The 144,179-nt window shown below is 41.4% G+C and overlaps 1 protein-coding gene and 1 non-coding gene across 10 annotated transcripts; one reads left to right on the forward strand and one right to left on the reverse strand.

Annotated features, from left to right (window-relative positions):
• Positions 1-745: 745 nt before the first annotated feature.
• MAP10 (microtubule associated protein 10) lies at positions 746-105,117 on the reverse strand. Of its 9 annotated transcripts, XR_008621733.2 has the most exons (8): positions 99,815-105,117; positions 92,064-92,287; positions 91,546-91,742; positions 50,755-50,921; positions 13,454-13,639; positions 9,128-9,481; positions 4,987-5,249; positions 746-2,087 (listed from the first exon to the last, which is right to left on the reverse strand). XR_008621733.2 is itself a non-coding variant. In XM_055101844.2 (2 exons), the coding sequence occupies exons 1-2, from the start codon at positions 102,788-102,790 to the stop codon at positions 96,443-96,445; spliced, it is 2,982 nt and encodes a 993-aa protein (XP_054957819.2). In that variant the 5' UTR covers positions 102,791-105,117; the 3' UTR covers positions 95,404-96,442. The 9 variants fall into 9 exon arrangements, 2 of the variants coding, with proteins under 2 accessions (XP_054957819.2, XP_003824529.3); XR_008621747.2 differs by lacking the exons at positions 746-2,087; positions 4,987-5,249; positions 9,128-9,481 and adding an exon at positions 11,478-11,861 and having other exon boundaries at positions 92,058-92,287; XR_008621730.2 differs by lacking the exons at positions 746-2,087; positions 4,987-5,249; positions 9,128-9,481 and adding an exon at positions 11,656-11,861 and having other exon boundaries at positions 92,064-92,290.
• Positions 77,052-77,222, forward strand: LOC112438719 (U1 spliceosomal RNA). Its single transcript, XR_003027095.1, has one exon. It is a non-coding gene; the product is annotated as a U1 spliceosomal RNA (small nuclear RNA).
• Positions 105,118-144,179: the final 39,062 nt, after the last annotated feature.

Raw genomic sequence — 144,179 nt, forward strand, 5'->3', positions numbered from 1 at the left:
AAAAAGATATCACTTTGGAGACTCCAGGGATTTTAGGATTCATATGCCAGGAAGTGGGCCAAAGACCAAATATACACTTCACAATGGCAGAGACCAAAAGAGCAGGTGTCCTAGAGGCCCAGAGAAGAAAGTCTTTTGAGGAGGCAGCAGTCATCAAGACTGGGACACTGACCCCTGGACTTAGCAATGCACAGATCCGGATAATTGGACAAGAGTACACTGAGAAGACCGGGAAGAATGAAGGCCTAGTCAGGGCAGGTTTATGGAACGATGGGAGGAGATGCAGTGGAACGGGCAGCTGTCAGTCATAACTACCACTTCGGAAATGTAGCTGAGGGAAGCAAAGAAAAGACACAGCAGTGGGAAGAGGTGGCGGGATCTGGAGGGTTTTGCCGTTATCGTTGTACTGTCATTATAGCTGTTAGGAAGAGAGCTCTTGCTGCCCATTTATTCTCTAGGGAGGGAGAAGCCAATGACAGGAAAGATTGAAGGATGTTGTCTTGGAAACTGAGAGGCAGGCGAAGTGGGGGATTTCATAGTGGGATTTGCAGGACTTCTTCTGATGCTTCTTTTTTTCTCAGGGAAATACAGAATAAGGACAAGAGCTGAGAGTGAGGAAGAGAAGGGTCTCTCTGTGTGTCCCATGAGGCCTACGCTACCTGCCAGCCCTGGGAAGCCTAACATTGCCACGGCCCCTCCTCCTTCAGGACTGTTTCTTTGCTTCTCCCTTTACTGAAAATCAAGTCTTTATGGGTTGAGTCTTTACCACTTGGTAATTTCCAGAAAGTTCCCTTCTTGCTAATGCCCTTTGCAAATTGCTGCTGTCTACTTTATGAATTAACAGGATTTATGCTTGATGTGGCAGATTTCTTTCTTTCTTTCTGTGCTATCTTTCTTTCTGTGCTGTCTTTCTTTCTGTGCTGTCAAGGCCTGTCTTTAGAGGAAGACTTCATTCAACTTAATAACCCAAGTCAGCAAGTTTTCACGGAGTGCCATGGGCCCCACACTTCTAGCCCAGAGTCTCAGCTAACAGCAGGTGCCCCCACCCAGCACCATCACGTTTTTTATGCAGCACAGGTAAATGCCCCCAGGAGCAGCAACTCTCACTGACACTCTCTCCTGCACTTTACCACTCAACCAGCGCATGCCCAGGTCACCTGGGTGTCAGGAACAGTCAAAGTAGCCCCCCATTGTGCTTGGAGGGCCATTGCCTTTGACACAAAAAAAAAAAAGGAGGAAAAGAAACATAAAGCTGGATGACTGCTCCCCATTTTGCTCCTGGTTGGTTATATTGCAGGGTAGAAGGCTTCACTTTATATTTTAAAGAAAAATAAAACTTTAACTGCTTCCTATATTAAAACCTCTATGACAAATTTAGTCAGAGACTTAAAAAGCACCATTTAAAAAAATAGACTATAGGGATGTGATCCATGTCGGAACCTACTTACCACTGCTGGCTACCATCCAGAAAACATGAAACAGTGTCCAAATTACATTTTTAGAAAAGGCTATCCTTGATAATATATAATATATCCTTTTATTCATTATTGAGACCCAAAGTTTAAGGCATTTGAGAATGTTTCTTTTAAGTAACAGAGCAAGGGGGATGGAGAGAAAGAAAGAGAGAGGAGAAAATGTAAGTTAATCTGTTTGATTGGGGCAAAAGCTTTTTAGAAGCTCTGCAAAGAAAAAATACGAAGATAATAAAATAGCTGTTGGAAAAGAAATTCATTTTGATTGATTATAAATTACTTAATTTGCTAATAAAATAGCTACACTGTAGCTGCCATTATGATTGCTACTATTAAAAGGAAATACTTAACTTGTAGGCACTATTATTACCAGTTAAAGGTTTTTGCTTTTTTTTTAAAGTCAAATAACAAAAGCATGGAAGGAACAAATTAAAGTACCAGAAAAAGGAAAATCCAATTTGTAACTAAATTTTCCACAGGATGATTCTTTTCCCACCCCCTTACTTCTTCTTCTTCTTCTTCTTCTTTTTTTTTTTTTTTTTTTTTTTGTATGTTTCTTCCACCCAGGTTTGTTCCAAATTAAATTCTGGTTTTTATCCATTTAAATGCAGATTCCTGAAAAGCAAATAATATGACATTAACAAAGAAGAAGAAACCCTGGCCCCGAAATTACCTAGTGAAATTGTCTTTGCTCAGGTGTGCGGGGTATTGGAGGTGTAATAACACTGAATAGAACAACTCCATCATACCTCTCCACGGCTGCTTTAGTGAGAATTGGTTGGATGTTAACTTGGGACTTTACCACGGCAAAGCAAAACCCTGTCAACAAGCACAGGCAGCGTGCAGTTCCCTCACACACACCTTGTGCCATTCAGCACTGGGTTTTCATTGCCTCTGCAAGAATCTGCCATGCCTGGGGTAGATGTTGGGTGGAGACGTGGAGGTGATTGACAAGTCCCTAATTCCCAGAATTTCACAGTGAAGAAGGGAAGATCGATGTGTGTGCGAATGACCATAAATAGCGATAAAAATTTTAAGGGAAATGAGAGTGCAATGAGGGAGAGAGAGATTGTGATGGGCCCCACCGGTGGAGGAGGCACAATTTGAAAAGAGCTTTGAGATGTTACAGGGTCTTTGACAAGCACAGGTGCTCAAGATGGAAATGTAGCCCTTCTGTGATAACTACATTTTCTAACCCTGAGCAGGTGTATATGTGGGGGAAGGGTGCCTAAGGATCTGTCAACTGAAAAATGGTGATGTTCATAAATCAGGCAATTTATTTCTCATAAAGGGCTGCAGCCTGCAGGGTGGCCACCCTGACAGGCTGGGAAGCAGAGCCTCCAGCCAGGCCAGCGCGGGCCAGCCTGACACTGTGAGGAAGGGACAAAGGGAACAGAAATTTATGCTGAGTGGGATGCCCAAATATACGTATTTAATAAGCTCTAAGAAGAGTCATGAATATCTATGGGAGGAGAAACATGCACGTGAGCGTTTTGAGCTTCATGCCCCTTCATGGGTCCCAGATACAAAAAACAGCAGCATTAACATGACCTGAGGGAGGAGTGGGCCCTCTGATGTCAAAAAGTGAAGCAGAGAGCACAAAAACATGTACTGTGGTGCATTCTTTGTAGACTAGCCAGAACCATTCCCTGGCCAGTGGTCTCTTACCAGTCAAAAAAGGACAGGTAGCATCTGGCAGTTTGTCAATATCAGTGGTGGAGTCTTTGGAAAAGACTTGTTTCTGTCAAGCCCTTGGAGAAGAAAGCCTAATTGTGGTTAGTAAGGGAGCAGGTAAAACAAGTGTCTGAGCCTCCATCCACCATGGCAGAGAACTCAGTTTTCAAGGTTACTCTGGGGTTCTCTTGGCTAGGAGATAGTCCATTTGGTCATTTGAGGGGCTTCAAATTTTATTTTTAGTTCATGGATTACTTGATTTAGTAGCCCAATTATATCAAAATTATATCCCTGTCTCCTCTCTGCGGCCCTTGATCCAGTAGCTATATGGCTGCAGCTATTCCAGACATCATATCTAGACCCAACAGCTGATGAAAAAGAGCTACGGTCTCCTCTGGAAGTGCTTTCTTAGGAGACAGAAAACCCTGGAGATCTTTATCTCATTTCTTATTGTTGAGGCTGGAGTCACATGTCCCCTCCTGAATCAACCCTGGCAACAGGAAATGACATCATTGTCCTCAAACCCAACTGGCTCTTCTGTGGAGCTAGTGGTGGAATCTGCACCTCCTGAGGCAGGAGGCTGAGCAGGGAATGGATAGACACCTGAGCACAATTGAGGTTCTGACTGCAAGGAAGAAAGAGAAAATACGTGTTCTGTTTGCAACCAGTAGTATCTACTAATAGGCAAATTATGACCATTTGACTTGGAAATAGGAATATCCATTCTGTCATTGAGATCAGTGGTTCCCAAATTCAGCTTCCTCTGATTCAGTTCAAGACTCATAACAGAAGATGCTGACTCAGCAGGTCTGAGTGTAACTGAGCACAGGCTCGGCTGCTTGCTGCTTCCAAAGCCAATAACAAGGATGAAGTGCAGTGAAAGGAAAGTGACTTTAGTTCCAAAGCTAGCACTGGGAGTAGGGAAATGGCCAAGGCTCATGCTCTAAAGGAACCACTTCAAAAGTTTGGGCTGAGTACAGGGGTTTAAAAAGGGAACTTTGATATAGGAGGCATGCAGGAGTTGTGTGGGGGTATAGGGGATGTTTGTCTTGTTTCAATGCCTATCTTGAGTTATGGTCCACCTGGAGCATAGGCTGGTGCCATCTCAACAATGGACAGCCTTTAGAGTGTCCAATCTTCAAGTGGGGGAGAATTCCACAATGGGGCTTTTACACCTGATTTCTTTCAAATTTTCCCGTGGAATTTCTTAACAAGCATACAGTTGGATAAATGTGCATGGTATGAGTTTAACAAGCATACAGTTAGATAAATGTGCACGGGGTAAAAGAGTGTATGGTGGGAAAGGGAAGAGAGGGGAATTTCAAAGTAAATTTCAAGGCTATGTTTTAAAACTAAGGGAAGAAAAGGTTTCTGTAATTTGCTTCCAGGTTTCATCTTGAGACTAGGGAGAAAGGAGAAAAAGAATTAGAAGGAAGTTTAAGGATGTGTTTTGAAGCTAACCTTCTGGATTGCATGAGAAGGACTCAGAAGTCTGCTGCCTGGATCCATGCTCACTCATGGGCTTTGTATGCTAACAGAATGATGTGGTGGAATGACTCAGCTCTCCTCACTGCCACTACTAACTGCAATGTGAACTCACTCAGCACACAACATGCATGAGCTGGTCTGTGCAGATACTGCACAGGTGCTGGGGCTGAAGCAGAGGCACTAATGGGCCTGGGTTTCCAGGGAAACTTATGCCCAGTGAGAAGTCCTTAGCCTCAATAAAATGAGATTCTACTAGAAGAGATTTATCAGTCAAGAATGGGTTTGAAAGCAAATATCAAAAAGCCTGACACCAGTGCTTTGAATACAGAGGGATGGTCCTTATTTTACTTACCCCATAAATGTGGAAGGAGGACATGCAAAGCTGGTGCAGTTGGTCATAAGTGCCATCAAGCACCTGGGCACACTGACATCCAAGTGATCCCATGTAGCTGAGGAAGCATGGTCTCCCAGCAGGGCAGTGCCCAGAGAGACAGAGTACAGTCCTTACTTGCCACTGTCCCCAGGGCGGGGCAGTGGGATCCTTTCCGCAGTGGCTATGTCCAGGTCACACCCCACTTCTTATCAACGTCTAAAGGAGCTTGATACCTTGATATTCTACAAACAGCAAAATGGCCAGGAATGTAGGACATCTCACCATGGACTAAAATATATGTAGCTTACTCTAGTATAATATAATATGAATATCAGCATGCATATATATGTGTTTAGGACTATGTATAGTGAGTTCAGTCATTAATTTTATTATGGTTTTAGAGGTTTAAGTTACAGAAGCTCTCAAGCTATTAATTATATACCCCTACGTAGATGTCTGGGCACATACAATAAATCACAACATGATTTTAGAATAAGCCTACTTCCTTCTATAGTAGTAAGGAACAGATTCAATTGCAAGCACAGCAAAACTCCAAATAAAAATAACTTAAATTTAAGACAGAATTTTTTTCTCTCACTCACTTAAACCTGGAAATAGACAGTCCAGATCTGGTATGTTTCCTCTACTTCCTAAAATCCTCAGGGACCCAGACTTGTTCTATTTTGCCACTTTATCAGCTCTGGGCCTTGATCCCAAAGGTGCTGCATGGTCCAGTGTGGCTGCTCCAGCTCCAGTCATCGCATCACCAGCTCATTTCAGATAGCAAGAGCAAGGAAAGGAGAATAAGGTAATGCCCTTGTAAACCAAAAGTAACATTCTAAGCCCACCAACCAACTGATGGATCCCTCTCTCAGCTAAGGGCATTCCAAAGTAAACCTGAAAAGGTAGTTCAGGCCATGATGGGCAGTGGGAGTCAGGCATGCATCATTATACTCTCCTCCCTCTGGAATTCAGGCAGAACTGACCAGCATTATCATTAAAAGGTATCTTAAGACTGACAAAACAGACTCTTTGTGGCAATAAGATACCAAATTCCAACCTAACTCTAGCATAACATCATATAACACAGAACAGGCCCTGAAAGAAATCAAAGTATTTTACCCCAAAATATATTTCTTTGACATATTTTGCAATGGCCCTGCAAAGCTGTCTCTTGTGAAGAAAATGTACATTCTGTAGAGAATCTCCTTCCCTTTCCAGGTCTTTTCCCTGATCCAGGAGAGAATTAACCAAGAATCTGGCCCCTTTTAGATCTGATAAGAGCACTGAAGCCTGCTACCTGGAGGCTTCATCATAAGAACCTTGATCTCCACACCCTCTTATCTTAACCCAGACACTCCTTTCTATTGCTTCCAGATCTTTAGATAATAACTTAACTCTTCCAACCAATTGCGAATCAGAAAATCTTTAAATCTATCTATGACCAGGAAGTCTCCCCTGCCCCCCAACCCCCTTCCCATTTCGAGCCAATGTACATCTTATATGTACTGATTGATGTTTGCCTGTAACTTCGGTTCTCTTAAATGGTACAATCAAGCTGTAAACCAACCACCTTGGGTACATGTTCTCAGGACCTCCTGGGGCTGTGTCATGGGTCATGGTCCTCATATTTGGCTCAGAATAAATCTCTTCAAATATTTTACAGAGTTTGACTCTTTACACTGGTACCCCAGCATTTTAAGGACCCTTTCCAGAAGTTTCCCACTACTCTTGTTGCAGCCCATTGGCTGAAATCCAATCATATAACCACACTAAGCTGTATGGGACAGGAGAGAATTAACTCTGGGTGAAACTGCCATTGCAAAATTATATCTGAGAAGGTGAAAAAGAGATCTGACCTAACCAACTCCATCTTGCTTCTAACCTCCAAGCTGCCCTTATTCATTCCCGGGTGTAGACTCAACTAACTTTGGGAGGAATTTAGTTTATAGTTTATAGCGTAAAACAAAGAAGATAACAGCCCTTTCTCAAAACAAACTGCCTTCTTGGCTCGGGACTAAACTGCCTTTGTAGGACTAACAAATTAGCCAAAAGATTATGGTTTAGGACTCATGCAGCTGGAGGCTACAAGATTCTGACCCTTCTCAAATTGTTCCTGGGGATAACATCACTATTGTAAAGCCTCAGATCAGTGCTTGAGATACTTTGCAGATCCTGCACTTGGGGGATCAGCTGGCACCACCCAGGTCAATAAACGGGCTCATCTGATCTTGTGGGACCCTCCCAGGAACTGACTCAGTGTAAGACAGCTTCGACTACCTATGATTTCATCTCTGACCTGACCAGTCAGCAATCCTTACCCACTGGTTGCCCCCTACCCACCAAGTTATTCTTGAAACCGCCAATCCCCGAATGCTCAGGGAGACTGATATGAGTAATAATAAAACTCCCGTCTCCCATACAGCCAGCTCTGTGTGAATTACTCTGTCTCTATGCAATTCCTCTGTCTTGATAAATCGGCTATGTCCAGGCAGTGAGCAAAGTGAGCCCGTTGGGCGGTTACATGGGTAGCCATATAGGCCAGGCTAAAATAGACAAGGACAGCTAGCAGGCTCAGCTTTCCCTCCTTGCTAAGGAATCACTGAGACCTCAAGCAAGATGTGAGAAAGTCCAGTCCAGTCCTTTCAAGATCCTATTTCTCCTCCCAGGCCTGTGTCCCAGTGAATCTTCTCTGTGTTCTCTGGGACAAACCTGTCCGTGCAAGTAGGCACTGAAATGATATTTTCCTATATTTTCCAGAGAGAGGGGTGTGGGGGCTGTGGTATTTTTAAGTGACATGTTGTAGCCCCTACTTCACCATTAGAGGCATGCAGATTATAATGGATGGGCTGAGCTGGCTTGAAGGACCCTAGGAAGGGCAGACGCTGGTGACTTCTATTCCTAAATTAGCAGTGTAAAGTCAGTGCAATCCTGGCATTTAAGAGGATTTGCCTTTCTCGGTGCATCTCCCTAAAGTGAAAGCTGCAGGTGCTTATTACCAGGACTTGGCTTCCTGCTTTCGTTCTGTGCATTCTTTCTCTTTGCATAGTTTTAACAGTTGAGAAAGTGACATGGCCTGCTCTGGCATTTGACAGAAAGAGAGCAGATTCTAGGTCAGAGCACTTGAAAAGGGCTCTCCCACTTTGCTGAAGCCTTGGGCTGTGACACTTGGCTGGCCCATACAACGAAATATGCCTTAACATCCTGTGAGTTTGATCTTTAATTAGTACCTGTGCATTATGTATCAATTATATGACCTCCTCCTAGCCCTCCCTTAGCTTTCTAGAATTAGCAGGGCAGACCTGGAATTCCACAGGGAACTAAAAAGGACACTGTCGCAAATAAGGAAATAGATCAAATTTCTAAGTTTAGCAGCGACTTCGCCTTCACACAGAGATTCCCAGAACGCCAAGCCTCGGTGCCAGTTTCTGTGGCCCGTGTCCTCTCCTTTGAAGTTCATGTACTACGCATAGCAAGGCTGGCAGCTCACACTATTTGTAGATGGGTGATAGAAACATTACCTATCCCTGCTTCCTTCTTGCTTTCCAACCACGAAATGGGGTGGGCTAGACCTCAGGGAGGCAGCTCCAGGAACTTCACCCCTGGCTCAGTTTCCAGAAATAATTGTGGTGAGCACCCTAACCCCTCAGGGGCTGCATTCTAAATGGCTCCTAATATGCATGCCTGGGGCATAGATTCAGTCTCCTCCAGGCTGGAGGGGAGTGGAGAGTTCTGAATCCTAGTTCCTGTAAATTAATATTAAGTTCTGTAAGAAAACCCTTTTTCCTCTCTATAATTTTTACCGGGCAAAGAAAAAACACCCTAGTCATTCCATAAAGCCTAGATTTCCCCAAGAGATTTAAACTCTGTTTTGTTTGTTTTTTTTTCAGAGCACAGTTATTATGCTGCTGCATTTCTGTATAGAAATGCCTCACGGATCTATTTCTTGCATTTCCCAGGCTTATATGTTGATTCCCTGAAAACCATATCAAACAACTTTTACTTCAGCTCTTGCCACCAGAATTATTTCTTGGTATGTTAATCAGATTTTCTGAACCCTAAATCACGGCTCATTATCTAATGCATGTTCAGACAATAAATGACTTAAATTATGACTGACCTTGAAAATCTGGTACATTTAGTTGACAAGTCCCTAGGTCCAGCTAGCCAAGTCCGTGTTTTTGGGTCGTCTGCCCTGTGGCATGAATAATAGCAACATTTATGTGCTTTCTATGTTCCAGGTACTGGGCTAAATGCTTCAAAGACACTCCTCAAAAGGGCTTTGACAGAAATGTTGTTCCTGGCTTGGGAGATGCAGTGCAGAATGGCTTTTCACATGCCATGGCCCATTCCCTTGCCTTCCTCCACCATAATGGAGGAGCAAGGAGAGCAGCCTTCCCATCCTTCCTTGCAGCTGTGGATGACCATGTGACAGATTCTGACCAATGAGATACAAGCTGAAGTTTCTTCTCCTCTGGAGAAAATAACAAAGCCTTATTCAGAAGGATTGGTCTTGTCTGCCTTCTACCTGCCTGGAACTCAGACACAAAGCCCAGAGGAGCAGCATGAGGAAGAAAGTTCTTTAGAAAAGGAATTTAGAAAGAACCTGAGTCCTTGATCTCTCTCCTGAGCCATTCCACCAGCCCTGGACTTTAGACCCCCAGACACCTGGTTGTGTGAGATGAATATCATCCTTTTTAGTTAAGTTTGGTAGTTGAATGCTCTGTAACTTACAGCCATGTACTAGCAAATGCATAGCTCTTTGTCATGTAAGTGTCACAGGATCCTTCGGGCGTTACCTTTCCAACCAGATACCTCCGTGGCCTTTACCCAAGTTTTGCTAGGGCCCACTGGACTCATTCTGCCCACTTAGCCTGGCAGGCTGCACCCAGCTCATGCTACCAGCCCGGATCCCATGCCTGCCAAGGGTGAGCCAGGTGGTGTGGTGCTGCAAGGGGTGTGTGAGTAAATGATCACAGGGTCTGGCCACTGTGCACAGCCAGGCACGTTGGCTGCGGCAGGGAAGGCAGCTCCAGGTGCAGGTGCCTGACTCCCTGAGAGGCTGCAGCTGGACCAGGTGTACCACAAGCGGCTTCCACTGCAGGCACTGGGGAACAGAGTGGCACCCACAAGCTTGGAGATGCCAGGAACTGCAGAGCCCCAAAGAGGGTATTACAGCCCTGGCTCGGGGAGCTCCTAGGTCTGGGCTCCCCAAGGGGCTGCAGCTCTTCTCTCCTTCTCTCCCTTTTGCCCACAACGTGGCGAGCAGGGGGTGTGTTTCAGCCCTGTTATGTTGTTGTGTTACAGCTCTCTCAGTCCCACCATTCAGCAGGTCATAAGTTCTTGTCTGACATCCAAGAAGAATGAGGTGTGCAGAGAACTGTACTGTGAGCAAGGTGAAGAAGTGCTTTATTGAATGACAGTACAGCTCTCAGGTGACCCAAAGTGGGTAGCTCCTATCTGCAGGCAGGTTGTCCCGACATCTCCCTGAGTCTGACTGAGTCCAGCTGAGTCCAAGGATTTTTATGGGTTCAGAAGGGAGAAAGTGCATGCTGATTGGTCTGTGGGTGGCCCAGAAAAAGCACCAGAGGTTTTCATTCCCGACTGTGGACTCCACATGGAATTGGCAGCCTAGCCCCCAGGCTTCAGGCCCTCCCTGTTTGAAGGTGGGCTTCACCAGAGACCTGCCCTTTTCTGCCCAGAAACCTGTCTGCCTCCTGCCACCATCTACATGTCACCCATGGTGCCCTGGCTGTTCATGCTGAGGAGTGCCTGCAGGCCCACACAAAACCACCCTCAACACCCCCTCGGCCTCCCTCCTGTGCTCCTCAGTGCCCAAAGTCCAGAGGGGGCTGAGGCAGCCGGGAGCTGGTGTATCAGCACTACCTCAAGTGCACACACACCTGGTCAGTGGTGACAGCACCCAGGCTCGGCCACAACTTTGCTCCAAAATTGGAGTGGGCGCCGGGAACAAGGAGAGGCCAAGCAGCAGGAGCAGGCACTTCCAAGCCTGCGGGAGCAGGGGGACTTCCCGGGTGCCCCAGAGCACAGGGATGCCCAGGTCCACAGCTGCAGCTGGGAGGCTGCAGCTATGCCCAGGAGGGTGAGGCTCCCACCCCTTCAACTCAGAAGAGGGCATGGCTCCCACCTGTTGCTGGCTCTGTATGGCTCCATGGAGTGCGCAGCCCTAGCTGTGCCTCCCCCATTGCAACCAGCGTCTTCACAGCGGCCACCCCAGATGGGCCACCCCTGCCATCATAAGGAGTCTAGGGCAACACAGGTTATGTCAGATAGGTTATGTCACTTGTTCAGTGCCACTCAGCCTACCAGTGGTAATGCTGGTGTACGCTGAAGAAAATGACTTAGGTAAGTCTCAATCAGTTTAGAGGTTCATTTTGCCAAGGTTGGGAATGCGCCCAGGAAATGGAGACACAAGCCACACACAGTAGGACCTATGGCCTGCATTTTTTCCAAAGAGGAGTTTCAGGGCTTTAATATTTAAAGGGTAAAAAGTTGGCAGGAGAGGAAAGGAGGAAAGACAAGAGGGAGAGGATGGTCACATTCTTGTGAGATTTCGATTAGTGCTCACTGAATCTGCGTATTGCATGTGAAAAGGAGAGGGTAAATAGTCAATTATGCATTTGTCTTGTGCTCAGTAAATCTGTACTTTACATAGGATAAAGTCAACAGAGCAGAAGTAGAAGTTAAATATGAATTTGTCTTGGAGAGGGTGGTGTAGGAGATGACTTCCAGTCTCCTCTTGTCCCATGTCCATGCAGATAAGCTGTTAATTCACACTGTCAAGGTGAGGGAGGCCACCTGGAGAGACATGTGTCCTTTTATCTTGTAGCTGTCTATTTAGAAACAAAAGACAGATTTTTTGTGTGACTCAGCTTCCAAGCTTTCCTTTTCCCTTTGGTGTATTGAGTTTGGGGTCCCGGAATTTTATTTTCTTTTCACACTGACATCTGGGTGTGTCCAACTCCAGCATCTGCGCCTGAACAGCATGCTCTCTGCCTCCGTAAGAACTAGAAATCTGGAGTTATCAGGGGCGCAGAACACTTCTGCAGTCACTTCACCTATTCTCTCTCGGTTTCCCAAGTAGTCCTGTTAGTTCAACTTCCCGTAAAGAAATCTGGTCCAGAATCTCATCAGGGTTGGCTGGGCGTACCTCCCTGTCTGTGTGAGCCTGGAAAGGCACATGCCCCAGTCCCAGCTAGGCCTAGGTGGGGCAGCCTCCCTGGTGTCTTTACCAGCCCTGTGGCATACACTTGTATATGGCCTTTCATGTAAATGTCTCTTTTCTAAAGGAGAACCCAGTTTTAGGTTCCCTTAAAAGAATTCTTAGCATGTTTCTAAAAACCCTTCAGGAATCCAGAGGGCAGCTGAACCCTTACTGATGATCTTTCTATGCCCCTGGAGTGAGCTGGCATATCCAGACCCACAGGGCCTTGTCTTTCCGGGCCTCATTAGGTAACTGGGCTGAGAGGCCCAACCCTTGGGGCTTCCTAACCTGTGAAGCTGGTCACCCAGTATTTACAACAGGAGGGTGGTGAGGCACCAGTTCTCAGTAATACAGAGTCTTCACTATGTGGACTCTCTGGAGAATATTTCAAAGCGTAATAGTAAGAGGAAATGCTCTTCTCCAGAGAAATCGGCTAAATTTTATCTCATGAACACTGGGACTCATGAAATAGGTTATTGATGGGGTTCAGGACATGCTACCCCAGAATACGGCACCTTGGCATTTGAGGGAACAGCAGAAGCAGGAAAGTCCCTCTCACTGTCCCTCAACCCTTCTTCCCTGATGGATGTCATAAAACCCAGGAAAACCACTCTTCGACTTTCTCCTGCCCTTCTCCCCTGGAGCAGGTCAGAAAACCTTCATTTGAGAAGTGCCTTCCTTATACCCAGAGAAAAGGAACATCCTTATTTTTGAAGACACAGGGCTAGAGATGAGTTGGAACAAATAGGCCTTGCTAAGTTGTCCCTAGTTATCACCATTAGGTCATCTCCTTTGTCCAATTATACTTCTCCACAACTGTTCATTCTTTTTCAAAACTAAATATAAAAATAGACAAGTTCACCTGTTTCTTTGGATCTTCATTTCTGAAGGTTTCAATGTCATGAAAAACTTAAATACATTTGTATGCTTTTGTATTGTTAATCTGTCTTTTGTTATAGCCATGAACCTAACAATGGAAGAGGAAAAGAAATCTTTCTTCCCTGACATTATATATTCCTGATGTGACCTGCCTTAAAAAAACAAAACAAAACAAAACCCAGTACCCAATTAGTATTTCACTTTAACAATTCTTTCTGCCCTATTTTCCTTTTATTATAATTTATTTGTAAAATTCTGTTATACATATATTTTTGGAGGCCACCTGAAATCTCCTTTTCATGGGGAGGAGAATGGTATGTAAATAAATAAAAATTCACTCACCCAAGGACTTCACTGACTGCTCCTATCAGATGCTCCTTTTTCCATTGCCAACTTTCCTCAAACTTGGGATGGTCCCCTGGGACCACGCAAAATCTAATGGGTAGTGACAGCTTGTCCATCGCTCATACAGACTAAAAAAACCAACATCAGCTGAGAGTCCTCCTAGAAGAAGACATACGAGGCCTCCTGTCAAAAAGAAAGATGGACACAAGATTTCTCAAATGTAATTAACTGTTTTGACAGGCAATTATTTTCCTCGTTCAATCTAACTGAAACCTTCAGAGCCTGGCAGTCAGGGTTCCCAGGTCAGCATTTTTTCTTTTATCAGTGGGGTGCCTTTCTGACACCTGGTGACTCCAGCCACTGGGGTGAGGCGATTAGAATGGAGCTGGCAAGTTGTACCAGAAAGGATTGCTGCAGTCTGAACTCTGAAGAGGCCAGCAGCATCACCACCTTTGCCAGGTAGGCCTGCCATTGAAGTACATTTTCAGAATGTATGCTTGTGACCCTGAGATTTTAATAGTGGATCTATATGTTAAATGGGGAAAAATAAAGAATAGAGATCTTGATCCAGTTATCGTTATTGATTATTTCAAGAGTATCTCAACTTTCCGTTGATAATGGGAACCCAGTTCTTCCCACTATAATGATATTGCAGGCATTCTCTCTGCTTTTTTTCTTCCATGTGGTGGTTATTTAGGGACAAATGCTTTTAATCATATTTTAAGATGCAATTTGTATTTCAGATTGATAAAACTCACCTTCAAGATGAAATATTGCTGAGAAACACTCCTTTTTCTTGGGCCAAACTTATTTTTACTTTCAATACTATGGTGGGTTGTGCAAATGGTCATCAAGTCTTCTCCTCCCTGTTATCCACACCCTTGCACATAGCTTTGTAGCTCCTCCCATCCATAGGTGAAGTCTTCCTCCATCCCTATGTCTGGGTTGTCTGCGTGACCTTCTTTGGCCAATGGAACAGTAGAAAATGGGATGTAAGCCGAAACTGGGGAAGCACGTGTCCACTGGAACTTGTCCTATTGCTGTACTTGGAACCTTCCTGCACCACGTGAGTCAGCCCAAGCTAGCCTACTGGATGAAGGTTGTCATGAATGTAGTCCCTTCATTCCTGTTGCTGGCCTATGGCAGCCCATGTGCAGAAACACAGCCTACAAGCTGAATGGTAGCAGACCACAGACATGTAAAGTGAGCCCAGCCAAGGTCAGCGAACAACCAGCCAGCTGAGCCCAACCCAAATTGGTAATCCACATTATGAGCTAATAGATGGCTATTGTTTAAGCTACTAAGTTTTGGCATAGTTTATTACGTAGAAAAAATTAACTGATTAAGATATCCGGCCTCGTGCATGGAAAGGAAAATTCCGGCATGAATTTCTTAACCCCATGCTAAAGGATAGTCAGATAAGCCCTTGTCATTCAGGAGCTTATCTGATAGCACAGTGACTTAGAAGAGTTTTCATGTTGGCTTTCAGTTCTGAACAAGTGCATACGATCTTTTGGGCTGTGTTTACATTTTCTTTGGTGCAAAATTACATGTGACTGCAGTCTTCTTTAGCTCACATTAGTCCAAGAACTTATGGCAGAGACTGCTAATTTTCCTCCAGTATCCATTCTTCCCTTTGCAAAGACTGGAGCCAGACTGTCTGGTGATTCAAATCTCATTTCATTACTTATTACCTATGTAAACTTGGGCAAGTTATTCATGTCTCTGTGTCTGCCTTTCCTCATTTGTTAAATAGGAATAATAATGTATCTCCCTTGTAACATTGTTGTGATGATTAAAGGAGATAAAATAGAAAAAGCTAGCTATTTCACAGTAATTGATGTCTAAAAAATTCGATGATGTGAAATACAGGCCCATGTTTTTGCAAGGTTAATGAAATGACAGGGGTGAGCATGTGCAGAGAGCTGGCTGAGATTCCGAGTGACAGGGCTGTACGGTATAAATTCCTTCCTGTCCTGGCCACAATTTAGCATTATGTGATGCCATCTGATAGCTCTATATCTTACATTTTAATGGGGACATTTAGGGTCCTGTGGATGGCTACATTTTTCAGGGTAGTAGCAGCAATTTAGAATCTTCCACTTAATTGGTGACTGTGTCATCAGCCTGATCCAGAGATATTGAGCAGGGATTATTTTATTTATTTATTTATTTATTTATTTATTTATTTATTTGAGACAGAGTCTCACTCTGTCACCCAGACTGGAGTGCGATCTCAACTGACTGCAATCTCCACCTCCCGAGTACAAGCAATTCTCCTGTCTCAGCCTCCTGAGTAGCTGGAATTACAGGCACATGCCACAACCCCCGGCTAATTTTTTGTATTTTTAGTAGAGATGGGGTTTCTCCATGTTAGCCCGAATGGTCTCGATTTCCTGACCTCGTGACCCGCCTGCCTCAGCCTCCCAAAGTCCTGGGATTACAGGCATGAGCCACCGCACCCTGCCGAGCAGGGATAATTTTAAGAATGCCAGGATTTGACCTCTGATCCCTGACTTCCAGAAATGGGGCTACTATTTCCCTACTTAATCTATACCCCCTTCATGCCCTTACGAAAAAGGACAAATTCCTTTCTTCCCCCTTCACATATTCTAGTCCACGGTCTAATAGTGAACTACCTTCACCCATGCCGATGAGGGCTATCACCTTGAGAACTGGAAGACAAAGAAGATAAGAGGAGCTTGGGTCCCTGTGGAGCCTCGCAGAGCAAAGAGGAACTTTGCACCACCTATCAGTTTGGACTTTACATGAGAGAAGTAAATCTCTATCTTATTTAAGCCATTGTTATTTTCATCTTTGTCAGCCAAACCAATATCCTAACACAGTACTGCTCTTATAACTAATGTCAGTTTTTTGAGTAAGTAGGGAGGCTAGATGCACTAGCTTTCTATTGCTGCTGTAATAATTTACCATACCTTAGTGGCTTAAAACAACTCACATTTATTATCTTTCAACTCTTGAGGGCAGAGGTCCTAAAATCAAGGCATTGACAGAGCTATGGTTCTCCTGGGACTTTAGGGGAGGAATCTGTTCCCTTGCCTTTTCCAGCTTGCAGAGGCTGCTCACATTCCTTGGCTCATGGCCCCTTCTCCCATTGGTAAAGCCAGCAATGCCAGGTTGGGTACTCTCATCACATCACTCCAACCTTACTCCCATCATCACAGATCCCTCTGACCCTCCTCTTTTGCCTCCTTCTTCCATTTATATGAACTCTTGTGACTACATTGGGCCCACTCAGATAGTACAGAATAATCCCCCCATCTCAGGGTCATCAGATCCATAAGTTTAGCTACATCTGCAGCCTTCATTCTCCTTTGCCATATCACCTAACAGATTCACTGATTCCAGGATGGGACATCTTTGGGGACCAGTATACTGTCTATCACTCTGAACAAACCATGCCCTTGTTCTGAGAACCACTTCTTCCTCATGTGCACTGAAGCCTGGAATTTTAATGTTGGAGAGATATTCCTTTTTGTTAAAGTACTCTGAGGGAGATACGACTGAGCCTTCGAGACCCTTCAATTATTTAGCTCCTGTAATTCCGACTTTCATATTCTAAGGTAAATGAAAGAGAATTACAACCCGTACAAGTAAGTATAGATGAACTCGTATCTTCCTCCAAGATTCATAACCCTTCAGCCCCGGGACTTGTAGAGCTTATTTTTGTTTGTTGAGACTGTTGCAAGCTATTTACAAACTATGAGTCTTCAGCTCTCTTGAGCTAATATTAGGATTCAGGTCACATAACTGTCCACAGAAAGACACAAATTGAACCATGTTGCTTCTATTGAAATCCTAAGAATTCTAACTGCATTTTTTAAAAAAACTTTGTTTTACTATTTTTTTCTTAATTTCATGATAGGTATTAACTGCATCTTAAAACCTACAGTGTTTGCAAGTGAGACTGTTATTGTGAAAGAAGCATGCACTTTTGGGACTAATAGATCTAAGTTGAAATACCATCTCTATGATTCATTATTTGTGCAATCTTTTTCCAGTTATTTAAGCCTTCTCAACCTCAGTTTCTTCATCTGTAACATGTGTTTTTTACATACATTGTAGGGTGGTTCTGAGGACTATAGATAATATTTTAAAAACACTTCTAGTAGTTCATGTTTAGTAAGTAGTCGTGATTATTTATCCTCCAAGTATATATGTGCACTCAACAGAGTAGGACCATCTTCCAAGCTGGCCTCTGTGAGGAATACAAAAGGTACAGAAGACACCTGCCATGTGAGGCAGTTGGGGCATTGTGATAAGAATTATCAATTAAAGCAAAAAAAAAAAAAAAAAAAAAGGGGAGGCATATGATCTTGATCAGTTTTTTTTTTTTTTCTGGGCTTTAATGTCCTAATCTAAAAAATAACAACTAGATTAGATAAGCCACAATGTTTCCTCCAGCAACGACTTTCCGTTGTGCTAAGAAGCACCCTCACTGTTGGTACGTATGACTAACCCATGAAATAAATAGGAATTTAACCAACTGAAAATGCTAGCTATGTAGGAAACCTCAGAGGCACAAGCCAAGAATGAAAAGTTGATCCGTCTAGTGCTAACCTCATAGCTGGAGCTGAGGACCTTGCAAATGACTTAACTGTCATTCAACCGCATCACTTTTAGTGCCTCCTTTGGACTTGCACTGTATCCTGGGGCCAAAAGGCACTGTGAACTGGAACAAAATGGTAGGCAGCTGATTTAAGGAGAAATTGCACACAAAACACATAGGAGGCCGTCGCTTCAGCCACAAAAGTGCACCAAAGGGAAGCATTTAATACTGCCAACTGAGTGTGGAGCTAAATTATAGCCACTGGAATGCCATCGGTGCTGAGTTAGTCATCCAACATTAATGAAAATCTTCCATTTGTTCACAATATTTTCTGATATCTTTCGCTTTTTGTCCTTCTCTTTAGGAAATAATAGGACATTTTCAACTTGAGTGCTGTTGTATTTGACGTTTTCTTTTAATGTACAATTTTCTACCAGATCACAGCAAGAGTAAATTATATGTCAACCAATGATTTCATAACAAAGCTAATTTCCATTTGATGAAAGGAACAAAAGGTGGCAATGTAGTCAAGAACATCCTTTTATGCAAAGTGACGGGCTCAAGTACAAAGCTTAGGAGGATCAAGCCCAGAAACAGCTACAAGAAACAGGCTGTGAATTTGAGGCTGCCTATGGTGACAGCTCCCTGAGAGGATAAGGGCCAGGAAGAGGAACCTGGGGAGGCTGACTGACATTTCTTTGTGTAAGTACTAATGGGAAAGCCAGCAAACTCAAACTCCATGGAAAATAAGAGTCCATGCCTGATATACACAAATACAGAAGAGGTTGTTGTCATACATGTGGGATTTCAACAGTTTGAGAATGCAGAGCGCTTAGTTGATAGAGATGCACAATAAACGTTAGCTGGCAAATAGTCCCTGTTTATTGAGTCAACCCAGTTGTGTTTTCTCTCAGTGTCCCATTGGGAGGCCCTGGAATCAGAAATTACCTGCCCAGCTGGGCGTGGTGGCTCACGCCTGTAATCCCAGCACTTTGGGAGGCTGAGGCAGGCAGATCACTTGAGGTCAGGAGTTCAAGATCAGCCTGGCCAACATGGTGAAACCCCGTCTCTACTAAAAATACAAAAATTAGCTGGGCATGGCCGGGCGCGGTGGCTCATGCCTGCAATCCCAGCAATTTGGGAGGCTGAGGTGGGTGGATCATGAGGTCAGGAGATCGAGACCATCCTGGCTAACATGGTGAAACCCCATCTCTACTAAAAACACAAAAAATTAGCCGGCTGTGGTGGCAGGCGCCTGTAGTCCCAGGTACTCGGGAGGCTGAGGCAGGAGAATGGCATGAACCTGGGAGGCAGAGCTTGCAGTGAGCCGAGATTGCGCCACTGCACTCCAGCCTGGGCAACAGAGCGAGACTCTGTCTTAAAAAAAAAAAAAAGAAAAAAATTAGTTGGCCATGGTGGCGGGGGCCTGTAATCCCAGCTACTCAGGAGGCTGAGACACAACACAAGAATCGGTTGAACCAGGGGACAGAAGTTGCAGTGAGCCGAGATGGCACCACGCCACTCCAGCCTGGGCGACAGAGCAAGACTCTATCTCAAAAAAAAAAAAAAAAAAAAAAAAAAAAAAAAAAAAGAAGAAAAGAAAAAGAAAACAAGAAAGAAAGAAAAAAAGAAATTACCTGCCCAATATCTGGACAAAAATTTTGGAAAATAGGGAAACATCGCTTTTCAGACTTTTAGCTAAGATCAATTGGAAAATAGGGAAACAAAGCAGCTTTTATGATTTTCCTTCTACATTTCATTCTCTATCTCTTATGGCAGCCAAGGATGGAGAGTTGATTAGAAACTATTTCTGAAGGGAAGATTAGCCTAAGAATTAAGTATAGAAACAACCTATATTTTCTTGACTCTGGGCTTTTGCCTCTTCTATGACCCAAGTTATCCTTTTTCATTTTTACTGAAGTGTTTCCAAAAGGAGGTTTAGAAGCAGCTTAGCACATTTTAGAGTTTACATGGAAAATAATCACGTTTTCTTTTCGAGTTAGCAATGCCATTAGATTGTTGTAGGAGCAGAAAGCTTATAGCTTGCCCAAGGTTGTCATGAATCAACCAAATTGGCCTTTCGATTTCTAGCTTCTTCTTTCCCAGGTCCAACGGGGTACATTTTACAATGAAGTAATCATCTTTTTTGAGGCTATGTTTCTATTGAAACTTTAGATTATCTATGTGATTATAATTGTTCAAAAACTCTTAAAGAAAGATACACTTGGATAAGAGTGAAATCACATTTCGAAGATTTCCTTTGCAGAGTCAATCACCAATAAATGTTTATTCAATGAAATAAAATTAGAAAGGAGAGCAAGAGAAAGCAAAGAAAATAAGAAGGAAGGAAAAGGGAGGGAAGGATAAAGGGAGGGAGAAAGGAATAGAGGGAAGGAGGGAAGAACTAAGGAAACTGGGGAATTACCTCCCTAAATACAACCGTTTCTAATTACTGTTCAAAGTCATTTTAAGTAGATTTAGTACCAAAGCCTTGTTCACTCCTTACCTGCAGCTATCCAAAAAGAAAGCACTGATTTTCCCTGCATGCCTTCCTTATTCACCTCCTTTCTTATCCTGTGCTCTTGATTATTATGAGCTGGGGTAGGGGGAGGGGGCCATGCAAGTAGGGTTGCCAGATAAAATATAAGACACTGAGTTCAATTTGAACTTCTGATCAACAACAAATACTTTTTTTAAGCATAAGTTGACCCCAAATATTACATGGGGGCATATTTATACTAAAAAAGTATCTGCCAATTTTTTTTTTTTTTTTTTGAGACAGAGTCTTGTTATGTCGCCCAGGCTGGAGTGCAGTGGCACGATCTCGGCTCACTGAAACCTCCGCCTCCTGGGTTCAAATGATTCTCCTGCCTCAGCCTCCCGAGTAGCTGGGATGACAGGCACGTGCCACCATTCCCAGCTAATTTTTTGTATTCTTAGTAGAGACGGGGTTTCACCATGTTGGTCAGGCTGGTATTGAATTCCTAGCCTCAGGTAATCCACCCGCCTTGGCCTCCCAAAGTGCTGGGATTACAGGTGTGAGCCACTGTGCCCGGCCTCTGCCATTTATTGGAAATTCAAACTGAACTGGGCATCCTGTATTTGGATTTACTGTCTGGCAGCTCTGCTTTCAGTCTTTGCACTTCATGCGGCTGCAGTCAGGGTCACCCTTGAGATTCTCATCTGGAGCTTTTGGGCGGTCAGCGCCCAACCCTCAGACTCTGAAGGGGCTCCCCACATCCCTGAGGTTCTGCAACCCTGGCAAAGTTTCTTCCAATCTGGGGAAAGAATCTTTCCTTTCTACCACCCTGCTTTTCCTGCAGAATTTCCTGCCCTTTAAAATTAGCATTTGTATACGAGTTGCATCTCATTAAATTACATAATGATACACATAAATCATCATGGCTGGACTTATTTTTTAACGTCGTGCTTTTTGTTTCTCCCCCCCCCCAAAATCTGAATTGGAACACACAAATAAAGGTGTTTGGGCCTTTAAAGAAATATATAGTGTCTCCTTTCTGGTGTCTTTCCACTTGGAGGTGCCTAGCAGCTCTCTGCTCTACCCTGCAGCAGCCTCTGAGGATAGTTTCCACCCAGCCCAAAACACCTGTAGTTGCACAGCCTCAAAACGAGAGGAGAGAGTATCATACTCAGAGGCCCCCATGCTCTTAACTCCCGTGTGGAGGGCTGGACCAGAGCCTGCAAGACAACTAGGCTCATCACTTTGCTGTCTTAGAGGGAACGAATTATTGAGACATTTCATTGCTTTTTGCCAACTTAATGTCTACATAACCTACTCATTAAAAATAACAAGATTGAAACAGTCAATAATTTGGTAATATTTAGGAATCAAGAACTACACGCACATGCACACGCACACACCCACAGACATATATACATCTGTATGACTTGCTTCTGAGATGGTTCTTTCAACAGACAAAGAGATGATAAGAACTTGAGGAAGCCACACAGCACCCTGCAGAGGGACACTCGGGTGTGGACGATATCCACAAAGTTACAGTCACTGGCACGTAGGGAATTCTTGACAATAAAAATTAGAGATGATTAAATGAAATGGTTTAGTGATGACGTCTTTGCAAATGGTGATGCAGAAAAAGCAGATATCCTTGAGCTCTATCATAGCAAGTGCTGAGTCAGCCTGGAGAGAATCAGAAAAGTAGATGGAGCCCATCTGAGATGTCCCTGGAGCCAATCCCCCGAGTGAACTACTAACAAGAGAAGTGTTAGGAGGCAGAGAAGGAGGCTGTGCGGAAGAAAGAGCAGCACAACCTCCACAGTGCGGAGCCAGGCTAGACCACAGCGAGGGGAGTGGGGAGGGCATGGCTTCACTGCGCTTTGCCCCACCAGCCACACAGGATAGGTGGCCTTTGCTATAGTCACTAAACTTTGGCTGGTGCAAGACAAACCAAGGTGCTAGAGGGAAGAGAGTGACACCTGTAGAGTGATCCGAGGCTTGGGAGGCCAACCCACATCCACCTTTTGGATCTACTACTTCCTAGCACTTAATGAAATCTGCAGGGTAGTTGAAGGGAACTGGTGAAATAAAAGTGACAGACAACAAACAAATAAAACCTGTTGGCATCCATTCAGTCAGAGGATCCAGGTTTCCAAACTTAAGAATGATTTGGAGGAAAAAGAGCATCCAGAGAGAGAGAAGCTGGTAAGCAGAGCTCTGTGGTTTCAAGCTCTTTGTCCTCGGACAATGTTGCTTAACTTGCAAAGCCTCGGAATCCTCACTTGCCAACAAGCTGATGAGGCTGACAACCTGCTTATTGGGAAGATTGAGTGAGGTCATGAAAGTAAAGCCCTTAGCTTAGTGCCTGGCCTCTAGGAAACTCTGAGCAAAGGGGATTATGATTATGATTGTTACATAACCTAGCTGGGACAGGGCCCTTCATTTTGCATCTCCATGCAGGTAATTTAGTACTCTGTGGGAAACTATCAGGTAGAGCATTGTGCAAGTTACACATTGATTCATTGAGCTGAAAATGGGGCTGAAGTCCAGCCAACCCACCCCTCTCCCAGGGTTTGTCATCTTCCCAGAGGGGCATCATTTTCTCAGTTTGCACAATGGCATTACATGGGTTAGTGGAGGCCCTGGAATGAGGGCAGACTTGACCACTGCATAATGCTTTTTTGGGAGAGGAATATGTTTTTACCCCCAAGCCCAGCCAAGGTTCTCTAGAATAAAGATGACTATGAGTGCTTATCCTCTTCCTTGGTGCCTCTGGCTTTATCAGTCTCCCTGGCATGGCTGTGACCTCCTATTACACCCTCAGGATCACAAATACCCAGGTGACTACAATGGAGGTAATTCAAAGTGGTCAATCTCCAAGCAGAGGTTGTAACTTGGACAAATGTAGTTGTCCCCTTATGCCACATGACAGCAGGAACCCATAACAGACTGAGTTCAGAATGGAGGGCACTCCTTGAATCTGTCTCTCTTTCTTTTTTCCATGTTACATTCTTTTACTTTTCTTTTCTTTTTTAGAGACAGTCTCACTCTGTCACCCAGGCTGGAGTGCAATGGCACAATCAAGGCTCACTGCAGCCTTGAACTCCTGGGCTCAAGCGATCCTCCTGTATCAGCCTCCTGAGTAGCTTGGATTACAGCGCATCACCATGCCCGGCTAATTTTTTTAATTTTTAGTAGAGAGAGAGGTCTCGCTATGTTGCCCAGACTGGTCTCAAACTCCTGGTCTGAAGCAGTCCTCCCTAGCTTCCTAAAGCCCTAGGATTACAGGCATGAACCACCAAGCCCAGGCAACTACATCCTTTTTTCTACAGCCCTTTCTTTCAAGTCCCTGAGGCTAGTGGCTTCAGCCCTTCCCTCAGCAAATTCCACTCTTTCCTAAAAGTTGGGGGGGATTCTGAAGCTCATTCCAAAGCTCTGAGCCCCAGGCTTGATGCACATAATTCTCTCCCCTTTCAGGCACTCTGTACTAGGAGAGGGAGAGGGAGAGGAAGAAGGGCTCTAGTCTTAGGAGTTGGAGCAAAGGTACCAATTCTTTTCAAATCTGCCTCCTGACCAGCGAGTCTGGAGGCTGATTTTCTTACCAGTCTAAGAAGCCAGCACATGCCGCCAAGGCCTGCATTAATTCTCTCTGGGAGACAGCACAATCTAATTTCACAGTGGGGAAAGAATGCTTCTGTAATTCTTGTAGATGGGACCTTGCCCCTTGTGAAAAAAAGACCCCAGCATTATTGGGCTAAGAAGCACTTGACTCTTTCCCAGAACTGGCTTCCACTCCGAGAGAGTGCATTAGCTGAAATGACTTTCTATCTTTTTGCCATCCTGGCTGAGTGGCTCTGGGCTCATAAGAGATGATATGTTTTTAATTCCATAATATTCTTCCTAGTTGATGAGTTTTTAATTTTTTTCAATCTAGCTTACTCTACTGCTATGATTAACAACAGTCTGTTGCTAGCCTACAGTCTATATACTGAGATTGCCCAGAAAAAATTAAAATTCTTCTTTGCCCAACAGTATTATAGTGATCACCCCAGGTAAGGGGTCTTAGGTTCCATTTGTAAAATAGAGCAGAAAACTACCTCCTTTCCATCTTTCACGACATCAACCCATGAGGATGAGTAGATGGAGATTTAGGGAATCCTTAGAAGGCAATGGACATGTAAAGAATTATGGTGATTAAGCTAAAACAAGCATGAAGAACATGTACTCCACTCATGTGATGTTATTAATGACATAGCAGTAGAGCAGTGGCTGGGCCAATGTATGTGCTCACAGATGAATCAGGTCTGATTTTATAACGATTTTGCAGAGAGACCTGGAATGCAGTGTATGTTGGATGAGGAGAGGAAGCTTCCTCAGGGGTTAGAGGGTGTCATTGTGGTAGACTGCTACTTCAGGGATTCCAGTGAGCCCACATTCCAATAATCTTGCCTCTATAGAGCTTCCTCCCACCCAGACTGTCACTAGCTTTGGCCAATGGGTGTCAGGAAGCACATAACAAGCCAAGCCTTGAGTTCACCTATTCTGCTGTAAGGAAGCCTGGATCATCATGTGGAGAAGGCTGCGTGGAGAAACACCCAAGCCTTTGGCCATGGCCCCACCTCAGCTCCCAGATGGTGGCTGCTGGCTCATGCTGGGCTGGGGCCATGCGTCTCTGTCTCAGTACCCTAGTGGATATCACATGGGGCAGAACTGCCTGGTCAACTCGTACAGTCATGAGAAATGTAAGTGGTTGTTTTAGGGTGGGTTTTTTTTGTTTTTTTCTGAAGTTATCGATGACTGAAGCACTCTTCTAATTCAATTCAATTACTATTTCTTCAGTGTTTACTTTGTGCAAGGCATGACTCTAGGAACTGCATGCCAACTCCCAGCAGAGGTGCCAGGCAATGAAGAACAGACAAAAATAGGGAAAGATGGAGGGCTCAGATGGAGTGCTACCTAAGTCCCTGGCCCATCTAAAGGAGCAGATACAATGACCAGCCGAAGCCTCAAAGATAAAGATCTGCAGCTACAAATTGGCCATTTCTTGGGCATCAAACTAGAAGTAAAAGCAGTTTTAAAGTGGGAGCAAAGCCCAAGGCAGGGTGTTAACACCAGAATTTAAGGATAATTTTAAAGAAACTTGATGAGGCTGACAGGAGAGTCAGTCAAGATGCACACCCCTAGTGAGGCAATGGGAGCTCAGCATTGACCAGGACATCTGAGAAGCCTAAAGCTTCTTGGACTCAAGTTGTAGCTTCCTTTTGGCCATTGCTATGCTGGTGCAGCTGCACTGGGCAACGTTCCAGTTGCTAGTGGGTGTAGCTTAGGGAGAAGTAGAAAAGTGTGGAGTGACCCCTCAACATTGAGGGAACTCAAGGCAGAAAGATGCTGAATTGTCCATCTTTCAAAAGGGCATTAATTATACTGCTTAAGGATCTATAGGGAAACCCACTATATAAGAAGAGCTGGGTGTGGTTCCCATTCATTCATTTCAATCAATCAGCATGTATTATTGGAAGCCCACTATATGCCAGGTGTTTGTTCTAGGCTCCGGGCATACAGTGGCAAAAAGAAGATGCGTTCTCTTCTTCCCATAGACCTTACATTCTGTGGGAAAGGCGATAATAAACTTTCAATCAAGCATCTAATGTAATGTCAGATAGTGAATGTGCTTGTAGAGACAAATGAAGCAGCGTAAACAGGTAGACAGTAACAAGGAACTATTTGAGGTTTGACAGAAGACTTTTCCAAAGTGCTGAGATTTGAGCAGAGAGAGAGTTAGCCATACAAATATGAGGGGGTGAGGGGTAGGAAGGAAGAAACAGTAATGCAAAGGCCCTGAGGACAGCATGACTTTGTGTGTCCTTGAAGAATAGCAAAGAGGCCAGAGTGGATGGTGTGGAGTGGGCAAGAAGATGACATATAGGATCTGGGGTAGAAGAGACAACAAGCCCATGTAAGTCCTGGTAAGAATTTGGAGGGAAAAATCAGTGTATTGGAAGGCATTGCAGAATACCAAATAAAGGAGAGACATGCCTTATTCTATTTTTTAAAAGAAATGCTTTGGCTGCTGTCAGATATGAGACTATAATGGGGTGGGAGGAGGCAGAAATGAAAGCAGACAGATTGTCAGGTGGCTGTTTGACCTGTTTGATGGCTTGGACTAATAGGTGGTGGAAAGGGTGGTATATTTTAGATGGAGATGACAATACATGCTGATGGGTTGGATATCGGGGATAAAAGGTGGGCATGCAAGAAGAGAGGGGAATTAAGACCAATTGATCAAGATGCCAAGGGTTTAGGCCTGAGTGTCTGATGGTATCTTCCACTGGAGTGAAGATGGGCTGGGAAGAAAGAGATGGGGCATCATCAGTGTTTAACGGGTCAAGTTTGAGATGTCTACTCAACATCCAAGTGAAAGTTTGAATGAACGCTTAGATGTAAGATTCTGGAACTCTAGAAAGGTCTTTGCAAGAGAAATAACTTTGACATTCCTGAGTGAATAGATGGCATTTACAGCTATGATGAAGAAAGAGGATTTAGAGTATAGAAAGAAAAGAGAAACAGGCCTAAGACTGTGATATTCCCAGGTCAGGAAGATGAGAAGGAACCTGCAAAGGGTCTGAGAAGTAGCTACCAGTGAGGTGGGAGGAGAACCAAGATCAAGCAACCTCCCAGGAAGTTGAGAGAAGTGGGTGGTTGCTGTGTTCAACAGCACTGAGACGCAGAGAAGAACAGGATTGGGAAACGTGGAGGTCATTGGCAATCTTGATACCAGGGTTTCCTTGAAGTGATGGGTCTGGGAAGTCTGGCTGGAGTGGGTTCAGGGGAAAAGTGAACTTCTCCTCAAGGGCATTAACTATCAGAGAGAGCAGAGAAATGAACCAATAACTGGGGTACAAGGACATAATTTTACTTAACAGGGAAGATATTTCAGGAAATTTCTATAATAGGAATGATCTATCAGAAAAGAAGCAATGACCAAGAAACAGGAAGGGAAACTTATGGAACAAATGGAGGAGTTGTCTTTTCAGATAAAAGCATACACCATTCACTCAAGTAACTTAACCTCCTCATGCCTCAGTTTCCTTACCTGAGAAGTAGAAATGATCATTGTATCTATTACATAAGGTTGTGATGAGGATTAAGTGCATTAATGCATATAAAACACTTAGAACTGTATGTGGACTAGGAAACAATGAATAAATGTTAGCTCTTTTTCTTATTGTCATCCACTGTAACAATACAGTGAAAGGAAAACACGTATCCTATGGAACCACAGGATACATATGGATTTGGTGATGAGTGAATGAAGACATTTTCTCCTGTGAACTTCTACTTTCTTAAAGTGAGATCATCACGGAGAGGAGGGGTGACATGGCCAGGACAGTGTAGTAGGATCTCGAGGCATGATGAGGACCTCCTGGGGCTCTGTGTTCATAATGTTAAAGCAAGATCCATCAGCATGCCCTTGTGTTGTTTTGCAGCTACAGTCAGGGGCTCAGATGCAGGGGTTGGGGAAGTGGAGAGGCAGAATTAACTACATTTGGGGTTTTGACTAGTGAGTGTGACAGGGGAAGAGAAATTATAATAATGGGCCATGAAATCTAAACTAGATGGGAGGGAAGTGACGCTATTAGGAGAGATCTGGACAGACAGTGGTCTGAAGGACCAAAGGATCAGAGGTCCCAGCAAAGCAAAGAATTTTTGGAGTGAGAACCTAGGACAGGTGAGCCTAAAAGTGAGAGAGGCTCTGGTTAGAGAATGAAATGTTGGAAATCAAGGTTTTAGAGCTGATCTGGTCTGAATAATGACAAGACAGACTATGACCATGAGATGGGAGGCTGGGATGGGGCAGAATTAAGGAGGGGAAGGATCTGAGGGGCTCGGGGTTTGGGATGCTTGTCGATGTGAACGTTGATGTTGCCAAGAAGCAGACAGGAATTGAGGGAGAGCGAAGGCAGTGGGATAGGTATAAGATCATTAATGCATTAGGGTGCATGGCTGCAAGTTGAATGACTGAAAAAAGGAGGAGTAGTGGCAGACAGCATAATCAGATGGCATTTTCTTCAAGGATCTGGGCTGTTTCCTGTTTTGTTTTGTTTGCTTTTGTTTTCCAGTGGAGAGAAGAAATGGTCTGCAAGGAGCAATGAGGAACAAGAAGGCACTTGTGTCACTCCAGGTCCAAGTGCATGGAGTATGGGAGAAACAAAGCAAGCTACAGTTTAAGAGGGCTGAAGAGGAAGCAGAGTCCTCTGGGGGCGCTGTGTTTCAGTTGCAGCAAGAAACAGGAGAGAGATGGCGATGCAATATTGTTAACCATGGGCATCTATAGTTCACAATGTACTGAACACCAGAACTTATTCCTCTTATCTAACTATAACTTTGTACCCATTAACAAATCTCTCCCCATCCTTCCTTTTAATGTTCTCATCATAAGAAAATGATAAATGTTTAAGGTGATGAATATGCTGAATACTCTGATTTGATCATTACACAATTTATACATGTATGGAAAATGACACTATACCCCATAGTATAATTATTATATGCCAATTATAAACAAAATAAAGACTAAAAAAGGAGAAAGCAACGGGAGAGAGCTTTTATTGAAGCAGTTAAGAATATAGAGGATTTAAGCCAGGCGCAGTGGCTCACACTTGTAATCCCAGCACTTTGGGAGGCCAAGGCGGGCGGATCATGAGGTCAGGAGATCGAGACCATCCTGGCTAACACGGTGAAACCCCATCTCTACTAAAAATACAAAAAAAAAAAAAAAAGAAATTAGCCAGGTGTGGTGGCGGGTGCCTGTAGTCCCAGCTACTCAGGAGGCTGAGGCAGGAGAATGGCATGAACCTGGGAGGCGGAGCTTGCAGTGAGCCGAGATTTCACCACTGCACTCCAGCCTGGGCGACAGAGCGAGACTCCATCTCAAAAAAAAAAAAAAAAAAGAATATAGAAGATTTAAACTGATAACAAACCAACACTTTTATAGAGCTCAGCGCAGGGGTTTAGAGGATTGAAGAGAGCTGGGAACTTGGGTCAGATTAAGGGATGTGCAAAGAAGCCATATGGAGACAAAAGTCTAAGTGTTGTTGGAAGACCCTGGAGACTTGGACTTTGCATGGGAAATGAGGTTAACAGGGACACAGGACATTAGGAGAAAGGTGCAGCTGGTTTCTTAGGGAGGGAATGGGAAGGTCCTCTGGAGCCCGCCATTTGCCTTTTTAAAGCACCTAACAAGATACCCTGCAAATCTGCCCAAGCATCCTGGAGCTCAAGCATATAAGTATCAGCTGCAATTACCAGGTGACCAGGGGAAGAACCAAACAGAGCCAAAGACAATCACTAGAGACAAGAGAGTTGGAAGTGAAATGTGGGTCGGCAGAAGCTGAAATCAAATTATCACTCAGGTAGGTGGGTGCAACACCTTGCTACTGAATGTCCACTTAGTCCATTCATTTTGGGCCATCAGACCCTGGGCACAAAAGTACTGGCTGATGTCAGTTGGAAGTCCAGGAGACAGGAGAATTCTCTGATGAAAGAACTGTTAAACTGACTGTGGCTGAGGCCCCTCCTACTCATTCATTCATTCACAGTCATGGAAACAATGAGCCATCTTTGTTAAGGTATCCTTTGGAATTAAGTTTGCACAATGGTCTTGTAATGGGCAGAGCATTCATTAAAGTTTATGGCAATGACATCCCAGGATGTAACAGTGAGTTTTGTCTGAAGTAGAGTATAAAGGAAAGTTACTAGCAGAAACTAGGCATTAGGGCCAAACCCTTCTACATTCCCCCAGTCTTCAATTCCTGATCAGGCATAACACACATCCCTATTAAGGCTGGAGAGAGATTCTAATTGCCAGGATTCTGCATCAAAATGCCAGTTTGGAGACAAGCTGCCCCCAGATTGTGTAGAATTGACAAGCTGCAGCCTGCTTGCCATTTGGGAACCCAAGGTGCCGGATCCTTCCTGGAGCTCCCTGGACTCTGGGGACAAGGGAGGATGACTATTTCCAGGGGCTCCCACACGGCTGGTCAGGAAGGAATTCTAATGACTGACCAGGCTTGACTCTCAGGCTTTAGGACCCAGATGGAGCTGGACCTCCAGGTGAAAACATCATTTCAGGCCCTTGGTCCAGGCTGTGGTAGGTGGATGCTGCAGACGGAGCCCTTCTCAGATGAAGAAAACATGTTTATCCAGTAAAAAAAAGTAGGAAAGTTTAGGGTGTGTTTGGAAGAAAGGCAGGGAGTATAGTTATGTAGCCCACTAGGTCTATGAAGGAAGATATAAGTCTGGATTTGATTCCGACAGCTTGGACCTTGTGACATTTCTATTTGTAATTATTACACTCTCTGATTTTCTTCCTGGTGTGAGAGGAGTCCAGGTAGGCACTGGGAGGAAAAGTGTTACGTAGGTTCAGTTTCAGCTGTGAAGTGAATTTTCAGGTCCACTGAACAGATCTCACAACAGTGCTGTTTCTTTAGTAGTGCGGTGTGCTTGGAACTGACATAAATCACCCTTGGTGCCATGTTTACACCCATTCTGAACCAGGGCAGAGTGGGATCCCTCTTTTTATCCATGGTGAGGTCTGAATGGCAGTAGGTTCTTGGCTTTTTTTCAGAGCCAGGATGACATAGACTCAGGAACTATCATTAGATGGGGAGAGAAATGACAGAGAATGTAGAAATGTAAGGAAAGGCAAAAGGAGAAGAAGTAAGTGACTAAAGGTTTTCAAGCTATTTGTAGCAGCAGAATTCTTTTTCCCCAGTGAAATCTTAGGCAGAAGCTCTGTTAGTACATCTGCATTGCTATGAAGGAATATCTGAGGCTGGGTAATTTATAAAGAAAAGAGGTTTGTTTGGCTCACGGTTCAGCATGCCATAGAGGTAGCATGGCCAGCATCCACTTCCGGGGAGGGCTTCAGGCTGCTTCCACTCGTGGTGGAAAGCAAAGGGGAGGCACGTGCAGAGATCACATGATGAGAGAGAGAGGAAGTGAGAGAGAAGTAGGGGGGAAGGTGCCAGGCTCTTTTTAACAAGCAGCTCTCATAGGAACTAATAGAGCGAGAAATCACTCATGACCTTGGGGATAGCACCAAGTCATTCAGGAAGGATCTGCCCCTATGGACCAAAACATTTCCCACCAGGCCCCACCTCCAACATGGTGGATCGAATTTCAAGATACTTGGAGGAGACAAATATCCAAACTATATTAGGAACCCAGTACTGGGTGGATGAAGACAGTAGCTCTGCCCCCTCCCCCAGCCCAGTAAACCCCTACTGTCACTCAGGCAGCAGCCTCAGAGGGGTCTCAGTCCACCCATGGCATTGTCAACACCCCACTGATTTTCCTCTCAGTGACCAGAGGAAAACTTTTAGAATTTTAAGCTTTGAAATCCTATGATTTTTTCAGCCTTAAACCAAAAGGAAATTCTGACACATGCTATAACGTGGATGAACCTTGAGGACATTACGCAAAGTGAAATAAGCCAGTCATAAAAAGACAAATCCTGTATGATTCTGCTAATATGAGGTCTAGAGTAGTCAGGTTCATAGAGACAGAAAGTAGAATGGTGGCCTGTGGGAGGGGGAATGGGGAGTTGGTCTTAAATGGGTATGAGTTTCTGTTCGGGATGATGAATGAGTTCTGGAGATGGATGGTGCTGATGGTCGCAGCACAATGTGAATGAACTTAATGCCACTGAACTGTACACCAAAAAATAATTAATGTGGTAAATTCTGCGGCATGTATATTTTCCCATCGTAGAATAAGGCAAAATTCTACAGTTAAGAGCTGGTGAAAAACTCGCAGGAGAAACAGCCACAGTATCACTTGAGGTTTTCCTTCCAGTGACATTTTCAAAACTGAAACTGACGCCCCAGGCAATCATCTTTTTGCTGAAGATGCCCAGCCTCCTCTAAACCTTCCAGAATAGCCTGGTTGAAAACAAAAACAGAGAAAACTCTAAGTACCGTGTGTGATGAGACCCACGAACACCGCAGTTCATCCATTTGTTCTCTGTATCCTGCCCTTGTGGCTCCTCCCCCTGAACCAAGCCATACACAGACTCAACAAGTTGCCCATTTACTGATCCCTGGGATTAACCTCCATGTTTTCATCTTAACTTGGCTTCAAGACACTTTCAAAAAAGGTAGGAAGAAAGTGACTGAAGGGGGGAGTATATGAAAAATATATGCTTGAGTTCCCCAAAAAATACTACCTGAGGCCAGAGTTAACATGCAACTGTCGTACTAGGCATTCTCCTACCAGGATGCAGGAAAGAGCAAAGGGAAAGATGGGGAGCCCCTAGCAGGATGCACTACCAACCAACCTCTACTGACTACTCGGTCACACGAGGCCATCTTTTCAGAGGCTATAAGGCTAAATATGCCTCAGAGCAATGGGTCCAGAAGACAGAAAGGCGGGAAGAATTCATCCTTAGGCTGTTGTTTCCTGTTGGTCATAAATTGTTCTGCAGAGTGTCCCCCACACGTTAGGTTGAGCATGTGTGGTCACCTTGTGGGTCATGCAACAGCTCATGTCTCAGCATCAACTGGGAAGGAGACACAGGGCATAGGCTCCAGGCATGAGTGAGCCACGGTGGAGCTGTGCTGACTGGAGTTGGTCACAGCCTGTGCAGAGCTGGTCACCACATGGTGACTGGTTCAGAAAGAGGCCAAAGACACAATTCAGCAACGGAGTTACTTTTTCCCAGTGAAATCTTAGGCAGAAGCTGTCTTAGTACCTTTGCATGGCTATGAAGGAATGTCTGAAGCTGGGTAACTTATAAAGAAAAGAGGTTTGTTTGGCTCACGGTTCTGCAGGTAGAAGACACCAGAGGTGGGTGAAACCAAGGCATACGAAGTGACACGGGAAAGGTGTATGGTACACACTGGGGAAAATCGACTACAGAAGGAGCAAGTTCACACTCAAAGAAGTTCCAGGCCCCAAACCGCCACGAAGATCAGAGGAGGGAGAGGTCAATTAGGCCTGGATGATGATGAGGGAAGGTTTCCAGAAGAGGAAAGAGAAGGCATCCAGCCTGCATTGTGTGCCAGACTTATTACAGATGTCAAGGGATTTGAAGTAGGCCCCAAAGCATGAAGAGAATTTTGGCAGATTGTCCTCTTTATTAAAGCAAACGTGCATGTAATTTTGTTGTCAGTATTCGTTTGTTTTGTGAAAGGCTTTTTTCATAAAATATAAGCCACAATAAAACTCAGCTGAGCCCAGATCGACTTATCAGATATTCCAATGTAATGAAATCTGAATTACATATGAACATGGTGCTCGGTCATCAGGATGCAGGGGAGCCCAGGGGACCAGGAGGTTGATGGCGGTGACTGAGCCAGCTGGAGTTGGGCTAGGAAGGAATCACTAGGGAGGCGAATGCTGAGCTGTGTCCAAATAGGGAAGGATGAGGATTGGCAAGGGGAGGCTTGGGGAACAGCCATTTGACATGGAGAAAATGACCCTGAAAAGAGGTGATGCTACAAATCCTCTTCTGCCAAGGGTAACTAATCATTTTCTCTTTAAAATGACTCTTCAGGGAATCTTCAGGTAGAGTGATTGGTAAACTAGAAACCAGACGAATAACAATATTTCGGGCCAAGCAACTTTATTTTAGTGTTATGCTTGTCCTCTTTAGCACCCAACATGCCTGTCAATGGCTCCCAGCCCCTCTTTCTCCAGCTCAGGGAGACTCCAGGGAACTCATGAGCTAGAAGCAAACCAAATTGACTAACCATTTGAATTTCTCAAAGGAACTCCAAGCCTAAACCCAGGCCAGATCTGTTCCACAGAACACTAAGGGAATTAGGCACACCAGCATTATGTATGCACAGTCCTTAGTGACAAGTGAGACTCCAGGGTCCCAGGGAACCAGCCACGTCTAGGCCCAAGAGAGTGAGAGGAGTAACCACTGAGTTTCTCTCTGGACAAAGTTGTGAAGAAACCAGGGATCATTCTAGTGATCCCTTGACCACTTTGCTGAGCCTCCTCCTAGCCTGACCAACCACCCCTATAGAGCAGGGACTTTCCTGTATTTAGCACTGAAAGTTCTGCATTCCAGGAACCCCTCAGATCCAGGAAAACCGGGACAGTTGGCCACCCTACCTCCTCCTGAATTCCAGAAGCCCTTCTTCTGTGAGCTCAGAAACGTGCCCTCCCCAGGTGTCTCAGGGCCCCTGCCTGGCAGAACTTTTGCCCTGGACATTCTCACAATGCCCACCTCTATCAAAACACACCTGTCTTCTATGCTATTTAAAAAAGATGTCCCCAAATCCAGTAAAAATATGGTTCAAAACCCCTAATACCAACAAGGCTGGGGAAATCATAGTAATGTAAATGGGTAGAGTGGTCAAAGTTGTTTCATAAAAGCACCTTATGTTGTGTTCTTTCAACATTCTCTGTTTGCATTTTAAGCTTGTGTGACTGCTTGTCACTTCCTACAAGGTGATGTCTTCCTCATCTTCAGTGCAATAAACAGTGCATGTGCAGGGACAGAGAGCAGACGCGTGAGCTCCGTGTTGGGGAGATGGCAGAGAGGAGTGGGAACTACCCCAGCAGAGAATTCCATTCTGTGGAAAGGAGTTCCTGCAGCCCCAGCAGAGAATTCCATTCCGTGGAAAGGAGTTCCTGCAGCCCAGCACCTGCCATTGTTGCATGTAGGAGCATGCACCCAGGGTGACCACATTTGCTGATTCTTTGAGGTCAGCTGGAATTTGAAAATGTTATGTGAAATCTGCTTTAAGTGGTAATGCACAATTGAATATATATTTTTAAAAAAATATACAATGTGGCTCAACTCTGTGGGGGAAAACCAAAAAATGTCCATGGGTCACACTTAGGTCACAGGCTGCCCGTTTGTACCATGTGGATTAAACTCCACAGCAATTATTATAATTTTCCTCTCTCCCCAATCCCTAAATTGTGATACTGACATCTTGACATTTTAAGTCCTGTCTACGGACACCTGCTGGTTTTCAGAAAGGGTCCCCGTGGCAATCTTGAGGAGGCAAAGCTGCAGCCCTCACACTACCTTGGGCTCTCCCCACATTGCTGCTTCTGCCAGGCATGGTCCAGCTCATGCCTACATCCCTGGAGCAAGCCTCTTTCATCCCTCCATTCCTTCAATAGCTGTCAAAGGAACAAAAGAATGAGCAATGAGCTAACCACCTTGTCAGACTGGAGTTGCTGTCACTAACCATCCCATCTCCCCATCTCCTAACGATTCTCAAGAGCCATGCCATGGAGTGGGGCCCAGGCTACTTAAGATGAGACCCATCCTCCTCTTACTGAACAGGCGGCAGCATGCTTCTAGGATAATGGCCCAGAGAGCTGCCGCAACAGGCACGAGCAGAGACACTATTTGAGGATACAGCTATTAATGTAGGGTGGGGGAGGCAGTCTTATTTGCATATTTAAAAATTTTGGCTTAAGCTAGGAAAAGAGGAAGGGGGCAAAAAGAAAACTCTGCACTTAAATACAGTCAAAAGAATTCCTTGTTGAAATGATCTACAGTTAATGAAGAAGGTGCTATGTCCTCTAGCAAAAATAGTAGTAATAATAATAATAAAATCCCAGTTTGGGATTGCTCAGCTAATGGGCCAACGTGATAGGCTAAACACCTGCAGATGCTTTGTAAAAATAATAATTAAAAACTCATTTCAAAGATATTATCATAATAGAAAGGATTATCTTATTAGGCTGTGTTGACTGGGATCTGTGTTTTATTAGTGGGAGCCAGCAGTTACATCACGATATTTAATGAGTTAGATCTGAGAAGCAGGGATCCGCTCCCTGTGGTTGTTAATCCATTCCTACATATGCACATCACTTTTGTTCTTAAGAGACTAAAACCTTCTGCCAACATTATCTTACTGGTCTGGAAAAGATGACCCTGTTGTGTGGTCAGCTGTCATGGAAGACAGAGCCCTTCCTTTACGTATTTAGAGAGACAAAGCACAGAGACTCTCATTCCAGTGGCAAGCTCCAGCAGGCACAGAGAGCAGCCTGGGTATCTTCTTGGAGGTTCACAGTCCACTCAGTCCTGCAGGCTGCCATTCTAGGAGCAGTGGCCTGCTTATTCTCCAGAATAGACTGGGCAACTGCCCGTCATTTTGTCAGGCTTCCCCTTCAATTTAGGCTTCCTTTGTCAATCTCCATTGAACACATCAGCTTCTCTTCATAGAAGTTATTACACAAAATTTATTCCTGACAAACTTGATCCTCTCTTGGTATTTTTTAAATGCTATATAATTCTCTCACTTGCAAACAGCCTAATGTATCTGTCGTATCTATGACAGGTGATGGCCTGAGGGGATCAAATATTCCAAGATCTATTGAATTCAGTGAATGTTTCTGCATGAATAGTTTTGCATTTTATGCCACAATGACTGGAAAATTGAGCAACTGATAAATTGGACATCAGATGAATAACGATATATCGGGTCAAGCAACCCCAATTTTATGTTGGTATCTCTCACTAAAACCCAGTTTGAGAATGAACCAGGAAGGCCTTGGGCTCAATCTGGAATAGGTCTTGAAAATGAACCTGGTTTTATTTCTGGTCTAGTGTGCAGGGTGAAGTGTGCATGCGCATATACACCACACACACCCCCCAGACACGACACATATACACAAACAGCATACTCATACCATACAACACATATATCACATACAAACACAACACCCCCCCACACACACACGCACAAACAAAAACAATGCACACACACCACATGCATGGACTAAAACTACTGTCCGCAGAGAGGAACTGCTTGCTCTCTTTCCAGGAAATGAGAGGTGACAGCGTGCTGGCAGTCCTCAGAGCCCTCACTTGCTCTTGGCACCTCCTCTGCCTGGGCTCCCACTTTGGCAGCATTTGAGAGCCCTTCAGCCCCCCCCACTGCACTGTGGGAGCCCCTTTCTGGGCTGGCCAAGGCCGGAGCCCACTCCCTCAGCTTGCAGGGAGGTGTGGAGGGAGAGGCACGAGCGGGAACCGGGCTGCGTGCGGCGCTTGCGGGCCAGCTGGAGTTCCGGGTGGGCGTGGGCTTGGTGGGCCCCGCACTCGGAGCAGCCAGCCAGCCCTGCTGGCCCCAGGCAATGGGGAACTTAGCACCCGGGCCAGTAGCTGCGGAGGGTGTACTGGGTCCCCCAGCAGTGCCAGCCCACCGGCACTGTGCTCGATTTCTCGCTGGGCCTTAGCTGCCTTCCTGCGGGGCAGGGCTCGGGACCTGCAGCCCGCCATGCCTGAGCCTCCCACCCACTCCATGGGCTCCTGTGTGGCCCGAGCCTCCCCGACGAGCACCACCCCCTGCTCCACGGCACCCAGTCCCATCGACCACCCAAGGGCTGAGGAACGCGAGCGCACGGCACAGGACTGGCAGGCAGCTCCACCTGCAGCCCCGGTGCGGGATCCACTGGGTGAAGCCAGCTGGGCTCCTGACTCTGGTGAGGACATGGAGAGTCTTTATATCTAGCTCAGGGATTGTAAATACACCAATCAGCACCCTGTGTTTAGCTCAAGGTTTGTGAGTGCGCCAATCGACACTCTGTATCTAGCTGCTCTGGTGGGGCCTTGGAGAACCTGTGTGTTGAAACTCTGTATCTAACTAATCTGATGGGGACATGGAGAACCTTCCTTTCTAGCTCAGGGATTGTAAACGCACCAATCAGCACCCTGACAAAACAGGCCACTCGGCTCTACCAATTCGCAGGATGTGGGTGGGGCCAGATAAGAGAATAAAAGCAGGCTGCCCGAGCCAGCATTGGCAACCCGCTCGGGTCCTCTTCCACACTGTGGAAGCTTTGTTCTTTCTCTCTTTGCAATAACTCTTGCTACTGCTCACTCTTTGGGTCCACGCTGCTTTTATGAGCTGTAACACTTACCGCGAAGATCTACAGCTTCACTCCTGAGCCCAGTGAGACCACGAGCCCACTGGGAGGAACGAACAACTCCAGACACGCTGCCTTAAGAGCTGTAACACTCACCGCGAAGGTCTGCAGCTTCACTCCTGAGCCAGCGAGACCACGAACCCACCAGAAGGAAGAAACTCCGAACACATCTGAACATCAGAAGGGACAGACTCCAGACGCGCCACCTTAAGAGCTGTAACACTCACCGCGAGGGTCTGCGGCTTCATTCTTGAAGTCAGTGAGAGCAAGAACCCACCAATTCCGGACACAGAAAGACGTATGTCCTCTTTTAAGGCATTTCAATTGATTAAAATCCACCCAAGATAATCTCCCTAATTTAAAGTCAACTGATTAAGGGCTTTATTTATATCTGTGAAGTCTCTTCACAGAAGTGCCTAGGAGAAAGTGCGTGCATGCTACACAATGCCCGCGTCTTCCCTTCAACCCTTTATGAGAGAGTATCTGGTATAGCCCACCCCTCTCACATAGTGGGAAATTCTGGGGAATGTACCCTAGCCTAGCTGAATTGACAAACCACAAAGCCATCATAACAGCATAACACACACACACTCACACACACACCACAATGAAACAAGAAATAGCATAGGCAATGAGACAACCAAATAAATGGAGGCTAGAATAGATGAATATGTATGTGCACACATGTGCATTTGTGATCTAGTTTCCTCTGGCCCTTGATGGACCAGCGGTCCCCTCAGTCTGTGACTGAGATGAAGGACAGAAAGAAGTACTGCTGCTCTGGCCAGTCTCAAAAGACAAAAGATGCCCCCTGAATTCCAGCTTGACCATATGAGATCCTTGCTTCTAGGTAGCAGATGGTTGTCATTTTGTACAACAACAATCAATAAAATATATAGTCAACTATGTTGAAAATGTCCACAATGGTCCCACTGGGCATGGTCTGACCAACCAAGCATGAATTTTTCAAGAAAACTGAGTCTCTTTTTGGTTAGAGCATGTTCACTTCGGGCCAGGGGCAGTGGCTCATGCCTGTAATCCCAGCACTTTGGGAGGCCGAGGCGGGTGGATCACGAGGTCAGGAGTTCAAGACCAGCCTGGCCAAGATGGTGAAACCCCATCTCTACTAAAAATACCAAAATTAGCCAGGCGTGATTAATCCCAGCTACTCAGGAGGCTGAGACAGAGAATTGCTTGAACCCGGGAGGCGGAGATTGCAGTAAGCCGAGATTGCGCCACAGCGCTCCAGCCTGGGCAACAGAGAGAGACTCCGTCTCAGAAAAAAAAAAAAGAAAAAGCATGTTCACCTTGATTTTTCTGTCAGGCCAGGATTGGACTGTTTTTCTTCTGTTAATAGGACTCTGCTGTTGATACCAAGCGTTGTTGAAACTCAGCTCATGCTGAAACTCACATCTAAAGACCAACACTGGCTTTCAGGTATTTCGTAGTGCATGGCTCCTATTGTGTGATTGAACACCACTGCATTCTTTGAATGAGTAACTCTATCAGGTCATGGATCTCAAATAAAACAGCCAAAAAAGGTGGGGGGTAGAGGAAAGAAACCATGGCTTCTTGGGATAATTATTTCTTTGCATGCATTGAGTATTCTTAGTGAGAAAGTGTGGTGGTCATTACTGCTATGCCTACTCTCGAGTTTTTGAAGCTCACCCTAACCTAATTAAGTGTCTGCTTGCCCTTAGGCCCGGCATGTTCACCAGATGAGGCAACAGCTGCAACACTGCCAGAAACCACAGGAAGGGCGAAATATTTGCTGGTTGCTGCTATTTGAAGCCTTGCCAGAATCAACAATGATGGTCTTAGGCATTATCAGCTCATTTTAAAAATGTATCCTGAGAGATGCTGGTATGCTCCTCCTGAGAAGCACACATCAATTCTCATGGCCCCAAAGCAGTGGGATGGGCTTGTTAAAAAGTTCAAGTGGGAGAAGGTGTTGGAAACTGATCTATTCCAACTCAGTTAAACAGGGAAGTGTGGAGAGGTTGCATGTTTGGTCCTATTTGGGTAAAGTAGACAAAGCAATGCCCTCGGCCTTCAGTGTACACAGGTGATACCTGTAAGAATTCATTTAAATGCAGGTTTCTAGGGCACACCCAGAGATTTTGACTTAAGTTTTGGGGGACATAGGAACATACTTTTTTTTTTTTTGAGACGGGGTCTCACTCTGTTGCCAACATCTGCCTCCCGGGTTCAAGTGATTCTCCTGCCTCAGCCTCCCGAGTAGCTAGGACTACAGGCGTGCGCCAGCTAATTTTTGTATTTTTAGTACAGACGGGGTTTCTCCATGTTGTCCAGCATGGTCTCGATCTCTTGACCTCAGGATCCGCCTGCCTTGGCCTCCCAAAGTGCTGGGATTACAGGTGTGAGCCACTGCGCCCAGCCAGAATATACATTTTTATAAGTGTTTTACAATGTGATTCCAATGAAGGTGGTTTTAAGAGGCACTAGTGTAAAGAAGAGAGTTTAGAATCTTGAACAGAATCTCAAAAAGCTGTTTTAATTTTATATATAGTTTTAAAATTTAGCAAGAGGGGGCAGAACCCATTGAAGCAAGCTATAAAATCTCATTGAAAGGCACAAAACCAGAGCCAAAATGAACTGGGAAGTTTACCTTGTGCCCAATGGGAGAACTTACCATTGAAAAACAATCTCCCTTAATGAATTTGTATTTTGAAGGTAATCTCAATCAGAATGCCAATGCATTTGGTATTTTCTGGAACTAGTTTGGAGGGGTGGGGAACATACCTTACCAGATAAAACTATAATAACCCTAATCAAAATAGTAAGGGGTTGACAAAGAAATGGATGATTAGATCAATGAACTAGAACATAAAGACAAGAAAGAATACCAAGAATATATAATCAATGTGACATTATTTTCAGTGAGAAAAAAGATGTTTAATTGTTTATCTGTCAGGAATAAAATACAGTAGATTTCAATTTCACTCCATGTGCAAAAACAAACCTAAGATAAATGAAAGATCTAAATGCAGCAATTGACCAATGAAAGTATCAGAAAATGTAGGCAAATATTTGTATAACCCTGGGATGAGTAAAACATTCTTACACATGACAGGAAATTCAAGATTTATAAAGAAAATATAGGACATATATAACTATATGAATTTAAAATATTCTGTATAATGAAAGATATCATAGATAATGCCAGAAATCAAATAGTAGGAAAAATTATTGAACACACATATGGCAACCAAACAGTTAATATTCTTCATAGTCAAAGCCTTCTAAATATTGATGCAAAAAGGACAAATAATGCAATAAAAAATTGGCAAACTTTAAAAAACTACTAGGTAAAATTTAAAATTTATAATAATGTCTGTCACTGTTAAGGTTGTAGAAAAAATTAGTACCTGCTTACGTTGGTGAAGGAGGTACAAACTTTGGCTTTTTGGCAGTATTTGTGTATGTTATAGAAATAACAGTGCCAAAAGACAAAAGGAAAAGAGCTAGATGCTTATTGCAACTTTATATATTGAGTTTCAAGAAAGAAAGAGGGAATAGGGGGACAGGGAAGAAAGTGAGAACTACAAATAAAATCTTAAGCCGCTCAACCAACTGGACAGACCCTCTCTTGGCCAAGGGGACCCCAGAAAAATCTTAAAAGCATGATGGGGTGGGAGGTCAGGCAGGCCTCATTAAGCACCTTTCCTTTTGCAGTTTAGCCACAACTGCCCAGAATTAATGTTAACATAGAGATCACAGGACTGACAGAATGAACTCTCTGTGGCATACCTTCCTGTCTCACCTTTCCACCTTCACAGTGCTTGCTCATGGCCTCTACCGGAGGCTACACCTCCCAGCCTGTCAGGACCCTGCAGGCTCTAAGCCTTTATAAAAAATAAAGTCTCCTTTCTAAATGTATACATTGTGTGATTTTTCAGTTGACAGAAGGAATGAAAAAAGGAGGGAAGGTAAAGTGTACATACACACACACACAAGGAAAGAAAAAGAAACAACCGGAATATTCCTCAAGAAGAAAATGGTTAATTATGTTACATCCAAATAATGGCTGTTGTTCAGCTTCTGAAAATAGATCTGTATACATTAACCAAGAGGAAAATCCATGATATATGTTTAGTGAAAAAAGAACAGTTCCATATTGTGCATGTGGAATACGTTACACTTTGGGCAAAAGAGGCAGAAAAAGAGAGAGAGGGGGAGGGAGGGAAAGAGACAGGAACAGAGGGAGATTTATATACATACCATTGTGAAAGGATGAAATTGAAGGGAAACAGGTGAGATTAATAACCTTTTACTTGATTAACTTTAGATGATAGGCCCCATGTATTAAGATACTTTTGTCAAATTATAACATGGTTGAACAAGGCTGACCAGGATGGAGAGGGGCCTGGAAGCCATGGTGCCTTCTCCATAAGATGTGTGAGAATGGAGAGAGAGAATACAAGGAAAACACGTAATAAACACTCAATCTTATATAGGCTTCAAGTAACTACAAGTTTTGCCTGGAGAAGAGATGATAATTGGAGCTTCAAACATGAGAAGGGTCAGTATTAGAGTCTGTCCTCTGTCAATGTTGAGTGGCGGCTGCTGGAAAGTAGGTTGCAGGTGGAAAAAAGAGAGGATTCCCAAACCCATGGAGAGCTCCTACCACATGCCTCAGTCGCCCTAACAGTCTTCCTCCGGGCGTAGCCTGGGAGGTAGGACCAGCCTGTTTTTAGGGCTCCTTCCAAGTCAAGTGTCACATTCAAGGTACAAGTCAAAATTAGTTGGCCAATTGGAAAGTGGATCAAAGATTCCTCCCATACTTACTCATTCCAGTTGTAATCAAACAGGGTCAAGAAAGGAGGATTAGCAGGATTCATGAGTGATTTCATGGCAAGATTTTGTGACACTTCAAATGGCAATTTTTACTGATGGTGACCTAGTTAGCACATACTGTACTATGGTAGATGTCAAAACCTCAATCTTCCATGCACAGGTTTTATTATCAAAAGTCCAAAAGAATTTTGTTAATTGGGTGAGTCTGCAAGCAAAAGGCTCATGAAAGCGTAGCCTTAGATAGAGTCTGGGGGGTGTTTATCTCCCACGGTAGGAAAGCACTAGAGAAGCAGTGTGGTTACAGGTGGCTGACATGTGTCTGTGTCGCATGGATCTGCCTTATCTTCTCTAGAAGTTGGAAAACATAACACAATGAGGTAGAGTGGGAAGAGTGGCAATTTTTAGAATCAGTTCAAGTGCTGGCTCTGCAACAGGTTAGTGAGTCACAATGAGTGAGTTATCTACCTCTCCAAGCCTCAGTTTCCTTATCTGCAAAACAGAAGTGATGCCAGATTATAAAGAAAAAAGGATACAACAAACACATCCAATCCCCAGGCTGTAAATAGGCACTTACTAACATTAGTTTCTTCCTACTCTCTTTTTTGATAGCACGTTTCTGCCCACCACTATGTTCTCAGGAAATCAAAGTGGAAGATTGCAATTGCTCTGTCTGACCCCAATCTACTCTCTCCTGCGTGCTTGTTGTTGTCCTTGTGTGAGCCGGGCTTCTTCAGGGAAGCAGTGATGCGGCGCAAAAGGAACACATGCGTGCATTGCTGATGTACATTCTGTGGGAGAGACAGACGTGAGGCTATCTTTGGATTTCCATGGCTTTTATAATTGGGGTAGTCATACATCATTTACACTCACATAAAGATCCTGTTTTTAGTTTAGAAAGGGTTGTTTTAACATTTTTTTTCATCATTACACAAGTAAAGCATATTTTTGGTTGAAAAATTTAAAACTACCAAAAAGCCGATAGGAGGAAATGAAATCCATCTATAATTATACCACCTAGAGAGAACTGCTTTTAATGTTTAGGTAGGCATCATTTGAGATCTATATGTATAGATACAAATATAGATAGACACTTAAATAGGTATCTAGGTATATAAATAGGTATATAATAATACATTCAGTAGATCAAAATAGATAAATAGTATATTAAAGTATCTAATAGGTAATTTAAATAGATATAGATATATATATTAAATTTAAATATAATAATAAATATATTTTATTTAAGATATAAATAGGTATCTAATAGTTTTATTATACCTAACTAGGTATATAAAGATGTCTGCTGTAGAAATATACATGTACTATTTGAAATGCATGCTGATTTAAAATTACTGCAAAAAGAAAGTGCAGACAACTTTGCCTCTGGGAAAATGTAATCTTAATGATACATGCACCTATTCTCTCTCCATTCGGAAGTAGGATTCCAAGCAACAGTTTATGGTCTTCTTTTTTTTTTTTTTTTTTTTTTTGAGACAGAGTCTCAGCCTGTCGCCCAGGCTGGAGTACAATGGCGTGATCTCAGCTCACTACAATCTCTGCCTCCCGGGTTCAAACGATTCTAATGCCTCTGCTTCCCGAGTAGCAGGGATTATAGGCACTGGCCACCATGCCCAGCTAATTTGTGTATTTTTAGTAGAAATGGGGTTTCATCATGTTGGCCAGGCTGGTCTTGAACTCCTGACCTCGTGATCTGCCTGCCTTGGCCTCCCAAAGTGTTGGGATTACAGGCGCGAGCCACCGCGCCCGACACAGTTTATGGTCTTCTTATTGCAGGTCTGTAAGCAACAACTTCCTTCCTGGCTCTCTAGACTCTCTAGAAGAAAGAGCAAAATTTCAGCATTCCCTATGTGTGTTTGAGAGCATATGACAGCCCAAGAGGAGATGTGAAGAACACCATGGAGAGTGCCAGGGGCCCATCTGCCTCCAAGCATGTTGAGATGGTTGACAGCAAGGAATAAGCATTTACAAGATGGCTAGACAAATAAAATACCATGACAACATGGAGTGAGTCTGGATAGAGACACTGTCACTGATAAATAAAACCGCCTGGTTCATGGAGTCCCTCGGAGCCTAACCACAAAGATGGACCTTAGAGATCAGAATAATTAAGCGTTTGTTTTTTATGACTAATGATAAGACGGCATATGGGCATATATCCTGTGGGATGAATATTTTATATACTTAACCTTATTAAAACAGCTTGGGTGGGTAGATTTCTTCAGGCAGTTTTAAAGCATTATGCTATCTCCAGGAAAGCAAACGTCTTCTGGCTATTGTGTGAGCAGATGGGAAGTGCTGAGAAAATCTGGAGATCAGACTCTTTGGCTACCACAGCACCCTATTAAATTGGTTTATGCAATGATGGATACCCACAATAAACTAACAAGGTGGTTTCTGAAGTTGCCAGAATTTTCTCTTTTTTTGTATTTCAATTATAAAAACAGTAAAAATAATCTGTACATTTGTCTTTGGGTATATACTATAAAGGTGAGAGAAAAGATAAGGGAACTCAAAGACTTTCTTAATTCTAAGGCCACCTTTGCCCGGATTACAAGCATCCCTTTTACGGCCCTTTGCTACCTAGCCATTCTGCTAGCTTATACTCAAGGAGGTTGTGATATATCCAGCATCCAACTTCAGAATCCAGTCGATCATTTAATTCTTATTAATTATAAGAAGAACAGAACTATGCCATTCTGTACCTTCTTAAAGATAGAAACTACTTTAGAACAAAATGTATCCATGTTTAGTACTTAATTCAGGCAGATTTCTAATGTTTAACTATCTAACTGGAGGTCAAAGATATCAAAAGTTCCTAATAAGATCTAACATAATCAATACCATTCTATTCCATTACAAAGCCAAATTTGATGGAAGTCAAAGCCCTATTCAAGACATTTCACTGAGCATACAACTTCAAATCAGTTCATTGATTGTTCTACATTTAAATCAAGCCGTTAAATTAACTTGACTGATCCTTCCAAGTGATCGTTTATATTGAAATGAGCTGTTTGGGAGGGTGATGCAAACACAGCTTAAAAGCCTTCACAAATAGTAGAGTTGTGTTGCTGGTGGTGGAGTTTGTTGGTTGGTTTCGTTTTTTTTTGTCTTTGAGACAGGGTTTCACTCTGTCACCCAGGCTGAGTGCAGTGGCACAATCACAGCGCACTGCAGCCTCGAGCTTGACCAATCCTCCCACCTCAGCCTCCTGAGTAGCTGGGACTACAGGCATGCATCACTAAGCCTGGGTAATTTTTAATTTTTTTTTTTTTTTTTTTTGGAGACAGTCTTGCTCTGTTGCCCAGGCTGGAGTGCAGTGGCACGATCTCAGCTCACTGTGCAACCTCTGTCTCCTGGCTTAAAGCAATTCTCCTGCCTCAGCCTCCCGAGTAAGCTAGGACTACAGGCACACACCGCCACGCCTGGCTAAATTTTTGTATTTTAGTAGAGACGGGGTTTCAACGTGTTTCCCAGGCTAGTCTCGAACCCCTGAGCTCAGGCAATCCTCCCGCCTCGGCCTCCCAAAGTGCTAGGATTACAGGCATGAGCCACCACACCCAGAGTTTTCTTTTTTAGACATGGTCTCACTCTGGTTGCCCAGGCTGGAGTGCAATGGCACAATCTCGGCTCACTGTAGCCTCGACCGCCTGGGCTCAGGTGATTATCCCACCCCAACTCCTCGAGTAGCTGTGATTACAGGCGTACACTACCACACTTGGTTAATTTTTTGTATTTTTAGTAGAGTCGGGGTTTATCTATGTTGCCCAGGGCGGTCTCAAACTCCTGGACTCATGCAACCTGCCCACCTCAGCCTCCCAGAGTGCTGAAATTACTGGTGTGAGCCACTACGCGCGGCCTAGTAGTTTTTAGAGGCCCCAGGGTTGCTTCCTAAATGATTGTGACCTTACTACATTTTATATACAACTGAACAAAGCACGAACTCTCAGTTCTATGCCAGCTTCACAGAGCACCAAGAAGGAAACTGTTGCTTAAATATTTGCAAACAAAAGTTTAAAAGACCATACAGTGTTGTTAAAATCCAGTTTTCACTATTTCTGAGTTGAACCTCTGACACTTCTACAGGTATGGCCAATGAGAAGAACCTGCATTCAATGTAGAGAGAACAGGATTCTTGTGCTACTGGAAATCTTAAACAATTATAAATCAAACAGAGATTAGGCTTTTAGAATAACATTCTCACATAGAAAATTCCTTGATTGGCCATCTAGGTATATTCCCTGGCTTGTTTAAGCAAAATCAACCTTGCGCCATTCTGCACGACAACAGCTCTGCCCAGCAGTCACCAATCATCATTAGAACAAGGCTTAGGAGTCAGTGATTTCACACATTCTTCTGTTATCCTTGAGCATCCCTGGGCATTTTCAGTGGATAGCCATGAGAAACAAAAAATCAATTTGCCACTGTATAAACTGCCAAATAAGAATCATGACAGTTTACCCAGCCTGTTTGTGAAGATGCCCACAAACCCTATAGAGATTCTGCCAGCCAGTTTAGGCCGCAGGTCTCCATCCTGCCCTTGCGAATGTTCTCTGCCCCATGGCTGGAACCAGGTAATTCTCACTGCAGGCTCAGCAATGTGCTTTGTCCCTGGAATCGATTTTGGTCTGAGGCAGGAGGCATTAGGACAGTTCCAAAGGTGATATTCAAAGGATATGCACATATACACACACACATATATATACACACAGACACACTCATACATGCATGACACACCCATGCATACACATACGTTTGTTGTTGCTGTTGCTGCTACTTTGACCTGATGTGGTAACTCTGTTTCTCTAATCAAGCTTCCCTCCTGGGCATTACTTCTAGGTTCTGGTCTAGGATCCCAGCACACTGCTGATTCTGGGTTTCTACTTATATCATCTCTGTCCCCTTTCTGGGACAAGAGCCCTGCAGCCTATAGACAGATGTCTGCTACACTGACTATCATTCAAAAAGACTGTGTACTGCACACTCCAGAGCACCCTCCCTTTGTAAGAACTTCTTATTGGAAGACATTATTATGTCTTTCTGTCGCCATTTTGAACCCTTTGCTCGCACTGAGCATGGATGGCTGTATTGACTGGACACTGCTTTCCCATCATACCACCACTTCACAGCACTTTCAGCTGGTCCCTCTCATCTGGGTGCTCAGGTGGGTCCAATTCCAGGACTTGGCCATTTCCCACTTTCCAGAAATATTTTAGAAATTACTAAAAACTCACTGGGAGTAAGAGTTGCCAGGTTTAGTAATAAAAGCACAGGATGCCCAGTTAAATTTGAATTTAAGATAAACAATGAATAAGGTTTTAATATAAGTATATCCCATACAATTATAAAATGCTCTTCATTGTTTATGTGAAATACGAATTTACCCAGGTGTCCTGTGATTGACTTGGCAGCTCTATTTGAAATGCCATGTTGAGTTCACAGATGCCTTTTGAAGATTGCAGCCTCTGGGGTCTGTTTTCTTACTAAAAGCTTAACGCTTGGGGCCGTTCGCTCCACTACCTTGCTCACACCTCCTCCAGGAAGAACAGAGTTGGCTCTGCCCAGCAGCCACCTCTATGCTGTGGAGAAATCTTGCTCTTCAAAGCTTTTCTTGCTATTGGATATGTGGAGTTCTTTGAAGTGATAAGACTCAAGTTCTTTGTCTGGAGGAACCACTGTCCACTGTATTTCCAAGTTTCTTAAGGATTCCCTTGCTCAAGGAATTCTATCAGTATCCAGGGCCCTGTGCTGTCTTTCTGGGCTTCAGGGTGTTGGGAAAAGCAGTGCTTAGCTCTCTTTCTCACTTTGGACAGAATGTGAACATTCCTCAGTCACTCAGTCTGAAACCTCCCTTGCCCCTCTCTCTTGTGTTTAATCTTCTCTGCCCCCTTTTCCACAGACCTTATCTCTATTCAGTTCCAGTCAGTCCCACAGGCAATTGCATTTGTGGTTCTACTTCTCCCAAGTCTTTCTAATTCTCAGCTCTTTCTGAAATTGCAATTACCTGGGGAGGTTTGAGAAAATAGCCGTGCCTGGTCCATATCCCCAAAGATGCTATTTAATTGGTGTAGAGTAGCCGCAGGCATTGATAGCTGCAAAGGCCCACCAGGTGATTCTACTACCATTCAGTGGCGTCTGGCCCCTGCTTTAGGGCTTTCCTTCAGGACTGAGGACTCCCTGGTGCAGCTGCAGTCCAGGTGTGGGGGCAGCAGGCTGACTCGGTGCATTCAGGGGCCACATTCACCCCAGAACATCATTATCCTTCCCCAGTGCCATTGCAAGTCATTTCCTACAATACTGTCACATGTCCTCAAATCCTTCCCAATAGAACAAAAGCAGAAAATTATAAAATTACAGTCCTTTGGGATTTTTTTTCTGTAAATCTCATTGTAATTTGGGTACAATTGTTCGAATTTTTTGTATGAGCTAAACAATCCATATCTCCATCCCCAGTTTAAGACTGGGCTTGCATATTCAGTACAGAACATGAAATGAAATACATAATTGTATAGTAATGATTTTATTCTCAACTATATTCAATTACATGTTAAGATAAAATCTTCATAGCTCAATTCACTGTCCCCGATTGTACTTATCCTCTATTTTGCCCTCCTTCCCTCACTCTGATGCTCTTTATCTGCCATTTTCAAACATTTCCCTTCAAAATGGTTTGAAAGAAAGTTTCTGGAGTGATAACCTGCTCCTACCCCAACTGTTCTCTTGAGTCTATTTGCTAACTGTGATTTAAAATCATTCTCTTTCTCCCTATCTGCTGGGTTTTTTTTTTTTTTTTCAGTTAAAAAGGGTCCAGTCTTCTTCACTGTATGTATCACCACCCCTTCTGTCTCTGAGGCTGAAGGATTTCTAGGTAGTTAGCTTCTGTATAATATTGCTCTTCTTTACCAAATATTTGGTAGATAGTTGTGGAGGAAGGGAGGCAGGGAAGAAGAAAGGAAGGAAGGAAGGAAGAAAGGAAAGAAAGAAAGAGAAAAAGGAAGGAAGGGAGAGCAGGGAAGGGAGGGAGAAAGGAAGGGAGGGAGAAAGAAAGAAGAAAAGAAGGAAAGAAAGAAAAGCTCACTTAGCAAAACCTGAAAATAAGCAATATGCAGTAAAATAAAATTCAGTTTTTAATGATTTCCTACATTTCGATTGTCCTAGAATTTTAGCATTCTGCAGAAATGTATTTTCATTGAGATAAATAGAAATATCCATGTCACATAGTTGAAAGGTTAAAAACCTTCGTTCATCTCACTAGGGAAAGTAATGGGTCTTCAGATAAATTAGGCAAAGCTAAAATGCTTACACAGCTCACATAGTCTTTGCCATACAAGTGTGAATTCAAGCCAGAAATGGCTATCATACACCCTCATTTACAGGTCAATATATGGCACATGATAGATACTCAGTGTTTCTGAAGAAAAGAAGAACAACTAATTGTATCTTGCCATTGCTGTTTCTTCTAATTCACCTGCTTAATGCTCAAAAATATTCCTCCAAGGATTGTCACTTTCTTACCTCCGACATTTTAACTTCAATTCTTAGAGTGTTTCTTGGATTCTCCATGCGGTGTTTCTTCCTCTCTGATTTTTCTTTAGAGAATGCTTTCTGCACCGTTGCGTATAATCCTATTAACCAAGGATTTCTGCTCTTTTCCACCCAAGTGCAAGATATGATGTGTTTTCCTGAGAATTTAGAGTTAGAGAGGGGAAAAGTCATCCAGTTATTCTGCCCACTCCAACCCCTACGTCCCATCCCAAGATCTTGAAGCAAAGTTTATTTTATGCTAGCTCTGGTGAGCTAGCTGGCCCATGGTCTAACCTGTTGCTCTTATTTATTTATTTATTTATTTATTTATTTTGAGACAGAGTCTTGCTCCGTTGCCCAGGCTGGAGTGCAGTGGCACATGATCTTGGCTCACTGCAACCTCCGCCTCCTGGATTCAAGCGATTCTCCTGCCTCAGCCTCCCAAGTAGCTGGGATTATAGGCACATGCCACCATACCTGGCCAATTTTTGTATTTTTAGTAGAGATAGGGTTTCACCATATTGGCCAGGCTGCTCTTGAACTCCTGACCTCAAGTGATCCACCCACCTCGGCCTCCCAGAGTGCTAGGATTACAGGCGTGAGCCACTGCGCCTGGTCCTGTTGCTCTTAGTTAAAAAGGAACTGTTGTTTTTGACAGCTCCCTTAGGTTTGAACTTCCCTACACTGTTTCAAATAGTCGGTTCCTTTGGAACGCTCTGGAGCACTCTTCTTATTGACTGCCTCTCCTCCTAGCAAAATATCTGAGCCACTACTCTGTGCTGGCTGGGAGATAGCCTCTGGTCTTCTCAGCTTTCCTCTCCTGATGTTGAATCCCTGCTTTATGATCAAGTTGAGATGAGGAAAAAAGGACCCCAGTATTTTCAGCTTTCCCTGATTTGGGGAGAGCCTCCATTTCCTGAGGACTGGCTAGATAGAGGAAGGTAGACCCTGACCTCTCAGGGGAATGAGAATTTAGGCTTTCACCAGGAGTGTAGCCTCTTCAACTTGAGGTTGGAAGGAATGAGAAATGATGGCAGCCTGGCCCTTCCAGTGAGATATAGTGATGCCTGACTGGAGCTAAGAGTATAGGAGGCCCTGCCTTCTTGGTCCCTACCTGCCGGGAGTGCAGCTTCTGTCAAACCCACCAAGCTGACAGGAGGTAAAGGGAGAGGGAGGGAGCAGGTGGTTGTGGCTCAGATACCACAAACACACTGTTCTTCCTGAGTTTTAGTAGACTTTCTGGGATAATTATTTGTCATTTGCTGTTTATACCATTAGGAAAATTTTCAGAGATTTTACATAGTTGTTTGTTTTTTCTCATTTTCAATAGTTTTGCTTTTTTTCACTGGGGAGTGGGCCCAAGTTGCTTCTTACGCTGCCGTCTGGGAAGTATATCTTCCTGTTGAGACGTTTCCTAAGAAGCTTGATTAAGGGCTTATCCTGTATCTGTAAAGGTCACAGGTTTGGGAGTCTAATGCATCTGGGTTTGATTCCAAACTCTGCCACTGACTAGATGTGTGACTATGGGGAGTCACTTATACTCTGTAAGCCTTGGTTCATCATATATAAATGGTGCTAATACGAATAGTTATTTCAAAGAGATATCCAATAACAGAATCAAGTGCTTAATACAGTGCCTGGCACAGCCTGAGCTCCTAATACACATCAGCTGTTATTTGTTTAAATCTTACAGGAAATGAGGAGCCACTGAAGGAGTTTAAACCAGACTGTGTTATGAGGAGATCCACATTTTAGAATGATCCCTCTCCAGGGCAGGTCAAGTGATTAGGAAACTTGCAGTGGTGCAGAGGAAAAACAATGAAGCACCACAACGAAGCACAAAAGCTGGGGAGTGATGAGTGGAAACTGCAAAAGGAGCAGTGGGGAGGGAGTGTCGACGGGATTTGGTGCCCAGATAGATGCAGGGAGTGAGAGTGAGGAAAAGGAAGTGTGAGAGATCTGCCTTAGGTGTGGGTAAAGACTTCAGAATTCTCATGAATCAAATCTTCCTGCACTCTAGCCTTGGCCTTCCAGGCCCTCACCCCTGAAGAGTTGGAGCAAGCTTCAAACCCAGGTCCTCTATTTCCAGACTCTAGACCTTAGAGGTCTGGGGTGGTTTGCTTGTTTTTTGTTTTTTGTTTTGAGACAGAGTCTCGCTCTGTTGCCCAGGCTGGATGCGGTGGTACAATCACGGCTCACTGCAACGTCCACCTCCCGGGTTCAAACGATTCTCCTGCCTCAGCCTCCCGAGTAGCTGGGATTACAGGTATGTGCCACCATGCCTGGCTAATCATTCTATTTTTAGTAGAGATGGGTTTTACCATGTTGGCCAGGCTGGTCTCGAACTCCTGACCTTGTGATCTGCCTGCCTCGGCCTTCCAAAGTGCTGGGATTACAGGCATGAGCCACCGCACCCAGGTAGTTATTGTATTTTAATGCCTTGAAAGTAACTCAGCTTTTACCTTCCCATGAGACAGATTGAAATAAGAAAATAACAACAACATCAAATGTTGGTGAGGATGTGGATTAACTGGTGGGTATGTAAAATGGTACAATGACTCTGAACACAGAAAACTTCTTAGAAAATTAAATATGTACCTACCCTATAACCCAGAAATTCCACTCCTAGATATTTATTCAAGAAAAAGAAAATGTCCCAAAAATATTATCCAAGAATGTTCATTGCAGCTTTATTTATAATAGCTCCAAACTAGAAACAGTACAAGAGTTCATTGACTAAAAAACAGACAAGCTCTCTGTTGCTATATTTATATGACAGAATATACTCCTTATCAATAAAAACAAATTACTGAAACATGCCACATGCAACATGGATTAATCTCTAAGACATCATGCCAAGTGAAAGAAGCCTTACACAAAAGCATGCATACTGTTTGATTCCACTTACATGATATTCTACAATAGGCAAAATGAATCTGTGGTGATAAAAATCAGATCAGTGGTTTCCTGAGAGTCAGGAGCAGGGGAATTGACTGGGAAGAGGCACAAGAAGACTTTCTGGTGTCATGGAAATATTCTATATATTGAAAGGAGTGTGAATTACATGGGTATATAATTTGTCAAAAATGATTGAACCATAGACTTAAGATCTGCGTCTTTCACTGTTTGTAAATTATATCCTATAAGAAAATTCTTAAAAATTAAGCAAAATCTCATCTGCAATCTTGACACTTGCCTGCTATTCTGGTGTCACCCCAAGGCTAGCCTTGGCCTTAGTGCCAGGCACTCCATAGCATATTACTTTTTCTACCTTATCTCCAAAAAATGTGGATTTACATAGCCTTAATCCAAGTAAAAGCCAATACAAAGAAGAAAAAAATATTCACTCTCCACTAAAAGCTAGAAGAGCTAACATAACAGTAAAAGTCCACAGAAGAGCTCCCTTTCTAGGATATGGTATCCTTTCAGTAACCTTGAAATTTGGAAATATCAGGGCCCAGAGTGGAAGGGTCACCCAGCTGAAGATGCCTCTGGCAAATCCTGTCCTGTGCTGTATCCTGCCTACTAAATCACACAGATGTTACTCAGCATAAGTCCTGGAAGATTTTGAATAACTTTCCAAGGGTCCACAGCTGTGGATTATGCATTTTATGATCCATTAGAGCACTACTTAATTATGTGTTTTTCAGAAGTATAGTAAAGAGAAATGGCTTGAGATTCTTCTTATCTTGTTTTATGGAATGAGAATTAAGCTTCTTTCTGACAACACTCCATGTTGCTACTGGAGCAATTAGATTTTTGGGTATGATTTCTTTTTTTTCTTGACTACCCCAAGCAACAATAGATATTAATAACAGTGACAGCAGAAAATGAGGAACTTGCCCAATGAGTTATGAGACACATTTCACTGTTAAAAACTATAAGCTCATTTGTTCTCCCATTAATAATCCAGACCCTTGTCCTGAGACTTGCTGATACTATTAGACTTTCTCCCTCTCTGATGATTCAAACCCACATCTGAACCCGCTGTTGGATCATGACGTCAGTTCCTTGCAGTTGTGAATTGGTCTATGAGCCATGGATACATGGCTTCCAGTAAGTCAAAATTCTTTAGAGATGGTTGAGATCTGATTTTTGTTTCTCCTCTTTCAAGTCATTCTTTTATCTCATGCATGGTTTAATTTCAGTCTCTCCAGCTAAAGTGGTGAATCATACATTAACCAGATGACTGGACTGTGTCGCACGACCATTCCAATTTACCTTCCATATGGGCATCGCTTTAAAAACAACCACCATCCTTACAAGCAGTACTCATTTCCAAAAGCTGGTGAACAAGCACATTATTTACAAAGTATGTAATCAGGAAACTCGATCCAACTCATTAACTGTATGACATCCCACTCTTTATTTAGACAGTTTACTGGCTGTGGACTTTCATATGGGATCTGTCATTTACACTTCCTGATAATAAAATTTAATTGAAATTTCATTCCTGTACAACAAGATGCCAGTTTAACAGATGGTCTGTAATTGTTATGTCCACATATTTTATATTGGATGGTATCACACACAATTTCACACAACTGCTATTCATTTAAATGCTGAGTTCATTCAAGACATTTCTTTCATATTAAAAACCTTATTGTTTAATATTACTGTAAAATATATCATTAAAATTGATTAGTTAAAATTGAAAAAATGATTAAAACAGTCCTCCTGAAACTAAAAGAATAATTAATGATTATGATCTGAACTGCATTCCTGAAGAGAGTGAAAATATTTGTACAGAAACATCTAGATTTGTGTATATGAGGCAGAAATTGACATATAGGCATGGCAGAAGATAAGGAATGTGACATATTTTAAGAAATGATCTAACCAAACCTCAGCCTGTATCCTCATCTATAAAATAAGCACTTAGTTTCTGTTCTGACTGTAAATTTCGGTGCTTTTTTGATCATTCTAAAAATCTCATTTATGTTCTTCTTTAATCTCAATTTTGAATCCACTGACTTAGTGTTCAGTACTTTGTACTCAGAAAGCCAAGAGTTCTCACCCTTAAAATTGGGGTGGGAAGGGGTTTGCAGGAAAGAAATACATCAGAGGCACCGAATACATAGGGAAGAATTCCAAATCCTTTCATATAACCCAAGTGTCATTCCATCCCAAGTGTCACATTCAGTGCAACTTGAGTACTTACCATTAAGATAATTTTAATCGTTAATGTAATTTCTGAGAGCATTTTAAAGGAACTTAGCAGTATAGTTTGAAAGTACAGGAAATTCAGTCTAGTGTGAAAAGCTGACTTGCTTCTCCTTCATAATGGTGGTATCCTCAACCTCCCTTTTCCACCTCCTCCCTCAATAATTTCAGTTACCTACTGCTCACAATTTTTCTATCTTTCCCACTCAAAATCTGTTCTCAGAAAAGGTTTAAATAAGCTCATTCACTTCAATATAGAAATGACTTATAAGACTCAAAACAACAATTTCCCCAGGGGCATTTGCATTTTAGGCAGATCCCACAGCTTTCTGAAATGAAATAAGACTCTCCAATTACGCAGTGCCAAGCACTGATTGGGTAGAGAAGTCCTGGACTCTCTGAAACTGTACCGTCCCCTTGGTGACTTTCTTTACATATTCCTACATCTTACCCTGCACTCTATATTTAAGGAACAAACTATTTAAATAAGGAAACATGCCATCAGGCTTTTCTGTGAGGGGATGAAGAAGAAAATAAATGGAAAAGATGGGGGAAGTGAAGAGACCACAGAAGGTGTGGAAAATCCACACCAGAAGTCTTGGAGAAGTAAGATACCAAGTGATGAAGAAAAAGGAGAGGAATACAGGGAAATTAGTTGAAAATGGTTTCAACCCCCCATGAGCTTGCAGTATGCCAGAAGATATTCTAGTGATATTATTTCAGTATATATCTGTTTATCCAGAATGGCTGTGGATGAGGCACTCTGGTGATTCCATTCTCATTTTCTGCTTGGATTGGAGTTAGCATTTACTTTCTAAGAGGGAATGAAGCCATGCTTGTCTTAGTCACCATTATAACCCCAGCACTTAGCATAAGGCCTGGCATACAGTAGGTACTCAATAATTATCTGTTAAAGAAATGAGTGAATGATTTAGCTGCTGTCAAAAACTTGTACACAATAAAAGTATCTTGAAAGAAATAGTTTTCTTTCATTATTGTTCTTATATCTTTTGGGATGTTTTTCAGGCTTTCGAAGGGTTTCAATCCCACTACTAAAATGATTATTATTGTAAATGTACAGGCCAGAGATTTAGAAAATTGAACTAAATCAATATTATTCCAGGTATAGGCTGAGGCATTAACATTAAACTTCCAGACTACAGAGTCTATAAGACTTCTGCATATAATTGACAGTTGTCTGGTATTGCTATGTGAGAGAGATACCGAATTTAACCTCAGGCACATCCCACTCTTGGCCCTAGGGATCTTCACTTTTCCAGTTGATTTATAAAATGCAAGGCATGCAGTGGCATAGGGATACTATTCAAATATACACATGGGGATACTATTCAAATATACAGACAAACAAAGTGAGCAACTTTTTTTTTTGTACACTTGGCACATGCTGAACAGTACTAGGCTCTTATGGATAAATGGTGAGAAAGAAAAAGTCCCTGCTTTTAAGGGTCTCAAAGTTAAGACACTCTTAGGACCTCCTAAGTTCAGAAAAGAAAGATTACATCTTCTGTTCTTCTGCTGTATATCTATGAAATTAGACACTTGGCCTGGATTAAATTGTAAGGTCACTTCTAATTATGGCACATACAAATAAATCTTTGGGAGTGATGTAAGTAGGAATGGCCAAATAAGAACATCTGAAAATCTGTTCCTCTATCGAAGAAATAAGGACTGTAGGAAAAAAATCAAATAATTTTTTTCAGAACTTTGGAAATAATCAAAGGCTTGCAAAAATCTGAGGAGAATTTATTCAAGAAAAACAGTTACATCTTAGTAAAAACAACAACCTTTGGGGTGGTGTAACTTGCTCAATTCTCAGAACCCTCTCCCCAGCCCTCTATCCATAAAAACCAACAAATGGTCAATCAAGATATTCATGAAAACCAGAAGACCAGTAGTCACTGGAGAGGGAACAATGGGCTTCTATCTCAAGAAGAAATAGGAAATCTAAATAGATCTAGAACAAGTAAAGATAGTGAGTTATCAGCAAAAAATACTTTCCAAAAAAAGAAAAGCCCAATTTCAGACGGCTTCACTGGTAAATTTTAAAAATGTTTAGAATAGACATAGCAACAATCTTTCATAAACGCTTCCAAAATTTACAAAAGCAGGGAGCTCTTTCTGAGTCATTCTCTGAAGGAAGAAGTATCCTGATAACAAAGCTAATAAAGCCATCACAAGAAAACTACAAACCGATACCTTTTATGAATATAGAGGCAAAAATTAGCCACAAAATATAAGTAAACCAAAGCTAACAACATATGAAGATTATACAAATAATTACACACCCTAACCAAATACAATTTATCCAAGACAGGCAAGGCTGGTTTGATATACAAAGATTAGTTAATATAATGCACCACATTAATATAATAAAATAATAACTACATGATCATCTCCATAGAAACAGAAATATTTTTTGACAAAATACAATGGCTTATAATAATAAAAATACCGAAAAACTAGGTATAAAAGAGAACTTCCTCAATGTGATAGAAGGTATCTATGAAAAATATAGCTAACATCATACTAAGTGGTAAAACACTGAATGCTTTCCTCCTGTGATTATCAAGAAGGCAAGGATGCCTGCTCTTGCCACTTCTATTCAAACATTATACTGGAGGTTCTATCCAGAACAATTAGGCAAGAAAATGAAATAAAAGATATCATGATTCAAAGAAAGAAGTAAAACTATCTTTACTTGATAATGAAATATTTTATATACACACATACATATATACACATATATATACCCACATATATACAACTAATTTTGTATATACATACATATATTTACATATATATATACACATGCATACAACTAATTCTAAGGAAATTTTAAAAACCCAAACTATTTGAACTAATAAGTGAGTTCTGTAAGGATGCAGATATATAATCAATACATAAAAATCTATTGTATTTCTATATGTCAGCAATGAACAATCCAAAAATGAAACTAAGTAAATGATTTTATTTTAAAATACCCTCAAGGAGAATAAAATGTTTTGGGATAAATTTTTTAAATCAGATGCAAAACTTGTACACTGAAAACTTCAAAGCATCATTGAAATAAATTAAAAATCTAAATAAATGGAAAGACATTTTCATGTTCATGAATTGGAAGATTTGATATAGTTAAGATGGCAATGCTCTCCAAATCCAACTATAAATTCAAAGCAATTCTTAAAAAATCCCAGCTGCATTCTTTGCAGAAATTGACAAGATGATCCTAAACTTCATGTGGAAATAGAAGGAACCAACAATAACTAAAGCACTATTGAAAAAGAACAAAGTTGGACGACCCACATTTTCTGATTCAAACTTACTACAAAGTTATAATAATCAAGGTAGTATGTTAATGACATAAAGATAGATATATGGATAAATGAAATTGAATTGAGATCCTATAGAGAAAAACTTATATTTATGGTCAGTTGATTTTAGACAATGATGCCAAGGAAGTTCAATGGGGGAAAGAATAGTCTTTTCAACAAATAGTACTGGGACAACTGGATAGCCACATGCAAAAGTATAAAGCTGGACTCCTTCCTTACAGCATACACAAAAAATAACTCAAAATGAATCTTAACTCTAAATGTAAGAGCTAAGCCTATAAAACCCTTAGAAGAAAACAGAACTAAATGTTTGTGAATTGGATTGGGTAACATTTTCCTAGATATAACACCAAATGTAGAAGTTATGGGCCGGGCGCAGTGGCTCACTCCTGTAATCCCAGCACTTTGGGAGGCCGAGGCGGGCGGATCACGAGGTCAGGAAATCGAGACCATCCTGGCTAACACGGTGAAACCCCGTCTCTACTAAAAAATACAAAAAATTAACAGGGCGTGGCGGTGCGTGCCTGTAGTCCCAGCTACTCGGGAGGCTGAGGCAGGAGAATGGCGTGAACCCGGGAGGCGGAACTTGCAGTGAGCCGAGATCGAGCCATTGCACTCCAGCTTGGGTGACAGAGTGAGACTCCATCTCAAAAAAAAAAAAAGGTTAAGGAAAAGCTGGATAAATCATACTTATCAAAATGAAAAACTTTTGTGTTTCAAAGAATACCATCAAGAAAGTGAAGAGCCACCCTCGAAATGAGGGAAAATATTTCCTCTGTATATATGTAATATGTATTTATTTTCTTTGGCTATCTTCACATTTTTCCTCTTTATTTTTTGTTGTTAGCAATTTGAATACGATACATCTAGGAGTGTGTGTGTATGTGTGTGTGTGTTGTATTTATATTGCTTGATTTTCTCTATGTTTCTTGGATTTGGGATTTAGCATCTTTCAATGATTTGGAAAATTATCAGCCATTATCTCTTCATTATCTCTTCAAATATATCTTCTTTCTTCTTCTCTGTTTTTTCCCCCTGGGATTCCAATTACATGAATATTAGACTATTCAATATTATCCTATAGCTCTTGGATGTGGCATTTTTTTATTCTTTTTTTTTTAGTTGGCATTATTTCTAATGGCCTATCTTAAATATACTAATTATTTCCTTATCTGTGTCAAGTTTATGATTAGCCCATTAAAGACATTCTTCATCTCTGTTACTCTATTTTTACTTCTAAAATTTTTATTTCCTGCTTTCTTATAATTTCTATTGCTCTACTGAAATTCCTCATGTCTTTGTGCATGATGTCTACCTTATTAATTACTATATTGATCATTGTTGTTTTCAATTCTGTCTAATAGTTTCAATATCACGTTCATTTCTAAGTCTGGTTCTGTTGATCAATTTGCCTCTTGTCGGTAAATTGTTGGCCAGGCTGATATTGAATTCCTGGTCTCAAGCAATCCGCCCACCTCAGCCTCCCAAAGTGCTGGGATTACAGGCACGAGCTACTGGGCCTGGCCACATCCTGTTTCTGCTAGTCTTCAGAGTGAAGGCTGAGAAAATCTAGTCAGTCGTTGAGCTGGATTTGAGTTTTGTTGCTATGATCACGGTCAATGAACCACAGGCATTATTTTCTAGTATTATTTTATGTTTAAGAATTATTCTCTACATTCTCATTTCACTGTCATCTTTAAGCTTTACCTGTGTAACTGAACCTCAGAGAGGGTTTTTTTTTTCTTTTTTCTTTTTTTTTCTTTTTTTGGGATGGAGTCTGGCTCTGTCGCCCAGGCTGGACTGCAGTGGCACGATCTCGGCTCACTGCAAGCTCCACCTCCTGGGTTCACGTCATTCTCATGCCTCAGCCTCCCTAGTAGCTGGGACTACAGGCGCCCGCCACCACGCCTGGCTAATTTTTCTGTATTTTTAGTAGAGACGGGGTTTCACGGTGTTAGCCAGGATGGTCTCGATCTCCTGACCTCGTGATCCGCCCACCTCGTCCTCCCAAAGTGCTGGGATTACAGGCGTGAGCCACCGCGCCCGGCCTCAGAGAGGGTTTTGTTCCATTTTCTTGCTCCTTCCCCAGTGGTAGATTTGCTGTTATTTGTTACTTGACATTTGCTAACTATGGAGTAGGGGGATGTTTTCTGTTGTTTTGATTCATCCACAGTCTTAGATAAGCCCTGTGTCATTGGGTGTCAGTGGTGGAAAATTCAAATGGTCCTGGCCTATTTCCTATGGCAGCCAAACTCTATCTTGTATGTTTGACATATCTTATGTGAGTTTCCTGCACCATCCTCCATGGTAAGACATTTCTAATGATCAGAATCTACAACAGAGTGTTGTTCCCTCTCCTTCAAGTGTCAAGGGCTTTTGTCCCTTGATTTGCCCCAGCTGAGATTTGTCTTCCTCTCTGTCCTGGGAACAAGATTGTCGTCTTTCCCCCAATAGCTTAAGGCTTTTGTTCCATAGGAGAGATGGAGAAAACGAGTCTGTGGAAAGGGGCACTTCATGCCTTCCAACAATGGTGGCCACCCCCCTCTTCCAAGTGTGTACCACTGAGGAAAGCCTTCTCGGGTTTCTGGGTCTGCCCTGAATCTTTCTTGTGAGCACATGGTGAGGTTCATGGAGAAGAGTCTGTGAGCCAGTGCGAACTCGCCTTATATCTGAGACTCCCAGGGATTCTATGCTGTTGTGTGACCTTATACTCAACCTTTAGCAATTTATTAAAACTTTTGGCTGAAATCTTCTGAACTATATCAGGGGTAGTGTCTCCTTTCTCTCTCACAGGTAAGCCAGGGTTATGATGGCTCCTTAGAAGTGCTTGTTTTTTTTCTTAGATTTCAGGTATTTGATTGCCCTATGACCTCAGATCTCTGATAAATTCAAGAAAATTATGATTTGGGAGGTTATCTAACTCTTTCTTGTTATTAGAAGAAGAGAGGCTCTCTTTCCAGGTTTTTACATCCTCAGCAGAAGCCAGAGGTCCACGACAAGTTTCTGTAAGCCTCCTCAAATGCTTTTGGAATAAAACATAATACAAAATAAATAAAGAGATAAACAAAATAAAACAACACTGCAACCAGAGGTACAAGTAATATAGGATAATCTTGGTTAAAAAGTAACAAAATAGAGGCCTTTTTCTAAAAACATTAAATAGGAACTGCAAGGTAGTAAAAAGTACAAACTATGAAAAAACTTTTAAAAATTCAGATGAATTTTACCTTTTGATTTAAAAATGTATAAAACTACATATTTCTAGAGTATGCTTTCCTATCAATATGCAAAAGATAACAATTAGAGCCGGGAGCTGCAATATGAGGCTGAAGGGTCTGGCCTCTAGGGCTACAGATTGGGAGACATAAAATAGATTTATCTTCAACACTACTCCTTTTCTCTCCAGTTCTCTGGCCTTTGAAACTCAGGGTTAAATCAAAATTAATTTCCTTTAAATTGCTTAAAGTTGCTTTTTGACTGCTCTGAATGTTAAAATGGGGCAATGGGCTAATATGTAGTGAATGTCTACAAGATGCTAGACTAGGTTTTCTAACTTCAGTGTATAGCGGAATCACATGGGGATCTTGATACAAATACAGAGAACCTTAGCTGACCTCAGTGCAAGTGGGCCTCTGTATTCCTTATTAATTTATAGGTGATTATGACACTTATCAAAGTTGAAGAACCACTGTCCTAGGCACTTAATATACATCCTCCTATCTAATCCATTATTTTACTAAAGTAAATAGTGTTACACTTATTTTACTGATGGGGAAACTAAGGCTCAGAGGGACTAAACACCCAGCCCAAAGTCACAAAGCAAATTAGTGGCAGACCCGGTACTAAAACCCAGATGTGTCCACCTCTAAACTCAGGTGCCTTTAGCTCCACCTCACAAGGATCCACTATCTCTCTCCACTTTTTCAAGAATGGTAGCAAAGGGCAATCTATCTTCCTTGAGCCTAGATAGCAAACCAACACCGTGTACCAGTTTATAAAGATTATTTTGTTTTGCCTTTTTAAAAATACGAACACAGTGGATTATAAAGGTCTTCTTTCCTAGAGGATCCATTAATTGAAACTCCATTACATTGCTCTCCACAAGTCTTTGAGAAAGCTGAAGAATTTTCAGAAACACATAATTAAGACTCAGAGGGGAGGCCAAGATTTAAAAAGAACTTCCAAAAGACCAAGTAACTGCCAACAAAGCTTCTCGAGGGAATGCTCTCAGACAAATGAGGCGTGAATATAGGTGGGTTTTTTAAACTACCAGGAAGGAAGAGGGATAAGAGATCCCTGTGAGTACAAACAATGTCAATTAAGGCCAAGAAAAGAAAAGAATATATTACTGTCAGCCAGAGTCAAGGGAAGAAAGATGGCCTTTTACTGGTGTGTCGGGAGAGAAATGAATACCAGAGAGGATCATTCGAAACCTATTAAGAAATGAAGGGAGAATTAGATCAACGGTCCTATTGGGAAGCTCAGACAGCAAAACAGTTTTCTGTCTGCCAGTGGGAAGAGCAACAGAAATTAGAACAACTTACAAACATCTTTATCCAAGAGATTTGGACTGGAAGGAATTGTAAAAATAAGATGAATCTGTGTCATCGAGAAAAAAATTGGGAAGATGAAAAGCTTGGTGGGATTAATATTTAACCTTAAAATTCAATTCAATTCTGTCCTAGATTAGAAGGTCCATGACATATTTTCTACCAAAATAATAATAATAATAACTTTGTTTTGAGCTTTGTGTCATATGTTGACATTAATCTGAATTATCAAAACAACCCATTGGGTATTTAACTGATTCCCACACCTAGAGTCCCCAGTAAGTTTCCTAAAAGTGCTCTGAGTTTTCTGTGTTGAGGGATATATAAGTATAACGAAGGCTCTGGCAGGTTCGAAAGGAGAATTTTCACAGTGTATCTGAGGTCACTGCACCTTTCCTCTGTATGACTAACCACATCTCCCTGGTCTAAATGACTGGTGAGCTGCCGGGAATTTCCCACTTTAAGCAATCCCAGCACTTTGGGAGGCCAAGGCAGATGGATCACTTGAGGTCAGGAGTTCAAGACCAGCCTAGCCAATATGGTGAAACCCAGTCTCTACTAAAGATACAAAAATTAACCAGGTATGGTGGTGCGTGCTTGTAATCCCAGCTACTCGGGAGGCTGAGGCAGGAGAATAGCTTGATCCCAGGAAGCAGAGGCTGCAGTGAGCTAAGATTGCGCCATTGCACTCCAGCCTGGGCATCACAGCGAGACTCCATCTCAAAAAACAAAACAAACAACAAACAAACAAACAAAACAAAAAAGTTGGACTCCAATATGTCTTCAAAAAGTATCCTGTTTATTGTGTCTCATTTGATTATAGTAATTGGTTATTTATTTTCAGATCAATGCTTTTCAAACTGCATTTACATTAGCCAGTTATAAAGTCAATTTAGTATGTCCCAGCCAGCATTAAAAAAAATAGAATACAAAAAACATTCATATCATTCCTTACTCAATAGTGAATGTATTGCTTTGTGACATACTTGTGTATGTGGGCATGTGTATGTGTACACTGAGTCACAATATAACTTTTTTTTAATTTAAAAATTTTTTTTGAGACAGGGTCTCTGTTACCCAGGCTAGAGTGCATTAGCGCAATCATAGCTCACTGCAGCCTTGACCTCCTGGACTCAAGTGATCCTCCCACCTCAGCCTCCTGAGTAGCTAAGACCACAGGCACAAGCCACCATTCCCGGCTTTCTTTCTTTTTTTTTTTTTTTTTTTAATTTTTTTGTAGAGACAGGGTCTTACTATGTTGCCAGGGCTGGTCTCAAACTCCTGGCCTCAAGTGGCACTCCCACCCCAGCCTCTCAAAGTGCTGGGATTACAGATGTGAGAAAGATATGACGCCCCACTATTTATCTCTTACTGGGACAGGAAGTTTGAAAGCCAGTGCTCTATATCATGCTCCAAGAGGCTTCTCCATGGTTGTGCTATCTCTAGCTTCTCTCTCTTCTAATCTGTCCTGCACCTGACTGTAAAACTAATCTTTTTTACAACTGTACTTTGATTAGGTGACTTTTATCCAGTCATTCTTTCCTTCATTCAACAAATATTTGGCAAATATCCATTCTCTATCAGATGCAGGGCTTCCTTGCCCCATCCCCACCTTACACCTGCCTTCCATAAGGAGAGAGACTATAAGTGACTATAAGTATTCTATTGCACAGGGCTAATTCCAAGTTCAATAGTCTGCACGTTATTCCTGCTACCAATTATGTCAGGATTAAATGCTTCTAATCTATCAAGATCCTCTGAGCGAGATCTACACTCTCCATCCAAGCTTCTTTTTCTTTGTCATTGTTTGGATCTAGCCAGCCTTTTCTACCAACCTGAATATCTCTCTGTGTGCTATGTTAATTCGGACTCCAGTATCCCTCCTCCCATTACTAACGCCGTCCTTTCTTCACTCTTCAGCAAACTCTCTGCAGGGCTCCCGGATCTCAGACCCTCCACCTCCCTTCACAATGCACGGCCTTGCCATGGGCCACATCTGGTCATCGTCCCATTTCCCTGCCCCCTTCTAGCTCCAGTCATCAATGCAGAATTCCTCGCTGCAAAACACTTTCTAGTCCATTGTCCCTTTATTTAGAATGTCTCCAGGGATTGTGTTCCATCACTTTACTTGAAAGCCTATTTCACAGTCTAGTAGGTCTCACTGTCTAGAGACTTTTTATCTTTCTCTAAAAATTTTCCTTTCTTAATTTTAATCTATTATTTCTAGTTATATCACTGATCCCAGCATTAATAATACTTCAAATTTTGACAAAAATAAAATACTTGCTTTTCCTCACTTAACCTCAGACTGTATTTAAATTAATTTTCCATCATCACTTAATCTTACTGCCCATTATTGAATTCTAGCAGTTAATCATCATATGTATTGCTGAAAACAGGGCAACTCAAACTAAACGCAGATGCAGCCCAATAGGAGAACCATAATCTTGCTCTTGCTGGAAAAACCCAGGAATGAAAATGAACTGTACAATCATTGGTGACCCAGCCCTGTTTTATTTCCTTCTGACTTTATCATAAAAGGAAATAAAAACATTTAGGGAAAACATTTAAAAATGTGCAGGTGAGGCTTGTTTTCTTTTGTATGCCACCCTCCATCTTTTGTATGCCATCCAAATTCCTTTGTTAATTTGGTCACATTTGTTGAGTTTCTACTCATCCCAGGCCCTTTATTAGGAGCTGAGGATCAAAGGTAAGATCAGCGCCAGGCAAGGTGGCTCATGCCTGTAATCCCAACACTTTGGGAGACACTGCAGGAGGATTCCTTGAGGTCCAGAGTTCCAGACCAGCCTGGGTGACATATCAAGACCCTGCTTCTACAAAAGTAAAAAACAAAAATTAGCTGGGCATGGTGATGTATCCCTGAAGTCTTAGCTACTTGCAAGGCTGAAGTGGGAGGATTGCTTGATCCCAGGAATTCAAGGTTAGAGTGAGCTGTGATCACACCACTGCTTTCCAGCCAGGGTGACAGAGCAAGACCCTGTCTCCAAAAAAAAAAAAAAAAAAAAAAAAAAATTTGGTGAGTAAGACCATCAAGCTGCTCACTGTCCAGCAGAGAAATAAACTTGTCAGCAGATAATTACAGCACAGGATCATATGACTTTAAATGGACTAGAAGGAATGGCTTGCTATGGTGGGAAACTTCAGCTTTGGTTCTGACAGGGATAAGCAGAAATTTTTCAGATAGAAAGAGAAGGAAGACTATTTTAAACAAAGTAGCAACATGTGCAAATGTAGAGAGGCTTGAAGGATGATGGGTGTCCAGAGAATAGTGAAAAGACAGGGAGGCTGGAACCTATGGTACATAACTAGTAATGATCAGAAACGACCTTGAATATCTGTGAAGGATTTAATACATGCTAAAGAGTTTACACTCATCCTGAAACCAACTGCACATCAGTGGGGGTTTTTAACAGTGGGGCATGTCTGAATCTCACGTTGGAGGTGGGGCCTGGTGGGAGGTTATTGGATCATGGGGGTTGTTCTTCATGAATGGTTTAGCACCATCCCCTTGGTGCTGTTCTTGTGATAGTGAGTGTGAGTTATCAAAAGATCTGGTTGTCTAAAAGTGTGTAGCACTTCCCCCCGCCCCTTTGCTCCTGCTCCTGCCATGTAAGCAATGCCTACTCCTGCTTCACCTTCTGCCAGAAATGTAAGTTTCCTGAGGCTCCCCAGAAGCTGAGCAGATGCCAGCATCATGCTTCCTGTACAGCCTGTAGAACCTTGAGCCAATTAGATCTCTTTTCTTTATAAATTACCCAGTCTCAGTTATTTTCTTATAGCAATGTGAGAACGGACTAATACAAAATGAAAATGGTAATATGTTCTACAACCTTGAGTTTTATCCCAGAAATGCAAGGTTTTTAATGTTATAAAGTTACTCAATGTAATTATAAAAGCAATTAATAGAATAGTATGGTAAATAATAACAGAATCCCAGAATAAGAGGAAAACATATGATTATCTCAATAGATACAGTAAACATATTGTAAAAATTTAACACCCAGGGGAAAAATCCTTAGGAAACTATAGAAGGGAACTTCCTAAACTTAACAAAGGACATCTATGAAAAACCTACAACTAATTTCATTTCTAACAGCAAATGTCTGCTGTTCATGACTAACAACCAATAGCAAGGAACAAGGCATAATCAAGGACAAGGCAATGATGTCCTCTCTCATCACTACTATTCAAATATTTCTGAACTAAACTGCAAAAGCACTATTCATAAAAGGAGACAAAAGTTTGATAAACACAACCTTATCAAAACTTTTTAAACTTCTTACAGAGAAAGAGCTAGAAATGATAAGTTTAATGGTAAAAGATGCCACTGAGAAAATGAAAGACAAGCCAGAGTGGGGAAATTATTAACACATTTATCTTCCAAAGGGCCCATATATAGAATACATAAAGAATTCCTATCACACAATAAGTAAAAATACAACCCATAAAAATAGGGGCATAGGACTTGAGCAGACTTCATACTCCACAAAAGAAGATAAACGCAGAGGCAATAAACTCATGAAAATATAATTAACATCATTAAGCCTCAGGGAAATGCAAATCAAAACCTGCCAATGAGCTACCACAAAACACCAAACACTGTAAGAATGGAGCAACTGGAACTCTAATGCATTGCAAATGAGACTCTAAAATGGTACAATCAATTTGGAAAATATTTTGACAATGTCTTATAAACTTAAACATAGACTCCCTTTTTGACCCATTGGGTCTGACTTAACAGAAAAGAAAAAATATGTCCACAACATGACTTATACAACAAAGTTCAAAGAAGATATATTTATAATACTGAAAAGTTGGAAGCAGCCCAAATGTACATAAACAGGAGACTGGATAAACGATGGTATGTCTGTACAGTGGAATGCAGATTATGGAATAAGAGGTGTAGTTTGAAAAAAAAAATTTTTTTTTTTTTGAGATGGAGTCTTACTCTGTCACCCAGGATGGAGTGCAATGGCAGGATCTTGGCTCACTGCAACCTCCACCTCCTGGGTTCAAGCGATTCTCTTGCCTCAGCCTCCCAAGTAGCTAGGATTACAGGCACACACCACCATGCCCAGCTAATTTTTTTGTGTGTGTGTATTTTTAGTAGGTATGGGGTTTCACCATGTTGGACAGGCTGTCCTGGAACTCCTGATTGCTGAGACCAGCTTGGTCATGGAGACCCTAACCCAGCAGCACTAGAGGAATTAAAAACACACAGAGAGAAATATAGAGTGCAGACTGGGATTCAGGGGGCTGACAGCCTTCAGAGCTGAGAGCCATGAGCAGAGTTTTACCCACATATATACTGACAGCAAACCAGTGATAAGCATTGTTTCTATAGATTACAGATTAACTAAAATGGGAAACAAAGGGATGGGCTCTGGCTAGTTATCTGCAGCAGGAGCATGTCCTTAAGGCACAGATCGCTCATGTTATTGTTTGTGGTTCAGGAACACCTTAAGTGGTTTTCCACCCGGGGTGGGCCAGGTGTTCCTTGATCTCATTCCAGTAAACCAACAACAATCTTCAGCGTGGGCATCATAGCCATCATGAGCATGTCACAGTGCTGCAGAAATTTTGTTTATGGCCAGTTTTGGGGCCTGTTTATGGCCAGATTTGGAGGGCCTGTTCTCAGCACCTGATCTCTGGTGATCTGCTTGCCTTGGCCTCCAAAGTGCTGGGATTACAGGCATGAGCCACTGCACTCAGCCCCCCAATTTTTTTTTGCTAAATCATATATCTGTTTTCAAACAAACTTTGCACAGGATTCCAATATTAGAACACATCGGAAATGGAGCCAATACAGATGACCATGAGCCCTAATCTCTTTGTCCTTTCTCACGGCCTTTCCTGCATCACACACAGCCCTCCTCCACAGTAAATCCTGAGCCACTTTCTTGACATTCATGGGTTTTTCAAAGACAGTATGAAGTGTTCCACATTAGAACCTGTCATTTTCCTTGGCCAAATGACTCAAAGCCAGACCCTACTGAGAGTGGTTTATAACCTTTCATTTGAATGCAAAGGGCATAGCATCATTATTTATTCATTTAGCTGGAAGAGAGCTAAATATTTCCAACAGATACCTGCAGCCTGAAAGCACTTGTTAAAATATACAAAACAAAATAAATGCAGAGATGACGAAATATTAAAACGATCACCTTTTGATGTCACCCCATCAGACAAAGTCAGAAGAAGAACCTGAATCATATGCCATATTCTAAAACTCATTTCCACATACTCATTTTTGTGTGTGTTAGATTTGTTTCTACAATGTCGCATTTCATGACCCTTAGAGATATTTTCTGCCTAGACTCTACATCCTTTTGTTTTTTCATGCTAAATTCTATATTTCTTTTAATTAAAAATTATTAATAAGAAAAAAGCAGAACTATGACTGATACTTATGCATATAGCTGTGATATTTAAATAATCTAAGCCTATATGAAAATGCCTTAATAATCAACAACAGCAAACACAGAGGGTCAGGGATCTGGTAATCCAAACACATTTTTCTTCTTTTGTTCTACAAAATAAAAAATAAATATTTTTCACATCTGTATATCTTCAATGGGAAAATCTAAATATCTAGAAAACTAACTTAATTGTTAATCTAGGCTAATTTCAAGATTTGGCAGGAAGCTAAGTTTGTAAAAATGTACCCAGTTTTAATATGTTATGAGGCTAAGAAATCAATTCCAAATTCTTCCTTTTTTTCCTCCAAATTGAGATTGCAAGATGAGCTCAACCACAATTGCATACAGACCTGTATCATTTTATACTAGAATGCACTTTGTTGATTCTACTAGTCTTTTTTTTTTTTTTTTTTTTACTTTTTAAAATTTAGATTAAGGGAGTACATGTGCAGGCTTGTTACATGGGTATATTATGTGATGCTGAGGTTTGGGTTTCTAGTGTCCAAGTGAACATAGTACCTAATAGGTAGGATTCAACCCTTGCCCCCACCTCCTTCCACTCTTTTGGAATCCTCAGTGTTTATTGTTCCCATCTTTGTGTCTGTGTGTACCCGATGTTCAGCTCCCACTTATAAGTGAGAACGTGTTGGAGTATTTGGTTTTCCGTTTTCTCTGTAATTCACCTAGGATTATGGCCTCCAGCTGCATCCATGTTGCTGCAAATAATATGATTTCATTCTTTTTTATGGCAATATTCCATATTGCATATGTACCACATTTTCTTTATTCAATACACCATTGATGGGCATCTAGGTTGAGTCCATTTCTTTGCATTGTGAGTAGTGCTGCTGTGAACATACAAGTGGAAGTATCATTTTTTTTTTTTTGAGACAGAGTCTCACTCTGTTGCCCAGGCTGGAGTGCAGTGGCGCTATCTTGGCTCACTGCAATCTTCATCTCCCGGGTTCAAGCAATTCTTCTGCCTCAGCCTCTCGAGTAGCTGGGGCTACAGGCGTGTGCCACTGCGCCCAGCTAATTTTTGTATTTTTTAATAGAAACAGGGTTTCACCATCTTGGCCAGGCTGGTCTCGAACTCCTGACCTCATGATCCACGTGCCTCGGCCTCCCAAAGTGCTGGGATTACAGGCGTAAGCCACCTAGCCCGGCCAACAAGTGCAGTTATCATTTTGGTAGAACAATTTATTTTCCTTTGGGGCTATACCTAGTAACGTTGAATTGCTGGGTGGAATGGTAATTCTGTGTTTAGTTCTTTAAGAAATCTCCAAGCTCTTTTCCACAGGGCACTGAACTAATTTTCATTCCCACCAACAGTGTATAAGCAGTCCCTTTTCTCTGCAACCATGCAACATGTTATTTTTTTACTTTTTAATAATAGCCATTCTAACTGATGTGAGATGGTATCTCATTGCTGTTCCCCTTTATTCATCAAATGTTTTGATCAAAATTGGGGATAACATATATACATACCTCAGGCAGCAGCTGATACTTGTAACCCTCGCTGTGTTTCTAGTAGAACTCTAACATACTCCTTACGGAATTGTTTCCTGACCTGAGAGTGTTTATCTGGACATAACTTCCTTGAGCTGTATTAAGAACCACACCTTTCAACTCTGAATGCCTTATCAGTCTAAAGTTACAAAATAACCTAGCATATTGATTTGGATGCTGTTCTACTGCTATTATATAACTCATCTACAGAGGGCCTATGGAGCAAAAGACAAAAAAGACAGCTAGCTGGTAAAAGAGGATACAACAATGACTCATAAACATATGATAAAATGTTCAACATCACTAGTACAAAGGAAATGCATAGAAAAAAATTAGATATTTTCACTTGCTTTATTAGAGATTTTAAAAAATCGTAATTATTGATGCTTCCAAGTTTTTGTGAGATGGATATGCTTATACACTGCTGGGGGGTGAGGAGCATATATTTATGTAATCTTTCTAGACAGCAATTGGAATCTATCTGGCAATATATCAAAATCTCTTGAAAAATGTTTATTTCCTTGATATCTGTTTAACTTAGTAATTCTATTTGGGAGCATTTGTCCTGAGAAAATTATCCAAAATATAGTAAGAGATTTATGAATCAACAGGTTCATCATAATATATATCTTATAATAGCAAAGATTGGAAACAAATTAAATTCTCAAAACTCTCCTCCTTTGGAAGGCAACCACGACCATCTTTGTTTATTCTCTCATCTTCTGTGTTCTCTCAGTGGGCACTCTGCTAGACTCATTTGTGCTGGCTGATATGTTGTTCTATAAAAATTATTTGGTTGTTTCTTCTCTGTGTCTCCTCACTATCCTTTCTACTAAACAGACCATATGCAATTTGAAGGCAGGATCTTTGGGTTTTTCCCCCATAAGCATAGGGTAATCAGAAGAATCTGGAATCTGTTAGGAACAACATGACCCTGATCATTTTCCATTTAAATTCTTCATTGCAGTGGGCCCAACAGGGACAGCATAGCCCCAGAGCAAGAGAGCTTTGCCCTTTTGGTGGGGTGGGAGGGTGAGTACATTTCATGATCATGGTATGAATGGTTTGAACCATGAGCCACAAGTTAACAGTACCTTGGCTTAAACTGTATTCCATGTTTAAGAGGTGCCACTCCTCTGTCCTTGTCTTGGAGTGCAATAATGTACCACAGCCCGAACCTTTCCCATACAACTAAGAGTGTGCCCAGTTTACAGACATGAGTGTCTACAGTCCACCAAAGAGAGTGAATTGCCCCTGGTGTCACTGGCTTATTTTTATGTTTGTCTTCTCACTTCTCTGCACTGTGAGCTCCTTGAAGGCAGAAGCTACAACTTTGTAGCTCCAGGATGTGGAACAGTGTGGCTTATAGCAGGAGCTGAAAATTCATTTAAGTCAAGGAGGAGAGCAGAGCAGCCAGGGTCAGCAGGTGAGGCCATGGGATACATCCAAGTGAGACAGGAGAAGGGAAAGAATCATTTCTAAAGGAAGTTATTCTTAGGCTGATGGGAAAATATGCCTTTAGAGAAAGTACAATCACAAAAGTAGTCTAATAGGTGTTATTATGGAGGCCATAAAAATAAAGTATTTGAAATAAAACAGGATTAAGGAAGAGAAGAATGCTCATTAAGGGTCAGAAGGGATAGAAGAGAAGACTCAAAAATGTCAAGCCAGCTGGGTGTGGTGGCTCACACTTGTAATCTCAGAGCTTTCACAGATGGGAGGATTGCTTGAGCCCAGGAGTTTGAGACCAGCTTGGGCAACACAGTGAGACCTCATCTCAAAAATCTTAGCCAGGCATGGTGGCATAGTCCCAGCTACTAGGGAGGCTGAGACAGGAGGATCTTTTGAGCCTGGGAGGTCAAAGCTGCAGTGAGCTATGATTGTGCCACTGCACTCCAGCCTGGAAAGCTAAAGTTAACTGAAAACATACAAAAATTAAACAAACAAACAAAAGAACAACAACAACGACAAAAAAAAAAAACAACCTCTATCTCAGTAAAGCAAAAGAAACATGAACAACATTTTTAAACACTTCATATTTTAGGCAACACTAGAATGTGTAGAAAGTCCTGGAATTTTGTCAAGAATGTGACAGACGGAGATTGGGACAATGTCAACGAACAGCTGTCACTGATGAACTACTACTGTATTTCTATATTCCTGAACTGTATCCATCCTTACAATCACTGATCCACGGAATAAAACACGGTGGTAAAAAGTGTCACAGAAGGTAGAGCAGGGCTCTTTTATGCTCAAGGCTTGGGTCTAAAACTGACAGAAAGGAGCCTCCAGTTCCCTGCACTCCCAAAGAATTGCAAACAGTGGAGCTGGTGTCATCTACAGGAGGGCTGTCTGAGAGATATTCCAATCAATTCTGCTCCCCTCACTGAACCTCCATTCTACCGTGCTCCTCCACAATCAACATGAGTAGAAAACTCAGAGTGGGATGAGGAGGAGGATGATGGGAGAGAGAGGAGAAACATCCATGGCTTCGTGAAGACAGCTGGGCTTTCTCCCTCTCCTCACCATGGAATAGTTCCTCCAGCTCCTATGTCAAACCAAATGGGGACATGCTGTAGGACATGCAGTGTCAAAGCTTCATAACAGACTGAGAAGGAGACGCTAAAAGAAAATATTTACTTGGGAATGGCTTTGCAATGGAAATACACGTGCCAGAGTAAACTATGCAGATCATCAGGAAGGTTGAGGCAAGGGACAGTTTTTGAAGGCAAAATGAAAAGAATTACATAAGTTGTTTTGAATCAATTATCCTTGGCTGTAAGGATCAATAACAAGGGTGGTGTCAGTCCAAGGTTGGACAAGCAGTTGCTGGACAGATGTCCTTGCAGAAGTATTTTCTCTGTAAGGTTTTGGTGGCCTTTGTGCAAGGTTGTGTTTTTTTGCAGAGTTTGTTTGTGATAGTTCTTATTATCAGGCATACGAGCATGAGAACCCCCCCATTATGGCCTTTCCCAGTTCCAGCTGTCACAAGTGACTCTATTTTGATTCTGACAACTTTCACATCAGCCTGTGGGCCAAATCCAGCCCACCATCTATTTTTGTAAATAAAGTTTTATTGGAATCACTTCTCGGCCTTTTGGCTAAGACCAAGTGCAGAGTTTTATTGGAACACAGCCATGCCCATTCATTTTCATATTGTCTGTGGCTGCTGTCTCACTACAGCTTCAAAGCTGAATAGTCAAAACAGAGACCATATGGCTCACAAAGCTGAAAATGTTTACTAACCGTTCCTTTACAAAAAACATTTTCTGACCTCTATTCTAGAAAAGTTACCTACAGAGACTACCGGTGCCAGAAAAAGGGAGAGATTGGCTTCCATTCTGGGTTGGAGCAGTAAGTTGGTGATAAGATCAAAATGTTCAGCTGGACCATTTATAAAAGGGGGCTGAAAGGTCATTAAGAAGCATGAAAGCAGAATTTGGCAAAGCACAGATGAATACAGGGATTGGAAGAAATAAAATCATTTGAGATTTAAAGCCCACCCACCCAACTCTTCCCTCCAGGAATTTAGACTGTGAACTCTGGATGCATTGGATTTGGTTTTATTGAATAATTTATTATACATTTTTATTTATTTCCTTTACTAATTTTTTAGGAGTACTTTTATTGGGTTGAGCAAAACTTGCTTTTATTTATAAACTAGAAATATTCTGTCTCTGTATGCCTAACTTTATCAATTTTGAGTTTGCAGATGCCGAATATCTGGGACCTAAGAAAAAACATCGGCTGAGCAAAATTCTAAGCTTCAATTTTAAAAGCTAAGATTTGCTTAAAAAGAATTTCTGCAATGCTTCAAAACAATAATAGTGTGTCCTTCATCACCGAATGCTGTACAGAATGTTAAATTTTACCTGGCTTCTGCCAAGCGTTCTTAGAACAAGCATTTATTATAGATTAGTTTTATTTTACGTTAATGGGTGTCTAGGAGAGGGTGGTAATAGCACTTGAGGCAATTTTGTTTTACTATGAAAATTATTTAAGCCTTTAGAAAACGAAATTCAGGGAAATGTACTGTCTTCTCAAAAAATATGTGTTTATAACCCCAAATACAGGAAAAGCTTTTTGAGGAAAGTCATTTTGCTTTGCAAAACAGATTTTCAAACTATTAACAAGATAAAAGGTCACATTGACCCTTTGTTTTAGATAATTCATTCATTCCTGGCCAGGATTTTATAAGATTAAAAAAGTGTGCTTCTGAAACAGAAAAAAAAAGGGCCACAGCATTTATAAACTAGGAGGTCCCTAAATGCTGGAGATTATTCTGATTCCAGAGGGAGCATTAAGGCAGCAATGTAAACATGTTGCTGGTAAGTGAAATTACATTTCAAGCTCTACGCCTTGACACTCCAAACCTAAATAAATGAATAAAAATTTTCTTCTAACTTGAGATATTTTTCATAGTTACTTTCTAATGTTATTTTAAAATAATCAGCATCAAAAGCTGAAATTCAGTAAATAATATTCTGATCATGCTGTTTACTCAGCAAAAGAGAAGAATTGCCAGAAATCAAGTGCCATCCACATGTCAACTAAGGTCCCTCTGTCCCTTGGAGACCTAGCTAAAAATGACTACAGTCCTCTATTCCGTGGCCTTTGAGAGGCTTCCTTCACCACCCACCATGGTCCACCTTACCTCTCACCCCCATTTTGCAAACTCCTCTGACTTTACTTCCTCTTGCTTCTCTCTGTTGGTCTTCCATATCTGCATGTGTTTCTTAGTTTGGTTCGACTCAGTCCAGATATACAGCCTAGCCCCATCACAGTCTGAAAAAAAGCACCACTCGCCTTGTACATGAGCTCAACAACTTTACTAAAAATCTGGAGAGCAGCGAGGAGTACCAGGACAGAACACGTGATTTTCCACTATCTCTTGGCTTCTACCCTCCGCTCTTTATGTTTCTTTCTTGTCCCTCCCACCTCCACATGCTGCCACAAAGCAAACTGCAAAGTCATCCTCTTGTCGCCCATGAAAGTTCTATCTTACCACCTTTGAATTACAGACTTTCACCAACAACTACGGTTTTCTCCAAAAGTATTCTGATAATTGAAATGTTCTGTCTTATTAAAATAGCATGAAGCATGTTCTTGTAAGTTTTGGAGACTGAAAAACGGAATCAGTTATCTGTCTTCAGCAGCAAAATGTCAAATAAATTAAATTGATAAACATCATTGACTTTTACAAAGCCCACCTGTACAATGCTGTGTAATGTCCGGAACTCCATGGATATTCTTTCCTTTAAAAGTTGGAGCCTATACTTACCCGGCAGGGGAGATACCATGATCCATGATCACAAAGGTGGTTTCCCCAGGGCAAGGCTCATCCATTGCACTGCAAATGTGCTGACCCCTGCAATTTCCTCAAATGTAGGAAACTCAATTGCATAATGTGTGGCAGTGGGAGACTGCGTTCATGCTTTCCCTTGTTTAAAAAAAAAAAAAAAAAGTTGGAGCCTAATTCTCTCCATCCTCCCAAAGTGGGCTGGACTTAATAACTTGCTTCTAATGAATACATTGTGTTGGAAGTGATTCCATGTGACATCCAAGGCTATGTCATAAAAAGGACAGCTTTCCTCTGGCTCTTTCTCTGGGGTAGGCTAGTTGCCATGTTGTGAGAACACCCAAGCAGCCCGATGGAGAAGCCCCAGGATAGACAGCCTAGCATGGAGAAGAACCAACTTGCCAGCTATGGGAGTGGATCACCTTGAGTCCTCCAGTTGCAGCCAGGTCTTCAGTTGATTTCAGCCATGGCTGATATCTTGACTGCAAACCACCCAACTAAGCTGTTCCTAAATTCTTGACCCACAGAAACTGTGAGAATAATAAATGCTTGTTGTTGTTTCAAGCCACTAAATTCAGGGGTAGTTTACAGAGCAATATATAACTAAAACATGTAGATACTAATACAACTTTCTTGGAAAAACAATTAGTTTTTATAAATGAATGAATGTGTGAACATTCAAATCAGAGCATTACCAGAGAAAGAGAATTAGTTAACTAGGGGATCATTTCTTCTAGTGATGCTTTCCTGACTTCCCCAGAGCTGTGCTTCAAAAACTTTCACCTGTGGATGGATCATCCCGGGACTCAACTGTAAATGAAGATTCTGATTCAACAGGTCTGAGAATCTGCATTTTTAGCAAGACTCCAGGTAACGTCAACACTACTGGCTGATGGCTTTTTGTCATGGCATTTACCATGGACTCCATTCATCCTAACACCTGGTGTTCAAGGTTATAGGTGACTTTGTGTCAGAGGCACTGGTGGTACTGAACTTTCCCCAAGTCCTGTGCCTCTTGAAAACAGGGGAGATTACAAAACTACCTCTTCCCAACACACACCTTCAGTGTTCCAAAAAATGACTTCTTGCAAGGAATTCCCCTTCCCCATAAGATTTAGATAAAACCCACCAATGACCTCCTTGTTTACCTATGACAAGGTCAGACACAGACCTTCCAATTCCCATTCTGTGTCTCATGAATGATTAGCCATTGGTCCCCACTGGCCAGTGTGGACAAAATGCCATCAATGTGACTTGACCAAACTCTGCTCAGGCTCCTCACCTTCCCCCAGGCCCCTGGACTTTGGTCCTTTCTTGCATGTAGGAATGCAGAACAGCCTCTCTATAAGACCTGCTCCAGAGAATGCAATGGCCACAAACAGAGACTGAGCCACTGTTTGATCATGCCACTGCCTCATCCCACTCCCCCACATGGTTCTTGGTAGGCTTCTCTACTCCATATGAAAGAAAGACCTTTTTCTGCTGACCTCAGAGATGCACACTGATCCCATGGTTATGGCACTCTCTGCATTGCTATAGTCTCCTTCCCTAATGCTGCAGTTTCCTTTCCTAGAGCAAGAGTCTCCCCACCCTTGTTGCAATAATCCTTTTGCATATCATCTCTCCTTACCTGAGGTCAATTTATTTTCTCTTTGCTTTTCTTTTTTTTGAGATGGAGTCTTGCTCTGTTGCCCAGGCTGGAGTGCAGTGGTGCAATCTCGGCTCACTGCAACCTCTGCCTCCCAGGTTCAAGCAATTCTCCTGCCTCAGTCTCCTAAGTAGCTGGAATTGCAGGTGTGTACCACCAGGCCCGGCTAATTTTTGTATTTTTAGTAGAGACCTCGTCACCATGTTGACCAGGCTGGCCTCGAACTCCTGACCTCAGGTGATCCACCTGCCTCGGCCTCCCAAAGTGCTGGGATAACAGGCTTGAGCCATCTTACCCTGCCCCATTATGCTTTGAGGGATTTACTTCTTTGGGTTTGAGATGTAGATCCCTTGAAAATCTGGAATCTCTTGTCTGAATCTACAGGAAGAACTGCTTTTCCCACATGATTATAATCACCTCCTTAATTATCTGTGTCTCACAGTAGATTGTAAACGGGGACAACAGGGACTGTGTCTGACTTATTTCTCATGTTCCCCTAGACTTTTACAAAGCATTCATGTGGTTAAGTGCTGTATATGTGCTGAACAAGTGAATGATTATTAGAAATATTGAGGGTAGGTGCCATGTTTTGAGATTCTGGAATATTTTAAAATGTGCAATTTACCTACATTGTTTAGGAAATTAATATAGATAAATTTAGCCTAGTCATTTGACCATATATCTCTCCAAATTGTCCTTTCAATAAGAAGAGTCTCATATTCAAAATAGGGTATTTGGATAATCAGCATCTAAGCTTTGTTTCCATTGTGAATGAGTCTCCACTAAGCATCGCCTATGTCTCTGAAATAAAAGTCCTTCAAACCACAGGATCTAAGCACTAGAAAAATATTAAGAGAAAAATTTGAAAGAAATTTCCTAAACACAGTGCTAGGAACGTTCAATCATAGGAGAAATCTTTTCCCACTGAGCAGTATATTGCTATCAGAACCTGGAAAATAATAAGCAAAGTACATTTAAATGGAAAAAATTACTCCTTTCAATAATTCTAGCTTTCGAAGTATGTATAGAAAGAAATTCAGAGCTAATGGATCAACTTTAGTGAGCCTAAGCAAAAACCAATTTGGAAAACCCACACTTCAATTAACCTGAAATGAAAACTGGGGTGACAGAAAAAAAGATACAGCTAATAGAAGACATTAAATTAGTGCTTTTCTTGACCCAAGAGACAAAAGAAGAAATAAATTTATCATGATTTACCTTTCACATAGAGGAAAAATATCTGAATACTTTCCAAAATATTAATTTGTTTCCAAAGTGCTTAATGATTAGGTATATTCCTATTTTATTTTTTCTGCAGCTATTGTAAAAGGGGTTGAGTTACTGATTTTTGTGGGCTTTTTTTGTTTTTGTTGTTGTTGTTGTTTTGAGATGGAGCCTCGCTATGTTACCCAGGCTGGAGTGCAGTGGCACGATCTCAGCTCACTGCAACCTCCGCCTCCCGGGTTCAAGTGATTCTCCTGCCTCAGCCTTCCAAGTAGCTGCGATTACAGGCACGCCATCACAGCCCCGCTAATTTTTGTATTTTTAGTAGAGACAGGGTTTCACCGTGTTGGCCAGACTGGTCTCAAACTCCTGACCTCAGGTGATCTGCTCACCTCAGCCTCCCAAAGTGCTGAGATTACAGGCATGAGAGACAATGCCCGGCCTGAGTTGTTGATTTCATTCTCAGCCTGGTCGCTGTTGGTATATAGAAGAGCTACTGATTTGTGTACATTGATTTTGTATCCAGAAACTTTGCAGAATTATTTTATCAGTTCCAGGAGCTTTCTGAAGGAGCCTTTCGGGTTTTCTAGCTAAGCAATCATATCATCGGCAAACAGCAACAGTTTGACTTCCTCTTTACCAATTTGGATGCCCTTTTTTTCTTTCTCTTGTCTGATTGCTCTGGCTAGGACTTCTAGTACTATGTTGAAGAGGAGTGGTGACAGTGGGCATCTTTAAGGAAAACTACGAAACACTGCTGAAGGAAATCATAGACAACACAAACAAATGGAAACACACCCCAAGCTCATGCTCGTGGATAGGTAGAATCAATATTGTGAAACGGACCATACTGCCAAAAGCAATCTACAATTCAATGCAATTCCCCTCAAAATATCACTATCATTCTTCACAGAATTAGAAAAAAAAATCTTAAAATTCATATGGAATGAAAAAAGAGCCCGCACAGCCAAAGCAAGATTAAGCAAAAAGAACAAATCTGGAGACATCACACTACCTGGTTTCAAAGTATACTATAAGGCCATAGTCACCAAAACAGTATCATACTGGCATAAAAATAGGCACATAGACCAATGGAACAGAATAGAGAACCAAGAAATAAACCCTAATACTTACAGCCAACTGATCTTCAACAAAGTAAACAAAAACGTAAAGTAGGGGAAAGACACCCTATTCAACAAATGATGCTGGGAAAAATGGCAAGTCACATGTGGAAGAATGAAACTGGATCCGCATCCCTTAGGTTATACAAAAATCAACTCAAGATGGATCAGGAACTTAAATCTAAGACCTGAAACTATAAAACTTCTAGAGACAACACAGGAAAAACTCTTCTAGACATTGGCTTAGGCAAGGATTTCATGACCAAGAACCCATTTAAGCAAATGCAATAAAAACAAAGATAAATAGTTTGGACTTAATTAAACCAAAGAGCGTTTGCACGGCAAAAGGAACAGTCAGCAGAGTAAACAGACAACCCACAGAGTGGGAGAAAATCTTCACAATCCATACACCTGACAAAGGACTAACACCCAGAATCTACAATGAACTCAAACAAATTAGCAAGAAAAAACCAAACAGTCCCATCAAAAAGTGGGTTAAGGACATGAATAGACATTTCTCAGAAGAGGATATACAAATGGCCAACAAACATATGAAAAAATGCTCGGCATCACTAATAATCAGGGAAATGCAAATCAAAACCGCGATGCGATACCACCTTACTCCTGGAAGAATGGCCATAACCAAAAAATCAAAAAATAGGCCTGGCATGGTGGCCCACACCTGTAATCTCAGCACTTTGGGAAGCCGAGGTGGGCGGATCACCTGAGGTCAGGAATTTGAGACTAGCCTGACCAATATGGTGAAACTCTGTCCTGTCTCTACTAAAAAATACAAAAATTAGGCAAGCATGGTGGTGCATGCCTGTAATTCCAGCTACTCGGGAGGCTGAGGAAGGAGAATCGCTTGAACCTGGGATGCAGAGGTTGCAGTGAGCCGAGATTGTGCCACTGCACTCCAGCCTGGGCAACAGAGCAAGACTCTGTCTCAAAAACAAAACAAAACAAATAAATAAATAAATAAATAATAGATGTTGGCATGGATGCAGTGAACAGGGAACACTTCTACACTGTTGATGGGAATGTAAACTAGTACAATCACTATGGAAAACAGTGTGGAGATTCCTTAAAGAACTAAAAGTAGATCTACCATTTGATCCAGCAATCTCACTGCTGGGTATCTACCAAGAGGAAAAGAAGTCACTATATGAAAAAGATACTTGTGCATGCATGTTTATAGCAGCACAATTTGCAATTGCAAAACCGTGGAACCAACTCAAATGCCCATCCCATCAATCAATGAGTGGATAAAGAAACTGTGAGATATATATAGATACTCATACACACATACATACACACACATACACGATGGAATACTCCTCAGCCATAAAAAGGAATGAGTTAATGGCATTCACAGTGACCTGGATGAGTTTGGAGGCTATTATTCTAAGTGAAGTAACTCAAGAATGGAAAAACAAACATCATATGTCCTCACTCATGTGTGTGGGCTAAGCTATGAGGATGCAAAGGCATAAGAAAGACACAATGGATTTTGGAGACTCAGGGGGAAAGGGTTGGAAGGAGGTGAGAGATAAAAGATCACAAATTGGGTGCAGTGTATACTGCTTGGGTGATAGGTGTGCCAAAATCTCACAAATCACCACCATAGAACTTATTCATGTAACCAAGCACCACCTGTTCTCCAATAACCTGTGGAAATAATTTTTTTAGAAAGAAAGGGTGCTTAATGAGACTTTTGGTCTACTTACTGATCTAAAGAAAACATGTGGTGGTAAATGGTTTGAAAACATAGCTCAAATTATTTTCTCCCTGCATCTATGCCCTTTTGCAGTGTGAGTTTGTAGCTCCTGGCAACAGAGGTGTAGTTTTTTGTTTTGTGTGTTTGTGTTTTTCCCCACCCATTGTATCTCAACTAGCCTTGTGACTTGCTTCGACAAGTAGAATGAAGCGCATGGGATATTGTGTCAGTTCCAAGTCTAGTATCAAGAGGATTTGCACATTCTGTTCATTCTCCTGGAACCAGGCCACTACCATTAAACCAGCTTGGACTTTTTCTGATGATGCTGGGAGCCATGTGGAAGAAAACCAAGGTGCCCCAGCTTGCTCACAGCCAGTTCTGGAAGCAAAAGTATCTGGCCTGCCTGCAGCAAGCCAAAGACTCACTAGTGAGCTCAGGCAACACAGACCAAGTCAGAACCACTTGGCTGACCCCTGGAGTAATGAATCATTGCCTTAAGTTTTTGGGTGTTTTTCCAGTTCACTCATAAAAAAGATTCACTCATTAATTGTCAAAGAAATTCAAACTAAACCAGCAAAGTCGGACCATTTATTGTCTAATAGATGGATGAAAATAAACAAGGATGTTCATTCACAGAGTTTGTAATTATATGGAAAGCTGGAAGGTGCAACTTTTTTAGAAGACAATTTGGCAATATGTATTAAATTTTCAAATGTGCCAGCTATTACTCTTCTTGGATAGTATTCTAAGAAAATTATATAAATATGTGATGATTTATTAACCTCATTTATAACACTAATGTTAGAGAATCAATGTGAATGTTCTTCAACAAGCAATGTGTTTTTAAAAAATATTATGGTATATCCATGCAACGGAGTACTGAGCAGTCATTCAAAATGATATTATATGCTGACATGGAAAGACTGCCACACTATTGTCACCGTTATTAAATAATTATTAGAATAATAGGATATTTCTATTTTTTGACATTTAACAAAAAAACTATGAATAGAAAGTATTTAGAACAATATGCTTTGAAATATCAGCTATTATTTCTAGGAATGAGGTTATAAGTGATTTTCATTTTCTGTTTATACATCTGAATAACTTAATTCTATTGATTGATTAATTGATTGATTGAGACAGGGTCTCACTCTGTCACCCAGGCTGGAGTGCAGTGGCACCATCATGGCTCACTGCAACCTCTGCCACCTGAGTTCAAGCGCTTCTCCCTCCCAAAGAGCTGGCATTACAGTCCTGAGCCACCGCACTGGGCTGAATCATTTAGTTTTAAACAAAAGTATTTGTCATGCTTAAATTCTGGAAAATTATGTCTACTTTTTAAATGGTTTTAAATTCCTTTATTAGGTACAACATTAAACTAAATTGACCTGTTTGATTACAGGTTTTTATTCTGAAGAATGCATTTCTTTGTTGTTGACAAAAACAAGGAAATGCTTTCTTCAGAATAAAGAAATGCGTTCTAATTTTAAATGAGTATAAAATTGGGGCCAGACGTGGTGGCTCACGCCTATAATCCTAGTGCTTTGGGAGGCCCGGGCAGACGGATTGCCTGAGCTCAGAAGTTCAAAACCAGCCTGGCCAACATGGTGAAACCCCATCTCTACTAAAATATAAAAAATTAGCTGGGTGTGGTGGTGGATGCTTGTAGTCCCAGCTACTCGAGCATCTGAGGCATGAGAATGGCTTGAACCCGGGAGGCAGAGGTTGCAGTGAGCCAAGATTGTGCCACTCCTCTCCAGCCTGGGCAACAGTGTGAGATTGTCTCAAAAAAAAAAAAAATTAAAGATTCCTTATTTGTTTTTGTAAATATGAGAGGGAAAGTTTCCCATACATCAAGAATGGCCTGGAAATAGCAGTATATTAATCAGTAAATTTTGGTGTTTCAAACGGAGATGTTTGATCCAGAAAAACTAAAGAACATTCATCATGACACAGATTTGTTTTTCCATTTAATCAAATCAAGAGGGTCTTTCAATATTTTTGTAAGAGGGCTGGAAATAAAGAGGAAACTTGTACAAATTAATCAACAACATTAATCAAATGCCTACTGTGTACAGGAATTATTCTGGTTGCAAGTGAGAGACCTATAAATCTAAAATGGTCTTTTTTTAAAAAATGAGTTTACTTGCTAATGCAATTTAAGAGTCCAAGAATTAACTCTTTTCAGATGTATGACATAAGACTCAACGTGACCAGGACTGTTTCTGTGTTTTTATTTTTTGGTGTTGGCTCCTCCTCAGAAAGAATCTCTCTTGTGATTGCTTCCAAGATGGGTTCCAACATACTTCATCATTCAGACCCAGTGGTAAAAAGACAATGTTCCTCGCAGAACAGTTTTAAAACATTTCCTGATGTGAAATCATGTGCCATCCAATTACCCTTCCTGGAAGAGTAAATGTGCTTGCGGTTTTAAACCAGAGGTGGGATTAAGCTCTTCAAATCACAATGCTCAAGAGAAGTGATTGAGGAGCTTTCCCAGAGGAAAATTACAGTAAACTGTTATAGCTAAAGAATAGTGAAGGGATTCTAGGTGATAAAATTAATAGATGTTCACTACAGTCCTCTAGAAGATTATTTAGAGAATAAAAAGACGTTTAAAATGCATTCCTAGCCACAAAATTATCACATAGAAAAAGGGAATAAACTACAGATACATGACAAATAATTGCAATTAAAGACTCAGAATTCTAAATTATCACATAGAAGCAAGGAATAAACTACAGATACATGAAAAATAATTGCAATTAAAGACTCAGAATTCTAAGTGGTAAGTTAGTTGTACAAATAACAAATGCATCTCAGAGGAGAAAACATCACTGTGTGTTTCAATGATTAGCCAAATGTTATCCCTTCATTTAATGGTTTTGGTAATAGCATGATGCTTTAAAATGTTCCTGCTCAACTAGGCTTTTTTGAATTCTTGAGTTTTAACCATGCCGTTAAGTGATTTGTCTTTGGGCCTTAGACCCAAGATGTGAGGTTTTGAAATAATTTTCCTGTGATTGCAATAAAGATAATAAATTGATTATCATTTGAAATGCTTTTCCATTGAGTTTGAATGCCTTTCTTTTTTCTTTCTTGAACATATATAATGGAAAACATCTTTATAATTATTCCCAAGTACTGAAATTTTAATCTCCATTGTGTAATTGAAATTTTCTCTGCCGCTAAGTGGTTTTTCTGGATCCTTAACAGGCTAAGAACATCTAAATGTTGATCATTTTCTCAAGGGAAAAGAGGAAAAACATATATAGGGAGAGTAAGTCTTTGTTGTTATTGTTGTTGTTGTAAAGATAATTCTCTCTTCAGTTTCCATTGCCATTTTTTTGTGAACCTTTTTTAAAAAACACTACTTTTTTTCTTACTTAAATTGCCTAAGTATCTATTCATTAAACGAATATTTATTGAATGCAAAACATCAGCATATGCCAGGCTAATAGAAGCTGTACTAAAAGCTGCATATACAGTGGTGGACAAAACAGTCATAAGTCTCTATCATCAAAGAGTTTATAGTCTAGGGAAGAAGACACAAAATAAAAAAGTAAAAAATATAAACAAACAGAAAAAGCTATTGATATGTTATATATTATAACATATTATTGATATTATATGTTGTAATAAACTATAAAAGAATTAACAAATGCAATGATAGAAAATAATGTGGTGTGGGCAAGGTGAGATTGAGAAACTTAATTTGATAGGATTTTCATAATGCCTCTCTGAAGAGGTGACATTTAAATAGAAACCTAAAAGATGAGAAGGGCATGTGAAAAGCAGAGTAATAAGTACTCCGTGCAGGAGATCGAGAGTTCCCTGCAAGGGGAACAGCTCAAGCAAAGGCCCTGGGGTGTAAATGAGTTCTCCATGTTTAAGGAACAACAGCGGGGACGGTGTGCCTGGAACATCAGAGGGCAAGTTGGAGTGAGGTATGAGGTGCATTTGGAGAGGCAAGTAGAGATCTGACCATATGGGGGCTTATAAGCCTATGATCAAGAATTTGGATTTTATTGAAAATCCAAAAGAACTAAAAGAAAGAACTAAAAGAACTAAAATACTAAAAGAACGCCATTAACGTGTTTTAAGCAGTGAAGAATTACGGCCCGATAGATATTTTTAAAGATAACTCTGTCTGCCATGCAGTGAATAGATTGAATGAGGCAAAGCTGAAAATGGGAAGAACAGTAAAGAGGCTGCTGTAACACTTAGCCATGGCTTATTTCAAGGTGTGGGTAGGAAGCAGTGCCACCGGGATGAGTTGATGGATTGGATGTGGAAGGTGAATAGAAGGACAATGATGCCAGTTTTCTGGCTTAAGTCATCAGAGAGGTGGTGGCTCTCCAAAACTGTGAAGATGCATCAGTCAGGATCTTGGCAGGAAACAGATGGTACGCTCAGACAAGATCACTGATGAAAGTTTAATGGCAGGCGCTGTTTACAAAGCAGTGGACAGAGTTAAGAGAAACAAACAAGGGATGGTGAAGGACTCCAGAACTACCAATGCAAGGAGCCATTATCCTTCCTAGGTCTGAAAGGTCAAGTGGAGTAGTCACTTCCTGAAACTGAGACTTGTAGTTGTAACCAGAGCTAAAAAAAAGAAAACAAAAAAAAGTTCCATGAAAGTTGTGACTTTCATGTAGAAATGCAGCCACTACCAACTCAAGGCTGGCAGGAAGGGAGCCAGGGAACTCAATACCCCAACTTTTCTCTCCTCCTGCCCTCCAATCTCCTGCCCGACCTCACCACCAACAAACCCGAAATAGAAGCCGAAATCCAAAGTTGACCACTGATGCAGCCTATACAGGTAGCAGCATCCTGGGCTCAAAGCAGGGTGGAGAAAGCTACAGAGAGAATAGAGGGTGTAAATGGAGAATGCTCAGTACCGATAGCTAGTAGAGGAACTATTTTGGGGAGTGGGAATCAAAAGTCACATTTTGTACTCATTAAGTTTGAGACATCTGTGAAATATAAATTGATATTTCAGGTAGAAATATGAGTCTACAACTCGGAAGAGAGATTTGCGTTGAAAATTAAAATAGGGAAGTTATCAGCATCTAGGTTGTTTTTAAAGCAATAGGAGAGATGAGATAACTGAGACAGTTTAGAGAGAGATTTAAAAAAGCAGGAGTAAGAGCTAGAATCCAGTATTTGGATGTAGAGTGAGAGTCTAGAAAGGTAGTGGAAAAATTAGAAGAGTGGGATATCAAGAAATGCAAGAATGGAAAGTGGCAGAAGATATAGTAAGTAGGTAAGTATGTTGAATGCAACTGAGTGGTCAGTAAAATAAATACAGAAATGTGTTCATTGGAGTCAGTGAAAGTAATAGACAATCTTTGACTCCTTTTTTACTTTTCAAAATCATATTTTTAAAAATCTTTAGGCCAGGTACAGTGGCTCACGCCTGTAATCCCAGCACTTTAGGAGGCCGAGGTGGGTCAATCATGAGGTCAGCAGTTCGAGACCAGCCTGGCCAACATGGTGAAACCCTTTCTCTACTAAAAATACAAAAAGTTAGCCGGGCGTGGTGGCACATGCCTGTAATCCCAGCTACTCGGGAGGCTGAGGCAGGAGAATCACTTGAACCTGGGAGGCAGAGGTTGCAGTGAGCCAAGATCACGCCACTGCACTCCAGCATGGGTGACAGAGTGAAATTCCTTCTCAAAAAAAAAACAAAAACAAAAACAAAAACAAAAAAAACTTTAAACAACTTTACATGTTTTATAAAAGTATATAAAGTACACTAAATTTTAAAACTTTAGGAAACAACAGCAGTTCAATTGATATTTTTAATCATATATTAATAAAAATCAGGTCCCCAAACAATGTGAGCACCAAGTTCTACCACAAAGAAACACAAGGCCCAGACATGTTTATAGGCAAGTTTTACCAACCCCTAAAGGACAAATTACTCCAATATGTTAAGAAATCTATTTCCTTGATCTTCATAAAGTGACCCTATAATTCACATGGAAGAAAAAGGGCCAAAAAGAGTCTAGAAATGCACTTTTCAAAGTGTGATTAGAAATTCTTAGGGGTTCCCAAGAACCTTTTGGGAAGGGTCAGGACGGGGTCCATGAGGTCAAAACCATTTTCATAACAATGCTGAAACGTTATTTGCCATATTCACTCTCATTCTCTCATTAGTGTACTGTGGAGTTTTCCAGAGGTTACATAATATGTGATATCATGATAGATTGAATGAAGAAGCAGGTAGGAGGCTCTAGCTATCTTCAATTAAACAGATATGATAATCTAGCTATCTTCTATTAAGCCAGGCATTTTTTAAAATGGCAAAACTGTAAAACAATGCCATTCTTCTAAATGTTTGCTTTGGAAAATTTATTACCTTTATTTAAAAAACGTTATATTAACATGTAATGGGTTTGCTAATATTACTTTTAAATGAATTCATAAATAAGCATTAAATATCTTAATTTTTAATTTCTAATAGAGCAAATATTGATGGATATAATCCACATTTAAAAAACTCTTTGGAATTTTCAGTAATTTCTAAAAATGTAAGGGGTTCCTGAGACCAAAAGTTTGAGAACTTCTGGCTTAGCATAAAAAAGGAAGAAAAATAGAGGGTAGCCTTTTCTCTCTGAATATCAAGACTGACTGTAAAGCTAGGGTAATTAAATATATAGCAGTAAAAATGAAAACATTTATCCTTTGCCAGTTTTGGGCTAGGAGGTGAAGAAACAAGAACTCTCACATGCTGCTAGTGGCATGGTGAATGGTTCAACTGCTATGGAGAGTGATTTGGCAATGTTGAAGATATGCATAACTTAGGGCCTGGTATTCCAGTTCTACATATAAAACCCTAAGGAAATTCGAGCGCATGTGAACAGAGAGACAAGAATATGAATTGCAGCACTGTTTCCATTAAGGGAAATCTGGAAACAACCTATGCATCCCCCAGTAGAAATGGGAAGGAAATACAGCAAGCCTAGAGCAAGAGTTAGTCCTTGGAAGGGAGGCCAAAGCAATGGGGAGGGGAAACAAAAGACTTTCAGTTGTGTCTGTTTATTTATGAGAAAATAAGGGAGGGAGGGAGAAAAAGAAAGACTGAAAACACAGCACAGTGTCATCACTGAGTTAAATCTGGGTGATGTGTACATAGGAGTTCGTTGTGTTATTTATTCTTCTGAATGTTTGAAATGCTACATAATAAAAACAAGCTACTGGAACCACATTCATTTGCATTATCCTTCTGTATAGTGCACACAGTGAAACTGGTTGCCTACGAAGAGAATGTTAAAATTTAAATTCAGGTACAAAGTGGTCTAAATATACACCACAGTCTAGCTCTTCCTAACACTCTGATAGTGTTAAAGGAAGTTTTATTTGTTGTGGGTTTTCTAACCAAGCTATTTGAAGGAATGCAGTTGAAGCATGGAGATCAGAGCGTTTCAATCTTCTGGTGTCTCCTAGGAGGTGCCATATGTTGGAATCATTGTCAGCCAGAAAAACATCCGCTACAAAAGTGCATCCTTCTGGGGGAAGTCAGTTTGCATAACTTATCCAAGAGTAAATTCAGACAATGGGGCAGCATCAAGAATGGGCAGTGATATCACCCTGGTCTGTGGTCATCTCCATTCTTAAGCCAGGTGGATCCAAATATTATCAGCCAAGTGGATTGGTTTGAGAGATTATCAAAATAGTTCTGTCTTGGTTTACACCTTGAGATAGCAGGGGACTAAGCAAGCTAGTTTCATGGATGATTATTCCCAGCGTCCAACCTCCAAATTTCTGGATAGCAGAGTAACTCTTAGCTAAGCAGTGAGGTAGACAAAGTATGAAACACCCTAATTGGTAAGATAAGAATTTATGCTAGTGTTGATTATTGTTTCTATTCCATTCCACCTAAATTCATGAAGCATATATGCTATGGTTTGAATGCTTTCATCTGCTCCAAAATTCATGTTAAAACTTAATCTCCAATGCAACATATGAAGAGATATGGCCTTTAGGAGGTGATTTGAGTCATGTCATAAATGGAATTAGGTGCCCTTATGAAAGGGCCTGATGAAGGGAGTTCATCTCTCTTGCTCTTCTGTCCCTTCTTCCATGTAAGGACACAGTATTCATCCCCTCCAGAGGATACAGAAACATGGTACTATCTTGGAATTGGAGATTGGGTCCTCACCAGACACTGAACCTGCTGGTGCCAGGATATTAGACTCCCAGCCTTCAGAACTGTAAGAAATAAATTTCTGTTTTTTAAATAAATTACCCAGTCTGGTATTTTATTATACCAGCACAAACGGACTGAGACAATATATTTTGTGAAGGCACTATGCTAGCCTCCTTGCTAGTGATTAGGGAGAAAAAAATGGAATAAGACATTCTCAACATACACATCTGTACAGGTAGTTGGCACAGGTAAACCTAATTTTATTTATTTAAGTTAGCACTGCCAACTGCTTTTCCATAAGGGGACACAGAAAACTCTGCAAGGAAAGTTCTTAGACTCTTCCCCTAACACTATAAAGGTCACTCTTGGTTATGTAAATAGAAGTAGAATAACATATGTTATGGGTTGAACATTTGTCACCTTCCAAACTCATGCTGAAATTAATTGCCATTGGAATGGTATCAGGAAGAAGGACGGTTAAGAGGTGGTTAGGCCATGAGGGCTCTGTCCTCATGAATAGATTCATGTCATTATCATGGGAGTGGGTTCCTTATAAAAAGATGAGTTTGTCCCCCTTTTGACTCTCTTTCGGTCACTCACCTTTGGCCATGTTATGATGCAGCAGAAGTCCCTCTCTAAGTGCCAGTCCCTCAATCTTGTACTTCTTAGCCTCCAGAACTGTGAGCCAATAAACTTCAGTTCATCTAAATTCCCAGTCTGTGGCATGCAGTTATAGCAGCATAAATGAACTAAGACAACATCTATCGGCCTACAAATCTCAGATTCTTTTTGTGATTCTGTGGAAATGGAGAGAGGGAAAGTAAATTTACATGGAGATAAGCAGGCTTCAGTGAGGAATAAGATAAAGCCCATGACCCTTTCTCTTTAGATGATTAAAATTATTAGGAACTCTGAGGTTTTAGGATAATGTCAGTCAAAGTTCTCTTGTAGGAAAGGACCTTAAAACCCCAAGAAAACAAGGAAAGTAAGAACCTGTACTAGTGATCCTTGTTCCACACAGAATATATAGATCATGATGAGGAAGGCCTTTAAGACAACTTCAGACCCAGCCACCCCATAAATGTTAGCTCGTGAGTAAAAACCATAATCACCTGTACCTTGGAGATCTGTGTGGCGATCAGAACCAGAGAGGCAACCGGTCTTTAGGTGCAACACTGTGTCACAGCAATAGAAGCCACAGCAGTTGAAAACCAAGTCTAGTTGGTGGGCAACATGGCCTGGCATTTGTCAAGAGCAACCACGCAAATAAGGCCAAGTAAGCTTCTCAGGATCTTGGACCATTTAGGATGATGGAGTTCATAAAAGCTTGGTGCTGGATTTCCTGCTAACATAAATATATGGAGCTAGAATAATCCACTGGAATGTAAAAGGGGGATTGTTATATTTATACCCCACACTAGTGCAGGGGGCCATACTGGTTACACTTACATATCCCAAGAACATCGGCAAAACAACCCATTTGAAGGGCATAGCACTACTATAGAAGTCTGCAACTAGTGCTAAAGAAACATTATTAAGAAAGTCCTTTGGGAGGCCAAGGTGGGTGGATCACAAGGTCCGGAGATCGAGACCATCCTGGCTAACACGGTGAAACCTCATCTTTACTAAAAATACAAAAAATTAGTAGGGTGTCGTGGCGGGCGCCTGTAGTCCCAGCTACTCAGGAGACTGAGGTAGGAGAATGGCATGAATCCGGGACGCAGAGCTTGCAGTGAGCCGAGATTGTGCCACTGCACTCCAGCCTGGGCAACAGAGTGAGACTGTGTCTCAAAAAAAAAAAAAAAAAAAGAAAGCCAATCTTTATAAAAATCCTTGGAAATCACCGTAACTGACAAGAACAGAGACAGTTAATAAATGATTATGTATTGTTCAATAATTTCATGTTACGTACTGAAAATACTGTATGCAGAATCACATTAGCTCTACCTCCTAAGAGTTGCTATGAGTAATCCTGCATACAAGTGTTAGAAGCCAAATTTGTCAGTAGTGTGAAATGTAGGCATTTTAGTTCAGACTGTAAAATTAAAATTTTAAAGATAATGTTCTAGATTCTGAAGAGAAAATGTGTAGCCCCCAACAGAGAATGCTCCAGTATGATACACATAACTATGTCCACAAAGGTAGTGCCAAATACTATATGTACTTGGATAACACAATGGAAAACCTGTAAGCAATTGGATTTGCCTCTACCAGCTTGGAGTAACAACCAGGGCCAGCTATACAATTTGTGGCACTCCGTCAAAAATGAAAATGTAGGTCTTATTGCTCAAAAAAGGAATAAAAATAGATCTTTCTTAAAGTACCTAAAATATAAAGCTTTTTCCTTTCTTTCAAAGTCTTCCCCTCTTGATTTGCCACGGTGTTTTTCAATGGCACTTGCATTATTTTTCCATTGCTGCATAACAAATTAGCAGCTTAAAACAACAGCCATGTTTTCTGATAGTGTTCATGAGTCAGGAGTCCAGGCATTGCTTAGGTGGGCCCTCTGCTCAAGGTATCTAAAATAGTCAGATGTGTAAAATCAAAGGATGGAATGGTGGTTGTCAGGGGCTGAGATGAGGGGGATATGGGAAATTATTAATCATTGGGCATAAAGTGTCAGTCAAGCAAGGTTAATAAGCTCTAGAGAGCTGCTGTGCAACACTGTGCCCACAGTCAACAAGAAGAATTGTATGCTTAAAAATTTGCTAGAAGCGTAGATCTCATATTAAGTGTTCTTACCACAACAAAATAAAATAAACTGGAATTTAATCTAATGATAGACTCTGATTCTGGAAATGATATTATAAGGATTGAAGAAACATTATTTTTCTGAGATTTATGCTGAAAGTCTTTCAGTTTCTCTATGAAAGTGAGAAAGGCAATGAATATGGAAAACAGCCTGTTTCCTCATCTATATTAATACTTAGCTCACAGGGTTCTGGTAAAGATGAAGTGAAACAGTGGAAGTCCTTCATAAGCTGTAAAGTGCTATTCAGCATAAGAAGACGTTAGTGTTAAAATTAATGACAACAACACATCAACAAATTATTAACAATCCTATTTGCCAATGAAAAATGAAGCCATAATTTTAGTAAGATCCTGCCTCTCACACTGGTTTTTAGAGGTTGACAGTAGGAACTCACACTGTGATCAGTGAGGTAGGAAGAGGGCACCAAGAAATCACTGTAGAAAAGCAGCACTAGAATGGAAGGAAGTTTCCCCTGAAAATATAAGTTCTGCCCTCCGACATACTTGGCTTCTGGCTATTACAGAGAATATCAGGGATACAGAGTACTTTGCTAACAAGAGGTGTGCATGTTCCTACTCAGGACTTTTTTTTTTTTTTTTTTTTTGAGATGGAGTCTCGCTTTTGTCGCCCATGCTGGACTTTCTCAGGCGATTACAAAGATCTTTTCCCTCAGGTTAATAAACACTATCCCAAAGTACTTGGAAATTGTCTTAAAAATGTTGGATATGCAAGAAACAATTTTCAGGCCAACTCTTTTGACAATAGACTCCTCTGTATCTAAAGCAATCCACTATTTGTTACGTCATTCTGAGTCCAGAATTCAGTCCCAATTCACTCCACAAGGTTGACGCTGAAATTGTTAGTAATGAGATACAGTACTCAAGGCAGCTGATGGGTGTGAGACTCTCTGTGATTGAACAGCTTCCCTTAATAAAACAAATTGTGAAGTGCTCCAAGGTCTTCAGTAAAGAAAAGCTGAACGAGAAATCTTTGGGTAAAAAGAAGGGACTTTCTAAAAGGCCCTATATATTTTTTCTGTCTTTTGATAATGTAGACTCTAGGGATGTGCTGCTCTCCCTTTAGGATTTCTGCTCAATTATAGCCACAACCAAAGTCATTTCCTACTGCTTGTATGGATCAACTAGAAGATCCTTCAAAAAGAACGATATTAAAAACAAGAAGCACATAGAAAGGGACATAACATAGAGTATCCTAAATAGTCAAGCTATAAGTATAGGTTTCTGATCCTGCAGTCACCGACTTACTGACTCATGGACCTCTTCTCTTCTATGTTCTTTCTGAGTATGACCTTCAGCTGTTACCTTGTCTCACTATTGCTCAGGAGCTCATCTAATCTCCTGTGCTGCCCTGTTCCTGGAAAACACAAACTTCCTTTCAATTTAAAACCCAAATCTTTTCATGGATTTCTGCTACCAAGGGCTCTACTACTCAGTTACAGTATCTGGCCTGAAAGCTAAGTCTCATCCCTTCCCAACTCGTTCTGTAAGTTTCTACCTATTTTATTATGATGCATTATGACAGCTCCTTCCCCACTCACCCCATCCCCACCCCAGACCTCAAGGTATTCAAAGGAAAGAATAAACATTTTTTGTGTACCTACTATGAAAAAACATGGACTATATAAACAGGAAAAAAAAATTGTTTAGGAGGTTTTAAAACAACCTCATATAGGAGGGGCTACTTACCTAGATTTGCAGGGAAACGTATGCTTCCCAGCACTGATACACCACTTTCTTGCTCTTTTAGAAAATTTTGTCTTTACTGGGGACCTGGATCAGTGTTTCCTTTCTTTCTGTATAGTAAGGACATTTTGTAGTCCCCTCTCCTAAGTACTCTGCACAAAGCTAGATGCCCCATTTTGCTTAGTACTCTGAGAAGGGCTCCTTCTTCTGCTTGGTTTTGTGGCTGTGCTCTGTGACCTAAAGTCTTCTTGCCTGGCCAGAAGTCTGTGCTGACTCTTTTATCACCATGGACTTCTTTTGCCTTGCTATGCTATAGGAAAGTTGTTTAAACTTTCTGGAAGAAAGACTTGATTTCTTGACTGAAGTTTTAATTGAAAATGCATCCCCCTAGGCTGGAATACAGATACCACGGTGCATTCTCTGTAATATCATTAAATACATCACCTAACACTCACTCACACTCATTGTCATATATGCTATATATGTTATTTGACTCAATCCTGAAACCAATTCTATAATGAAGAAAGTCTCCAAGGAGTAAAATAATCAAGGATGCAAACGCCATTTGTCTGTCTCCAATGACCAGGTTTATACCATTTTAATTTGCCACTAGGGTTAGTAGTCGCTCCAATAACATTGAGACAGTTTGAATATATGTTTTGGTGTCAAAGGTGAAAAATAGTTTTTTTCCTTGGTCCCAATACCTATTCTAGTAGGTAACCTTGAGCCCACCCCAGCTTCTTGCCTGTCCTCAGGGTTCTGCTTTTCCCTCAGTTGTCCCTTAACCTGCTCCTATGCCCAAGCCCTGCCGACCAGCTTGAACTTTTTCTGGGGCTCTGTTGGAAAATACCATCTTCTCATTTCTCCAGAAGCACTCTCATGGGGCTGTGTTGAAGAGTGGATTTGTAACCAATTTTTTCATCAACATAATCTCAACTGCTTTGTGTCTTCCAGAAGTTCCTCAAACTGGGTGTCTTGTCCACCACTAGCATTTTCCTTGTTTTCCAAGGCTACTTCGGGTGCATTCATATTTTTATGTCTGTCATTTCTGTGGAATTTTGGAAGGAAAACACTATAACCTTTCCTTAGTACACAATTTTGAAGCAAAACCTCTTAAGTTTTCTAATTTTTTTCTAGAATTATTATAGTTCAGTATAACAGAGATCTGAGAAGAGTTTTTAAAAACAACGAAATACTTCTAACACTAAGGCTTGGCACTCCAAGCTAATGAAGATCCTCCTGAAGTCTGTTACTTCCAGGCATGACAGTTAGGTCTCCAGAGAAAATCACTTAAGAAAGCCTTGGTCCTTGACCAAATGAAGTTTTCCTTGTATTGTTTTAGGTTAAAAATAAGAAAAGAATGACTCAGCAAGTTTTGGCCTATATATTGTCATTCTGTACAACTCCCTAAATATTTAAATCTAAATTAAAACATAAACCGACTGAAGAATGTCTTTCTCTAGGCCCAAGGACAGTTTGATGCAGGAAATTTAAATATTATTTATATGTTGCTTTGTTATGAAATTTATTTGCCTTGCCAACAAGTGTGGTAATTTAAAAGCTGGGTTTTTAAATTAACAGTCTTGACCTATATTTTGCTACCAATAAAAGTCTGGTTCCTAAATGTAATTCCATACTAAATTCACTGCTTGTACATGAAGAAAAATCTAAATTAATTGACATGTAAAGGAGTGGCTCTCAGCAGAAAGCCATAATAATTGCATGATAGAAGTTTAATATCATTGTTCTTTGCATCTGAAAATGTCATCAATAGCATGCATTATAAGTGAAGGGAAAAAACCCAGCGTACTGTATGCATCTGCACAGCCCTCTGCAAATGTTTATGGGAACAGTTCAGAGGACTTATTATTGGTGGTTGGTTCCTAAGCTGTAAACATTCAACATTACATAGAGGTAGGTCTTAACATCTTTTCTGTGGCTCACTTTGCATTTTAGACCCTCTCCCACTCAGCTTTGTCCATAGCAGTTTAGACACCCATGATATTCAGAAGACCTTTTGGAAGGTTTGCAATAGCTTGGTTTTACAATGAAATGACAGTCTCCCTTATTTGTGACTTGAAATACTATTTCATGTTTCAATAATTTTAAGCAACTAAGGAGATAAATAAGGCTCCATGAATAGTATCTATTACAAAATTCTTTTAAAATAAGCTTATAGATTGTAGAATTAAAACATGGAGTAGAATTTGTAGAATGTAATAGGAAGGACTAAATACATGAAAACAGATATTTTCACTAGAATTAGACTAGAAGAAACAATTATCACAATTCTAGAAATAAGTATTCATGGATTAACTCCAAGAGAAGCGGATTCAGCTACTCAGCTTTGTAATTTAAAGTGCATTAGTTCTTTGGTCTTGTTGTGCCTTAGACATGCTAAATTAATCATTTTACCTATTCTTACCACAGACAATGACTTACTCTCTACCAAATAAAACGTTGGTTTATAAGGAATTATTTCTTTGATGATTCTGATATTGCTTATATTTTTATTGTCTCTTCCATAGTAATGACAAATTGCTATTAAACAATTTACACAGTTCACATCATTAAACATCTAGTTACAATACCTGGCATTACAATATTTTGATTTTGTGAAAGGTTATACTATATGCTTTATATTTTAGAAAAATTAAGATCATAGCCGCTAGCCACAGAAACCTTTCATATTTCAAAACTTTAACTGATATAATTTCTCTGCCTATTATTTTCAATAATTTAAAATATTCAAAATGTCATGACTACTTACTAGTGCTCATTTATAACCTAAAATAATCTGTTATTCCTATTGCTTAGAATTCTATTATTATACTTAGCATTTGAGGCTCTCTGTAATCTGGCATTTTCCTTACTCAACAAATGTCCTTTCTACCACTCTGTAGCATGAGTCGATCATTCTATTCAAGATAATATTTTAAATTGTCCCATAAATATATCAGGCTCATTCCCATCACTCTTTTATTCATATTGCTCCCCAAAATGCGACATCCTCTTCTCTCTTTTTACCATCTATCTATATTCTAGTATTATGATCATTCAGAATACCTATATAATTAATTACCTATAAAGAAAGGAAATTAGAACCTCACTTCATACATTCCAAAACGATATATTAAAAAGTCTAAAAATTAAAGTATAACACAGCTAGAAGAAAATATATGTAAATATTTGAACACAGAATAAAGTCTAAATATAAAACCAATGGAATAAATTATAAATTATCACTGGATTTCATAAAAACAAAGTTCCATACACTAAAAATAACCATTGAACAAACTGAAATGACAAGAAACTGAACTCCTATATCAGAAACTGTATAAAAGATACCTTCTTAAGTTTCCCTTTCCAAATATTTCAGAGAACACCTGAAGGCTATTTATACCAAGCAAAACAGAAATATTACAGTCAAATATATTTCCAATAAGGATTTTCTGCAGGTTTATTTTAGGGAATCTGCTTATTTTTGCTGCTTAATTCTAAACCCTCCCATTAGGTATTTTAAATGCCTGGGCTTCGTTTTTTTCAACAAATGTTTTTATTGCACTGCAGCCACATGCCAGGAATTGTGCTAGATACAAAAATGTACTGATGTGTAAAACAAATATGATCCCATCACACAACTGAAGCCTAGTGGAAGATAAACTTTAATCAAGTAATCACACAAATTGTGGCTTATAAACCAAAGGTGCAGGGCACTATGAGAGCATATAAAAGCAACTTCACCTATTGGGGATATGGGATATGTATATGTCAAGGAAGACTTCTTATCTACACACAACTGTAAGCTTTTAAAACAGCAGGGCTCTATCATAAATAGATTCTGCACCTTTCTGCATCTAACACAGTAAGTCTTCTATATTTGTTAAATAATTTGTTCCAATTAAAATTTGAGGCTGTCCTTACTAACTAGCCTTCTTTTTCAGTGGTGTGCATGAAGTCAGCTTTAGAATGATCAATACTGTAGACTAGACACTTTGAGAGACAATTTAGAAAGACACACTTTTATTCTTATGATTAAACAATTTAAAAAGAAATCTGTTTATATGATTTAATAATCAATATTATCAGATTTAATGGTAAAATACCATTTAAACATCAAAGGAATAACGTTAATTCATATTTCTTTAAAAAATTATTCACATAATTCATGAACTAAAACAGCTTTAAAATTTTTTTCACTAACAGTACACATAGGTCGTTGAAAGTTTTTTAAAAGCATGTATTTTTACATTGTGTATCCTGGAAGTTTATTTATTACTAATTCACAAATATCTTTGCATTGCTTGGAAATATTTAGTGAACCAACATCATCATTGCCTTCTTCAAAGTGATCTGATGTACTGCTATCCAGGACATTAAGTTCGGACACATTTGAAGGCAGGTAAGAACTCACCTGGGATGTTTGTGGTGACTGGCTTTTTTCTAAAGATTTCCAACTACTTCTTGTTTTAACAGAGATGTCTTGACCTCTCTTTGTAATTTCAGAATTGTGCATACTATTTTGATCTATCTGGTTTTCTTTTTGTTCAGTCCAATGTGTTGAAGATAAATCACTAGCAGAGATACTAGATGCTTCCTCCAAACTTTTATCCTGAGTCTTTGAAATATGAAATTTTCTGTATGAGTGTACAGGTGACCCGGCTGAAAAAGGTGGGCTAAGGATAGAACTCCTGTCACTACTATTTTTCTTTTTGGACACTCCTGTGTCACTAGACTTGCTTGTATATTGACTATGTTTTGGATTTTCTGTCCTTGAACTGCTATCATGAGCTTTGAAACTTCTGCTGGTGTCCTCACTGGTACAGAAATCTTCAGAATAGCAAGGGCTAGACAAATCATCTGAATACTTCAGTTCTGAGATGTTTTCATAGCAACTATTTTTACCTGTTCTCTTGTCACTTATATCAGCCATAAGAATGTCATTATCTGTGGTTTTGACCTGTCTAATATCTATTTCCTTATCTACAATTCTGTCAACAACAGCATCCTGTTGGAAAACACATGGACTTCGGATTTTCATTTCCACATTTCCTCCCAGAATATTTGTAGGGGTAAGCCTTTCTGGAATAATGGAATTTGCAGGACTCACAACTTCTTCCAATGAAACATTATTGATTCTATTTTTACTACAATCAACTGTCTTTTTTTCAGTTGCATATTTCAGTTTAGTTTCTTCACTTGTGCTGGGCTCATCAAAAACTCCACTGATTTGTCTTGAGGTATCACTATTTTCAGTAAAAGATGCATCTGAATCTAAATACTTATCTTCAGGCAGTTGCGGCTTCTGACTTTGTTCTGCAGAGCTTAATAGTTTAACTTTGGATGACGGAATTCTGAATTTTGTACCCAACATTTGTGATTGTCTTTTTCTATATAGTTCTCTTTTTTCATGTACCACCAACATATCAGGATTTGTCAGCTTTAAACGTAGTCTTAGTGTATTTGTTAAGCCATAAAGTAGCCTCCCTTTTGGAACTCTTTTATGGAGGGCACCACTGCTCTTTTCAGAATATTTATCTTCCTTATAGTTTTCAATTTGGTTCTTTTTATACTGAAGACTCACTGACTTTTCACATCCCCCCATAGAACGCTTATCCTTCTTGGATTCAGACCGGCATGTGGATTTGGCAGAAGATTCGGGTGACTTCTTATCCTCAGTCCTATATAACCAGGCTAGGTGAGGATGTATATGAGCAGGACTTGTCACAGGTTGGTCATATAACAAGGACAACTCAACTAACAAAGCATTTAACAAAGGCAACTGCCTTATTGTATTAATTCGATTTTGTTCAGTTTGACATGTTTGATTAGTTGCTCCTATATTCTGAATATGTGGAGGATTTACAAGCATTGGAGGATGTTCGTGTGCTGCAGAACTTGGATGCTTTAGACAACTCCTGTGTGCTGGGGGATTTACACGCTTTTTTTCAGGAGAAGCATCATCCATTTCCTCAGGTACATTCATTTGAGGCTCAATGGTGATTTTAGCCTGTGCAGGGGACGGTTTTTCTTGGGTCAAGTTAGTGTAATACAAAGGAGGAGGGCAAAATATATTGGTCTCCATGTCCAATTCTGTGACTTCCTCATTTAGGGAGCTAACATTTCTCCCATTGCCAGCACCTGAACATGTAACAACAGAATTGGTTTTGCCATTCTCCACAGAACCCACATTATCACATTCGGCCTTACTTTTAACCATTTCCTTCAAATCCTTCTGTGCCTCTGGGATTTCTAACTCCCCCAGCGGCCTATCAGCCTCTTTTGGGCTTGGCTGTGAGGCTGGCTGCTGCAGCTGCTGTCTTTCCTGCTGGGTTTGGGGACTGACCTCCGCTCCTCCTCCTGTGGGGGTGAAGGTGAGGGGCCGCTCAAGTTGGCTCAGCAGGCGGCTTCCCAGGTCAGTCAGGCGGTAGGCCAGGGCAATGTCCCCAGTCCGCTCGCCCACTCGATTATGCAGGGGGAAACGTCCCCGGTGACGGTGGGAGCATCCGGAGGCGGCCGGCCCCACGACCCTGTGCGCTGCGGTGGCCAGCGAAATGTCGCAGGCCCCCAGGAGCTGTGGGGTGGGCGTCGGGCGCCCAGGGGGCAGCTGCAGCAGCAAGGTGGCAAGCGGGGTCCGCAGGAGCCGGCGGTGCAGGGTAGCAGGCTGCAGGCGGAAGAGGCAGGACTTGCCGCGACCGAAGCGGATGACACCGGGCCACGGTTCGGCGGCGGGAGCGCCAGGGCCGTCAGGAGGGTAAACCAACAGCGTGGGGAAGTCCAGCAGGCGGAAGGCCACGGCGGGGCACAGACCGCGCGGCGACGAGGCCTCCCCCTGCTCCTTTTCCTCCTCTTCCTCCTCCTGCTCCACTGCGGCAGCGGGGGGCGGCGGCAGCCGGGCTTCCAAACGCACCCAGTCCACCAGCAGCTCCAGCGAGAAGAGCCGCTCGGACAGCGAGGCCGCCATTGCTGTTGCCCCAGGAAACGCCGCCGCGGGCTCCGCAAACGAGAAGCTGAAGCCCCGGGGTCTCACGAGAAACCGGAGCAAAAGGCATCGCTGCCTGCTATCTCGCGAGATTTGCGGAAGCGCTCCAGCAGGTCTCGGGCGGTGTCTGCTTTGGGAGTTTTGCTGCTCAATGTGTTTGGCCCCTTTGTATGCATACTTGTGAGCCGTTTTTTGCCTCCAAACTTGTATTAAGACAATTGATGATAATGCTGAGGATATAAGTGGTAAAAGACAGTGAGTTTTTTGGGTAATGGTTTTATCACTGCAGATCTTATGTAACTTGGGGGTCAGATCAATATACCTGAGGAATATTGAAAGAAAATCAGGACTCTCCTTCCTTTCCCATGCTAAACAGAGCCAGTTAGTTAACTGTCCACAGTGGGCCATCTCTGTGTCTGCTGTTCTACCCAAAAGATGGTGACACTGCTGGGATGGCCGGGGAGCCCCTGCCTCATCAATTACAGTAGTACTGAGACAGACACACCACACACACACGGAGTGTGAATACACTGGCAAAAACTCTCCTTGGCTGAACTTTGGTCAGGCTCATCTAAGCCTTCTTTCCGACTAGGCCTTGACCTTGGCTTCCAATCCTGTGGACCCTGGATCACCGAGCTGTAGCAAAGGTTTCGCTATGGCTGTTGAGAGAGAACCCCCAACCCTTCATACCTGATTACCGTCGATACCTGATCAAATTCTTCATTTTCTACCATTGGTATCTGACCACCCTGGCCTGGCTTCAGCAAGAATCCTATTAGGCCTGCTTAATCAGAACCCTCCCACCCCTGATGTTCCCTATCAGTAAGTTTCCATCCACTTGACCTGACGCCCCCTTGGCTTTAAATCCCCACTTGTCCATGCTGTATTTGGAATTGAGCCCAGCTCTGTATTGAGGTCTCTTTTCTCTTATTGCAGTAGTTCCTGAATACAGTGTTTTTGCCACTTCAACTACTGTCTGGCCCTGTTTTTTATTTGACAACATTTCCAGCTAAGCAATCATGATGCATGAGAGTAATGTTAACGATTCCATCAATAAAACAAATGTGTATACATAAATATACACACATCTACGGAGACACAGAGAACTTGCTGCTCTATCCAGATATTTTAAGAAACATACTCCTAACCTCAATGAGCTAGCCAGCTAGGAATCCAAGGCCAGTATTTGGAGAGCCTTGAATGCCATGGTAAAGAATTTGGACTATATTCTGTCCAAATTATTTTGATTGAATAAGTACATCATAGCAATATTTGGAAATGTATCATGGGGAGGAATACAAAGGATGGATTCTACTAATTAGAAATTGGATTCAGAGCAATCTATTAGAAGACTACTGCAGTGGTCTAAGAGGCAGATAATTATGACCTGCACATGGTCAGGACTAGTGGAAATTAAAAAGAGGTGGCAGAAGAGGCATTTGTGATGGAGGAATTTTAAAATTTGGTGAATGGGAAAGAAAAGTCATGGGTGAAAAACTTCGGCTACTGAAGGTGAAAATATTGAGGAGGCACAGATTTGACGGAAAAAAATACTTTGAGTTTTGAGATATGTAAAGCTTGAGGTACCTGCTGCTGGGCATTATATATGTACCGCTTTATTCAGCTTTATAAATTATAGTTAAATTATATTGCTTCGGTGCTCAGAAGAACATTGTGAAGCTCAAGGGAAATTCAGAACTGGAGGGATATGATGCTTTAGTGTGAAGACGTGAGAGAGAAGTCTCATTGCAATATATAAATACAAGATACTTCTCGGACCAGATGCGGTGGCTCACGCCTGTAATCCCAGCACTTTGGGAGGCCGAGGCAGGCAGAACACGAGGTCAGGAGATCGAGGCCATCCTGGCCAACATGATGAAACCCCGTCTCTACTAAAAATACAAAAATCAGCTGGGTGTGGTGGTGCATGCCTGTAATCCCAGGTACTTGGGAGGCTGAGTCAGGAGAATCGCTTGAACCAGGGAGTTGGAGGTTGCAGTGAGTGAGCCGAGATCGCACCACTGCACTCCAGCCTGGTGACAAAGCGAGACTCCATCTAAAAAAAAAAAAAAAATTGCAAGATACTTCTCTTGGCTTTGAGAATCTTGCTATATACTTGCAGAGGACACATATCAAGCAACATCCTCAATGGATAGATGATGTAGAGCAATAAAAAAAAGACATCATCACAAGTGAAAAGCAATGAGGTATTGAGTCCATGTGCGCCAGAGAAATACAGTAGACAAAATTCCTCTTAGAAGATATCCTGTAGTTAGCCTTTTGAGTAAGGTTAATAGTGTGCACTAGTAGCACTTGTATGTCTCTTACATATGAATAGAAAAAGCGAAGTCCCTCTTCTATAAAGACATTATTTCTGCAATATGTAGTTTCTGCAATGATAATAACTTCTCTACCCAGCTACTGTACATGACTGGTATTATAACATATGAATAATATTTTATATTTGTAAATAATGCTAAAAGTAACAAATAAAATTTTGCCATGACAAATGTTTTCCCCATGTTTCTACACCACACATGGAGAAGTAGCACAGTGCAGTAGCTGAGCGCCTGGGTTCTGGAAGCAAACTACCTGGCTCAAATCCTGGTTCTGTGACCTTATACTAGTTTCTGAACTCTCTGTGAATCATTATCCTCATTTGAAAAATATAGTTACATTAACTACCTCATAAAAATATTATGTGTGTTAAGTGAATTAATACTTACAAAACTCTTAGAACAGTGCCTAGCATATAGTAAATATTTGTTAAAATAAATATTGTTTTATTTATTATTTGCCACATGGCACACTTTTTAGCTGAGTGTTTAAAACACTGCTATTGTAGTTAGCAAAAAAATAATTTATCCAACATGGGCCCATTATTTTCAATCTGTAAAAGGTTTTATGCTCTGTATTTTATTTTTCATGCAGGAGCTAGCTGTTTTTTTCACAGGTCAAGGTCAGGCTAGGCAAGAGACTGGATTATTGAACTATAAAAAGCTACTGTCATTAGAGAAAGAAGTAGGGAAGGACACAAGTGAAAAGTATGAGTTTCAGTGTGTGATATGCTGAGTTTGATACATGATATACATCCAGGTAGATAGATCTAAGTTAGATATATGGATATGAAACTTACAAGAGAGATCTGGGCTGAAAGCATACATCAAAAGTTGGATGTCAACCTAATTTCTTCATATAAGACCTGAATTAGTATAGTAATGAGACACTATTTTCTTCTTTTATGTAAATTACTTTGAAACAGTGCATGTTGAAAGAATTTTGGGTTGATCTCTGATGATCAGATCTGATGTTAACTACTTTTTCTAGGGGAAATAACTTTGGGGTGAAAAGGGGCAAAGGAAGTCAGCATCATTAACTAAGGTAGTACAGCTTCAAGACATCATGGGACTAATAATTTGGGCTGGAAGCAGAAACCGAATTAGTAAAATTCACTGAGCTGTGTGAGTCTGGCTCTTTAGAGGCAAACCTGTTTTCATAGGGCTGTGGACCCCAAGGAATAGATTCAGCAGATGGATCATTGTAGCAAGAGTTGTAACAAAATGGCAGTCGTTGGAGTTAAGTGGGAGAGCAGTTGGTCTAGTTTGGAGCAGAAGCCCAGATATATAGGAAATGTCATGGGGGCTGGAAAACCCAAGTGCACGTCATGGATGCAACCTAATCTACTTAGCTTCAGAAAATGGAAAGGAGCTCCTGGGCTGTCGAGGGAAGTGACATGGCTATCCAGTTGTGTGCACTGAACAAACACTGATTAGGAGAAATGTGTGTCTAGTTGACATGAAAATGTCCAAGACTTACTCTAGAAGCACCAAATACTAATTCCAGGTCTCACTATCGGGGACATCCTGCTGCCTACAGACTTCCTTGCTTAATCAGGATGAGCTCTAGAACCAAGTATAACCACCCATAATTGGCAGAGACAGAGGGAACTGAAGACGTCCTATCCCGCCAGGTGGAACATACAGAGCTGAGCGAAGAAGAACCTGTGTGGTTCTAACTAGGAGGAAATGAAATTCAACATCCCTTATTTCAGAATAATTCTTTACACCATTGTTTCCTTTCCCCAACAAAAAGAATGTAACACAAATACCACATGATCTTACTTATAAGTGGGAGCTAAACGTTGAGTACACTTGGACATAAAGATGGGGATAATGGACACTGGGGACTACTAGAGGGGAGAGGGTGGAGAAGGAGGGTTGAAAAACTACCTATAGGAGACTATGCTCACTACCTGGGTGAAGGGATCCTTTGTACACCAAACCTCAGTCACCCGCCATTTAATAAAATAATGAAAGACCTAATAAGAAATAATTCTACAGGAAAATGTCTTTTAAAAAAACCAGAAAATGTAATCTGCAATCTTGAAAATAGAAATGTGAAAAGACCAAGTGAAAGTCTTTTTCCCTCGACCATGGTTTAAAATCCCTAGCATATGCTCATTTGCATGGCAAGCCTGGGAACCTTAGCTCTTAGAGTTCCTTGAGAGACAGACTGGGAAGTTGGGAGTTCTTGTTGCAGCTCTCTTTCCCTCAGGTCCTCTTCTGTTGTCTTCCAAGGACTTGCATTTCAGGATTCTAGATACATATTGTATTTCTGGAGCAAGACAATTTCAATCAGGAGAAGCCTATTTCTAGTCATTCATTCAGGACTTCAGATAAAAGCCTGTTTTAAGCAGAAAGCTGCCCTGCCTCTAGACCTGATTATAGGCTCCTGAAATCTAAGCCAGATATCTTCCTCTTTACTAACTGGGTTACAAATGGACCTCACACAACTTAAACACCACAAATGACCAGAACTTTAATAACATTCACCTTGACATGTTTCATTATTGGTAAAGATGATATGACTCTGTCTTCAGAATAAATCTCCAGTGTTTGAATGTGGATCTTTTTCTTTGTTTCCAGTCTTTTCATTCCCTTCTATTTCTAAACTTCTGGAAAGGGGGAATCATAGCTTTTCCATGTGTTGTCATTAAATCAGGGGCAGAGTTATGATCAGAACATGATTACCATTTCCAATATCACAGATACAAAATAGCTGTGGTAAATAAATGCAAATAATCTAAAAATATTCTGCAAAATGGTACCAAGGCTCTGCATTGCATTTTCAGTTTTTATTTTAAACTTGCTAGAACTTGATATTGGAAATTCATTCACTTGAGAAGAAGGACAAGGAGAAAGATTAGAGGGTGGAAGGAAGGGAGGGGCTGGGGGTTGGAGAATAAACAAAGGAACTACTAGAGATTAAAGAGAAAGAATGGCCTATACCCCACTCCAATAAATCTCTCTACCAGAAAGGAAGGGGAAAAACAAATTATGAAGCATCCTAAGGTATTGGAAATGTACGAGTTCATTAATAAGCAAAATCGTATGTACAATTGGTAGGAGTGGTTTAGTGAAAATTATTTGACTATCATTGGCAATTAGAAATGTATCATAGTGGAGGCCGGGTGCGGTGGCTCACGCCTATAATCCCAGCACTTTGGGAGGCCAAGGCGGGCTGATCACAAGGTCAAGAGATTGAGACCAACCTGGCCAATATGGTGAAATCCTGTCTCTACTAAAAATACAAAAATTAGCTGGGCATGGTGGTGCGTGTCTGTCATCCCAGCTACTCGAGAGGCTGAGGCAGGAGAATCTCTTGAACTTGGAAGGCGGAGGTTGCAGTGAGCTGAGATCACTCCACTGCACTCCAGCCTGGGCGACAAGAATGAAACTCCATCTCAAAAAAAAAAAAAAAAAAGAAAAGAAAGAAAAGGAATGTAGCATAGTGGAATCAACATAGTCTTTGAAGTTGAGCAGTCCTCGATTAAAATATCAGCTTCTCCATTTTATACCCATGTAATTCTAGGACAGGTTCTTCAACTCGGGGAATTTTCCTCCCGTGTTATCTTACAGATTTTCAAACTATGCTGTGCATGTTAAAATGCAGAATCTTAGGTCCATCTTCCAGAGATTTTGATTTCCTAGGTCTCAGGCAAGGCCCAGAAATATACATTTCTAACTGTCATCCCAGATGATTTTGATACAGGGAGTTACTGGACTTTTCTTTGAGAACCACCATCCTAGTTTCTGGCACATTGCAGATAGCCATATTTCTGTCTTCTGCATTTGTAACAAGTATATGCTGATCACATAGTAGTATCATATACAACAAGTAGTATAATCATGCCAATAAAATAGTATGAAAGATTTATGTAATCATAGCTCCTTCTTTCACACTTTCAGTGTGAAATGGAAGAAATGAAGTAGGTAACCTTTAGCAATGAAGCATTACTGTCAACATGCCACCATGCCAAGAGATGCCGATGTAGCAGCAACAACAGCAGCCTTAAGAGAGAGACAGCTTCCCATAAAGTACTCAGAAGAAGCTTCAGAAAGCCCCCAGAGGAAGGTAGTTTATGAGAAACCCCCTTATAAGCAGAACGCTGCCTGCCAAGACACCAAAACCACTGTTCTGCACCAGGAAAGACTGACTATGGGTTCCTTGGACAGAGTACCCTCCTGCCTTCAGTTAGCAGGGAGGGCTGAAAGATAAAATCTTGCTCATAAATTCTTTCCTTTTCATGCACATAAACACCGTTAGGTATTTTGGCCTAGACCACCTTGTCAAGGCTCTGTAAATAGTTGCCCCATGTAATAGAATTAGGTTTAAATTGGGTTTATTTTAAATTACTTGTTAAATAAAAATTATAGGAGGCCATTGTTTTGGACTAAGCTCCTGCACTAGGTCCCAACAGACTAGACTAAAAATCAAAATGCTGTCATTCGCGCCGTAGTTACAGGTCACCAAACTGAAACTAAGTTATGTGACTCTGTCTAACAGGAGAAAGGGATAACTGCTTTAATCCTTACAATAAAAAGTAACGTGATGTTAACCAATTGGTTATTTCTCTATTGTTCCATTTCCCTGCTCCTGCCTTACAAGGAAAGTCACTTTGAAATGAATAATTCACTTTGTGTTCTTGGGTTCTGCTTTCTTGGGCTGTTCTCTGTCTATAAAGCTGACCTCTTTGGCTCAGCTCCGTGAAACACTGATTCTATTTTGTGGAATGAAGTGTTTTCTGATTCTAGAATAGCAAATAAAGCCAACTGAGATCTTTAAACTAAATTTGTTGCGATTTTGTCTTTTGACACTACTCACTCATAATTTAGATTCTTCCAAAAGATAGCCAGCTGTTCTTTTCATAATTAGTAAGATATGGGAAATAAATCAAAAGTCTTGATAATTGTAGCAAGCAGATTTGTCCTTTAGGAGACCCTTACCAAAAACGGGAGCTTGGGGTACACTGAAATAACTCTATAAATAGCTGCCAGTTTTATCGAGCTTATCATATGTGCTTGGCATTGCATTTGGTCTCTTACAGACTGTATTTAATCTTCATAGCACCTCCATGAAATTATTGGCATACTCATAAGGAAACCAATGAAACTAACTTGGAGAGCTTAAATAATGTATTCAAAGTTACATAGCAAGAAAGTGGTAAAGTATCATTAAAATACATTTCTGCCTGTCTTTTAAAAAATAGCTTGTGTTCATCCCACTAGATTCCTTCATATTATTTGTTTATGCTCAAGGAAAGTATTAATGTACAGGAAACTGACACTATCCAATTGGAACATGCATTTGGGAGTACAAAGGAGCAATTTAATAATACAACAAGGAAACAAAGAAGCAAATGCTGAACATCTTATGTTCTGTAAGAAAACAGAACCAGCTTAAGTAACAAATTAGGAGCATGGAAAAGGGGGAGGTAGAGAAGGGGGTTGCTCCAGATTAAGTTTTTTTGTTTTTGTTTTTGTTTTGTTTTGTTTTGGGATGGAATCTTGCTCTTATTGCACAGGCTGGAGTGCAGTGGCATGATCTCGGCTCACTGCAACCTCCACCTCCCCGGTTCAAGCAATTCTCCTACCTCAGCCTCCTGAGTAACTGGGATTACAGGCGTGCACCACCATGCCTGGCTAATTTTTGTATATTTAGTACAGATGGGGTTTCAGCATGTTGGCCAGGCTGGTCTTGAACTCCTGACCTCAGGTGATCCACCAGCCTCAGCATCCCAAAGTGTTAGGATTATAGGCATTAGCCACCAAGCCCAGCCCAGATTAAGTTTTAACAGACACAACCATCAAATGTAACCTGTGCACCTTCTTTGAATTCTTAAATAAACCATCTGAACAAAATGGCATGTTTGAGACAACAGGGGTGATTTCATTACTGACTGCTTTTAGATGACACAAAATAATTATAGTTTAAAGTTAGGTGTGTTAAACTCATGAAGGTTAGTTATGTTGATGGAAAAACCAAACTCTGTAAAATATTTAAAGAGGTTTATTCTAAGCCAATATGAGTGACCATGGCCAGGGGTTGGGTGACAGTCTCAAGAGGTCCTGAGAAAAATGTGCCTGAGGCAGTCAGGTTACAGGTTGGTTTCACACATTCAAGGCAAACCGGAATTGTAGGGAAAATCATAAGTCAATAAATGAAAGGTGTACATTGGTTCAGCCTAAAGAGGCAGGATATATCTTGGAATGGGAACTTACAGGTGGATTCAAAGATTTTCTGACTGGCAGTTGGTTGAAAGAGTTATGCTTTGTCTCAGGACTTGAAGTCAGTGGAAAGAGATGCTTGAATTATGATAAGGGGGATTGTGAAGATGAAGGTTCTTGTTATGTAGATGAAGACTCCAGGTAACATCCTTTAAAGGAAATAGGATGTTTTCCTATTTTCTTTAAAATAGGAAAAATATTTTCTTTAAAAAAGAAAATAAATGTTGCTTTCCAGACCTTAAAATGTATCAGACTCTTAGTTCATCTCCCCTAGATCCGGCAATGGCCTGGCTGCATTAATGGAGATTGCCTACAGACACAAATTTCCCCCAGCAAAGACAGCTTTTGGGGCCATTTCAAAAGATGTCAAAGAAATATATTTTGGGGTAAAATATTTTTATGTCCTTCAGGGTTTTCTGTCATGTGATGCTATACCAGAGTCAGGTTGGAATTTGGTATCTTAGTGCCACAAAGTCAGTTTTTCAGTCTTATGATCTCTGTCTTAATGTTAATGCTGGTCAGGGGTGCCTAAACTCCAAAATGAAGGGGTGTAATGAGGCATGTCCAGCCTCCCTTCCCGTCATGGCTGAGGCTTCAGTTTTTTAGGTTGCTCTGGGGTCCCCTTGGCCCATTGGGGAGGGTTTCATTCAGTTGGTTGCTGGAGGGCTTAGGATTTTATTTTTAGTTTACAGCTATGAGAATACTCATGCAGATAAGAACTGCAAACTGAAGTAGTAGGACTGAAATGACAATGCCTGGAATTTGCTTTATGATGCCTCAGGGAAAAAGAAAAATGACATAAGAAAAGCCAATGTGACAAAGTCTTGACAATTATGGAATCTGTGGGGTAGGTATATGGAATACATGGAGTTACTTATGGTTTTTCTGTACTTTAGTGGATGTTTTAACCTTTTTATAAACTAATAGTGGATTTTTCTCTCACAAGTTTCAGATTAGCCATGAAAGACTGTGAACTTGAGTATAGCGCCAGATATCAGTACTGTAGAAACTAACCACAATGTATAATCATGTTTCCAGGGGAAACGGCTTTTTACTGCTGGAGCTGTGAGAATCTAGAATATCCAGAATTAAGTTCTGATGGCTGTCCTGAGCAGCTACTTCAAATGAGGGGTATTTGTAAGTAGGTCATATATAAATAGCATGCCTCCTTTTTATAGGTCTTAAAGGCCAAGTATGTTCAGAATTCCTTCTGCCCTTGCTTCATTTCTCAATGCCAGCCACTTCAAGGTGGGGGGACAGGGTGGCAGGAAGGGGACCCTCATCCCCTCTTCTTTTGTATGTATATATTATCTTTTAATTTACTTCCCTTTCAACCAGCTATTTTAGGATGACAGCCACAATTTACATTGACAAGTTTATTTTTCTTTAAAACATACATGTGTTTATCATGTTTTGAACTGGAAATTCAAAAAGCAAATTCAGATCAGTAGATACCACGCTTTGTTTTTTTTTTTTTTTTTTTTTTTGAGATGGAGTCTTGTCTGTCGCCCGAGCTGGAGTGCAGTGGCTCGATGTCGGCTCACTGCAACCTCCACCTCCCGGGTTCAAGCAATTCTCCTCTCTCAGCCTCCCAAGTAGCTAGGATTACAGGCAAGTGCCACCATGTCTGGCTAATTTATGTATTTTCATTAGAGACGGGGTTTCACCATGTTGGTCAGGCTGGTCTCAGACTCCTGACCTTGGGTGATGCACTCACCTCGGCCTCCCAAAGTGCTGGGCTTACAGGCATAAGCCACCACGCCTGGCCGGTACCATGCTTTATATGTATCATAAAATGCTGGAAAAATGCTGGTACCATGCTTTATATGTATCATAAAATACTAAGATATATGTAGCATAAAATGCCAGCATTAAAAAACTCACATAAAATTCATAAAATACATAGTAACGTATTTTCAAATTTTAAATAACAAGAACATGAAATAATTTACCTCCTTATCAATACAGGGACCTTCAAGACCAGATCCCAAGCAACTTATCCACTTTTATTTCTACCATTTGCTGTTCCTTGTTTATACACTCCAGTTTTCCTATTTTCAGTGCTAGTATCTATGGTTTATATTCCCTTGACCTTGATTGCCCTCCTGTACTTCTCCACAGATCTTAAACATCATCTTTCTTTAAAGTCTAAATCAAATGCTATGTCTTTTTAAAATTCTTTCCTGGTAGTCCTGGCTGTAAGTGATCTTTTCTTTTCTCTGCTGCACTTAATCTCCTTTGTGAACTATTACTTCTGTCTTGTATTATTACTCTTACACACATGAGTTTATTGCCTGTAGTTCTCTATAAGCTCCTCGACAATGTTATTTTTAAATTTTTGCATGCCTACAGCAATGAACACAGTACCTTGTTTCTAGACATAGTATTTGTATATACAATACTTGATAAATTAATACATGAAGAATATAGTTCCTTATGGGACTTGCTTGTGTAGAACACAAAGTTCAGAAAATATAATGAGCTAGAAACTTACAAATATTTAAAACAAAGCTATGATGCTTCCCAGTTTGCCATGTTCTTTGTGTAGAATGTGTTTTATCGAAACCACAGAGAAGCTCATAGAGTGTTCAGGACTTTTCAAAGAGGCCCTACTGTGTTCAATTTGCCTTAGATTTTGAAGTTATGGTTGACTGAATCCAAAGCCTTAGGTAGTTAGATTAAAGTAAACAGGATTAAGTGTTCTTCTCTCCATACTGATTTTATGACATGCAGGACTTCTCTGCAGGTTTCCTTTCTGTGCAACCACCGGAAGTGAACATTCTCTGAAGATTGCTCAGTGCCCAGAAGACAGCAGGAGGCATGAGATCCCTATTGCAACCACGGCTGAGGTTGTAAATGACACCGTGCAATTGGAAGCTCTGCCTCCTTTTAAATGATTACTCTTAAAAGATGCAACCTCCAAATGAAACTGTAATCCAGCCTAGCTAAAAATAGACTCCCTGTTCACTCAGCTTAGATTTTCTTAAATTGTTCCTCCCTTTCTTTGAAATGTCAGTCTTCTCTTTTTTTTCTCTACTTCCCACCTGCATAGCCTGGCATATTAGGGCAGTGCTACTTGTCATAAATAGAAAGAACTAATATACGAGGTGGGCTATTAAACTCCCATGTCCCAGGCCCCACATGAAGGGCCATGGTCATACCTCCCATCCATTAGGATGGCTACAAGCGAAAAAACGGAAGATCAGAACTGTTTCCAAGCATGTGGGGAAATTGGAAGCCTGCTGTACCACTGGTGGAATTATAACACAGTGAAACTGCTGTGGAAATGAGTTTGGTGGTGACATGCATGGAATGGTGTCCCCAAAAATTCATAAATTAAAGCCCTAACACCTAATATGACTGTACCGTATTTAGCTATGAAGCCTTCCAAAGATAACAGGACGTTGAATTAGAGCCCCACACCATAGGTCCTTCTCAGCCTATATTCTTATACGGACACCCAATAGAATGGGTTTCCATATAAGAAGAGGAAGAGCTACTAGAAGTGTGCGTCCACCACCCACCACATAACTCCATGCTGATAGATCACCCTCCACCCACCACATAACTCCATCCTGATAGATCACCCTCCACCCACCACATAACTCCATGCTGATAGATCACCCTCCACCCACCACATAACTCCATGCTGATAGATCACCCTCCACCCACCACATAACTCCATGCTGATAGATCACCCTCCACCCACCACATAACTCCATGCTGATAGATCACCCTCCACCCACCACATAACTCCATCCTGATAGATCACCCTCCACCCACCACATAACTCCATGCTGATAGATCACCCTCCACCCACCACATAACTCCATGCTGATAGATCAATCTCCACCCACCACATACTCCATGCTGATAGATCACCCTCCACCCACCACATAACTCCATGCTGATAGATCACCCTCCACCCACCACATAACTCCATGCTGATAGATCACCCTCCACCCACCACATAACTCCATGCTGATAGATCACCCTCCACCCACCACATAACTCCATGCTGATAGATCACCCTCCACCCACCACATAACTCCATGCTGATAGATCACCCTCCACCCACCACATAACTCCATGCTGATAGATCACCCTCCACCCACCACATAACTCCATGCTGATAGATCACCCTCCACCCACCACATAACTCCATGCTGATAGATCACCCTCCACCCACCACATAACTCCATGCTGACAGATCACCCTCCACCCACACTGCACCTCTATGCTGATAGATCACCCTCCACCCACCACATAACTCCATGCTGATAGATCACCCTCCACCCACCACATAACTCCATGCTGATAGATCACCCTCCACCCACCACATAACTCCATGCTGATAGATCACCCTCCACCCACCACATAACTCCATGCTGATAGATCACCCTCCACCCACCACATAACTCCATGCTGATAGATCACCCTCCACCCACCACATAACTCCATGCTGATAGATCACCCTCCACCCACCACATAACTCCATGCTGATAGATCACCCTCCACCCACCACATAACTCCATGCTGATAGATCACCCTCCACCCACCACATAACTCCATGCTGACAGATCACCCTCCACCCACACTGCACCTCTATGCTGATAGATCACCCTCCACCCACCACATAACTCCATGCTGATAGATCACCCTCCACCCACCACATAACTCCATGCTGACAGATCACCCTCCACCCACACTGCACCTCTATGCTGATAGATCACCCTCCACCCACCACATAACTCCATGCTGATAGATCACCCTCCACCCACCACATAACTCCATGCTGATAGATCACCCTCCACCCACCACATAACTCCATGCTGATAGATCACCCTCCACCCACACTGCACCTCCATCCTGACAGATCACCCTCACACACACTGCACCTCTATGTTGAGAGATCACCCTCCACCCACACTGCACCTCCATCCTGACAGATCACCCTCACACACACTGCACCTCTATGCTGATAGATCACCCTCCACCCACACTGCACCTCCATCCTGACAGATCACCCTCACACACACTGCACCTCCATCCTGACAGATCACCCTCACACACACTGCACCTCCATCCTGACAGATCACCCTCACACACACTGCACCTCTATGTTGATAGATCCCCCTCCACCCACACTGCACCTGCATGCTGATAGATCACCTTCCACCCACACTGCACCTCCATCCTGATAGATCACCCTCCACCCACACGGCACCTCCATCCTGATAGATCACCCTCCACCCACACTGCACCTCCATCCTAACAGATCACCCTCCACCCACACTGCACCTCCATGCTGATACATCACTCTCCACCCACACAGCACCTCCATGTTGATAGATCACCCTTCACCCACACTGCACCTCCATCCTGATAGATCACCCTCACACACACTGCACCTCCAGCCAGAACATACTTTCATGCTGAAAGAGCACCATTCCTTATCTCACCTTTATCTTCCCTCTACTTTTTCTTGTTTCTTTAATATACTCATAGCTCCTTTGATCTATCAATGTCTTGAGATTACTTTAGTTAGCTTATAATTCTTATAATTAATTTGTGGGTGTTTGTGAATGACTGTTATTGCTGTCAAATAACAATTAAAATACACTGTAATATGTTTTCTTAAAATGCCTCTTCTATAAAATGAAATTAATATTATATTTCATTTACTCTAGCAGGCATTGAAAGAAGTATTCTTTTTTTTTTTTCTTTTTTTTTTTTTGAGATGGAGTTTCGCTCTGTCGCCCAGGCTGGAGTGCAATGGCGCAATCCTGTCTCACTGCAGCCTCTGCCTCCCCGGTTCAAGTGATTCTCCTGCCTCAGCACCCCCGAGTAGCTGGGACTATAGGCGTGCACCACCACGCCTGGCTAATTTTTGTTTTTTTTTAGTAGAGACAGGGTTTTGGCCAGGCTGGTCTTGAACTCCTGACCTCAGGTGATTCACCTGCCTAGGCCTCCCAAAGTGCTGGGATTACAGGAGTGAGCCACTGCACCCGGCCTAAAGAAGTATTCTTGTTGCTCCTTGAATTACATTGTTTATGAATGTTTATTTTATCCTCCAAACCTAGATGTTTTTGTTTTGTTTTGTTTTGTTTTGTTTTTTTGAGACAGAGTTTCACTCTTGTTGCCCCAGGCTTCAGTGCAATGGCGCAATCTTGGCTCACCGCAACCTCCACCTCCCAGGTTCAAGCAATGATTCTCCTGCCTCAGCCTCCTGAATAGCTGGGACTATAGGCACCCGCTGCCACACTCGGCTAATTTTTGTATTTTTAGTAGAGACGGGGTTTCACAATGTTGGCCAGGCTGGTCTTGAACTCCTGACCTCGTGATCCACCCGCCTCAGCCTCCCAAAGTGCTGGGATTACAGGCGTGAGCCACCACACCCGACCTGTTTTGATTTTTGATTTCATGATTTTTCCTAGGGAAAATTGTATGACTCATTTTTGGGTGTTTTTTTCCAATGGTGTACATGTTAATATGAATGCATTTGTTGTAAATTTATTTTGTAATTTAGATTTTCCATGATTTTAGATTTTAGATGACAACAGATTGATGTATAAAACCTTATTGCCTAAAAATCACTAATTTAATGAATTCGTACTAAGCAGGGTAGGGAGAGAGATAATTTGGGATTTTATGTTCTTTAATTTTATCAGCTTAACTAATAATTTCAATGCTGGATACCTAATTGAATAAAAACCATGTAGCCTTGGTCCCTTTATATTGTGGCTTCTCTGAATTCCATAAGCATGCTCTAAAAATTTATTGTATATTCATGTACTGGACTGTCCCAGAGACTTTTCACAAAGCAGTAGCTCTCTATTAGGTTTTTATATTTAAATGATAATCAGTGCAAAAATCACTTAACTTGGCACTCACTACAAATTAAAGAAAACAAGCATTAAGTATATTGAAAATGTACCCAGACAAAATGTAAAAATGTATCATGGACATATTTATAAAACTTGAGAATTGCAGACACTCATAAAGATTTTAACATTTTAGCATTGAATTGTTCTCCAGTTCCTGGTTTCTTTTGTACCATCTTCTGTTGATCAGGAACTGAATTTCTGACCTATGCAACAGCACAGTCAATGCAACTTTTTAATTTGACACCTTCCTAATTAAAATGAGGTCAGGATATATCATTTCATATGAAGGATCATTGTCTTTTAAAAAGCCAAATATAATTCCGTTCAGTTTCTCTGCACTTTAAGTAAAAAGAATAATAATATTACAATCCCACAAATAAATGTGACTCCCCCTTTCAGTTCCTTCACAATTCTCCTAACCTGGAATATTATTTTCCAAGGGTTATAAATTACAGATTCTTTAGAGGGCAAAGTGCAGTTCCTTTGCTTGGGGCTTCAAGTACAAGGAGTAGATTTCCTGTCTGGAATCACTGGAAAGTCAAAACAAATCTTAATTTTTAACTTCCTTATAGAATTATTTTCTTTTTTAAAAAAGCAAAATGATAGGTGAGTATTTTGCCATAGAAACCTAGGACAGAAAATTCCCCAGAGATAGAAAATTGTTTGGCAGGTTGATGCCTGAAAGTCCAGCTCTGTAAGTTCCACCTGTGGTTCCAGCAAGAGTCGACCTGGAGGCAGCCCCGGTCCTCAGGACCTTAGCTTTCTAGGGTACGCATGGGACAAAATAACATAATAGGTGATCCTACTTCACAGAGATGATGTGAAAACCAAGGACCTCAGGTTGGAAAAGATTTCAAGCACCTCAGAAAGTGAGGACAATAAAAACACTAGTGATTATTACTATAACAATTATAATAGCATATGATTCTGCAAGTGCAATGCTGTGGCCCGGTGGGTGCTTACTAAATATTAATCAAATGAATTAATGCACAAATAAAAGATTCATGGTTTTAAAATAATTCAACAAATCAACTTAATGTTTCCAAGATTGAGAAGTATTACAAATATTTTAATTGTTTTTATTTTATTTTTTAACTAAAAAATGTTGTATTTTTTTATCCCTAACTTTAACCCTAATGTTGTTGTTTTTTAAATGTGCTTTCACACAATCTATTTCCCAAAATTTCTAAAATACTGTATGAGGGGCCAGTCGCAGTGGCTCATGCCTGTAATCCCAGCACTTTGGGAGGCTGAGGCAGGAGGATTGCTTGAGCCCGGGAGTTTGAGACCAGACTGAGCAACAAAGTGAGATTCTGTCTCTATAAAATTACCCAGGTGTGGTAGTGTGCACCTGTGTTCCCAGCTACTCAGGAGGCTGAAGCGGGAGAATCCCTTGAGTCCAGGAGTTCGAGACTGTAGTGAACCGTGATTGCACCACTGCAGTCCAATCTAGGTGACAGACTGAGACCCTGTCTCAAAACAAAAACAAAAACAAAAACAAAAAACTGTATGAGGCTATGTTGTGCATTTTCTGGCCTTACCATTGACAGAGCTAATAATGGCAACTCTATTTTTAAAAGTCTCATTCATGGTGCCTAACTATGCATCTCAAGTATGTTAGCCTTTATTAATCAATTCCATGTTTCTGCTGATATCCAAGGAAAGCAACACTGGATTTTGTAATCAGGATGCTCTTGCCAGATGTCCTTGAACACATGTGGGCAACAGAGAAAGACTTAGCACTAGGAAGATGAGGAGAGCCTGAAACTGGAGAGTCAATGACAAGATTGTATAATTAGTGGTTTCCAAATTTATTGCACTTGGAAACTCTTATTTATCATGAGGAAAACTATAACGCATTTTCACATAATGTCAATTGAAATTGTACTTGAGAGGCTGTATCATGTACAGTCGTTCCCAAAATGTTGTCCTTGAAACAGCAGCATCAGCATCACCTGGGAACTTGTTAGAAATGCAAATATTCAGACTCCACCTCAGACCTACTACATTAGAAATTCTAAGAGTGAGGTCCAGCAATTTGTGTTTTAATAAGCCCTCCAGGTGATTCTAGTGCAGGCCAAAACTGGGGAACCACTGGTATAGTGGTTAATATGCTGCTATGGTTTGAATATTTCCTCCAAAACTGATGTGGAAACTTAATCTCCAATATGTTAGTATCAAGAGGTGAGGTCTTTAAGAGGTGATTAGATCTCCAGGGCTCTGTCTTCATAAATGGACTAAGCCATTCATGGATTAATGGGTTAATGGATTAATGGATTATCATGGGAGGGGAACTGGTGTCTTTAGAAGAGGAGAATGGGAAACCTGAGCTAGCACGTTTGCACACCTTTAACATGTGATACCCTGCACTGCCTTGGGACCTTGTAAAGTCCCCACCAGGAAGAAGGCTCTTACCAGATGTGGCTCCTTGACCTTGGACTTCTCAGCCTCCAGAACTATAAGAAACTTGAGCTTAAGCTCAATATGAGTAAGAGAAAATTGAGTAAGACACATGGGCTGTGAAGATGCCTAAATTTAAATCCCAGCTCCACCAACTCACCAACTGGTGACTGAAGCATGCCTCAGTTTCCTCACCTAAAAAACTTTAACAGTATGGATGATACAGTTGTGATTAATTCACATTAAACAGTGCCTGCCACATGATAAATATCCAATAAATATAGGTCACTATGAATCTTTCAGTATTAGAACAATGCTTGCAAGCCTACTGGTTTGAAAATACTTTTTGCTATCCGGTATCTTGGGATCTGCTCTGGGAATCCTCAAGGTGAGTGTCATAGCAGAGTACACTGAGTTGCCAAGAAAGTGGCAGGACTGTCTAGACTGTCGGGCAAGATTAGCATGCTGTAGGGCAGCCAGGAAACACAGCCAGTATTGGGTCAAAGTTGGTGTTGCAGCTGGGCTCTCCGGGAGCAGATGCTGAAGTGGAGTTACAGGTGCAAGATGTTTATTAGAGACCAACACCTGTGAAGAGAAGGGGGAGGAAGCAGGAGTGAATAGAGGAAGATGTTGAACTGTGATACAGACCCAGTGAATCTTTGGCCGACTTGGTGGGAAGCTCTGGAGCTATGATTGCTCATCAGAGTGTGCCCTGGCTGGCCAAATAGTCCCGCTGGAAGGTCATGGACCTTGGACCAGGTGGCCTCTGTGACAGAGGCAGATCCTGAAGAAGCTGGCAGCAGAGCAGCTTGTTCTTCCTTTAAGGAGGATCGGGGCAGCCCACTCCCTGCTTACCACAGTCAGTAGCAGGAGATTCAAAGTAAAGGGCGAGACAAACTTGAGAACTAGATAGGCAATTCATTGAACTGTAGATCTCATTAAATCACTTCACTCTGCTTTTTAGCCACTATAACATACACAGACCATTATAGTTCTGGGTACTACACTTAAGGGAGTCATGTTCTAAAACCATGACATTTGCCCTATTTTACACCTGGGACTCTTGAGACACATGAGATGTTGCATTGTTAAAGTGAGTTTCTATGGCAGTGATTCTCAACAATGGGGCACGCACACTTACAGAAGAGCATTTCAGAAGGTGAGGGGCACCTGTGCTGTTTGCCCAGGCAATCCTAATATGCCTTCCAAAGAATATCACTCCCCAAGAGAATTCCAAGTCTGAAGAAACTTAAAACTATACCATACAAGTTGAGGAAATTCTAATGTTTAGCCTGCAAAAGAAAAGAAAGTGGATTTCGGATGAAATAGGTATGTTAGTGAGACTTCTCAAAATTAAGTAATATATGGATAAAGGAAGAACAGTCAAGGCTGGTATTGCCTGAGATTAATTTCACCATAATGTTAGCAAAATACATAAAACATAAAGCCAAGCATACATTTGAAAAGCAAAAATAAAATATCTATTAGTTAAATACAAAAAAGCCAATAAAAATGCATAACATTAATTTAACGTGGTGGCTGATTCTGCTTTGATGGAACTAAATAACCCTACAGTACGAATATGGTACTGATGCTATAAAGCTATTGTTTTTAGAGTTGGCATGCCACCATGTGCCATGAGATCACTTAATTTTGCCACCACTTCCTTCTATTCAAACTACTACTTAAATTATAGGCTGGTATATAGTTAAATCATTTAATTATATAGCATGAGGCAATGCCATCTGGCATTTATTCAGCTCAAATGCATCACTTCTGAATTAAGCCTGCTCTGTTCTCTTCTCCTTTCCCCAAGTATAAGACATTGATTGATTCTTTTCTCACAAACATCCTTTTTTTTTTTTTTTTTGGATAGCTGTTCTTTCGCAACTCCTTTGTGCCAATGAGCAGCAAAGCATAGTACCTTACCCTCCAAAGGAGTCCCCACGTGATCTAGAATTGACAAGCAGAACACTCATTCCCTTTGGCCATGTAAATGGGCAAGTGACTCCAGCAGGTGCAATTAGATCCCTTCCGTGGTATTATATACTTGGCTACTGAAAGAATGTAGCTCTTTCTTTCCTTTAAGGTTGCTTCACATGAGTGTTATAAACCTTGTGCTCTAATATGGCCATCCCCACCACACCTCACCCTCAACCCACTTCCACCTCCGGAGAAGGAAGCTTTTCAGTAGCTTCACAAGAGTTGGCTTTGCAGGCCTGCGTGAGCTCAATAGAAGAACTGGCTGACACTGGCTGCTGCGCCCCGGAGGCTCTCTCTTTCCAGAAATGCCAAGTTCTTGAGCAAGGAGCTGCCACCATTACAGCACCACATAGATGTCTCCTATAAAAATGTAGCACACTACCGGGCACGGTGTCTCACGCCTGTAATCCCAACACTTTGGGAGGCCGAGGTGGGCGGGTCACCTGAGGTCGGGAGCTGGAGACCAGCCTGACCAACATGCTGAAACCCCGTCTCTATTAAAAATAATAATAATAAAAAGTAATAAAAATTAGCCGGCCGTGGTGGCGCATGCCTGCAATGCTAGCTACTCGGGAGGCTGAGGCAGGAGAATCGCTTGAACCTGGGAGGCGGAGGTTGCGGTGAGCCAAGATCGTGCCATTGCATTCCAGCCTGGGCAACAAGAGCGAAACTCCGTCTCAAAAAAAAAAACCTAAAGAGCTTCTGCGCAGCAAAAGAAACTACCATCAGAGTGAATAGGCAACCAACAGAATGGGAGAAAATTTTTACAATCTATCCATCTGACAAAGGGCTAGTATCCAGAATCTACAAAGAACTTAAACAAATTTACAAGAAAAAATCAAACAACCCCATCAAAAAGTGGGCAAAGGATATGAACAGACACTTCTCAAAAGAAGACATTTATGCAGCCAACAGACACATGAAAAAATGCTCATCATCACTGGCCATCAGAGAAATGCAAATCAAAACCACAATAGATACCATCTCACACCAGTTAGAATGGCGATCTAATGATCGCCAGTCAGGAAAAAACATGTGCTGGAGAGGATGTGGAGAAATAGGAACACTTTTACACTCCTGGTGGGACTGTAAACTAGTTCAACCATTGTGGAAGACAATGTGGTGATTCCTCAAGGATCTAGAACTAGAAATACTATTTGACCCAGACATCCCATTACTGGGTATATATCCAAAGGATTATAAATCATGCTGCTATAAAGACACATGCACAGGTATGTTTATTGCGGCACTATTCACAATAGCAAAGACTTGGAACCAACCCAAATGTCCATCAATGATAGACTGGATTAAGAAAATGTGGCACATATACACCGTGGAATACTATGCAGCCATAAAAAAGGATGAGTTCTTGTCCTTTGTAGGGACATGGATGAAGCTGGAAACCATCATTCTGAGCAAACTATTGCAAGGACATAAAACCAAACACCACATGTTCTCACTCGTAGGTGGGAATTGAACAATGAGAACACTTGGACACAGGGTGGGGAACATCACACACCAGGGCCTGTTGTGGGGTGGGTGGAAGGGGGAGGGATAGCATTAGGAGATACGCCTAATGTAAATGACAAGTTAACGGGTGCAGCACACCAACATGGCACATATATACATATGTAACGAAACTGCACGTTGTGCACATGTACCCTAGAACTTAAAGTATAAAACAAATGTAGCACATTATAGATGTGGAGTCCCTGCATACTGCGTGCATTCTCGCACTGCCTGGCCCTGGCACATCTCTCACCGGGATAAGGAAAGTCCGGGAGACTGGTGTATTCTGTTACTTCTGGCTTGAAAGGTTTTTCCTCAATTAACCATATTTGATCTTTGCAGGACACAGGGCTTGTGGTGTAGGTGTCCCTGTCTCTTTTGCAAAGCAGCTAGTTTGGATTCGGTTTTTATGATTGGCAACGGAGTCCTGACAAATTTAGCCCACGGTAATAAGACCAGCCCTACTCAGCACCACTGCAGTCGCAGACCCAAGTGCAAAGCCAAGCCCTGAAAACTGAATGGTAGCACTTGAGGTTAACCGGACCATTCAGACTGTCCAGATACGCATCCCACACAAGCATAGGTCAGATTACCATGCTTTGAAAGTGCATGCACACGCAGGCACATGCAGATGCACACACAATCCTTCAAGAGAACTCAGAGCCCTATGACTATAAATGTGAGCCCGGTCTGAGAAACGCTTGAGCTAAGTAACTAAGAACATGCCGTGCCCAGAGTTGTAATGATGATCCTTTCGTGTTCATCCCAGTGACAAAGTCAGGACTTTCCATGAAGCTATCTATACCTTGTAGCTTTTCTATTTTTCTTAGCTCTTTCTGAAGTATAAAAGCTCCAGTTTTAGTTAATAATATTAGTTAAGGAGAATTCTGGTCATATCAAACTAGACATTTTTCAGAAATTCAGTTTATGAAGTTGTAAAGTTATTTGCAACTGTGAGAATATTTGGATGGAGAAAAATATGACCTCTGTTTTTTTTTCTTCAAGAGCAAGAGGACACACTTGTGTTCCTAAAGAAATCTCTTTGAGTTATAATTTTAGAATTTTTAAAGATGGCTCAGAAAGTGTATTGTGGTAGGGGTGGAGGAGCTTTCCAAGAATATACCACAGGTTTAAGTCAGGGTTATGCTAGACTGGCAGAAAATTAATAATTTGGAGCTTTTCCTCAGATATAACCTTAAAGTCAATGTGGGGGATTCTAAGTTAGCACAAGCGTGCCTTTAATATTAGCCTTAAATCTAAAGTTCAGTTGTTTGTGGTTATAAGATATTTCAAAATATAGACTTTACAAGAGTGAAAACTATTATCCCAGTTCACCTTGGCCCAGTTCTAAGTTGGGTATATATTTGATAGGAAGCAGGACAATGTAGTAGCAGTAAATACAACTTGGGGCTAGAAGACCACAATTCTAGTTCTGTTCTGCCCCTCATACGGCCATGGACGAGTTAGTTAACTCTAAGTAGGTGATTTCAAAGTGGGGGCATGCATGTGTTTGGGATGACCCACTCGGGTAAGGAAGGGGAATACCAGAATTTCTAGTTATGTCTATTTTCATTAAATCATTTTAAAAATTTGAGCATGTGGGCCAGGCGCGGTGGCTCACACCTGTAATCCCAGCACTTTGGGAGGCCGAGGTGGGTGGATCACAAGGTCAGGAGATCGAGACCATCCTGGCTAACACGGTGAAACCCCATCTCTACTAAAAATACAAAAAATTAGCTGGGCGTGGTGGTGGGCTCCTGTAGTCCCTGCTACTTGGGAGGCTGAGGCAGGAGAATGGCATGAACCCAGGAGGTGGAGCTTGCAGTGAGCCGAGATCACACCACTGCACTCCAGCCTGGGTGACTGAGTGAGACTCCGTCTCAAAAAAATAAAATAAATAAAAAATAAAAATAAAAATAAATTAAAAAAATAAAACTTGGCCGGGTGCGGTGGCTCACGCCTGTAATACCACCACTTTGGGAGGCCGAGGCAGGTGGATTATGAGGTCAGGAGTTCAAGACCAGCCTGGCCAACATGGTGAAACCCCGTCTCTACTAAAAATACAAAAAAAATTAGCCAGGCATGGTGGCAGATGCCTGTAATCCCAGCTACTAGGGACCCTGAGGGAGAGAATTGCTTGAACCCGGGAGATGGAGGTTGCAGTGAGCTGAGATCGTACCACTGCGCTCCAGCCTGGGCGACAGAGCAAGACTCCATCTCAAAATAAATAAATAAATAACGAACTTTAAATTAACCAATTATACAAGCTGATAAAGAAAGGAAGTGAAAGCTACCTACAACTACTGTATTTCAGGCAAAAGAATCTTTGATATATTGTTAATGTTCCCCAGTGACAGCTTAGCCATACCTATCAAAACTTTTATGAATACATCTTTGATTCAGCTATTTTACCTGTAAGATTTCATCTAAACAAATCATAATGTGTACAAAAATTTATCTACAAATATGTTTATGCCAATACTTTGAATAAAATCAGTTATCATTCATTCCGTGCTTACCATGTGCCGAGTGTTATGCTAAAGTTGTAATATACATTATCTCATTTCAGCCTTGTAAAAACCTCATGAGGCACTCTGTTTATAATTTTCATTAGCAAAGAAGACTTGGCCAGGTGCGGTGGCTCACGCCTGTAATACCAGCGCTTTGGGAGGCCAAGGTGGACAAATCACCTGAGGTCAGGAGTTCGAGACCAGCCTGGCCAACATGGTGAAACCCCATCTCTACTAAAAATACAAAAATTAGCCAGACGTGGTGGTGGGCGCCTGTAATCCCAGCTACTCGGGAGGCTGAGACAGGAGAATCACTTCAACCCGGGAGGCGAAGTTTGCAGTGAGCTGAGATCACGCCACTGCACTCCAGCCTGGGGGACAAGAGTGAAATTCTGCCTCAAAAAAAAAAAAAAAACAAAGAAGACTACTCAGACTTAGCCATTAGGTGAGTTACTCACAAATGCACAATTAGTAAGTTACGGAGCCAAGCCATCTATCCCCAGAACCTGATATAACAGCAAAAAGAAAAGGAAAAAACAACCACATAAACAAGAAGTTTTTTAAGTCAGTTATAGCATACAGATTATTGTGAAAGCATTTACTAGTGGCAATGCAAAAAAATAATTAAGAACATTGCAAAAAATGTTTCTAATGTATTTACTAAATGAAAAAAGACGATGCAAAATATTATGTACTTTGTTATCTTAGTATTGATAAAATACACAATAAAATGTTAATAGAATCTGACTTTAGATGTGGCTATATAGGATTATTACAGATACTTCCCTATACTTTACATTTTCTACAATTATATGTATTACTGTTACTAAAAATAAATGAATTAGTGAATAAAATGAAAGAAGCATTTATGTCCATAGCTTGGCTCCTGACATGTGTTCTAAAGTGGTATGTACATATTTTACATATGAATGTAAATATGTAGAACGCTGAAGTCCAGTATCTTCATACCCATCTTTTCTCCATATTTTCCTATACCTCTTTTATTAATATTCAAACATGTATATATTTTTTAAATCTATTATAAATGTTTTATCATTTAAGAAGAAATATATAAACACATTAAAATTCAAAATTCAACAGAAGGGTGCAAAATAAGAAATAAACTGTCCCTTCAATCTCACTCCAGAACACCCATCCCAAAAGGCCACCATCCCTGACCCTTTCTGTTTTTGGTTCTCCTGGTGATTACCTCCAAAGCTCAGATAATATGCTTATGTGTCTCTTAAGCAATTTGCCACCTTCAGATAGCTGATAATTCTTTTGATTCTCCAGTGTGATGGATAAGGAAAATAGCTGATACAAAGTATTGTATTCTTTGTAATCTTAGTTTTCATAAAATATACAACCAAAATGTTAATAAGACCTGTCGCTGGTTGAGGGATTATAGGGAATTTTTATGGTTTTCTTTGTTTATTTCTCTATATTTCAAGTTTTCTACAATCATCCAGTCCAGACAGTTTTATAGGTAATTTCCAATTTAAAAAAATGGGTAATGAAAATGTGAATGTCTTCATCTATAAACTTTATAAGCTGAATTGTGAAAAAAAATCTATCTATCTATCTAGAGACAAAACTGCTACAAATCAAATTAGCAATAGACAGAAACACAATTCTTGTAGGAGAATTCAACATATCAATGACATCAAATAGACTTTTTAAAGAAAAATGCTGATCACTTTGACATACTATTATGACATTGATCAGACATGTTTGGGTAAGAGCCAACGTATTTAACAACAGACAAGGACTGGCTACAGAAGCCAGTCCAAATAGCATGATGCCCACTTTAAACAACCAGGACATACTCACCAGATGGGTCAGTCTGAGTTCTGGCTTGAGTCTGGGCATAGGGCTAGAAGTGGTGAAAGGAGGTGGGGATACTGCTTAAGGGGATCATCACCCCTCTCTGGGGAGGCCATTGTGGTCTCTCCAGGTCAGGAGAGACTCACCTCCTCAGAGAGGGGATGGAAAGCTGCTCCAATTTGTAAAGAGGACTTGGTCTAATTGAGAATTTCAGGAAGTGTAGAGACTAGAGTGAAGTAATCAGAATAAATACCATTTAAATGAAGTGTTGTAAAAACTCAAAGTTAGTGCAAAAAGATCCATAATGAACAAAATATCAACATTTTAAATAAAGACATGAAACCACAGGCCAAGTTTACTTATAGAGGATATGATGTAAGAATCCTAAAATAAGATACTGTGGACTTCTATTGGGGGTAGGATGGGATGGAAGTGTAGTTTTGAGAACTTCTCCCATCCTTTTTAACCCTTACCTCTTAAAAGAACTATAGATTCCTGAGGAAAAGCTAAGGGATTGAATCCTAGGCAGTCTTATCTCCCTCAGTCTCCCATTCCTATGGAAATCAATACCAAGGGCTCCTGTGATCTGTGATGTAGGTACCACAATCACACTCAGCCGGGTGACCTGCCCCTGCACCCAAGGAGTGATCTCCCACCTGGGCTGGGTCATTCCAGAAGCCTTAACTAGAATGAACAGAATTTGTCCCGTACTGGGGACTAAAGGTGAAAATGCAGGTGACGTTAACTAAATAAATGTCATGAAGTATGGCTATAAGGAACAGACTTTATTGGGGAATGTCCACACCAAAGATCAACAAGAGAAGGCACAAGATCTTCCCTTCTGTCATCATTCCACAGCGAGGTGTACAGGGTCCACAGCGCTAAACGACCGAGATGCTGTGTCCAGGGGAAGACTTCCTCTCCCCACCAGCTACTCTATCTTTTTATAGTGCAGGCATGAGAGTGATCTTGTATGGGGGATATGTTTACTACCAGAGTTAGACACAAAGCTGTCTGTGCTTTGAAGCCAGGTCTTCAGGGAGTGGTCAACTGCAGGCACCTTGTGGTTTCGAGCTATGGGGAAAGACAGTACCCAGACCTTGAGAGCTTGAGTCCTGGCCACAGTCCCTCCCAGGATGGAAGAGGTGTCTTCAGCTCTGACTGGCTCACAGCCTGACAATCTGGGATTTCAATCATCATTCACTGGATAATCTTGCTGGTTTCTAATAATTAGTTTTCTTTTCCAAAGTCATCTTATGTGCATTTACCTGTTTATCTTTTCTGATAAGATTGCTAAGATCTGAATGTTTGTGTCCCACCCCCGACTTCTGCAAAATTCCTATGGTGAAACAAGGTGGTGGTGTTAGAAGACAGGGCCTCTGGGAGATGATGAAGTCATGAGGGGCCCACTTTCATGAATGGGATTCGTCCCCTCATGAAAGAGGCCTAGAGAGTTGCCTTGCCCTTTCTACCATGTGAGATTAAAGTAAGAAGATCATCATTTATGAGGAAGTGGCCTTCTCAAGACACTCAATCTGCCAGTGCCTTGATCTTGGACTTTCAGCCTCTGGAACTATAAGAAGTAAATTCTAGGGATTTTTGTTTTGGTTTGTTTGGGTTTGGTTTGTTTTTAGTTTAGTTTTGTTTTGTTTTTTGTTTTTTTTGAGATGGAGTTTCGCTCTTGTCGCCCAGGCTGGAGTGCAGTGGCGCGATCTCGGCTCACTGCAACCTCCGCCTCCTGAGTTCAAGCAATTCTCCTGCCTCAGCCTCCTGACTAGCTGGGATTACAGGCACCTGCCACCATGCCCAGTCAATTTTTTATAATTTTAGTAGAGACGGGCTTTCGCCATGTTGGCCAGGGTGGTCTTGAACTCCTGACCTCAGGAGATCCTCCCTCCTGAGCCTCCCAAAGTGCTGGGATTACTGGTGTGAGCCACTGTGCCCGGCCTTGTTTTGGTTTTGTAGAGATGGAATCTCGCTGAATTGCCCAGGCTGGTCTCAAACTCCTGGCCTCAAGCAATCCTCCTGCATCAGCCTCTGAAAGTGTTGGGATTAAAGGTGTGAGTCTCTACACCAGACCTGTTCTTTATAAACTACCCAGTCCAAGATATTTTATTATAATAGCCTGAATGGACTAAGACAGACTTTAAACAGCATAGCTTTATACCTGGAAAATGCTGAGTATTGTCTGAAAATATTGATATCTTTGTATTATTACAATTCTAATAATAATGTCTTATTTCTGTCAGGTTTTATTGCATTGACTAGAAATTCCAGAACAATGTTAAAGAATAATGGTGAAAAAAAGTATCATTGTTTTGCTTCCAATTTAAACTGGAATGCTCCAGCTTTTACTTTTGTTTTTATTATTATTATTTTTTAAATGGAGTCTCCCTCTGTCGCCCAGGATGAAGTGCAGTGGTGCAATCTCAGCTCACTGCAACCTCCGCCTCCCGGGTTCAAGCAATTCTCCTGCTTCAGCCTCCTGAGTAGCTGGGATTACAGGCGTGTGCCACCACCCGGCTAATTTTTGTATTTTTAGTGGAGACGGGGTTTCACCACGTTGGCCAGGCTGGTCTCGAACTCCTGACCTCAGGTGATCTGCCTGCCTTGGCCTCCCAAAGTGCTGGGATTATAGGCGTGAGCCAGAGCTCCCGGCCTTGTTTTGTTTTTTAGCAGTTTAATGTGAGACTAGCTATTGCTTTAAAATATTCTTTATGTCTAGGGACTATCAGTTGATTAAAGAATTTTCCTTAAATAAAAGAAAGTTTAAAATTGATTGGCTTTTTGCAACATATATATATATACTTTTTTTTTTTTTTTTTTTTTTTTGAGAGGGAGTCTCGCTCTGCTGCCCAGGCTGGAGTGCAGTGGCGCGATCTCGGCTCACTGCAACCTCTGCCTCCTGGGCTCACGCCATTCTCCTGCCTCAGCCTCCCAAGTAGCTGGGATCACAGGCGCCCGCCACCACGCCTGGCTAATTTTTTTTTTTGTATTTTTTAGTAGAGATGGGGTTTCACCATGTTAGCCAGGATGGTCTTGATCTCCTGACCTCGTGATCCCAAAGTGCTGGGATTACAGGCGTGAGCCACCGCACCTGGCTACAACATATATTAAATTGATTATATATTATGTGATTTTCTATTGATATAAGGGTAAAGAAGGAAAAAGAGTGAATGTGAATGTACAGGGCACATGCATATGTAAAGCAGATATTATGCTTGACTATAACCACGTAGAGTAGGGAAGGCAGAGTCCCTTTTAGATCACAGCCCCACTCACTGTGTGCCCAGCAGTGCCCTGGACTAGAACACTTCTCTGTGGAATGATGAGAAAACAGGGAACCACGTGCTTCCTCTGCTAATCCTTGATTTATATGGTTTCTCCATAAAATGCTTTCTTTAAATTTTACAACATTGTGGCAAATGCCCTGACTTACCTTGCCACAGTAATAAAAAGAGATTTGCCCAACTTTATGCTACAATTATTAAAGCAATGTAGAACCGGTGCTAGAAGAGACTGATGAGTGATTCAGAATATAAAATTCTGAAACAGATCCTAAAATAGATAACTGATATATAGAGTATGATGACGATAGCATCATAATCATCAGGAAAAGGAGGCATTGTTTTATAAATGGTGCTGAGAAGTGAGAATAAACTATTTGGGAAGATGATGTTGAAATATTTTATCCACTCATTCAATATAATAAGAACAGCTAGATCAATGAATTAAATGAGAAGTCTGAAAATCATAAAAAGGGAATAAATATAATATCTATATAGGAAAGAGGATTTTTGTTTGTTTGTTTGATTTTTGAGACGGAGTCTGGCTTTGTCACCCAGGCTGGAGTGCAGTGGCGCGATCTCGGCTCACTGCAACCTCTGCTCACTGCAACCTCTGCCAGCTGGGATCAAGCCATTCTCCTGACTCAGCCTCCCAAGTAGCTGGGCGCTTGCCACCACACCCAGTTAATTTTTGTATTTTTAGTGGAGACGGGGTTTCACCATGTTGGCCAGACTGCTCTCGAACTCCTGACCTCAGATGATCCACCTGCCCTGGCCTCCCAAAGTGCTGGGATTACAGGCATGAGCCACCATGCCTGGCCAGAAAGAGTTTTTTAAGCTAATGCAAAGGAAGATGTCACACAAGAAAGCATAATGAAATTGACTACATAAAGATGTTTCCCTCAAATAGAGCAAAGAATTCCCACAAATCAATAAAAAGTGCTAATATTCCAATGAATAAATGGACAAAGAATATTTATTAATAATACAAATAATAAGCTGCTGTAACAAATTTTTTTTTTAAATATCGTAAAGAGCATAGAAATTTCTATCTCTGCCATCTAACAGTCCCAGGGAGTGCCCTGGGGCCGCTCCTTTCCTCACAGGCAGAAACCTGGATGACTTCCAGATTGTTGCTTCCCCCTACCATAAGGCATTTTCCCCATCTGCATGGTTGAAGACGGGCTGTGGATAAATCTGCATAGCCAGTGGGAAGAAAATAGACAGTTCCTCTCCTTCATGTGAGATGAAAGTTGCACACATTGTTTTGTTGAGAATTTGGTGACATATGCACACTCAGCAAGGGAGACTGGGAAATGTGTTGGGTCCTGTGGCCACATGTCTGGCTTTGCTGTTCCCATAAAAGGGGAGAACAGCCATCTCTGCCATTCACTTAAAGGAAATACACATTGTCAATAAACTTGGGGAAAATAGAAAGCCTCATTAGGAAACAAAGAAACATGGGGCTACTTGCAGTGGCTCATTCCTGAAATCCTAGAACTTTAGGAGGCCATGGTGGGAGAACTGCTCAAGCCTAGGAGTTCAAGACCAGCCTCGGCAACTTAGAAAGACCTTGTTTCTAGAAAAAATTTAAAAAGTTAACCGGATATGGTTTTGTGTATCTGTAGTCCCAGCTACTTGGGAGACTGAGGCAGGAGAATGGTGCAAACCTGGGCGGCGGAGCTTGCAGTGAGCCGAGATTGTGCCACTGCACTCCAGCCTAGGCTACAGAGTGAGACTCCATCTCAAAAAAAGAAAAAAAAAAAAAAGAAAAAAAAGAAAAGAAAAGAAAATCATGAAGATTAAATGGGAACACACACACACAGTATTTCACAGGATCTGGTACATTAAAAAATACTCGGTGAAATTGAATCCTCTCTCTCTCTCTCTTTCTCTTTCTTATTCTCCCCATCTCTGTATATGGTTGACCCTAAAACAATGTGGAGGTTAAGGGTGCCGACCTCCTGCCCAGTGGCTAATTTGCATGTAATTTTTGACTCTTCAAAAACTTTAACTACTAATAGCCTACTATTAGTAGTAGTTGACCAGAAGCCTTACAGATAACATAAACTGTCAACTAACATATATTTTGTATCTTATATGTGTTATATACTGCATTCTTACAATAAAGTAAGCTAGAAAAAGGAAACTGTTATTAAGAAAATAAGGAAGAGAAAATAGATTTACTTTCATTAAGTGGAAGTGGATCATCATCAAGGTCTTCATCCTGGGTGTCTTCACATTGAGTAGGCTGAGGAGGAGGAGGTGGTCTTGCTATCCAGGGGTGGCAGAAGTGGAAGAAAATCTGTGTATAAGTGAACCAGTGCAGTTAAAACCCTTCAAGAGTCAGCTGTATACACACACACACACCCCTATATATACACACACACATATGTGTGTAGCTATATTACATACAGATTTTAAGTAGATACATGCATTTGTGAAAAAAGTTTCATAAATTTGGAGGTGTTAATAATTTTCTCATCATGTCACCAAAACAGGCACCTGAGGGGAAAAGATAAATAGATTTAATTAATTTTAAATGTAAAATTTTCATTTCTTAAGAACTTACTACACGAATACATTCACTTTTTCATTCAACAAATATTTATTGAACATCAACTGTCTTCCAAGCACTGTTCTAGATACTGGGGACACCGCTGTCAACCAAACAAACCCAAATCCCTGCCTTTGTGGAGCTGATACTTTAGTGGATGGCTAAGACTCACCTGGAACTTACTGAAACAGGAGTTCCCCGCACCCACCTCGCAGGACATGTGACAGGGGTGTGGCTGTCGGTCTGGCTGCCTGGAGCTCAATCCCCTTACGGGAGGGGATGCATGCAGACAGGCAGGTGCAGGAACCAGGCAAGTACTTTTGGGCTCCGGCGCCAAGGCAGCATTCAGGGGTGGGTGTCTGCGACTCCCAAAGCCCAAGTCGGTGCATCTTACAGTGCACTCTCTTAGATTTGCCGTCCCCGGGTGGCTTAAGGGTGAACCAGTTCAGTGGACCCTTTGCCTTTTTGCAGGGACAGGGGGCCAGTGTGATAGCTTTCTGTACCCTGAGCTCTTGTACAGAGTCCCAGTCACACATGGACTTGAAGGATGAATGTGGGGGTTTTATTGATTGGTGGAGGTGGTTCACAGTGGGATGGAATGGGAGCTGGACAGGGGATGGAGTGGGAAGATGATCTTCCCCTGCAGTTTGGCCGTCCAGCAGCCGATTCTCCGACTGTCCCCAGCCGAACTCCTCCGGATGTTCCTTCTTTTCGCTCCTTCTCTGCCGCGCTGTTCTGCCGTTTGTCTTGTCTTCCTCGTCTGCTTCTGGAGCGTGGGGTTCAGGGTTTATATGGGTACAGGATAGGGGGCATGGTGGGACAAAAGGCAACTTTTTGAGTGCAAAAACAGGAATGCTTGTTCTCACTTAGGGCCGCGGGTATCCAGGCTTGAGGGTAGGGCCTTTGCCAGGGAACCGCCCTCTTCTACCCAGTGTTTCCCTGTCTCCTGTCCATATCATTTCCATGAGCACAGCAGCGTTGCTCACTGATTCAACCCTGGAAGAAGCATCTTACTGGTGAGGAAACTGGCGAGGTAACAGTACCCAGGGACGGGGACAAAGGGCAAATTTTTGTGTTTCGTCTTTCGAGCCTACTGAGGAAGAAATTCTCAAGCACCAGAGCAAGGGCTTAAATGATGGGAAGGGTGGCAGAGAGAATTGTAAGCCAGGGGAGGGGACACAGTGGGAAGTCGGCTAGAGATGCCAAACAGGGCACAAAAGGGACAGGCAGAGCCAATGAGAGGGTGCAGAGCTGATTACCGGGTCCGAGCCGCATGTGCAGGAACAGCCAAGTCCCCGTATGTTGGGGCCAGGTGGAAATCAATTTGCAATGGCTATTTCCCACGTATTATTTCTGGAAGTATGTTTTGGGGCAGTACCGCTGGGATGGAGAAAGGGCTCAGGTCAGGATGATGCCATTCATTCCTGGATCATAAACTTGGATCTCAGAGAGTTTCATGTACTTTGGGGATGTGTAAACTACTTACTTGTTATGGGAATTATGTCTGTAGAAGATGGAAAAAACATTATGTGAGCCTTAATGAGTTTGGTTATATAGGAGTGTGATTTCTATCTCATAAATAATAAACAATCCCCTCAATATGCTAATTCCAACTCTCTTTCAATTACTCATGTTAATCTTGCAAAGAAAATAATCAAGAAAAATGTGGAAAATGCCATCTCCCTGTTGGAATGAAACATCTCCTAGATGAGACAGCATCTCTGCTCCAAGGTTTGGAAGCTTATTAGCTGTATCTGACTCATTGGTTCTTCTATGTAGACAATCCCTCCTTCAAAATCTAATCAATGTTAAAATGAAACCTGAATTTAATTGAATAACACATGTCTGTTCTAATAAGATTTGTTGAATTCGAAGTGGAATAAAAGAACCAAGTTTGAAGCTAAGAAAAAAACTGAAAAATTATTCCCATCTGCAATAGTCACTTTTTTTTTTTTTTTTTTTGAGATGGAGTTTCACTCTTGTTTCCCAGGTTGGAGTGCAGTGGTGGTATCTCAGCTCACTGCAACCTCTGCCTCCCAGGTTCAAGAGATTCTTCTGCCTCAGCCTCCTGAGTAGCTGGGATTACAGGCGCCTGCCACCACGCCCGGCTAATTTTTTTGTATTATTAGTAGAGACGGGGTTTCATCATGTTGGTCAGGCTGGTCAGTCACATATCTTTATTGATTTTTTTACTGTGATATCTTTTAAAAGAAAAACTACCAATGTGTATGGGGAGTAGGTCATCTTTTTCATGTCACGTAGAAGGTGATTTAGACAGATGAATAGGAAATCAGTAGGTCCTATGTAACTTTATTTCCCAAATATTTTACTAGATCTTCTTTTCTTCCTTCCTGATGCTCCTGCCTGAGATAAAATCTAACTCCCATGCATTGCTCTCATGATCAGACTCCCTTCCTCCTTTCTAAACTAGGCCTCAGCCATTGGATTCACTGCACTCACCCTGGGGTGCGGGCACACTGAATCCTTGTAGTTCCTTGAACAGCATTTGCTCTCATATCCTGTACATCTTTGCACACACTGTGTTTTTCCCCCTGAAATTTTCACCTACCTTCCCCTCCCTGTCTATCTCATAAGCACAGTTAGGAAGATGCTAACTTTGGAGCTGGATGGTCTCTGTTCAAATCCCTGCTTTGTTACTTCCTAGGTATATAAGCTTAGGCAAGTTCACCTATCTGTGTAGGCCTCATTTTTCTTATCTGGAAATGAGGATAATACGAGTATTTAATTTCATGAAGTTGCTATGAGAGATAAATGAGACAATGCATGTGATTGGCATTATATATAATATGTTCTAAATACTCAATATTGTTTTAGCCATAATTATGGTTACAAGTATTATTACCATTTACTCATAACAATTCTATTTATCATCTCCATGTGGCAATCCTGTTTGCTGGGGGTGCAGGGTCAGAGATTCATGGGGAAGGGTTGTTGGTAACAACAATGATCAGTGTCACTGCCTAGTTCCTGTGGGTAGCTCAGGAAATCCTAGAGATGTGGAGATAATTTTGGTGATGAGATGGCAGCTGATGACAGGCTCTTCTGTCTTTCACTGAGTTTCTTTATAAGACGAAGCCAGAACTTTGGTTCCCATGCTCCTTGGGAGCAATGAACACCAAAGAAGCAATGAATGTACGGCACTGAGTGGAATATGTCTGGACTGAGTAAGGAACTTGGGTCTCTAGCTTTAACTCTGCCATTAATCAGTTACCTTTGGGCAAGTGACATCAACTCCCTGGCCCAGATCTTATTTAAAAAACAAAACAAAACAAAAGAGGACTGCATTCTGCCATCTCTAAGTACCTTTCCAACTCTGGCATTCTGGGATTCTACGCTGGGAAACTCACTCTGTATTTGCTGTTTGTAGACTCATGAAGTATCATGGTGTGTGCCAAGTCAGGACCCTGCTCCATATGGTATATGGAGAGGCCAGGCAGTGCCACAGTATCCAATATCATAACTAGAAATAGGCCTGGAAATTCTGAGGCATATGGTTTCCCTGCCGTGTTTCTGAATCTTATTGCTATGTTTTCTTTTGTTTTGTTTTGAGTATTACTTACTATGTAAGATAGAAAGAGAATCTTTTTCAGTGCACATGGTTAAATAAATAAGGCCTTTTAAAATCATGCTAATGGGAGATCAATAGCATATTATCCCCTCATAGAAGTTGCTAAAGTCTAACAAAGAGTCTACAGGAGAGTGTCAGTATCTTTGTTATTTAAATCAGTCTCTTTTACTTTTTATCCACCTGGCAGTGCATTCTCGGAAAGGGCAATACAAATGTTTTATTGTGTTGTTTAAGATGCAATGGGCCAAACAAACAAATAACAACAAACGACCTATACGAACATTCCCGACAAGTCATTAAACTACATTTCTTAATGCGTACAGAAGGTTTAGGAAACATAAATTTGCTGTCTGAGATCCCTGATGTACGTCTTGGCTCTAACACAGATGAGCGAGAAGTCAAAAATAGAAACCACTTTGAAGAAACTCTGGGGCCCTAAATGCAAGTCCCCTTGTAAGATGTCTTTATTAACGCAAAAAATCCTCCAAGCTTCCTCCCCTACAGTCATGACAGATGCCTTTGAAAGTCTCCCCACAGTGGGAAGGCTTCTGAAAATTTCTTCCTGCACTTTGTGGAGTTTACAAAAACTATGCGAGTAGCCTCCACTGCATTTGTCAAGCAAGAAGTAATTGAAAACAGCAGGTAGTTGTGCCTTAGTCACTGAAAGAAGTCTGTTTGCCAATTGATGCATGGGGTGCTGAGGCTGGCTGCTCCCATTAGAGCTCCTGGGTGGTATTTAGGTTCAGTAAATCCCCTGTGTGTCTGGGTAACTGGATCCCTAAAGCTTGAGACTATTTTCATCCACTAAGAAGAGAATTGGAGTAGTATGGAATCTACTAAAAAAACTTGCTTTGTTTCTAGATATTTATTAAATGAAACATTGTAAGTATGATTTTGTAAGTATGATTTATGTACATTGAAAAAAATCCTCTTTCTGTGGTAGGTAGTGAGATTAAAAACAAAACAAAACAAAAGAAAATATAGCAGTAAGATTCAGAAACATGGCAGGGAAACCATATGTCTCAGAATTTCCAGGCCAGTCCTATTTCCAATTACGATATTATTCTGTGGTCCCCAAATTCTTATAATGTTCAAGAAATCCTAATAGCATCTAGACAGTATAATTTAGACTGCCTCTTATGTACAAAAAAAGATATACAAAATCCTTGTTCAACCTGATCTGTGTTTCAGAAAATATAAAGTATCTTAACACTATAGTGTTAAGCATCGGATAGTCTCCTAAAGGTGTTGGTCAGAAGAACTGAACCTTAACCTGGATGGACCTATTTAAAGATAGATCAGATGAGAGGCAAGAGGCGACTAAAGAAATTAAAATTTAAGTCTTAGCAGAAAAGTTGAAAGTCTTTGCCATACTTAATCTACAGTAGAAAATATTAAGATATGTAATAATTTCCACAAGAAATATTATTGACAATGAAACCTGTAATATATATTATTTACTTGACGTTTGGTGAGAGTTGGCATACCACACCCAATAATGGATTTGTGCAAATTCATTCACATGCTCTTGAGCTGCATGCTTTGTGTGTCCAGCAGTATGTAAGTGCTCCCACAGTGAATGGAGAGAAGAGCACAAGCAAAGGCATGGAAGCTGGACACACCCTGTGCCTTCTGAGAGCCTCAAGAGTGCTGGCTGGCATTGTCAGGGCATGGCGGGGATAAGAAGCTACAGTAGGAGCTGAGGCTGGAAGGGCTGACAAAGTTCAGATCACGTAGAGACCTCTGCCCTTTGTGACCATCTGTATACCATGAGGTGGTAGCTGAGGGATAGATTCTCTGACTCTGGAACAGATATAGATGTGCTGGCTTCCAGATGCTGCTCACTTCAGCTTTATGGATATATTATATTGGTGGTGAGTCTCCCTTTACATCTAAGTGTACAAAAGGAATTATGGAATTGACCACCACAGAAAAAAATAGGCTAAGTGTTAGGAAGACATTCTTGGCTCGAGCAATAGCAAAATGCAATTTTAAATAAGTTCTTTTTTTTAGAGAGAGAGTACAATTGTCCATCAAGCAGGAGGATGGAGAAAACAATTTTGTGGATGACTTTCTCACCCTGTGCTGTTATGCTATTTTGAAGCAGAATAATTACAACCGGAAACAGAGTTCGCTTAACAAATGGCAGTTATTGAAACATTGACTCTTTTTCCGTGGCTTCTTTTGTTGAGAAAGTTCAGCCAGAATCAAACTCAAGAGGGAAGGATCCTGGAAGATATGTGGATCCAAGTACTGATGGAGTTGAAGAACTAATAACATATTATGGGCTTCTGCTAGACTAGAGGGTGTTTGTTTGTTTGTTTGTTTGAAACGGAGTCTCCCTCTGTCGCCCAGGCTGGAGTGCAGTGGTGCGATCTCAGCTCACTGCAACCTCTGCCTCCCGGGTTCAAGTGATTCTCCTGCCTCAGCCTCCTGAGATTACAGGGACTACTGGGATTACAGATGCCCACCACTTTGCCCGGCTAATTTTTGTATTTTCAGTAGAGATGGGGTTTCGCCATGTTGGCCCGGCTGGTCTCGAACTCCTGGCCTCAGGTGATCTGTCTGCCTGGGCCTCCCAAAGTGCTGAGATTACAGGCGTGAGCCACCACACCCAGCCTAGACTAGAGTTATTTAAGGAACAAACACTCCTATGAACCTAGTCCAATAGGAAGATCACATCTTATTCTGGCTGTGGGCCAATGTTGTCAATATGGTGCTAGAAATGCTTATGAGAGCACATTTCAGTCAACTCCTCACGTCTAACATAAACAACGCTTTAGGCCAAGGTCACTAACCTTCTCAAATGGGGTATGCATTTTCCTAAAAATACAATATTCAAAGATGTAACTATCATTTGTGATTTTTTTCTTAAAACTAGCTTTTTTCTTTCAGATTTTAGAATAGCTCTCTCCAACGTCTCATTTGTCCCAAAGCCTGTTGCATAATTCTAATGACTTATGACTTTCAGAAGTCTTCCAAGACTTATGACTCAGTGGTATGCCTGGGGTTGGTGGTGCAGAGTTCTTACTTCCTGTAGGCCGGCAGCAAGTGCTCCCGGCAGATCTACCTTTACAAAGAAGCAGATGCCAAGACCTTGCCCCTCTTGCCCCTCGGGCTGTGCCTGATCACTCAGTGCCATCTGGCCACATTGCTGTGGAGGGAATGCTCTTGGTAACTGTTATTGCTGCCTGGTTATGCGTTGGCACTTTACAACAGTACAGGGAGCTGAGCAAAGCAACAAGCCGTCTCAAAAAAACTAATTTCACTAAATCTCCTTACAATACACGTATGAAAACTTTTTAGAGCTTTTTGGAAGGAAAAATAGATTCAAACTTCATTACATGTGTCAGGAAAAAGCAAAAGTGATGCCTGTATTGCAGAAAATGAGCTGTGGTCACTGTTTTTTGCCATTTAGGACCTGTGTTACTGATAGAAGAAATGAAAACCCTCTGGACCCAATAAGATGTTGGGTCTTTCCTTTCTGTTCTCCTCTTGCTCCTCTGCCCAGACCCTCTGACATCATGCCCAAGTTGACAAACACGAATAGGACTGGCCTTCCAGAACCCTCAAAGTGGCCACCTCTTCCCACCTCTTCTTGAACTCTCCAAGTTACAAGTCACTGCTCCTTCTCTTGAACTCCAGGATCTCTCTGTCTGAACTTTCTATCTGACTTTAGAATTAGCATTTGTAACTCCTCTTTTAGATAATTTGCTCATTGACGCTGTGGTCTGGACTGTGTTTGATTCATTTGTACTTTCTCAGTTCCCAAGTACTCAGTGAAATACTGGTGAAACAATTTCCCAGGACTGTGACATTCTATTTGTGGTTATCCTTTAAGTAAACTGTTGGAGAAAAGCAAAAGGAAAAATACATGATCTCACGCAAACAGGGTCCTCACCTGCCAAGAAGCTGTTTTGTGTTCTCTTGTTAGAATAATTTATCTAAGTTTAAGAGCAAGGATTTTTTTTTTCTCTTGGGCAAAGTATGCACATGGCTGCTGCAGCAACAGCTCAAATAGACCCTGGCTTCCTGCTGAGGGCCAGAGGGGAAGACAGGGAGAGCACGTCTGGAGGAATCACCCAGCTGGGTGCCCAGACGCAGCCACCTGCCTCCTGCCCCATGTTGAGGTGATGTGTCACCACACTGGAGACGGCTGATTTGGGTCACACCGCATTGCAGGCCCCAGATTGGAAACTGTAACCAGAAGAGCATGACATTTTAAAATATCAGTAGCACATCGGGTAAATGATTAAACCTCCCAAACAAGGAGTGTTTTTCTCTACGTCTACTCCAACACAGACTCATCTTCAGACCACTTCACATTAAGCAGTAAGTAGAAAAGAACTTGTCATGGGCAAGAAGACAGAATAAAACCTTACAAAGAGAAAGGGAGAGGGGGAAAACGATAATTTAAAAAGGAATTTTAAGGGGATGGCTGGAGCCGATACCCGCCCTTCCACGTTAGACACTCCTCTGACCCCATCAGTCCTCACTTCTTGTTTGTTTTCCGAAACCGTGCTTCATGAGAACAAGATTCCTTTTCCATTCATTATTATTATTTTTTTTTTGTAGAGATAGGATCTCGCTATATTGCCTAGGCTGGTCTCAAACTCCTGGTCTCAAGTGATCCTCCTGCCTCAGTCTCCCAAAGTACTGGAATTACAAGCGTGAGCCATTGTGCCCTGCCTAGATTAGTTTTTATTATAACGTAATTTTTGGTGTGAATTTCACCATTTCCTATGTTCAGAATGTAGTTTCCTCATCTAGGAAGTGGGATAGTAAAAAATTCCTTTTACCAATGTCACAGACGTGGCTCTAGCTCAGTGCAAAAGGGATGTTAACTCTTCCAGGCCTCAGGGTGCCAGTAAGTGAGTTACTTAAGAGTACTTAAGGGCATCCTGACAGCCTGATAGTTTTCCAAAATAGGTACTGCATTCTCGGGAAAACCCTTCTCATTCCGTTTTAGTTAACAGAAACATTTTTATGGAAAGATCAATTTCACCTTGAGATTTAGAAGAGTGCTCCCGGTGACTACAGAAGGCAGCTCTCCCGGGTATTCGTAGGGCCCTTAAGTTAACATGTTACTTGGGTAGCAAATGACGCACAATGGCTGGGGTCACAATGTCCTGTTTCCATTAGTTAATTTACCAGAGGTTCGTAGTAAAGTCATTAGTTAATTGGTGCTCATTAAGTGACCTAAAAGAGTAGGTGCTGCTTCTGCAAAGGTCAACTTAACTCCCACAGTGCAAATTGCACACAGGATAAAATCTGAGGCAAACTGATATCCCCAGTCTTGGAGAAATGGGAAATACTGTGGACTTGGTATTTTCTGCCTCAACAGGCTTTACGACAGGTGTTCCGGCACTCAGGAATTCACTAGTGATGTTGTTTAAGCTATTTGAAAGCAAAGTGTTTCTTCCCCCAGTCGGCCTATTGGATGGTGCTCAGGCTGGGTGGTGCTAAGGCAGATTGAACACCCATGTGCAGTATGTTATTGCTGCAACAATTACAACAAACCATTTGTCTGTAAAAGTGCCTTCTGTTGTTATTAGGTCATTAACCTTAACTGTATCAATGTATTCCCAGTTATGTAACTGTACTAGCAGGTCTGAATATCCCACTATGGAAGAAAATGCTCACACTTCATGCCTTGTTGGTGCCTAAGAAAAGCTCCAATCCTAATAACCCAGTCCCAGTGCTTAGAACTACCCAAGGTGCTATAAAAAGGGTGGAGGGAAAGCTGTAAAACCCACAATCAATAAAACAGAAATTTAACAAGGAACTGCAAACACAGATCTTGCCAGAATAAGCCCCAAAGTTCAATTGCTTTGTTTGGAGACTTAAAAAGCAAAAATAAACCTAAAAATTAAACCAGATGAAACCACCAAACAGGGACCTCAAACACACTCAGTCTTATTCCATTCCAGTTTCAAATTGGCCATTGTCCCCAGATTACTTTTTCGAAACTTTAACCAAGATCAGTGACTGTAAGCCAAGCTCTTAACAAGGGTGCTTTTCTCCTGATTTTGGTTGACATTGTTGCAAAAACAGACAATAATGCTATTTGGCAAATTGGCAACAACATTTAAGAATCAGTTTAACAAGGAGCAGTCTGGTAAATTGTTAAATACCTCATTACCTAAAATGAGAAGGGAGAAGCCTTGGGTTATAAATGTATCTTTGCCTTCTTGGATAAGGTAACTAGATATTTACAGTTATGGAGCAGGTAGGCAGATTAAATGACAGTGTAATCACATTTTAAGATTATGTAACAATGTAAAGCATTTTGAAGTCAGTGATTCTTTTTTGTTCTTGAACTTTCTATGTTTCAACTTCCTGAAACACAAAAATAGAGATTGAGGAGGAAAGGCATGCTATTGATCACATGGCTTCTCTGAACTTCGGTGTTTCCAACATAATAAAAAGAGGTAATCCCAAATCTTTTCTAGTCTTTTATTTTTAAAGTTCTCCAAGCATTGTCTTTAAAGGCAATGACAGAAGCAAACAGGCAAATTTTCAAATAAACCAAATCCTTATCCTAAATTCCTTTTTCTCGAATCTAAAGTCACTCATCTGCCTTGATATTTGACTCACAACAGAGGTCCCCACTTGTTGATTTCAGGGTCACCTAAGAATTTTTGAAGGAATATTGCTACAGAAACAGCAGGGGTTTGGTCTGGG

The sequence above is a fragment of the Pan paniscus genome, chromosome 1 (assembly GCF_029289425.2).
Source record: "Pan paniscus chromosome 1, NHGRI_mPanPan1-v2.0_pri, whole genome shotgun sequence".
NCBI classification, from domain to species: Eukaryota; Metazoa; Chordata; class Mammalia; order Primates; family Hominidae; genus Pan; species Pan paniscus.

Excerpts from the sequence above, each read along its gene's own strand:
- MAP10 (XM_003824481.6), bottom strand. The coding sequence starts at position 102,790 with ATGGCCCACTGTGGACAGTTAACTAACTGGCTCTGTTTAGCATGGGAA.